Source organism: Podarcis liolepis (genome assembly GCF_965112155.1).
Source record: "Podarcis liolepis genome assembly, chromosome: 4".
Lineage (NCBI taxonomy): Eukaryota > Metazoa > Chordata > Lepidosauria > Squamata > Lacertidae > Podarcis > Podarcis liolepis.
Genome location: NC_139558.1, coordinates 38,553,258 through 38,697,436, shown reverse-complemented (window position 1 = coordinate 38,697,436; position 144,179 = coordinate 38,553,258). Strand labels below are relative to the sequence as shown.

General features: G+C 41.2%; 1 protein-coding gene across 1 annotated transcript; it reads left to right on the top strand.

Moving 5' to 3' along the window:
- Positions 1-31,930: 31,930 nt before the first annotated feature.
- On the top strand, positions 31,931-132,287 carry ANOS1 (anosmin 1). Its single transcript, XM_083501924.1, has 14 exons — positions 31,931-32,748; positions 48,095-48,142; positions 83,412-83,474; positions 87,576-87,798; positions 93,712-93,896; positions 95,604-95,733; positions 114,106-114,311; positions 115,766-115,910; positions 118,835-118,978; positions 125,268-125,365; positions 126,590-126,761; positions 127,225-127,445; positions 127,579-127,717; positions 128,167-132,287. The coding sequence occupies exons 1-14, from the start codon at positions 32,503-32,505 to the stop codon at positions 128,223-128,225; spliced, it is 2,079 nt and encodes a 692-aa protein (XP_083358050.1). The 5' UTR covers positions 31,931-32,502; the 3' UTR covers positions 128,226-132,287.
- The last annotated feature ends 11,892 nt before the right edge of the window (positions 132,288-144,179 follow it).

Sequence of the window (144,179 nt, the reverse complement as noted above, 5' to 3'; positions counted from 1 at the left end):
CGTCCAGGAGAATGCAATTTACTCTGTGTCTGCTGGATTACCTTACATAAGCACACCCTTCGTCTTCTGAAGGGATTTATTTTTGTTTTAATCTTCCATTGAGCAAACAAATGACCTTTGAAAAGATCTGGGGGAAAGTTTGACTTCGAAGGTATGCTGGGACTAAGCTGGAGGAATTTCTGGAATGGAGATCTTGCTAAGTGATTGAAGAGAGAGTAAGAAAAGAGGCTTGTGTTTCTTCACTGAAAAGTTGAGGAGCAGTTAGCCAGAGAAGCCCCCTCTTCTTGTCTGGCGGTGCCATTTCATATTATATTGTGTTACAGTCCTTTTCAGAGACTGATGCTGGCAAACTAGGCAGAAGTATCATGTGGAAAGGGCATATATGTTACCATGTGTGTATGATACGGATACCACAAAAAGACTGTTCTGAATGACATCCATGTGGTAAACCATAAAGTGTAGGGCTGTGCTTCTCTGGTGGTGCAGAAATGAGGCATCCACAGTTGAAGAGATACTGCTGAAAACAAAATGAATGTTTGGAGATAATAATAATAATAATAATAATAATAATAATAATAACCTGAGGTAACTATTTCTGGGTTAGGGGAGTCTGTAACCTGAAGCGTCTGTAACCCGAGGTACCACTGTATAATAATTGTTGTCTGTTGTTGTTGTTGCAATTTTGCTCTTAGCCCATAAGCCCCCTTCAGAATTATGTATGTTTTCATTTTGTATGGAGCTGTTTGCCCTACCCCCACACATCTTGAATACAGTGCATTGTAGTGCCATCTAGTGCTGAAAGATATTATTCTGTAGAAGGCGAAATAGAAGGTGTGAGGGAGTACGACTTAAGATGGGAGATTATATAATACAATGCAATATATACAATATAATACAATACAAAATTCTCTTCCGACTTGGCAGAAGACTACCTTCACTTGACATCTTTTCCTGTCACTTCAGTAATTCACCTCTGTGTTACATTTGGCTGTTCTGTTCTTTTCCCCCCTAGATGTTTTCATTCAATAATGGCACTTGCACATCTGTCCTTTATATGGATACCCTCCAGGAAATATAACATGGCTTACCGGTATATTGGCATAGTTATGATCTTGTGGGCATCATCATTTCTATTGTAAAATCTAACCACTAAAATGTGGTGATGAAACGACATTAGGCAGTAGAAGTTCAAAGGAAAAAAAGTTATATACCATCTCAGCTTCTAAGATTTGTGGCTAGGACTAGGATGCGGGTGGCACTGTGGTCTAAACCACTGAGCCTCTTGGACATGCTAATTAGAAGGTCAGCGGTTCAAATCCACATGACAGTGAGCTCCTGTTGTTCTGTCCCAGCTCCTGCCAAACTAGCAGTTTGAAAGCACACCAGTGCAAGTAGATAAACAGTTACCGATGCAGCGGGAAGGTAAATGGCATTTCCGTACGCTCTGGTTTCCATCACGATGTCCTGTTGCGCCAGAAGCGGTTTAGTCATGCTGGCCACATGACCTGGAAAGTTATCTGTGGACAAATGCCGGCTCTCTTGGCCTGAAAGCGAGATGAGCGCCGCAACCCCATAGTCACCTTTGACTGGACTTAACCGTCCAGGGGTCCTTTACCTTTTAATGGTTTTCTCAATGACCCCAAGGGTGCACCGGCCCCCAAGGGTGGTACAGGGCAGAGCCTTCTTGGTGGCAGCACCCTGGTTTTGGAATTCCCTCTCAAAGAAGATCTGGTTATCCATCATGCTTTGTTTCCTTTAGATGACAGTGTTGTCTGGGCCTCTGGCACATAGTGGGACCTTGAATGTCTGAATGTTCTCTGCACACTATGCACTATCTTATTGGTTTTTTGGTGTGTTTTAATTGTTATTTTCATGCTGATTTTAGCTGTATGATTGTTGTTAGCTGCTCTGAGCTCCTTCAGGAGGGAGGGTGGGGTGTTAGTATTATTTTATTACCATACTATACATTTCTTGTTACTTTTAGCCAGGGTTTTTTTTTCAGCTGGAACTCAGTTCCAGAGCCTCTCAGGTGGGTGCCATTGCCAGTATAAGAGAACAAAGGAGTTTTTCATGGTGAGTTCTGGCACCCCTTTTTGTAGAAATATAGCATTGCTTTTAGCTGACAGAACAGGATGCTACTACCCATATCACTGCTAGAAAATTAAGTAAGGAAGTAAGTAAGTACTTGAGAACAAGGACATTTAAATGTGGCAAGCTAAACAGTCACCCATATTATTAAGTACCCATATTATGGATAATTAAGTTGCCACCAAGAATAGTTTGTTATATTACAACTTAGATTTTATTAGACAATGTTTTTTCCAATGTATATCCTGCAATTTATATTGGTTTTTCTTTTTTTCTTTTGGTACCAGTATAGTTTTGGTTTAATGTATCTAATTTATCTTACACAGTATCAGACAGGAAAAATAAAAACCCCAAGATAAACACCATCAATTCTATTTATGTTCCATGCCATACATTCAACACTAGATGGCATTGTTAAGCTAAGCCAGTTTCTATCTAAACCCTTGGTGGAGTGTTTGCCCGGATTATTTTCTTTCCTAGGTTGTTCTTGTGGCATTTGATATTGTATTGTGGCGTATTGATATTGTATTCCCTGTAAACAAGAGTTGCCTTATATAATGATGGCTTCTGCCCTTGAACCCACCTGCACCTCTTCTGTAAATGTCAGCTGAGCCACCAATTCCTTCCAACATCTTGGTTATACAAAATACATGAATCATCCTCAGTATTTTCAACAACTGGCTAAGTAAAACAGAGAGAGCAAAGCCACAAACTGCCCTATGGCATCCTGCCCTTGACTGGCCCTTCTCTGAAGGCTGCAAAGTAGAAAGGTCTTCTTGACTGTATTTCCATGCAAGACCATATCAAAGACTGTTGTTGTTTCAACTTATATTTTACTTTTTCATTAAAACTGTATGCCCAGAAAAGAACAGAAAACACAGACAAGTGCTCACTAAAATAAATAAAAACCTAACAAACATAAAAACCAGTAAAAAGAGCAGGATCAGCAAATTAAAGGTAAAGGTAAAGGGACCCCTGACCATTAGGTCCAGTCATGGCCGATTCTCGGGTTGCGGTGCTCATCTTGCTTTACTGGCTGAGGGAGCCGGCATACAGCTTCCGGGTCATGTAGCGGCACCTATTTATCTACTTGCACTTTGACGTGCTTTCGACCTGCTAGGTTGTCAGGAGCAGGGACCGAGCAACGGGATCTCACCCTGTTGTGGGGATTCGAACCGCCAACCTTCTGATCGGCAAGTCCTAGGCTCTGTGGTTTAACCTACAGCGCCACCCGCATCCCATGATCAGCAAATTATTAGGCATAAAAAGCCCAACTATACTAATAAGTTATCAGAGTTCACCTGAACTCGTAGGAAAAAATGGAACCTGATGGATCTAAATAAGAATGGCATTCCAAAGTTTTGGTGAAAAAGCAGCGTGTGTCCCTTAGTTCACCAGCTGAATCTCTAATGGTAGTGGAATAGAGAGCCTTTGACACCGATTAAGAGAGGTTTTATAAAGGAGGAGGCACTTAGTGAGATATCCTGACCCCAAGCAGTTTCAGAGCCCAATTAGCCATCCTAGGTGCCATATGATTGCAGGGTCCAGGACATATTCCAAATTCATCCTGTAGGAAACAAAACCATTTCAATGTGACAAACCTTCCTGCTGATGGAGTAATATCATATTGGATTTACTTATATGGTAAAAGAACCATTATAAAATACATCTGGAGTAACAGACCCCAAACAGCATGGAGTATAGCATGCAGTATAATGCAAACAAAACATACAAAACTTTGCATCCATCCCAAACACACTTCAAGATCATCTGAGCTCTCCTCTTTATTACCAAACTTCTTTTTAACAGAACAGAGCATCAAATACTTCCTAACTCTATTCAATTTTTTGCAGCAACACACAACATAGAGATTCTTGACAGCCCTTTCCAGTGGAGCCCAGTTAGCTCAAGTCTCCATTTATGCTTCTGGCAGAGAATTACAGCATGCCAGCATAAACATATTTTCAAAATTTAGGAAGGCTAAGTAAGTTTAGCTCCTTATTCATCTGATAGTATTTCCAATTATCCAAACAGGGATAGTAGGCAAGTTACCCGATAACCTGGGATTGGGTCTCCCTCCCTCTGAAGGAGCAGGCAGGTAGCTTGGGGTTTTTCCTGGATATGTCTCTGTCACTAGAAACTCAATTGTCCCCTGTGACTAGCAGTGCCTTTTCTCAGCTTTGGAAAGGAGGTGGGAGGGCTCTGGGACACTGCCAGAAGCCTGACAGCTTCTTCCCACAGCCTGGTGCCTTGCTTAGCTGGGTTTGGGAAGGCAGCGCAAAGGCGGGGGGGGGGGGGGGACGGGACGGGGACGGACACAAAATGTTGGCTTCGCCCAGAGCGTCTTAGTACCCAAGTCTGCCACTGCCCAAGGAATGCTCTACCAATAAAGATTTACAGGTTCCTTTTGTTTTAGTCTTTGAAAACGTGTTCTAGTCTTTAAAAACTGGTTTGCTAAAAACTTTTCTATTCCACCAAGTTTATGCAGGCAATTAAGAATAACCTGTACATTAACCTGTAACAGTAGATCTCTGGCATTTTTTGGAGGGTGGGGGAATTTTTTTGTGTTGTTGTAAACCACTTTGATCTTTTCAATGAATAGTGGTATACAAACGTTTTTATAAATAAAATAAATACAGAAACCCAAGCATATCAGGGAACAAGATGAAGAAGGAAGAGGCTTTTAACTATTGAAAAACCCACCTCCTCAGTTCTTTGCCTGATGCATGCTTTAGCTTTCTCGTTTATCTTTCCACACAAAAAATCTCAAAAAATCTCCATCTGTAAAAAAATGAATCAATCAACTGTGTAGATTTCCTAAAATGGATACAAAGCCAATAATTGAGACTAGTGTCCTAGGCATGAGCTTGGAGGGAGCTCAAAGAGACTTCAGGGTTTAGAACTGTTCTCAGCACACGTTTAGGGGACCCCAAAAATATTCTCCAAAAACTCTATTGTGTCCTCTCCAGAGTGCCACCAATACTTCTTGCTCAAATAAATAAATAAATAAATTTTATTTATATCCCGCCCTCCCCAGCCAAAGCCGGGCTCAGGGCGGCTAACAACAATCAAATAATCAAACAATCAAATAATCTAACATTCTAAAACATTTCATTATAACAATTAATTAAAATCAAATTAATGGCAACCGTTAAGCAAAGTTCTGTGCAGGTTGCCAGAGGAGGGAGTCAGGCTGGGCCCTGACCAAAGGCCTGGTGGAACAACTCTGTCTTGCAGGCCTTGCGGAAAGATGTCAGGTCCCGCAGGGCCCTAGTCTCTTGTGACAAGAATGCCAGGCAACAGTTGGGCTACAGTTTTAGCTCTATGGACCTGGCTGGGCTCTGGAACAAACTGTTCAGATGCTTTTTCACTGATGCTGCGGTCAGAGGTGGACCTAGCTGCTCCATCACCTGGAGCGGCGCACATACTGTGCCCCTAGAGGTGGGGCCATGGGGGCAGGGCGAGTGTCCCATGGGGGTGAGATGGCCGTGGGGGGTGGAGCAAACTGCCCTTGGAGGGCTGCTTCCTGGGCGTGTGTGTGTGTGGGGGGGGTCGCGCTGCTTTGCCAGCAGCCTTCCTCCCTTCCCTCTTCCTTTTGACAGCTCAGGGGAGGCTCACCCCCCCCGGAAGTAGCCTGGGAGTGGGGGGCAACGGTGCGCCACATGCCTGCGACTCCCAAGCCTCCCCCGAGCTGTCAAAACACAGGGGGAAGGCTCAGGGTAGGCTTGGAAGTCACGGGCGGACGGCCCGCCAAATGTCACCCCCCTCAGTGATGACACCCGGGGCGGCCCGCCCCCTTCCTCCACCCCTGGCTGCAGTACAAAGATAATTGAGAGAACAAAGCTTGATTTTTCATCAGCAAGCAATAAAATGTGATAAATATGTTACACAGACTGGCAAATGTTAGAATTAATAAGCTGAAATGTTGACGAATTACTGTTTGCATCCTTGACGTATAATAATTGCTTCATTTGTCATGGAAATCTGGGGAACTTAAAATAGCGAGCACTTGCAATGGATTTCTCTTTCTCTTCAAATTGCAACTCATTCCACACCCAGGAGATCCAGGATGAATGTCTTTTCTATCAGCCGCAGGCAATAACTTATAGCATTTAAGCCCCCCCCCCCCGAATCCTCAACATTTAAAATAAGAGTCTAATCAAATTATTTCTGTTATTACTTCCAGAAGAAAGCATGCAGTTCTTCAGCAGATAATCAGTCACTGCTATAGACACAGCTCTCTTTTCTTCAGCAATCTGTACCTGCCCACTTGGCAGTCTTAATTTGTCAATATGAGAAATTCACTTTTCTGCAGAGAGGAACACTATTGAGTAGCTGGATATGTGCAACTTTAAATGGAAATGGCACCACAAATTGATTAAACTATAAATACCTTCTTGAGATAACAGCTTTTCTTTATTCCGGAGAAGATGAAATGCCTTTCCATTCATTGGCTACCACTCTTTTCCATGTGTTCAACAATTGCATGCCAAGCGGAGGAGCATCACAGAAGCATCAGGCTCCGCCTCCAATCTCTGCGCATTTTCTGGAAGAGGAAGGGGGCTGCTTCAGGCAGCAAATGCTGGGGGGTTGGAAAGAGACCAATGTGTGGCATGCAGCCTTCCCTTCACCTTCTAAGCTATCCTGTGATGGAAGGTAATCTTCTTCTTCTTTGGTGATCACTCATAGCCGAGTAAGATTGTCTTCCATAAACATGGTTTTAACAATGAGTCTGTAAGTGATTGTGGAGTCCAATTCTGGATCCACACATCCTTCCACAGTGGGGACATTGCCAGCATCCAACTTGTTAGGCCAGTCAGCTTCTGTACGTGGAACAGGGAATGCATCTAGACCTTCACCTAAGGAAACAAAATGTCTTGGGCTGGTTATGTGACTGTACATATGGAGGGCCCTGTTCAGGCACTGGATGAACCTAGGTCTGCTACCCACCATAGAACAAGAGAACAGCTCCATAAGTTATGAAAAGTATATAAGTGCAATTGATAGGTAATACCAAATTAAGGGTCTAGTTTGAATGCAATATCCAATTCTGGTTTGGAGGGCAAGTATGAATGATAGTGCTCAGCAGCCAGCATTTCTGATATTTTGAACTACCCTGAGTTTATACTGAATTGTATTAATGGTTTGATGATGATGATGATGACTGTGATTGTTGTTATTGTTGGTATGCATCTGTCTTAGGAGACAATGAAGGAGTGCACCATTGGGGGGGGGGGTGAAGTAAAGCTGTTAGACCAATGCGGGAGAGACATGTTTTGTTGCAGCTGGGGCAGGCAAAGGCATCTGGTTGTGCTGTTTCAGATACAGCATGGCGTTTCTTCTCTCTATGGTCTTCCCAGTGGTTATTTCTCCTCTGGTCACTGCTGTGGATTCTGTTGTCTTCCTTCCTTCCTTCCTTCCTTCCTTCCTTCCTTCCTTCCTTCTTTCTTTCTTTTATAATAAATATATTCTTAAATAAAGTGACCTTAGTTCAACCCAACCTCTGTGTCTGTTTCTTCATTTGGCTATCCGGTCCCAATAAAGTGACTTCTTTTACTATTGGTAGAAATGATCAGGGCAAGGTGTACCTGCCCTATCGATAGGCACATACCCTCCAAACATTTCTCCGATGAAAATAGGGATGTCCCATTCCATAATGATAATTTATACCCCACACATCTTATTGGGTTGCCCCAGCCACTCAGGGCAGCTTCCAACTTATATTAAAAAACATAATAAAACATTAAACATTGAAAAAACCTTCTCTGTACAGGACTGCTTCAAATGGCTCGGGGGTCAGATAACTCCATACCCTCCAACATTTCTCCAATGAAAATAGGGACATTCTAAGGAAAACTGGGACATTCTGGGATCAAATCAGAAACCAGGACAGAGCCTCTAAATCAGGGATGTCCCTGGAAAAGAAGGACACTTGAAGGGTCTGTAGTCATCTTTTTGGCCACTGTAAGAAACAGGATGCTGGAGGAGATAGGCTTCTGGTCTGATCCACCAGGATTCTTCTCATGTCCTTAATTCAGTGGCAGAGCACATGCTTAGAATGTAGAAGGGCCCAGTTTCAATCTAGCACACTTCCAGTTAAAGGACCAGGATGATCAAGCCTTAAAACACTGCAGAACTGTTTCCCTGACAAAGTAGACAGCATTTGGCTACTACTGCTTGATGGACTAATAGCCTGACTTGGAATTATACAGTTCCATATGTTCAAACTATCTGCTTTTACTGCTTTTTCCCTTTGCTAGGTGCTCTGTTTGGATTTATGCAGCATTATCGCAGGAATCTCTCTAGTCTGTTATTTCGATCCTGAAAGTTAACGAAGAAGAAGAAGATGGCCCTGGGCTGAGAAAATAGTTGTGGAATGATCACTGGAAAAGCACTGCTTTGAGCATTCCTTGGCAAGGAAAGACTCTGAATAAGAGCTGAAGAACTGCAGGGGGGAAATGTCATCCAACTGACTCATGGGAAGTGCCTGATGATCATAAAAAGCCGTTGTGTTTTGGGATCAATTCCTAAGCAAACTGGAAGAGGAAGACAACTGCAGCAGATGCCCTTGTCACATGTTCTGGCTTTTATGAGCTCTGAACCCTTTGGCACTTTCCCAGGTGATTGATATATTACTTGGCCATTAAGTAATTTTCATAGTAACTCCTTAAGTCTTCATGAAATTGGTGCAAGTCCCTTCATTGCACCCCAAATGCAAAAATAATTACATTCATGCCTCCTTATCTATTCTCCCAAATCAGAACACAAAAGACAATAGCTTATGTGTGAACGAGGGTCAATTTATCCTGAAGTTTTAAACCACTGTGTGTGTGTGTGTGTGTACACACACACACACACACACACACACAGTGCTTTCCCCCAAATAATGTTTAGGGGTACTCTCATTTTCCTATTCATATTGAAATACTGCCCCCCAATGAGGCCAAACTTAGATTCACAAAATGTTTATGGGTATGCGTACCCCTGCGTCCCCCCCAGGAAAAGCACTGTATATATATCTTATAGAAAAGTGGTATATAAATATCTTAAATACAAATACAAAATACAAATAGCTTCAGCCTAATCCCCTCCCCCCATAAAATTGCTTTTTATAAGTAGGTTTTTCATTTTCATTTTAGACCTCTCATTCTCATATATGTTTAGAAACCGCTGCAAATGTATTTCTCAAAATCAAAATTCATGAAAAATTCATTTGCCGGAGATGTAGCCAATATTAGTCATACTTAGAGTAGATACTCTGAAATGAATGGATATGACTATCCTAGACCCATTAATTTCAGTGAGTCTAGTCTACATATAATTTAGTGGGAAATGAGGGTATAATCCTACATACACACACACCTGCCGGCAAAGCTGTGTGGAGCAACCCTGCTGCTCATAATGCCCATGGTGGAAGGTACGTGGGGAACAGGATTATTGGACCCAATCCAGGTTCATTTCTGAGACAGGTCCAGGCTGAGCACAGTGGCCCAACCCAAATTGGGTCTGATGGTGCTATGTAGTTGGCAGTGAGACTGTCTTAGGATCCAGTGCATCTTGGTTCAGCCATGCTTCCTCCCTGCCCTCAGAATGCCTCCTTTGGAGGATTTTCACTGCCTCACATTCACCCACATGATCAGTGGATGGCAGGCAGCTGGCTTAGCTGGGAGAGCTGAACAGAGGAATACCTCTGCTCATTCAAATGCCTGCCCCCTCTGCCTGGTATAAGGGGTGTGCATGTTGCTCTGTGCAGCAATAAATCCAGCAGCTACAAAGTCAGACCAAAAATGTTTTAAATAGATATTAAAAAACAACCAGGCATCAATGGCAGCGAAGGCCTTGGAGTTATGAAATGAGTTATGAATTCTTCTTTTCTACATTATCCCCATACATTCCCTTTTCCATCTTACCATTGTGTCAGTCTCAATGGAATTTCATGATCTTTGACAGACAGGAGATAGGGAGGGAAAGGTCATTAAATGTCTATGAAACAAAATGTACAACGTGTGAGTTGAATGAAAAGAGGAATATTTAACATCTATGGATGTGGAAATGCAAATCCTGTTCTCAATTGCTCTGGTGACTTAAATGGCATTCAGTACTATTACATCCAATTTTTCATAGCTCAGAACTAGAATTACAGAGCAATTGTGGAAGAATTCAGCAAGGAGCAATAAAGTTAATGAGATATCCAGTGAGTTAAAAAGCAAAGATAAACAGCTGCTAATTTACCGAATTCGATGAAGCAAAAACCAAGGTTAAAATGCATTTCTAAAATTATTTCAGAAGAACAAATAGAACAGATGTAATTACATCTCATTTACGTGCAAATTAAGGTTACTGTGTGCATGTAGATTGCATAGAGGCATATAGATTTAAACTAAGGTGTGGGTGAAAGGCAAGGCAGTGGCAAACAGACTTGGAGGAAAATAAGAACAAGAACGCAATGCTGACATTTCAAAACCTTGACATTTACCATAAGATTTTGGCCATAAGATTTCAAACTGTAGTACTAGAGGGAATCCTGGTGGGATTGCTGTCAATCTGGGATGTGAAAAAAAGAGAACGATGGCTTCATATTCCATCTTTTCAGCTGTTGTTCACTAAATGTACTGTAAAGTTTGAGTCAAACAGAGAGTGTGCAGTGATGTTGAGTTGTGTGCAGTGATGGGAGTGAAATCTGATTCGGTTTGCATCTTAATATCAACCTGAGGGTAGCCTGCAAAAAAAAAAAGGGGGGGGGGCTGAGAATATTGCAAAGAAGCGAGGAATGCCAGGGCAGTAATTGATAGTGTTGCAGGTCCAAGTTCCAGCTCCAACCACAATATAGCTATTTCTTTGCAGATTCGATGAATACGTCTTAATTGAAACACCCCACAGTACGTCTGCAGGTGGGACACTCCACATTGATACTCCTTACAAAGGAGAATTCTCTGCGTTTGACCTCTCCCACTAAACATATCAAAAATCCTCCCAGCAGAACCTTTATGGGCAGTGAGGTGTCTCCTGCATGTAGGACCATCTGGTGATATTTGAAGGCCTTTGGTAACCAGCTACAACTTTTGTGTGTGGATAAAGATGCTCCTATCTGATCCAGCTCCATCTTTGAGACAATGGAAGGGCAGAATCCTTCTTTGTCAATGTCACCTTACAAGGGCTTGTAGCGTAGGTTTGTATGATTTGGAAGGGACTTACAGGTCATCCATTTCAACACCTACTTAATAGAAGAAATTAAAAGGTATAGCATACCCAAAAGATGACTGATCACCCTCTGCTTGAAAAACTGCAACAAGGAAGAACGCACCACCCCTCTAGGTAATTGAGTCTACCACTGAACTGTTCTTACAGAGCTACAGTTTTCCCCTTTGTGATGGTTATTTTAATGACATTTTTGCTAAGCCACACCATTTGGCACCAATAAGGCATATAAACATTTTAAATAACACACCAAAATGTATATTGAAGCAAAGGCCTCCCTTTGATTGGCTTAATGGAATGAAAACAGCCTTTGATTTAATTCAGGTTTTGTTACATTTGGTTTAGGTAAACTCTGCTGTCGTATCTGCGGATATATTGGTGAGAAACTTCAAGAGGATTCAAAAGCTGGTCTCAAGATAAGAGCATATCAAATGCTCTTATGAACAACCAGATAAATATTTTTGCCACATACAATCCTAATCCTTAGAAGCGAAGGAGCAATATTGTTTGATACAAGTTGGAGGGAAAAGATTTGATCCATCCTCTTCAAGTTCTAATACTGGGATTTTGGATAAAGTGAATGAGTTTCATCTTGTGAAAAATAAAAGTAGATTTTATTGAGTGGAGGAAAAGTTTTATAACAGAGCTGCATTAAGAGTTGTCAACTTTTCACTCTAAACTTTGTATAAAAAAGGTAGATGCTTTGGATAACAAGAGCCTCTTACTTTTATGAAAGGAGAGATTACTGAGGAATGGGGCCACATTCCTAGCCCTGCTCCTAGTGTTGGGCATCCTGCTGGCTCTGCCTCTGATCTCCACACATTAGTCCACCCACCATTAAGAAGCTGCTCTTGTGTTTGGTTCTATGTGATTGAGACATGGGCACAGTGGAATCACATGGCCTTTTCTCTTTCCTTTTAATGAGCAAGAAGATAACCCCATATGGGAAATTTATAGTTTAGATCAGGGGTTGTCAACCTGGTCCCTACCGCCCACTAGTGGGCGTTTCAGGATTCTAGGTGGGCAGCAGGGGGTTCTACGGCACTAGCTGAATCCTCCTTCCCTCAAGCACTGGTGGGCAGTAAGGAAATTTTACCATCAAGAAAGATGCATTAATGGGCAGTAGGTACCTTTACCTTTACTCCTGGTTTAGATGGTAAAACTGGAATGTTAGTAGCATGGATAACAGTTACATCTAAGTTTGGAAACTTTTTCATATGTGATTCTCAAAGATTACTCATGCTATTTATTCGTTTATTTTCAAATGCAGGAGTGAATACTAAGAACGTAAGTACAAAAGACAAGCCCTGCTGGTTCAGGCAAAAGGCCCGTCTTGTCTGGCACTCACTTTTCACAGTGGCCAATCTGCTGGGGCAGCATAACCCATTTCGCTACTTGAAGCGAAACAGGTAGTGCTGCCTTGCCTTGCTGCTGATGCCACTCCTGCCACTCTTGCCATTCCCTACCTGCTGCTGCCACCACACGCCCTGCTGCATCAATTGCTGGCAGAGAAAAGGTGCCACCATCTCTCTCTCTCTCTTTCTCACTCTCTCTCTATCTCTCCACACACATACACACATACAAACATTTTGAGGAATTGAACCTTTACTACATGTTAGCTTGTTTTTGTAACTTTAATACAGTGGTGCCTCGGGTTAAGAACTTAATTTGTTCTGGAGGTCTATTCTTAACCTGAAACTGTTCTTAACCTGAGGTACCACTTTAGCTAATGGGGCCTCCCGCCACTGTGCGGTTTCTGTTCTCATCCTGAAGCAAAGTTCTTAACCTGAGGTACTACTTCTGGGTTAGCGGAGTCTGTAACCTGAAGTGTATGTAACCTGAGGCGCCTGTAACCTGAGGTACCACTGTATGTGATAAATACGCTGTATGTTTGTTTGATCGTCTACTTATGTGATTTATTTCTTATGAAAATTTCCAGAAGTTGTTCTGTTTATTCTTTTCAGTTTATTCCATTCTGCTTGCTGCCTGTTTTCTGTGAGGAGCGGATGTGACCGTGTACTTGATACGTGACGCTACTTTTGCGTGTGTGAGAGGGGGAATTAAACGGAATGCTTTTAAAAACCATGTCGAAAAATGTCTCCTTTGAAATGGCAAAAAAGAAGAAAGCATTCCGGATAGATAATGGCATTGAAGGGAAGGATCAGGGGTGGAGAGCTTCCAATGGGGAAAGGAAGCCTTCAGTCTGTGCAGTGTGAGCTCTTGCTGGCACTCCAGCGTTGTAATTAGGCCTTCTTGTAATTATTCTGGAATCCCTCACGGGGTCCTTATATCAAAGAGAACTCATGTGTCTCTGCAAGTGCTTTCTCACTCATGGAAACACAATGGAAACACTGCCACCTGGCGTCTCAGTTGACACAACAGTCCAGCTGGTTTTGTATCATCATCATCATCATCATCAAAGAAAATAATAGTGTACATTATTTGCTCTAATGTAAAATAACACATATTTTCACAGCTTTCCCCAAACTGTTAAGTTCTGCATCGTATTTGAGCTTTCACATGATGTAAAAACTACTTCTGGAACTTTGGTGGAATACAGCACAAGTTTAATGCTCATTTACATATTATTTGCAAATTGATTTTTCTGGAAGCAAATAACACAGAAACAAGCTGTAAACTTGTGCGATATTTCACTATAGTTCCATAATTGTTAGGGAAAAGTTGGGGAACTGGAATGAACTGCCTTGTGAATACAGCCCTAATTTCTTTGTACATTACCAAATACAGTCACAATCAAATACAGAGTGAAGCACATTTGATCATATTCATTTCAGTGGACTTAAGAATGCAGCTGCAGTTTGGGGTTTTCTTCGGGAGTCAATTTCTGCTGCATTTATTCAGACAGTGTTGCCACATCCCTTTCTTCAACTCATGGATACTCTTACTAAGCAAACACTTGCTATAGTTATTTTCTTTTTACCTTTTTTCAAATTCCATAGACACCTCCTTGAATAAAGCTTATAGGTCTTCTGGGGATCTTTCCAATTTACCTGACAGGAAATCTTTCAGCATGGTGATTTTTTTTTCTGAGCAAACACTATCTGCACTCCTGAATCTGAGCTGGGATTTATGTTGTCCAATTTACTTTTGGGTTTAACTCTTTGATTATTCTCCAACGTCCCTCACCCCTGCCTTCCTGTTATTGATTTTGGTTGAGCACAGTTTCATTGTGAGGAAACCTTTAATATATCCAGCAAAGTTTGCAGTTCCAGCTTTCGGTTGTTACAGAGTGTTTCATCACGTACTGTTGTGTACCAAGTGTCAGCCTATCCGGAGGACAGGGTGCACCTGTGAAGAAATCACAAATTGGCCGCTACAGAGCTTCTAATGATGCATTTTCTGGTTAATCTTTAGGATTGTGATTGGGCATATGGAAAGAGGTGGTCTTTCAGGATAGAGGAAGCAGAGGATAACACACACAACCTTGAGCTCCTGAGTGGAAAAGCAAGATACAAAGATATGTCGAACAGCGCTTACTTAACCTGTGGAATCTGGGGTGACGTTTTGGTGAGGATGACAACATGTGAAAACAGTGAAGAACACAGAAAGTCCCAAGTCAGGCCCACTGGTCCATGTAGCTCAGTACACTGATGTCAGGGAATGGTCTGGATCTGAAGACTGGGGAATAAATATTTGCCCTCCCCCATCTCCAGTGTTTTCAGAAGCAGAGAGAGAGGCAGACACAGACACAGAAGCTGAACAGCTTAGGGAGGAGTTACCTAGCTACGAGATAATGACAAGGGAATCAGAAGGGAGGGGGCGGTTAGGAGAGACATCAATTGAGAGTGTGGGGGACACCCCCACACAACAGACTTGGTGGTCTGAATGAATCAGAGAACAAAGGAGGCAGAGGGAGGGGAAGAACTTCCCATTGGCGCCTTTCTTGCTGTGGAAATCAGAAGGAGTAGGAAACTGCCCTCCTCGCAGAAAGCTGTATATTGTGCTTGCAAAACGATGCTGTAATAAAAGGACTATAAATATATTAGCTGCTCCATAATTCTTATATGTGAAGTTACCGAAGGGAGGGGGAGGACTTGCCATGCTTGACAGCTGACCAGCTGTGGTCTCCAGGGTTCTGGACAGAAGTCAATCCCAGTCCTACTGAGAACTGAGCCTGGCATCTTCTGCTGTGTGGAACAGCCCCTATCTCCATCACCCAAATGCATCTTCTTCCACCCCTTTGCTTCTCCCCACCTCAGTTTTGGTTTCTGCTTTCGTTGCCCCTCCTTTGCACCCTCATGTAAACTATCTCTGCACCTGCCTCATCCATCCCACATTTCCTTATGTATCTCTTCCCCACTTTCTCTCCCTGGTTCCTGCTCCTGGCTCCTCAATCTCATGTCTCTAGGTGCATCTCTTTCTCTCCCTTCTCCTATTTCTCCTAGCTAAAAGTCTGCACAACAGCCTGCTATGTGAGTCCAACAGTTTTGTTTTTACTGGCAATTGACATGGGTGAATTAGGCATCCACTGTACATAAATATTTGTTTCCTAGCCCCCCCTTTTTGGGGGGGAGCATGATTATTGCTTCCCTTGTCCTCCGATTTTTGTGACTTTGCAAACCTCAGAGTTCAGCTAAGCATGCTTGCATACCCTTCAACTGCCCTGGAAAATACAGGACATTCCATTTCCCCCTGCGAGAGTATGGCAACCATTTTGGGCTGAGACCTTTCCCCATAAAGCATTTTTTGGGGGGTCCACGAACTGGTGCGAGTTGCATGAGTCGCATGGGATTCGGTGTCCCAGATTTAGGCTGTGTTGTGTTGGAGGGTATGGACCTGCTATCTCCTTTTTGTGGGCAGGTGCTGCTGCTTTGGCTCCATAAGCTTTGGTGCACGATAAATATTGGGGGGGGGGGGGGAGCGAGCAGCTGAAACCGTAATGAAAAAATAAAATTATGCAGGGATCTAGTATCAAGGTTAAAGCTCACAAATTCCAAAGGACCAAGGCTCTGCTCACTGTTAGTTCTGAGGAAACTGGACCAGGCCTGAAGACAGCCTGAGAGGCACTAGAGTGGTCTTTGAGGGAATTGTGGTTAAAGTCCTGTTGGTAGTCAGATAAACACAAGTGGGAGGTCTTGTTCATGTGTGCATGGATGGCTTTGAATTCTGGCCGCCTAAGGGATTCTAGCAAAAGTATGCAATGACACTGAAAACAGGCTTCCTGTTTTGAACATTCTCACCTCAGTAGTAGGACAAGAATTACATATTCATATATAAACATTAATGAGGAACAGAAACATAAGGAAGGTGGGCTGGATTTGTCAGCATGTCTTTAAAGTTCATTTTTATGATAAATATTTAATTTTTTGTGTAGGATTGCCTGGCTGACATCTGTCTAGTTCAGAATATTCTGGGATTGAAGAATATTATTTCATGGGCTGACATCCTGATTTAGAAAGCGGAGGTCACAAGCCTCAAGTAATTTTTTCTGGTGGTGTAGACCATTAATTTTAATAAGCCTTGTATTGGCTTTGTCAGGGACCGGGCAAATGTATTTGCTTACATGCACTCTTTCTGTTTTCCTTTAAAGAAATTTGAGATTAATTTCCCTCTTGTAAAATTAATTGCATGAGGTATTTATTGCATTTTCACAGGGTGAAACTTCCCTGGAATTATACTGTTCTTGAGTTATATTGGACAGGATTGATCCAGCAGCACAAAACTTGATACTGGTGGAGAAGAACATCACAGCAATGTAATGATGTCCCTGCATCTGCAGGATGCTACAGACAGCAAAATCTTTAAGCAGGTGGGAAATTGCAGGGAAAAGTGGCAGAAAAGGAGCAGGGACATAGTGAAGGAGGAGAGGAGTTTAGGAGGGATCATATGCTTTCTCGTGATTTGCAGATATCATGTGATGGCATAGCTATCCTTGCAAAACAGGTGCAAGGTTAGGAGGCAAGATATAGCTAATCATATTCCAGTAATATCCAAGTAAGATTATTACAATGTGTTGTATCTGCAATTGCTTTTGAAGACTTGTACACCTTGGCTGCCATATTATGTACCAGCTGATGTTGATGCAGTTGATGAATCTGTCATTCAGGACATATTATTCCTGTCTTAAAATACTTCCACGGGCTTCCAGTTTGTTTCTGGGTACAATTCAAAGAACTGTCTTTGATGTATAAAGTTCTAAACAACTGCAACCAGGGCATGGGAAATGTTGCCTGCCCACCCTCTGAGGCCCACCCTCTGAGGTGGGTGGTGACCAGGGATAGGGCCTTTTAAGTTGTGGTGCCTTGGTTGTGGAACATCTCCACCAGACAGCTTAGAAGAAGAAGAAGAAGAGTTTGGATTTGATATCCCGCCTTTCACTCCCCTTCAGGAGTCTCAAAGCGGCTAACAATCTCCTTTCCCTTCCTCCCCCACAACAAACACTCTGTGAGGTGAGTGGGGCTGAGAGACTTAATCATCCAGCGCCAAGTAAAAAAAAAAGTTTCATTTGCCCAACCAATTGACTATTATGCTTCTACTGCTTTTTTGGTCTATTCATTTATTTGAAGAGTTTTTACTTGTTTTCCTGGTGGAATTTTGCATTTTATGGGTTGGATCTAGACAGGCAGCACAATCGAAACGATTGGAAGCCATCACATTTTATGGGTAAAGTATTCCAATGTATGCCACACTGTGCCTGAACCTGGCCACCATTTTGCCAGTGTAACTTCTGCTGGGTTGCTAGGTCATGTGACTGAGCTGAACAGACCTTGGAATAAGGGTCAGCCTCCCCCTGCTAGGGCTTACCCCAACCTCAACTCAGCCAGCTTCAGCTGAACTCTGACTAAATCCCGACTGACCTTGGATGGAGAACTTCAACTGGTGTATTTCCAGCTGAGCTGGTATGTTGAACTTCAGCAAATGTGCAAGCTCACTTGGAAATCCAGCTATTCCAGACACCAAACCCTGGCAGATCTAGGGTGCAGATTTCTCCCTAGGTTAGTTGAAATCAATGGGACTTGGTTTTAAGTTCAACTAACTACCTGGATCCAACGCTGTGTTTAAATGTATTAATTATGCAAACAACGTTGAAGACTTATTGCATGGAATGGTGAGATACAAATATTTTAAGTAGGTTAATAAATCAGTTAAAACATGCCCACTGAAGTCAGTGGGCAACACTCAACCATTGATACCTGTCACCTCCTTTTGCCCAGCACAGTTGCATAACTCCTGTGATGTGTGGAACGATCACTTGCTTTCCCTGTCCCATCCCCACCCCAGAATTCTTCCACGGGAACTTCACTTGTCAGTTGTCACATCCTGGATCACATCTATCGTATGATGATGGCTTCAATCATGGATGTCAGTGGAATTATTGAAGATAAATCAAGTTATTACCATCTCAGTAGCTCATCTCTAGTTTGGCCAAAGTTAATTCTTACTCATGTTCACATTTGCAGTGGAAAGGAATTATTCCAAGCAAACGACACCGCTGTGGTATTTGTGATGTTAAGGTAGTTTCGACCTGCCTACAGCTGTCAGAATCTGAGCCAAAGAAAGCAACTATATGAGGAACAAAGCACTTTTTGAGAAGGTGTCGTTTCATGGCGGCACTTCTGAAAAAAACAACACATTAATTGGACACTGCAAAGCTAGACTAAATTAGACCCAGCAGCTGTGTTTTGGTTTGCAGACAGGTGTGCCTACAGGACTATATTCTCCCACTGAGCCTCTTCATTTGTCAACAGGCAAAATGCTGAAGGTATATATAAATGCACATACTTTGGTGAACATCTTTTAAGGCTGCTCCTTCCCCGGATTATGACTGTAAGGCAAAGTGTTATTGCAAGGCAAACCTGGGTTCTATGTACGTAATTTATGACGTAGTTTGGAATTGCTGTGGTTGGCATTATTGCGAGTCTGCAAATAATTTCTGGGCTTCTAATTTCCCCCCTGGCAGTTTGCTAAATAAGTTTGGCTGGGAGAATGCTAAGCTGTTTGCTCAAAAGCACCATCCTCACTGGTGCTTCAATAACAAAAATAAAATAAAAATAATAGTAGTTATTATTTGGTTATTGGTTTGTTTTTGGTTGGTTATGTATTTTGTATTCTTATTTTGTATTTTTCTGTTGTGAACCACCCTGGGATCTTTGAATAAAGGACGGTATACAAATTAAAAGACAGACAGACAAGCAGATAGAAAATTAGTGAGGTATTTCTATCAACCACATCTCTGGGACAGGCAACTTTCATTTTGATCCCTGAGGAGGCAAATTGAAGCCAACAAGTCAATACCAGAAACAGGGGGAATCCAAGTCACTGACACTTGTATGGGAAAGAGATAACAGCAAATTTTAGAATTCTAGGAGGGAGGGAAGGAATATGGTCTGAACACCAGGTTCCTGGCCATTATTGGGACTGGTGGTTGTGAACAGGGTTAGCCATTCACTATATTTGTTCTATTCTCTACCCTACTTCAGGTGTTCCTCGTGTGAAGAGGAAACTGCTGCAGGGCCGTACACTTATCCCCACCCCAAAGTCACATCGAATATGCATAAGTCTATTTTGCATAACTCTCTCTCTCCATCTTGGAAACCTGATGCGATATAATGCAAGATGTGTATACTTCAAGTAGTTGTATAGAAATAGAATTTTTGTCACGCAGGGCAAGAGACATTCCCTCATCTACAGGATGTTTTCTTTTTAACTGAAAAAAAATTTACTGCATATTTATTAACTAAATTAAAAATAAGAAATAAAAACACAAAAAGGGGAAAGCAAAACAACAGTAACAGAGAATTGTCAGCCCACATCCACAACAGACACCAATAGATCCATCTTAATTTACACATACAGGTTGATATATTCCATCCAAATGTCCAAATAGGTATCCAGTTGAAGCTGGTGTTTATAGGAAGTATGTGGCAAGGACATTAAGTTCTTCAGGCTGTTGCGTTATAGATGGAGGGTATTTATACTTCCAGGCTCAAAGTATCAGTCCCTTGGCGACCATAAGGGCTTGTAAAAACCAATTTTTGCTGGCCCTCTTCTATGCTGAATTTCTCCCTTGTATTTATTAAAGGTGCAGAGATGCCTTATTGTCCTTTGCACATGGTCACCTTAAAATTTACCCATGTATTTGAAACATAATTAAGTTTTCCTCTCTTTCTGCTAATAAATGTATTTGACTGCCATGCACACTTTTCTCACCAAAGCAAGTTTAAGGCTTGCAAAATAAACATGTCAAGGATTACGGTGCTATTACTTTAATGGGTTCTTCTGTCATGAACCTGCTGGTTTTCTGACTTCCTGGCTAAAATCTTGGTGTGAATATTGATTTGGGGCTGGTGATTATTGTAAATATTCCTTGGAAATGATTATTTAAACCTCAACCAGAATTCCTTTTAAATGATCTTTTTTATGCACTGTTAATTACTCCACATTACCAGCATGTGGCAGTGTTTTCTGTAGAAAAACAACCAATGACCTTCATAAAGCTGATATTCAGGAAAGGTGGCTTATAGTTTCAGAGTTTCTAGCACTAGAGACTAGTTTCATATTATTGAACATCCATCTTTGTGCTCCAGATTTTGCGCTGGCTTGTTTGGGGACTGTATAACTGTTGTTTCTGTTAGCATTACCTTCTGTACTGAGCTCAGAAATACCTTTTCCGTCTATCAACAAGAACATGAGAATGCTATGATGTAAAACTTTCTAACATATTATCCATTTCAAAATGGATGGTGAGAAGGAGGAGAATTTCTAATATCAAAACACAAAATGAAACCATGGCTAATGGTTGCTAAAAAGATAGTTCAAAAGGATACGTTTGTTTGCTTAGTGTGTGACTAATTCTATTATTTGTGGCTTCAAAAGGTCAAGCGTACTTCTGTGAGAAACTCAAATAATCATTCCTCTTAGGATTGCAAAAAATGTGAAAACTGTACATTTGACTTGCTTCCAAAACTGTGTTCTGTTAACCATGTAGTTTAATCCCTTTCACTGCAATGAAGGTATACATAGATACTTATAAATGTGCTGTTATGTTTTATTGGGTGTTTCCCTGACTACTTTATTTACAGAAGGATTGAACTAGTATCTGCTGTCTAGAGCTGCAGTCCCAAGCTTGCTTGCTTATAAGTGAACAGGGTTTTATAAGACATTCCTGAGCTCCAGCTAGCCTGGGAAATCACATTGTGATTCAGACATTATTCCAAATAATGACTAACGAAGTTTAATTGTGGGGTTTTGTAATGTTTCTGTTGACAAACCATAGTTACGTCTTTGCATTCACCCTTCAAAGCTGCTGTGCATTTGCGACAGGTATGTTGAACAGGAAAGCAAAAGCAGAGAAGCAGTTCTGAAACGTGACTTGCCAGTACATTTTATGGCTCATATTATGGTTTGGTTCATAAGCTATGTTCAGTACACTCTATGGTTTCAGGTGTCATGCAAACCATGGTTCATAGCTATGCAAATAAGCAACAAATCTTAGACATATACATTATGTACCTTCTCCTCTTGTCATGAGTGATGGTTCCCTTTTCTGGTCTGAGGCAAACCATAAGTTGCCATTTCATGTAAATTGGCAAAATATAGCTTGCATTTGTTCTAAAAATCAGAACTCAACAATAGAATGAAACCATAGTTAGGGCATAGAAGGGACGTGGGTGGCGCTGTGGGTTAAACCACAGAGCCTAAGACTTGCCCATCAGAAGGTTGGCGGTTTGAATCCCTGCAACGGGGTGAGCTCTCGTTGTTTGGTCCCTGTTTCTGCCCACCTAGCAGTTCGAAAGCACGTCAAAGTGCAAGTAGATAAATAGGTACCACTCCAGCGGGAAGGTAAACGGCGTTTCCATGCGCTGCTCTGGTTTACCAGAAGCAGCTTAGTCATGCTGGCCACATGACCCGGAAGCTGTATGCCGGCTCCCTCAGCCAATAAAGCGAGATGAGTGCCGCAACCCCAGAGTCAGTCACAACTGGACCTAATGGTTAGGGGTCCCTTTACCTTTTTATAGTTAGGGCAAGCACAAACCATAGTTGCTGGTTCATAAAAAATAGGAAATGGGGAAGGATTTAGGGAATCACTGTCGGGTTGAGCAATGAAAAGAACAAATGCATGAACCAGAGGCTGTTTGTGCAGTCTCATACCACTTAAACAACAGGTTGGCATTTTCTCTCTATGATCTCCTTCCTGGAAGGGGGTGGATGCAGAATACTATTTACCTGGAGGCGAGAGGTAACCTTTCACCATATACATATGCACACTAGTTAAATGCTCACTTTTTTATATCTTCATATGATTTACTTCCTTTACCTCTACCATTTCCTAGGGGTAAAGCGATAGAGGAATATTCCTCATGTGCCATGTTTCTTTTTAGTTTATAAGGACAGTGCCATTTAAATTTTTGTAAAATGGCTTGGCTGCAATCCTATCCTCACTTACCCAGGAGTAAGGAAGCAATAGGACTTCCTTTTGTCCTATTATGTCCTTCCTATTATGACTTTTTAGCTAAACAACATATCAAACTGGTGATCTAGAACATCTTCTTGCCAAACGGCATTCTCCTGGTTTCTTGATAGTTCAAGCTGCATTCTGAGGACTGGTAATGTTTTTCTCATTATTTGACATGATGCTACAGGTCACTGGTTATATGCATAGTTACATGTACTGTAATAAGTTGTCACTTGGTAAATAGCCATCTGTATTCACTCAGAGTATAAAACAGATGTGTAGTGACTGAAAATGATTACACCGAGCTATTTCACTTGTTAAATGTCAACAAATACAGTTTTAGTCAGTTTATGTACTTAAGACAGGGAGCTACAGCCCATCCCAGCTCTCTGTGTAAATGTTTGCTACATGCACACATAATACGCATGTGAAATATTCTTAAGTGAACTGCACTCTGTACATGCCCAGATGATTTCTGTCCTTTAGTATTACTACTAATTTCCCAAGATGGAGCTCTGTCATTGAAAAGAAATTCCCAGACGTCAGTCATGGCTCAAATCAAGCCTTTCAAGTAATTTCCCTTGGAATTGAGGGGACTTGTACCTAGATGAATGTACAACCAAGGATTGAGTGCAAGTAGTGTTCACTCTTTATTATAGCCTGATCCTGCACACATCTAAGTTCAATTGAAATCAATAGACTTATTTCCATGTAAATGTATTTTAGGGCCGGGTTGGGTGTTCCTGCTCCTTGGAGGACAACATTTTATGTGGGAATCCAATTTTACTGGCATAGAACAGCCAGCCTTTTGTCTGAACAACCAAGCTCCCACTTAAAAGGAATTCAAAGCAAGACTGATGATCTTGGTAACTATGACCTTTCTAACACAACCAACTGCATAATCTCTGTAACTACTCACTTTCAAATGAATAAGGGCTTTATGTCCTTTCTGCAGCTTTTTAATCTAAGGAAAGCAGAATTCATAGATTTTTTTTTTTAAAAAAAATGTGATCATGTTATACAAACATATGTTGATAATATTATTAGACATTAAAGTGAACAATGGAAAGTAGGAGAATTTTCAAACTTTCTTAAAATAAAAAATACATTTTAAAGTGAGTTGGCATGTATAACACCTGGCCACAGAATGCAAATATAAAAATTACTGAATCTTGTCAAAGTCATTTATTGTTTCTTTCTAGACTTGGCTCTGCCAGAAAGTAAATGTGGAAATCCTTCTGTGAATCTATACTATATCCCCCCCGCCCATTATTGTCCACCAGCAAAGCTTTATTTTTATTTATTTATTGCAACTGAATGACACTCTCAGTGCAATCTTGTACATATCCCCACTAAGCCCCTTTGAACTCAACGTGCCTCACAGCATTCGTATCGTCATGCTGTAGATGCCACAGTGTGTTGAAATTCCATGTTTGCTCTGTGTTGGTGCTTCAATCCAAAAGGACAATAATAAATTCATCTTTTAGTCACAGGAGTGCCAACAAGTCCTGAAGCAGAGCCCAAGTTATGTCAGCTCCTGATGGGTTTCATACAAATCAGTAAAATAAAAATATGCATTAACTACTAAAGTGAACACATTGATCTAGGGAGGTACTGGTGAGCAGTGCTCCCCCACCCCAGGGGTTATGCAAGGGTATCCAGTATCATTGTAAGAGGCTTCCAGGAACAGCAAAGGGACCCTGACTTTCTAGGTGCATGCTTGCTACAGAAGACGGCTCATTTTAGGTTCGGCAGAACAATAAGATGTTTTATTATACAGTGGTACCTTGGGTTACAGACACTTCAGGTTACAGATGCTTCAGGTTACTCCGCTAACCCAGAAATAGTACCTCAGGTTAAGAACTTTGCTTCAGGATGAGAACAGAAATTGCATGGCGATGGAGCGGCGGCAGCGGGAGGCCCCATTAGCTAAAGTGGTGTTTCAGGTTAAGAACAGTTTCAGGTTAAGAACGGACCTCCAGAACGAATTAAGTTCTTAACCCGAGGCACCACTGTATTTTATTATATTTTGGCAGGCCAGTAAGCTGTCTTTCTTATGTTTCCCTTTATATTCTTATTTAATTAATTTGGAACCTGGAGCTTAATTGGATTCTTGCTCCACCCAAGTAATAAAAATTTAAAAAATTTCACACGAAAGCTTATACCAAGAACAAACTTAGTTGGTCTCTAAGGTGCTATTGGACAATATATATATATATGTATGTATATACACACACACACACACATTTTGACTGTGTCAGACCAACACAGCTACCTACCTGAATCTAGAACCAAGTAATATAGTTCCCTACAGGCTTTTTTTTTGGTGGGGAGGGGGGTACTCAGGGATACGCAGTACCGGTACCTCTTTTTGTTGTAAAATAGTGTGGCGCTTACTGTAACAACTTCATGGTGAGCACTTCTTTCTCTAGGGGGAAAAAGCACTGCTTGTGAGGCTGGTCATCTGTAGTGGCTAGCATGGCTTGGCTGGACACCTTTCTTGACTTGCTGATGCTAGGGGTATCTGCTGGTTACAGAGAAAGAGGATTAAGAATTAAGGTGGCAATGAGATCAGCACGGTGCAGGCTCGGCAGCAGGAATGGTAGACTGACTCTGTCGCTGTGCCTGCACCATACTGACCTCTCCCTTGCTCACTCCCACTCTCGGTAACTGGCAGTGACCCCAGTATTCGGAGGCCAGGTAAGCAGTGCTGCCCCAAACAAGTGACCACTACTGGTAATTGTTCCAGATTTGTATAGGTATACCGAATACATTCACCCAATTTTAAAAAGCAGCATTTTTGACAGTTCTGCACCTATAGGAAGAGGTAACATGGTTGTTTGGGGCTTCAGCGATCAATGTTTTGTTGTTGTCATCTTCCTGGAAATGGGCTTTCAAATTTGCTGGGAGGCTACAGTATGTCAAAACCAGTAATAAGCATTTTCTGGTCTACATGTCATGGTCATCCAAACTATGGTTTACGGGTACTAGGCAAATGTATGTGCTCTCAAGGAGGTGGTCCCAGCTGCTTTCCTCCTCCCCAGTCTTCTTTTACTCAACTACACGGTGACTGGAGGCAGAAAAAATGGCAATCCTCTGGAATCTGTGGTTGCTATATGTAACCTCATGGTAAGGCTGAGTCTTCCAGGGGTCTAAAGTTTAACAGAACTAAGAGGGAAGTAGCATTTAACTTATATTTCTTACTGATAATATATAATCCTGAGCCAAAATATTCTGCCCTATGAGAAGAACTTTCTTACCATTTAAAGGTTAAATTCACAGCATTATGGTTTAAATTAGGCTGCAGTATCTCTCCCCCTGTTCCACTGCCATCTCACATGGTGTTGCTATTGAGGTAAAGCTAAACAGCAGCAGCAGCAACAAAAGTGAGATGAAAAACATGGCATGAATCCAGATTATAGTTAGTCAGGTTAGTTTGTTGACAGAACATAGGGGGTTCTTGTGACAGTGAGCCAGAACAGGGGGGAAGAATTTGTTAGTTTTTGCTAATTTCCAGAAAAAAATATAAAAGAATGAATAACTTTTTTGAGGAGCAGAATAGCCCCATTAGGGGATGTGATGATTCTTCACATCTTTAGAAGTAGCCTGTTGGGTCCAAATTCTCCAGTAAATGAAATGCTATTTTATAAGTAATCTGCCTATTTCAGTGCAATAGGTCCCACTGAAATTACTGGGATTTACTTTTGAGTGGAGATGTATTGGTGTGCCCTGCATATAAAACCACAGTAGCAATACCACAGGACCATGCTGCACGCACTATTGGTGTATCACACAAAGGTGGATATAACTTATGGCACAATCCTAAGCACGTTTATTCAGAAGTCCTACCAAATTCAAAAGTGCTTTCTCCCGGGTCAGTAGGGTTAGGACTTCAGTATTACTTGTAGTCCAGTGGTGAATGTGACTCACAGGTTAGGTATATATGGGGTGGTTTTAGATCTTAACTGAAAGCAAAAACATGGACACAATACTTAAAGCATAAGCGTGACCAGCTAACCAGTATTCTACTGATTCAACCAATATAACACTTTTCTCTCAGCATACAAGTACAGAGGCTTAAAAAGCCAATATACAAACCCTTGAACACACACACACACACACACACACACACGCACGCTACAGAATGGAATGGAATTGTTTCATTCCCCAAGTGGCCTATAGGTGAAATTCATATACACACCTTTGTGAATTGGAGGTGGGAGCAGAAAACCTCTGTGTGCATACTGAACAGGGCAGAGGCCTCTTTAGAACCCAGAACCAAACATGGTTTATCAGAGTCATAACTGGGGGGTGGGTAGCCAGGTGTTTTGCCCCAGGTGAAGTCTCCAGAGGGGTGCCATTGAGGCTCTGAGCCTCTCTCTCTCTCTCTCTCTCTCTCTCTCTCTGTGTGTGTGTGTGTGTGTGAGTTTACGTAAATGCATGTGGATGTGCGGGTGTGCCAAACTGGGTCTTTGACCTGGGTGAAATAAAGTCTAGTTTCGCCCCTGGGTTTATATTGATTACTTGAATATCTGTTAACACTAGTGATTTGAGCACTCTGAAGCCCAACCCCGTGCACTTTTACTTGGAGATATGTCCCACTAGTGAATTGATGGAATGCATATTTGTTCAATGGGATTTACTCTTAAGTAAATTGACATAAGAGGGTAGCCACTATGGGACTTAATTCTGAGTAAAGTTACATAGGATTGGGCTGCAAATTTATTGTGTCATGCTTATCTTCATGGAATGGAATGTGTGCTTAGCTGCATATTTAATACAAGTTAAATTCTTTCAATTCCCTGGCATTTACCTCTTAAGTACCTTTAATCTTAAGTACATCTAATGGAGGTTGGCAATGGAGTCCCCTGCTAATATATTATAGAAATGAGTCTAATGGGGACAGATCAGTTAAATATAAACAGAGTATGTTAGGTAGAAGTGATACACTTTGCAACACTTTGTATCATTTATTTCTTTTTGTTTCTCTTAATAACATGCATCTCTATTGAAAAGGAACATACTGATGTAGCATATGCACTCTTCAGGTGTTCCTTCCATGAAGAGGCAAGGGTGGTAAAATGGGGGCAGTGGGACTATGCTTATAGTCAGACCCCCCCAAAGTCTCTTGGTTCCTTCTGCCCATGCCATGTTGGGGCCCAGTTCTACGCATGGAGACTGATGGCATGGTTTAGGAACCCTCATCTCCCAGGCTTCTAAATTGTCTGGAGCAGCTCCACTGCTACGGGAGAGGTGTATGCCCACTGGGTGGTTATGCCCATTGGGTGAGAATGGTAAGGCATATGACTTTGGGAAGTGTTGCTAAATATGCACTTCCGCAGCCCCCTTACACTTTGCATGAAAGTAATGCCTGAGGAAGGCTAAAGTCAGTCAAACGTATATTGTAAACACTGTGAGTATAAGGACATTGTGATGGAAATTTGAACTCAGAAAGCCTGTCACTTTTAAGACTCCAATATCCTCCAATAACACCTTCATTTCTTCAGATATAGAATCATAGTAGAGATGGAAGGGACTCTGAGGGTCACCCTGTGCAATGCAGGAATCGCAACTAAACCTCTGCTTAAAAGCATCCAAGGAATCAGCTCTTCCTGATGTTAATCTCCTTTCTTGTGACTTGAAGCCATTGGTTCAGGTCCTACGCTCCAGAGCAAGAGAAAACAAGCTTGCTCCATCTTCATGTGACAGCCCTTGAGATATTTGAAGATGGCTGTTACTGGTATATCCCCTCTCTGTTTCCTCTTTTCCAGGCTGAACTCCCTCAACTTTTCCTCATAAGGCTTGGTTGCCAAACCCTTGATCATCTTGGTTTACATGTCTACACGCAGGCTCACACCCCAGTCAATTGTCCTTTGGCTGCCACTCAAGAGCTTTCTGATTAAGATAGCAGACAATACTGAAATTTCCTTTTATGCTTTTATGCTTCCCAACTATTGTAAGAGGCTGCTGGGAACAGCAAAGTGACCCTGACTTTCTAGGTGCATGCTTGCTACAGAAGACTGCTTATTTTAGGTTTTGGCAGAACAGTAAGCTGTTTTATTATATTTAATTATATTTTGGCAGGCCAATAAGCTGCCTTTCTTATGTTTCCCTTTATATTCTTATTTAATTAATAAAACTTAATTAATTTGGAACCTGGAGCTTGACTGGATTCTTGCTCCACCTGCAATATGGGCTTTTTTTTCAGGGGGCACACAATACCGGCACCTCTTTTTATTGTTGTTAAAAAGTGTGGCACTTACTGTAGCAACTTCATGATGAATATGGTGGGTGGAAAGCTGTGCTTTTCTACAGGCTTTCATTTAAGAGGGGAAGATGGGCTGATGCTTGAGTGGTATGGACTGAGAACTTAGCTGGTAGTTGTGTTCCTGGGTTATTAACAATAAGTCATGGGGTGCTCAGTAGCCGGATATAGGCTGTCTAGCTGTATATCCACCCTGGTGTGTGTGTGTGTGAGAGAGACAGACAGACAGACAGACAGACAGACAGACAGAGAAAATTATATCGGAAGTCTGAAGACTGTGTGACTCCATGAATTAAGGCTTTCACGGAATTGTAGAGTTGGAGGGGACAACGAGGATCATCTAGTCCAACACCTATGCTCTCAAGAAATGGAAATGTTAGGGTTTGCAAAACAAATTGGGGAGTGATGGGGAGGTCTTGGATATTGCTTCAAGTCTCATATGGAAGTACTCACTCTTGTTCTATTCAGTTTACTTGCATCCCTACCTTTTCAAACGCTTGTTTTTATATTTGTTTTTAATGTTTGTTTTTGGAAGTTGCTTTGAGTTCCTTTTTTGGGGGGGACTAATAATACTAATATATAATAAGTAATACTTTGAGGATTCAAAGTGCATGCTACAGTTAGAAATGTATGCTCACATCAAGGCATATTTTCATAATACATATAGCCCAGCATGTACATGTCAGGGCCAGCCTGGTCTCTAGCTAGCAACAGCCTTAGACACATCCAGTCTCCGGATTCCTGCTGATGACTGAAGTGCAGCTGAGAGAGGTTACTTGAACAAGCAAGGGCAGATGGCCAGGCTTCTCCTGTTTATGCCAGGCCTTGCCAATCCAGAGGCTTCATACTGCCTGCCAATTGCCTGGTCTCGTCTTGCACGTCCCTTATTCCCTTCTGCACTCGAAGAGTGTTATAAGCTGGATAAGCAAACACGCTAACTTCCAGGTAGCTTTAGGCTGCAATCCTACACCCCATTACCCAAGCCTCATTGAACTCAATGGATCTTATAGAATTGCTCTGTTACTAGATTAGGGTCCCAGCACTAGGCTGCAAAGTATCTCTACTACAGTACTTTCAATTTACAGAGTTTGAGGTCGTGTGAATGCCAGTTATAATAGCTAAAATTAAAAAAGTAGTTCATATCCATAACTTCAGCAAACTTTTAACAGCTCAAGATGTTTGGCATTTTAAAATGTTGCAGTTTTTACCTAAGGGCACTGGACTTAATGATTTCAAAACTTCATGTTTAAACAACGCACTGAGGTTTTCTACAAGCTTCACCTGCTACATTCAGCATGAAATTGGAATAAGCACAGCTATTTGGAAACAAGTCTCACTTTAAACAGAAAGGCTTAGTTCCAAATAAATATGTTAAAGATTAGGTTGCCAAGCTATTATCTCTTGACACTTTTTTTTTTTACAGCCTTAGGAAAAGTAAGGTTTGTAGTTCAGTTGTGCCAAGCTATGGTAGCTGGGGGTGCAAGAAGGGCTGAAGTTTCTGCTGTTGCCACAACATGAAATCACTGCCAAATTCCAGGCAAAGCCACTGGCAAGACTCAGTGCAGAACCATGCAAAAATTCCAGGAACCTTCGGAGCTGGAAAGACCTTTAGCATGGTGCTGCATAAACAGAACGTTCTTGCCAGGGTTTCTTCCAATCTCCTAGTGATATTGCCAAGATGCAAATTTATGTTCATCTTTGATCTTGGATGTCAGAGCTGCCCTCTTGTTGCAGCATTGCCCCAAGTGATACATACGTCCTCTTTTCTGTTTTGATGGTAGCTCAAAGGGAAAAAAGCAATTGCCCCTTTGCTGAATTTCTAAGGCAAAATGATATGTTTAGTTAAAAAACAACAACCCATGAAATATTCTGGCAACCAAAGAAAAATGAAATTTGAACAAAGAAAATGCAACAGGACCTACAAGAATTGAAAAATGTCTGTTCTTATGTCACTAGGCTTAGTGTGCTTGTGCAGTGTTTATATGCACACCAGCTAATATTATAGAAGAACATATTTGTCTGCTCTTACGATATGTTCAAAGAGTAAAACAGTTTTAAGTAAAGAGGTAACACCACAACTCTAAATATTCTGCTTCCATAACTGTCTTTTAAGAATTTGTGAACATTTATAAATATATTAAGTGGCTGTATCTGAACTTTGCCTTAGGCCGCAGTTTCAGTTTCAATAACTCCTGTTTTTCCATTGTCAGGTTTAGAAATTCCTTCAGTGCCAGAATGTTACATTTGAGGAAAGAGGCAAGATTACGTACTGAAAAGAGTTTGTCCCAGTATTAAGACTGGTGCTTTTAAAGTCAGCACCTAACTTAGAGGTGTCCTCTTAAGGCGCAGCCTTAAAGTCTGTGTATGGGTACAATGGACATTGTCCTGATGTGGGGCAGTTGTCCCTCTCTCTGATTAGTCCTCTGCCCCAGACCATAGGAGGCAACTCCTAGGGACTGAGGTCCCTTTGCCCATAAAACAGAGATGCATTTTAAATAAAAGGGCACATTCTACTCATGTAAAAACACGCTGATTCCCAGACCGTCCTCGGGCTGGATTTAGAAGGCGATTGGGCTAGGTCCAGCCCCCGGGCCTTAGTTCGCCTGCCCATGGTTCAGAATGTCAGTAAAGGGAGGCTAATAAATAATAATTATAATAATTCTTAATTTTTACTGTTGGGGAGGGGAGGCACTTGTAGGATTTCATGCCTCAGGCGTCAAAATAACTCAATACTTGTGGGTTTGTGTTATAGCTGTCAACGTTTTCCCTTTTTTAAGGGAAATTCCATTATTCCGAATAGGATTCCTCGCAAGAAAAGGGACAAGTTGACAGCTATGGTTTGGGTGTGTGTGTGTGTGGGGTGGGGGAATCATTTGGCCCTCCGCCTCAGGCTGCCAAACTTCCCCTCAGGCCCTCATCCCTTCGAGCCTTTGCCCCTTTGCCCGCGCGCTGCACTTGGCGAAGGTGCTCCGTCAGGTGTTTTGCGCGCGACAGATGCACGATTCCCGCCCGCCTGGCTGGAGAGGGGCGCCCGTCTTCGCGGGAGCTTCGCAACGCTTCAGCCCATGCCGTGTGCAGCACGGCAGAAAGTTCTTCACCCGAAGCCTCCCGCCTTTTCAACAACGCCAAGCCCCCCCCCCCAACCCATTCCCTCGCTTCAGCAGCACCGCCGCTCGCGCGACCTGCCTGCGGTCAGACACCCCGCCCCCTCCCGCCGCGCTTGCCACTCAGGCCTCCCGCAGCCAATCGCGCCGCCTTCTGTCACCCCTCTCCCCACCCCCTCCTGGGAGTGAGGGGAGGGCGGTGAGCTCGGCGGAGACTGGCGGGGGGTTGAAGAGAGTTGGATGGTTGAACTTTTTCTCTCGCCCCCCCCCCCTCCTCGCCGAGTTTGCTCCCCGCGCCGAGGCTGCCTCGTCTCGCTTCCTTTCGCCTCAGTGGCGCGCGCCGAGCGTCCTGAAGGCGGCTGCTGTCGGGGCTTCGCTGCTCCTCCTCCTCCCGCGCTTCCTTCTCGCCGGCGCGCGTTATACACAAAGCCATGGGGTTTCAGGAGCCCGGCGTGCCTTTGACCCTTCTCCTCTGGATTACGGCTTCTTCCTGGGGCTGCTTGCCCGGCGTGGCGGCCGGCGGCGGAGGCGGCGCTGCTGCCGCCGCCGCCGCAGGAGAGGCGGCTCGCAGGCAGGACGACTCCTTCTCGGCGGCCAGCGTCTACGGAGCGAGGTGCACCTCCAGGTGCCTCAGTCTGCAGATCACGCGCATCTCCGCCTTCTTCAAGCATTTCCAGGTACGGGCGGCGGCGGCGGGGGGAAAAGCGAGAAGCTTCCCGGGCGGGAGGGCAGGGCGAAGCCTCTCTCCCTCAGCACTTCGTTCGCACCTGGCTTGCTCCAACTCGCGCGCTCCTCTCCGTGGGAAGGAAGCGCGAGGCTGGGCGGCTTCAGCCGGGAGAGAGGGAGCGGGAGGAAGGGGACGAGGGGACGTGAGGGGTCGCGGGCGGCACCTGCGCGCAAGGCTGAGGAGTCCCGTGGAACGCGGCGGGATTTGCTCCCCGGGAGACACGCGTAAAACTGGGGGGGGGGGGGGCTCGGGAGGCGTTAAGCGTAGTGAGCGGAGAGCGGCAGTTGCCCCCCGATTTACACAAACCCAAGGGTCACACACACACACGTCTCTGTGATTCTAAGGGAGAAGTGGATTCGTGTTTGCATTGAGCAGAAGGTGGTCAGTTACTCCGGATCAAGCCACGCAGATCTTGAAGTGGGGCGACAGGGGTGCCTGGTCTGACAGGGCGATCGCCGAACCTCTGAAAGCAGATTATTTACTCCTAAACAGTCACTCGCAACCCTACTAGGGTTTTAAAAACAAATGTTTGTTTTTAAATTTTTGTTTTTAAAAACAATTTTAAAAACAAATAAATAAGGGCTGACGTCCCCTTTCCTTTCCGCGATGCCTGTTCACGTGTGGGACATATTTCCCATCTACGTTAGTACAGTAATTATTATTTTATCCGAGTGGCAAAGAGGGAGGTCTCTATTCTTTCTAGTGAGTGCGAGTAACTAGAGAGAGGTGGTTATTCTGGATTCACCAACCCATGATAAAAGTTTGTGATTTCCAGTCAGCTTCTTTCTTACTGGAAAGCGTTATGGCATGTCTATATTGCTTGCCTCCTGAAATTGCTGAAAAGGTAGAAGAAGGTACACAGGGGAACCCCTCCCTTGCCCAGCAAAACATTCAGTTCATTCTTACTGGTCCCTTTCAGTACAAGCCTGCAAGTGTCTGCATGTGTGAATGAGAGAGTCCTGGTAGATGCTGAAGTTGTTCTTACATTTCGCTGTGGTTGAATGCAGCCCTGCATTCTACAGTTGCGTCTTTGCAATAAGGCTCGCAACCGGTTTGCTAGTTGATTGGCCAAGAACAGTTTAGCACACAAGCTGCTTGATTCTTTTCAGAGTTCAGGCTGCCTGACTCTACTAAAATCACGGGCTTTAGATGTTCCAGCCTGCCTAACGCTGCGTAGGGTTGGGCTGTAAAAGTTCAGAAAACAGGGCACTTTGAAAAAAGGTGACCCCTGAAGGCAGGGAGGGAAGAAGTTAATTTCTTATGTGGATCTCTGCAGGTGTCCCATTTACTTTGCATTTCTTTCTCTGGCAGTTATTTTGATAGCACAGAGTGTGTAATGTAGCTTCTGTGCTTCCTGCCAAAGGCAATGTGCTGGAGCAATTTTCCCTGATCACTCACGTGCAGATCGTGTTTTGATTTTGCCTGGAAAAAGAAGCAGGAGACAATAATGGCTCAATTTTCCACCAGTGCTTTTGAATCCAAAAGCAACTGAATGGGTGGTGGTGATGTGATAATCAATAACTGTGTTTTCTGTTACCTACCCTAAGCATTTTTGCAGCATATAGTATCTTGTTTCTTATTAATGCACTCCTTTAAAAAGTAGGCAGATTTGATGGTACTGTGTTTTAGGTTGATATTCTGAAAGTATGAAGTGGTAAGATGATGGGACCATAAGCTACTTTATATTCAGAATTCATGTGTGTTGGGGAATAGTTTTTCCTTCTGCAAAGGTTTTCTTGATTTTCATTGTTTCAGAAATCCATTTATATAAATGTCCATTGTCAGACCAGAAGAAAAAAGATGCAGCAAACATCCCTCTATGCTGCCTCTTAGAATATGGATGTTACATGCAACCATGGTTTTATTGCGTAGAATTACAAACACCTTGTACAGAATAGGTACTGATTTCCTGAGTAAGGGGGTTATTCTTGTAGCCTTCTGATCAGGCTTTTTTTAATTAATAGAAAAAAATAAATCCAGGCTTTTCCTGCCATCACTTTCTATGCTTAAACTAGAGTTACTCTAAAAATCCAGATGAGCACAGAGAGAATATTATGAAAATGATTTACAGGTGGTACATGACACCAGTCAAGCTTGCAAAAATCTATCATTTGCCCGATAATAAATGTTGGAAATGTAAAAAAACTGAAGGTACATTCTTTCACCTTTGGTGGATGTGCCCAAGGATTAAGGCTTTCTGGGAGATGATTTATAATGAAATGAAAAGGGTATTTAAATATACCTTTCTGAAGAAACCAGAGGCCTTTCTCCTGGGCATGGTTGGCCAATTGGTGCTAAAGAAGGATAGAACTTTCTTTATGTATGCTACAACAGCAGCAAGAATACTTATTGCAAAGTATTGGAAGACACAAGATTTACCCACTCTGGAAGAATGGCAGATGAAGGTGATGGACTATATGGAACTGGCGGAAATGACTGGCAGAATCCGAGACCAGGGAGAAGAGTCGGTGGAAGAAGATTGGAAGAAATTTAAAGACTATTTACAGAAATACTGCAAAATTAATGAATGTTAGAATGATGTTGGGTTGAAGTTAAGTGGTTTTTAGCAGCAATGTTAAAAAGAATATGTAAAAATGGATTGTTAACAGGTGAAAATTTAAAGTTATTATATTTTAAGATAAGAGATTAAGATAAAATCAAAGAGGGAAAGGATTTGCTGAATTAACTAATTTGAACTGGAATACAAAAAGGGAGGTGTGAGGAGGTCGGGGAAACAAGCCAATGAAAGATAAAACATGGAAAGACTAATCTGTTTTTTTAATTGTTTTTATCTTGTATTTCCATTTTCTATTTTTTCCTCTTTATTTCTTTTTTCTTTTTTTGCATATTTTGTGATATGTTGAAACCTTAATAAATATCTTTTAAAAAAATAAATCCAGATGAGCACAACCTCTGTGATCATGTGAGGCTAACAGCATAAGCCTTTATCTTGGCACCTACTCAGAAGTAAGTCTCATTTTGCCCAATGAGGCTTCCTCTTATGTAATAGAATATAGGACTGTGGCCTAATTGTATTTTTTCCCCAGTCCAAAGCTTGCTATCTAAATGCACATCTGTGTCTCATAATTATATTCCTTGGACCTTTGAACCTTGCTTCTTGTATGGGTATGCATGAATCTATTAGTGTTGTTTAGTTCTTCTTTACTTCCTGGCAATTCACACCATGGAACAGAATCATCCAGGTATCTGTTCTGCCAGTGCAGCTTGCATGAGTAGTTCTGGGATAACCAAGGCAGGGATAAAGGGCACCTTGTTTAACAAGGAGGCTATTTGTGTGCATCTCTTGCTTATTGCAAAGCATTCAATCAACAGCGTGGGAAGCTGCTGGGTGGGAGGGATGCAGTGTGTCCCCTAAGGCTACAATCCTATGTCCAGTTAAGTGTGCTTAAGCCTTGTTGAAATAAATAGGATGTAGGTGTGTTACAGGGTACAGAGTTGTAGTCTAGTTGTAGAGGGCACCTGCTGTTACATTTATACAGATGTGGCCTCTCCAGATTCTACAACAGAGCATAGCATATCTTGTGCCACAGAGTTCTACTTTCATTAATCCGAGTAGATTTTATTTCAAAGATAAGAGCAAGCTGGCTACTGGTAACTCCAATATGGACATATTTATCATATCCATAAGTTCTTCATTTTAAAATTCAGCACATATTGCTGACACAGTGACTCAGGAAGTCTGATAAATTAAAAGACTCTTGATACATCACGGTTGCTTGGTTTTTAAATAAACCCACTTTAAATACTTTCTCTGTTCACATGTGCTGGTATCCACTTTGTGGGGAGGTGAGTGTAATAATTGGAGTGGGCAGAGATAAGTTCCTGTGCTCATTTTGAAGGGTGTGGAGGAAAGCTATTGTATATAATTGAGCCTTGCTAACTGGTGGTGGGGAACATCAACATTTGTAGAGTATTTCTCGATGAGCTAAGCACTCACATTAAATACATGCATAATGCACAGCACAATGTATATATGATTACTTACATTCCATGAAGTAGGCAAGAATTACAATACAGACTAGTCAGCAAAGATATGGCACGAGAGTACTCTCACTTACTACCTGTGACAAAATCCTGCTGACTCAATGAGAGATCGTACTAAGCAAATGTATACTGTATAGGATTGACTCCACCTGTTTGTATGGTGCTCTCTGTAGCACACTTTTAAAGGTTGAAGTAGACTTTGGTCCATTAAAGTTTATGCCATAGTGAGTTTTTTTAGGCTATAAAATGCTACAAGACCTTATGGTTCTTACTAAAGAATGGTTATGAAAGGTGCTATTCATCTACTTTTGCATTTTTTTCCTTTTTGCATTCATGGGAGAGATATCCAATGTTAGTCCTATTCAGAGGAGATGTAATGAAATCAATGGGTCTGCTTCTATTACTCTTAGTTTTCATTCACTTTCATGTTTTCACTTATTCTGTTTCTAGGTCTCAACAACCAAGTAAAGAATAAGATCTCAACCATGAACTGAATGAATTATAATAATTTCCCAGCATCCCATTTGCAAGTGAAAACTAACACATTCACTTTTTAGACAAGCTCTTCATTTGAATGCACAATGTATGTATGATGATTCCAAAGCACAGCAAAGCAAGACAAACAAAATCAAATCCAGACTAGGTGATGAAAAAATAAAGAGATAGAGCTTGATTGTCATCCTTACTATTCTCCTATGGAGCTCTTGGACTTCACATTCAAGGAACAATCTGTGGTAGGGCAAGAACATTTCACCTGTCTATGAGAATGCCTACTTTTGTACTCAATGTATTGATCTTCACCCAGGTGAACCAGAAAGAAGAAGAATCAGAAGGGCACTCTGTTGTTTCAAGAATGCAGGGTGTATAGAGCATGCACGCACCCCCCACCCCCCCACACTGTAACCCATCTGCATTCATGATTAGTATAGTTAAGTATTGATTAGATAAAGATACACTAGATAAAAATTCAAACCAAAAACTGCCTTCTATGAACATGTCTTTTCTTCAAGAGATATATCAAAAGATGGAAATTGTTAAACCCAGTTAATTATCCTGAAAGGGGTTTAGTTAACCCCCCCTTTTTTACTGTTGTCAGTTGGTTGTAACTCTTTTTGTTTTACAGTTTCACTGGCTAAAGGAAGCAATTTACACCAGCCAGTTCTTAGTGAAAGGCCTTTTTATGTGCGTGCTTTCTTGGCATGATTTCTTTCTGAAGTAAAAACTGCTGACAGAATGCACATTGCCAAACAATAGTGATTACATTTTAATTAGCTGGGGTGAAATAAGCTGCAAATTACTCAGTTAGGACTTAATAACTGGTTGGTCTCTCCCCCCCATGCAAATCAATTGCAAATCAGTGGCTTTAATCCTAACCTGTGAAAGAAAAATTCAATCCATCTAAATTATAGGGGATTAAATACTTCTAAAACTTGAAGCAGTGGTAATATACAAAAGGTGAAGTGATCTTGTTAATAAAGGTTAAACTTTCTGTTCTCTTTTAATTGAGAAAAGAGAGGAAGTGAAGAGGTATATGGCAAACATAACATTGTCCTTACTACTTGGGATATACAGGTGATGTCCTGGTCAAGCAGGTGTGGCCAGCATTGTTCTGTCATGCAAACAAAGGTAACTTTGCACTGTTACTTTACCATAGCCATTTCAGAAGGACATTTAAAGTGTAAATGATGCTGCAGTACAATAATCCACTACCTGTCTTCAGACTTTAAAAGAAGCGAAAACTGCTATAGCTTGAACAGCAGGACCAATTGTCTTATAGCAAGAAATACAAGACTTGCATGTTTCGTCCTAAGAGATCTCTGATTCATCTGCACCAGTCTTTGATTTACTGTATGGAGACATTGCTTTGATGGCAGTTACTAAGCTGGTCTCAAAGGAAGTAAAGTAGGTTAAATGATGCTTTTTACTGGGCCACAATCTGTAGGGAATAGTATACAAGCTTTGGAGTTTTGTCAGAGCTGTTTTTTAAAAAAATAGTTCCATACATACACACTTTTTCTCTACATAAAATGCTCTGGAGGAATGGGATTGAACTGTTTGTGTGTTTTGTAATTGGTAAAAAAAGAATAGTTCAACTCAAGTAGTAAAATACCCCTGTGCACTTGTGAATAGCAATAGATGTGTGGCGCTGCAGGGCAGAGTATGGCAGATTACAGTTGGGAGAAAACATAGCTAAATCTTTGTCGCGTGAAGACGGAAATAGGTCGTGTTCTATTGTATTAGACATCCACATTGTGCAGAGGAAACTTCTGTTCACCTTGCATGGTCCAGTTGTTGTTCACATTCAGTTAGGTAGTTGGCATTGGGCCAAGGAGAATTGGGTAATTTCCCCTCTCAGTCCTGAAGCTCACTAGGAAATCTGAGGCCCAACCTGTGGAAGAAAGTTGTTCTGAGGCTAAAGTGGGATAATAATCTCCATTTGTGCCACTTTGAGCTCTGTGGAGAAAGATCAGGATTTGAGATACAGTGGTACCTCAGGTTACATACGCTTCAGGTTACATACGCTTCAGGTTACATACGCTTCAGGTTACAGACTCCGCTAAGCCAGAAATAGTGCTTCAGGTTAAGAACTTTGCTTCAGGATGAGAACAGAAATTGTGCTCTGGCGGTGCGGCGGCAGCAGGAGGCCCTATTAGCTAAAGTGGTGCTTCAGGTTAAGAACAGTTTCAGGTTAATTATGGACCTCTGGAACGAATTAAGTACTTAACCCGAGGTACCACTTTATATCTACATGACAAATACAAGGCTATTAAGAACACAGCCATAGCCATAGTTTTCAGCCATAGTTGTTGAAATTGAGTCTCTTCTAAGATGTGAATGGCTTGTACTCTTCTTTAAGGGGTGAGATAAAACCAGGGGTCAGCAAGGCTTACTAGGCATGGGCTGGATCACTCCCAAGGAGATCCTCCATGGGCCGGACTAGCGCAGCGTGACACTGGAAATCGCATCTGCACATGTCCACTGCATCGGAAATTGCTTCTGCGCATGCCCAGACGCTGAAAATCATGGCTGCGCAAATGCGATTTCCGGTGCCTGGGCATGGGCAGAAGCAATTTCCGGAGCCACGGAAGAGAGTCCCATGCCGCACTGTGCCAGTTTAGCACAGCGTGTGGGGACTCACCAAGCAGGCAGCTCAGTTTGGGGGTGGCTCATGGGCCAGTTAAGCGACCCTCATGGTACCCTCATAGTTGCCGACCTCTGGATAAAACCTCTTAATCCCTGCTTGGCTGTGAACCATATTGTAGTGTTTCTTGTGTGTAATCACTCCATATATCATTTTTGTGTCATACACTTCATAAATTGCTATAATCTTGGGAGCATGGCAATGAAATTCTAATTTGGATTGAGCTGCCTGGTTCTCTGTCATGCATGAAAACTGCACTAACTGTAGAGAAGCTTAAAGACTGTTGTACTTTAGCACAACAGAACTTTCTGATTTTGTGGTTGGATGTTGTGTCTTTGTGGTGGTGTTGTTGCTGCTGCTGCTGCTGTTCTACAGCACTTTTAGCTTTTGGGGAAAATATTGTAGAAATATCTTAATAAATGAAATAAAGGAGAGGTGTGTGGGTGTGTTTCTTAACTTTTAACAATTCGTTAATGTTTTCCTGTGTAATCTCTCCAAGTAGGCCCAAGACAGTAAAAAAAAAAAAAAAAAAAAAGCCTTGAAGGGAAGCAATGAAAAGGAAAATGGACAAGCAACATACTTGCATTTCATGCTTAGTGTTTTTGTTGCTTTTGTAAATGTAGTCACTCTGGCAAGAATGAAACTATTTCACTTCCTGCCTTGTATAGATCTCTGTAACTGTGTAACTGTGAAATGCTTTGTGGTATCCATATGTAACTTAACCAGTGTCATGGATAGTTCTGTTGGTAGAGAATCAGACTCTTAATTTCAGGGCCATAGCTTTGAGCCACGCATTGGGCAAAAGATCCCTGCATTGCAGGGGTTGGACTAGATGACCCTTGTGGTCCCTTCCAACCCTACAATTCTAGAAAAATTTAGTTCGCTACATGGAAAAATTACTACAATTTACCCACGTGTTCTAGATCAGGGATGGGCAGCCTGTGGCCTTCTGGATGTTGCTAAACTATAAATCACACCACCCCTTACCATTGGCTATGCTGGCTGAGGCTGATAGTAACTGGAGCCCAACAAAAGCTCAGCAACAGCTGGAGGGCCATAGGTTCTCCACCCCTGTTTTAGACAAATTGAAAAGTCTGTGTGTCTGTCTAGAAGAGATGCCTCTGGAGAACCTTCAGATTTCAATGTATTAGGCTTTTATAGGAATCTAGAGCCATGTAGTCTGCAGAGCATTGCTTATAATGTGATAAAATAGGAAAGACAGTATTCTTAGCCCATATGCACAGGTGTGATCCAGTTCCTATTCCTGTGTTCTTTATTCCATTAGAGGAAAACCAGACATTTTGAGAGTGGCAAAGTGCAGATGGATAGACATAGGCAGAAGAATGCTACCTAATAAATTACATTGTGTGTTATGTTGATTAAGTGCTAGGCATGCAGATGTTTCCATATAGAGTTTAGTTGTGTAGGTGGATTTCAAGGCTCTGGAGATAATCCAAAATAGATTTCTAAAATGAAACCTTGGATATATAAACTTGTTTGTTTAGGACAGACATCAGGGAATCCCTGACTGACTAATGTGAATTTGCTTCTTAGTATTTTTTGGAAATTCCATACCTCCCTTGAATCTCATTTGTGTGATATTTTTTTCATTTTGTGTTGATGCTCATTGGGAGTCTGTGTAAGCTTTTACAAGAATGATCTTGGAAAAAGCAAACTTACAGAAGATAATAATTTCACTTTCAAGTGAACCTTGATGCCCCATTCCAAAATGTATGAATGTATTTATGTTTATTTCAACAACTTATATATCCCTTAATACTGTAGTTTCTAAGTGGTGTACAATATATTTTACAAAAGAGACACCCTAGATAAAATCAGTCAAAATGAATCATAAATCAGAATAACATGTAAAGTGCCTGCTAATATTTATTTCAACAATGCATTGTGACTAAGGCTTCACTTCTTCAAACAAATTTTTAGGATGCAGAGTGGAATCTGGACCTGCACAGTACTACATCAGAATATGTACTTAAATTCTCCCATGTTTATGTGAATTTGGGTGAAGAATTGGGAGTGGTCAAGATGTAGAGGGAGACTATTTCAGGGGGAAATTTTATGAATGTATGAAGCTATCTTATAGCGAATTAGACCTTCGAACCTAATAGTGCCTGCTCTGACTAGCAGTGGGCTCCCAGGGTATTTTTCAGTCCTGCTACCTGAATCCTTTTCAATGGAGATGCCAAGGACTTAACCTGGGAACTTCTACATGCATGTTCTCTACCACTGAGGGTGTGTGCATGTTTGCAGATGTGTATAGTATGTATGTGTACATGACTAAAGGACTTCTCTGAGCTCTATAGCATGTGCCACACTGCTCATGTGCTATATGTAAGATGCAGTTGCAACTCTGAAAATTGTAGCCTTGGTTTGAGATAGTCTTGGCCAGTGTTTCAAGGTAGTTTGAGGTGGTAATGATAAATGCAATAGTTAGCATTGTGCTCCCTTCTGCAAGGGAATGGGTTGCATTTTGTTGGGATCCTTGGTGCCCTAAATGATGCAGAAGAATTAAACACTTTATATTCTTATACTGTAAATCAGGCATCCCCAACCTGCAGCCCTCCAGATGTTTTGGACAACAGTTCCCATCATCCCTGACCACTGGTCCTGTTAGCTAGGGATTGTGGGAGTTGTAAGCCAAAACATCTGGAGGCCTGCAGGTTGGGGATGCCTGCTGTAAATAGTTAACAAGCAAGTATGCACTTTCTTAGACTTAAAGTGCTTCTGAACAGGATTTTCCCTATTGTATAAGTTGTTAAAAGTTCTCGTAAAATGAGGGAGAGTGCCATTTCCATGATATCATTTATCTGAATTCTATTTTTCTTCTTCTTTCACCACATTTCTGGTATTGAATGAAAGGCAGTTTTCCTAAAAAAAGGATAACAACTTTGGTTGGCCCTCATGGCCCTTCACTTCATCAAATCTGGCCCTCTTTGAAAAAAGTTTGGACACCACTGACTTAAGGGTTTGGAAGGGCATTAAAAAGGTGCTAAATGAACGGTGAATGATATTGAATGCCATAATTGCATTGCGGTATAATTCTACATCTAATATACAAAGGCTAATTGAAAAATAGTAATTTATTTATCTGGAACATTTGTACCCTACTCTTCCACCAGAAAGGTCTCCCAGAGTGGCTTAAAGGTAAAGGTAAAGGGACCACTGACTTTAGGTCTAGTCGTGGACGACTCTGGGGTTGCGGCGCTCATCTTGTTTTACTGGTCGAGGGAGCCGGCATACAGTTTCCGGGTCATGTGGCCAGGATGACTAAGCCGCTTCTGGTGAACCAGAGCAGTGCACGGAAACACCGTGAGTGGCACCTATTTATCTACTTGCACTTTGATGTGCTTTCAAACTGCTAAGTGGGCAGGTGCTGGGACCGAACAATGGGAGCTCACCCCTTCGCGGGGATTCGAACTGCCGACCTTCTGAATGGCAAGCCCTAAGCTCTATGGTTCAGACCACAGCACCACCCGCGTCCCTCCCAAAGTGGTTTACATACAATCAAATAGGATAAGACAGGTCCCTGCCCACAGCCTTACAATTTAAAAATCCACGGCACACAAGGCAAAGGGGAAGGGAGGGGGAATGTCACAATTTTCCTTGCCCTGATTTCCTCTTGTTGGTCATGGATGTCTGGAGTAGGGAAGCCTATATGTACATGTATGTCCAATGTGATGAATCTGTCAAGGAAGCTAGGGAGAAGGACCATTCAAGAATTATTCAGCCATTTACTGTAAGTTCTAAGCTTGCATTCTGAAGTGGTACCAACCAAGCACATATAACTTTATTGCCTGGAAACGTAAGAATGGAGGGACACTGTTAGATTGGCATTTTATTGGGCATGAATAGTTCTTATATAAATCAATTCCTCCAAGACACTTTCTGATAATTATACCATGTGTTTTAAATTTGATTCATCCACCAATAAATAACCTTAAATGCATGAAATGCATCAGTATTGTTCATCATTTGTATGTGCAATAAATATCTCTACCTACCTTTGTGCTTTAGCTCAAGATTTAGATGCGCTACCTTTTCCATTTGCAGCGATCAATTTTGTCAAATACCATCAAATCATCACATGCCTGCAAAAAGCATACTTCATGATCTTGCAATTTAAATCTTTGTCCTTGGGCACTGTGATGAAACAAAATAGATGAGAAGAAGGTTGCTTCTTGTTCAAAAGGATTTTCTTCCATATTCCCGCAGATAGATTTTCTGTCATTCTTGGTTATGAAAAGAAAGGTATTGGAAAAGAACTTGAATGAATTTTTAAACTACTTGCACATTGCCCGGAGGCCTGTAGATACACCATGTATGCATCTGTGGGTAGTAACACTGTTGTGGATTTGGCTGGCTTCATCATGGTGAATGAGTGGCTAGGGCCTTTGTTTTCTCAGGGTTATGTTTTTAATGACTGTGGATGGTCCCCTGAATGGGCAATTCATTTTACAGGATTAGGGTCTCAGACCAGTGCTTTCCAGAGTTTGTGCATGAGTGAGCTGAGTGTGTCTGGCTGGAGCTAGCTGAAAGTGAGAAAGACCTGCACAAGTTGCTTTCTGATGTTTGCATATAAAAGTATTTGCAACAATATTCCTCTTGCATAAACAGAAGTGTTCTTGAAACAGAAGCTATAGCACTGCAGGGCAGGGAGGAGAAAGATTTTAGGAGGGGGGGAATGTACACATTTGTCTCTTCTCACACTTCTGAAGTCTTTCCTGTTGTGCTGTGTCAGGGATGAGGATGTTGGATTTCACTTGCATCAGCCCACAGACAGTGGCGGAGCTTCATGCTCTGGCACCGGGGGGGGGGGAGCAGGTGGGGGCATGGCTGGTGCACATCCCGGGAGTGTGGTGCGTGTCTTGGGGGCGTGACGTGCCATCTGCAGGGGCGTGGTGCCCAGCACGTGGGGGGGGGGGGAGAGGCAGCCGTGAAGGCACCTCACTGGGATCGAGCTGCCGGGGGGGGGGGCAGTGCGCTCCCTCCGCACTCTGCACTCTTCCTCCGCCAATGCCCATAGATAGCATGACCAATGGTCATGAATGATTGTAGTCCAGTAATATCTGAAGGACAACAGATTTCACATCCTTGTGCTAAATACAGCCAAAGTGGTGCGCATACCAACTTTGATATTAGAAGGAATGTGGGGGCACAACACTTGTTTGCATATTCCATGGCTGTATCTCAGATATAAATTTGGTGTTCATTTGAAAGTCCCATTCCTCATTTTGAAAGAAGTGGAAAAAGACTTACATGGGTGGTTAAAATTTGATTAAACCACAGAGACCTCAGAAAGAAAAATAATTGCATGAGTGATAATTGGCTTGTAAATCTTACTCCCATTTTGGCTATACATACTAAATAATTTTGCAGGCAAGCAACTTTTGTAGGCTGTTTTAATTTAGGGGTGCCAACTTGAATAAAATATTGGGGGAGCAGGTAAGCCCCACCCCACAAGACACAGCACATACACACCATTTGAATGGCAATGCCCATCAACTTGGGTGGGGCAGCCCCCTCAATATCTTATTGGGGGAAGCTAAAGGAACCTTGGCCCCTAGAAGTTGGCTCCTATGACCTCCTCCCAGTTTTCATTTTTTTGCACTTTACATTAAAAGTTAAAATGCACCCATACTGTGAACAGAAATATTTTCAGAAGGAGAGGGGATAGAAAATGGGAAATTTACTCTAAATGTAACAAAAAGCTAGTCTTCTATTATATTGCTTATAATACTAAGAATTAGAAGACAGCAATGACAGATTCTGAAAGGAAATAGTTCTACTTTACCATAGCAAAAGTCTTGCCACTTGATGCATTAGACTGCAGTCCTAACCCCACTTTCCTGGGAGTATGTCCATTGAATTCAGCAGGGTTCCTTTGAAGTAGACATTGTTAGAACTGAAGCCTGTCTGTGGTATTTATAAAGAACCCATTCCCTGATTCTTCCTAGTATTCCAAAGAAGCCTGAATAATTGCAGTCACACCTATCCCAACATTGGGATTTGAAAGAAATGGCTACAAATATTGGACTATGTGCAGAGGTTACGCTCTGACTGAGGCTACAATCCTATGAATCCTTACCTGGGATTTTGAACACTGTGGGACTTGTGTTGGAGGAAATATGTATAGACATGTACTGCAAATGTATCTGGCATATGAGCGCACACAGTTAGCAGATCTACAGCTGGCCCGCCACTTACACAAGAGTTTGACTCCAAAGGTCCATGTACAAAGGCAAAATCATTCAAAGTCAGGAACCCCTGGAACCACTTGCCTGTGAGGTTCAGACCTGCTTACTGGGTTCTGGGAAGTTTGTAGGAGGGCCCTGGCAAGCAAGGAAAACCTGGGTGTGCAGGTGGAAGAAAAACAAGTAAATGGAGAACAGGGAATGGCAAGTTTCCCCTGCTCTCCATTTATTTATTTATTTTCTCCCTGCACAAGTTTGCATTCGCATATGTAAAGGGAATGGCAGTTGTGGGCCCACTGTAGCATTTTAGTTTAGCAATTTGTAAGCAGATGACTTTGCTACATATTTTGTTTGCGTTTTGAAATTGTGTTTGAAGCCTCTAGTGTGGCAGCTTTCAAGGCAAGAAGAAGCAGCCTCTGCATTTGGATATTTATCGTGGTAGAATGTTCCAGGTGACCAACATATTCCAAAAGCAGGAGTGCTTCATCTGATTTAGTGAAAAGAGGCCACCGAGTTGTAAAACTATGCAGCTAGTTGCTACTAATCTGCAGCTGCAATCATTGTTCTCTTCTGTCATTCCTTTATAGGGAGAATAAAGGATTGAAAGCAGTCCATGAGATATTAGTTTAACATTACTACTGGCTAGGTTTTGGAAAAGGAAATAATAAATTCTTGGCTGGCACGGGGACTGCTAAAGTACTTCTGTTAACTGTATGTTATTTATGACATCCTCCTAAACTTTTATGTCTTCTGTTCCTGTCCATTCACAAGCGTTTGCATGAGTCTTATGTTTCACATTTATTTATATGTGTGCTTTAGTATATTTAAGATAACTTTATGGGTAGTTGCTGCTAACCAAAGAGCATTAGATTTTAAGATGACATGGTTTTAAGAGCTGAAGATGTAATGTGCTAATGAGGATAAGATCAGGGGAGGCGGAAATGTTTATGTTTCTAAATATTTTGGGAGGAAGAATCTCCACCTTTAATGTATTTGGGAAGGTATTTATTTGACCACCCTGACTAGTCTGAGGCATGGTAATGGCTCAAGAAGCACCTTTCCAAAGCACCACATATGTGCTAGGGATAGTGCACACAATGTCAAGAGCTACAGCACCCTGTCTCTTATCAGTTACGCTTCAAAAAAGAAGATAAAAAGATCAAAGGAACTGGGTGGATGAACATATGGATTTTGCCTGCTAGTGCTCCATCCCATGTTATTTTACATCTGCTGTGAGGTATATGTCCAGAATTGTATATATCATTTTTTAAAATAAATAAAATAAAAGCTATATACTAATTATTAGGACTTCACACAACTCTGCCAGTCTACTCTCTGGTTCCAGTCTGCAGACCCCAGTCAAGATGAACTGCCCTGGGCCAACTTGGGACCACCCTCTGCACCTTGGATATAGTCCCAAATTACTTTGTGGGCAGGGACTAATGTTTAATAAGGGGGGGGAAACCTAATTAAACACACAACCATGATGGAGTGGGAAAGGAGTCATAGAATCATAGAGTTGGAATAGACCACAAGGGCCATCGAATCCAACCCCCTGCCAAGCAGGAAACACTATCAGAGCACTCCTGACATATGGTTATCAAGCCTCTGCTTAAAGACCTCCAAAGAAGGAGACTCCACCACACTCCTTGGCATCGTTCCTCACCCTTGACTGAGCAGGGGGTTCAATTCTCCAGGATGTTCTTCACAAGTGGCTTATCTGTGGGGAATAAGCTTGCGACTGAGCACCCTTGTTATCACCTTGTTGGTCAAGTCAGCAACGGAAGTTGGCGTCACAAAAAATTCTTAGAAAGTCACCAACCTAACCAGAAATGGAAACAAATTCTTGTTTTGTTTTCAGAGTGGGAAAGGTGCACAGGAAATATTGGCCTAGCTTGAGATACGTCACTAATACTTCTACTTTTCTCTCTCTCCCCCAGAATAATGGTTCCTTAGTCTGGTGCCAGAATCACAAACAGTGTTCAAAGGTATGAAACTTCCTCTCTCTCTCTCAAAGATACAGTACAAAAATGTTATCCTTCATTGTACTTTATTGTTTATGGATTGCTATACATTTCATTTTGTCCTAAGCACTACAATGCATTTATTTCCATATTCTTCGCATACAACAAAACTCTTAAAATCTTGTTAACAATGAATATATGTATGTAATCACTTGCTGTATATTAAAACTTTGTGTTAGCTTCTTCTTCTTCTTCTTCTTCTTCTTCTTCTTCTTCTTCTTCTTCTTCTTCTTCTTCTTCTTCTTCTTCTTCTATCCTGCCCTGTAAGAACTTCCCTGCAGTGGCATAGCAAGCCCAGGTGGTACCTGGTGCGAATTTTTTTTTTGTCACCCCCTCCCCCCCATCGACAGCTCAGGGTAGGCTTGGAAGTCTTGGGTGGGTGCAGAATGTCTGTTCCCTTTCCTACGCCTCTGCGCCCCACCCCCACAACTCTAAAGTAACCTAAGCCATTGGAGGAAGTGGGGAGCTATCCCGCTTTGCCGGGGCACTGGCAAAGCTGTGCAGCTTGTCCTCTCGGGAGCCATGACTCCTGTCCGTTCGTCCTCCTCCCTCCCTCCCTCCCTGGCTTGCTGTAAAGTGGCAAAGTGGGAGCCACTTACGGCGAGCCAGGGAGGGAGGGAGGCTGGGAGGGGGGCCCATAGTTCGCCGTAAGCGGCTCCCGCTTTGCCGCTCAGCAAGCCCGGAGGGAGGGATGGGGAGCCGTGGTTCCCATCCACCCCTCCCTGGCTCACTGTAAAGCAGCAAAGCAGAAGCCGCTTACGGCGAGTCAGGGAAGAGGGATCCCACCATGGTCTGTATGGTGCTCCAGTGGTGCCAGTGGCAAACCCCTATGTACAGTGCATGTGTGGCATCACTACGTACAGCACATGCGTGTGACACTGCACATGCGTTGTACGTAGCTGTTTGCCGCCAGCGCCGCTCGAATGCCGTTCGGACGGTGGTGGGAACTTCTGCTCGCGGCTATAGTTGCGAACAGAGGATCTTTCACATGCGGCTGGGGCGGCAGGGCAAGCACCCCATGGGGTGCCTTCTTGTCACCCTCCCAGACGTGGTACTCGGGGTGAATCACCTGCTCGCCCCCACCTTGTGATGCAACTGCTTCCCTGTTCCATTTACTTCAATTAAACATCTTGGCTCTGTTCTGTTTGTAATTAATGGGCAATAGTCAGTGTTAGTTATACTCAGAGTAGACCCATTAATATAACAGAGCTCAATAGCTCACATTTCATACTAAGCCCAAACTATGGCTTAGTGCAAAAAGGCTGGCCTCGTGAGGAGGAGATAGCAACCCCTTTGGGCAATGTTTTGCTTGGTGTAACATCTGAACCCAATTACAAATGATGGTTAAGGAGGAAATAGCCTAGGCTTGGACAACACACCGCACCACACCATGTCTTAGCTGCTGCATGGAGCTCAAAAGGCCAGGGAGAAGCAAAGCTCCAGGAGCTATCTCATTTGTGCTGAACGGTAAGACAACATGCAAACCAAGTCATTGAGCATATTCTGAGTATGACTTAGTAGTTGGATACCACCCCGTGGGGTTTTACAGTTGCTTTATTAGAGCTGGATTGTGCCAGTTAATTTTACATGACCTAAAATGTACTTAATATTTATTCTACAAGCAATTCTTGTTCAAGAAAGGAGAAGTGCTTTTCCCTGAGATTATATATTTTATGCTATTCTTTAATTTAATTTCTTTGGTGCTTTCAGCTAGTCTTACTGTTGTCTTTGTGTGTGTGTGTTGACTCTTTGACCCTTGAAAGATTAGAGTGCAAGTGAGCTAATAACTATTTGATTCTACTGGAAAACCGTCTTGCTAAGTTGCCTGGAGAGAAGCAACAATTATTATTCAGCTTTAGAGGGTCAGAGTGGAACCACAGGGCTTAGCCACTGACTGCTCTTTTCATTCCCATACAATGCCGAGTGCGTCTATTCCCTGCTTTAGAATTTTACCTTCTAAACTATTAAACCAGTGTTGTAGAAAAATGGTAGGTAAAACAGTATTTAGCCAAAATTTCCATGATTTCATAATGGTACAAGGACATGCACTGCAGTTTGCTGAGATCTATATTTAATACGTAGTTGACATTCTGTAGAATTTATATTAAGTGGGGACCAAAATCTCAGAAGCTCTGAGGTGCTGTAAGGAGTGATATTCAGTGAAGAACTGCCGTGTTTTATGAATTGAGACATTCCATTTGAAACAAAAAGGTACATGGATTTCTCAACAATGAATCTCTCACAAGCTGGTGTGTGTGTCTGTGCGTGCAACTGAAATACTTTTTCTGTGATGTTTTCTTTGTGAGTTCCTGACCAGCAGGAAGACTTCAGTTGAGACTTCTATGAGTGCTAACTGGAGGAGAAGTTGGGAGAAGGGCTATTTGTTTTGATTAGAAGAGGAACTGGTTTAACAGAATAGCTACTATACAAGCAAGAATGCAAGTATCGTAATTCTATCTAACCCGCTAAATCATATTATCCTGTAAATACATTTCAGCAGTGGACAGCTGGGTGGCATGGCTGTGCTCACCTGTCTTCTGGAAGATTTTGCTGCTGCTTATAGGGAGATAGAGGAGGAGGGGCAAGGTTGGTGCGGTGCAAATGCACTCGTGGGATCAGTGGATTGGCTACACAGTCCATTTCCACTGCGCTGTTCTGTTGCTTGCACTTGTATTGCACTGACCTTGTTCCTTCCACCACCTAGTGAGCAGCAGTGACATGACTGACTGGAGGTCAGGTGAACACCACTTCCTCACCAAGCTGTCTGCTACTAGTATTGATTGAATAAATAATATATTTGCTTAACCTTTAAAGTAAGCCTTCTTGTTTATCTGTCTTACGCCTGCTACTGTTTATGTGTCATTTGGGGAATAAGATATTACCAGAAATGGCTGGTAGCAGCAGAAATTAGGGGATTAAGGAAGCAGCTATAGGCCTCATGTAAGATGGATGTTGGTGGGAGTCCTCCACATAAAGGGTCAGTTAGGGAGGTAATCCTCCAAATTTCACAATTACTTAGTTTAGTTAGGGATTAGTTGTCATGTCCTTTATAGAATTTCTGTACAGATACAGGATTTCTTTTAAGAAATAATGTTTAACCCTGGTGTCTCCTCCATTGATTGAGTGATGCAGTTGTGCTGTGAAATAAGGAACATCCATCAAGCTATTTCCCATGTGATGTTCACAAGCGACTCTTTAAATTAGGACTACTAAACTTCATAAAAACCAACAAAGGGCAACAAAGCCTGTCACTGTCTCATGATTGCTGCTGGTAATTAATGTTGACATGAATAGGTTGTTATGACCCAAAGTAAGCTACCTGAAAACAAAACCGTAATGAAACAATGAAAACAATTTCATACATTCATCTGTTCTTCAATATTGTTCTGTTCTGAATGTTCTCTCTCACTCCACCCCCTCTATCTTTCTCTCCCTCTCTCTGACACACACACACACACACACACACACACACACACACACACACATCTTTCTCTCTTTAGGTTAAATTGCCACAAAATTGGTTCAAATGTGAGGGGCAGACTACATTAAATGTTAAGCATATTCATTGCCCCTGAATTCATTATTTTTCATTCAGAAACAACCAGTACTGAATGCCAATCAGAATTGGTACTTGTTTGTGTATGGGGTGTGTGTTGGAGAGCTTTAGCCCTTTACCCTCTTCTGTGCTATATATCTATGTATATAGGTTGGTATCTAGTTAGGAAATAACAAGAATGCTGGTGTCTGGCAATTGCTAGCTCTTGTGACACACATGTTCCATGATTAATCACGGAATAGGACATTTTATCAAGGTGCCTATGCACGCCAACTCTGTCCTGGAAAGGAACCATTGCTAGGGGTGGGGTGAACAGTACACCTTAAACAACATAGCCATAGAGCTGTTGCCAAAGGAAGTTGTTATGTGGTGAGTGATTTGTGGCTGAAACAAATAGAACAAAGTATGGTGGGGTTGTCCTCCATAATGTTGCGCATCTTGGACTTGGAATGTGTTTCTGGTGCCTAATTTGAGAACCTGAAGATTTGCAGTATCACAGTTCTTAATGCCACAAGTAGGTTCATGTGGTATGGCTGGGTTTGCTTGCCACGGGGAAGTCCAGTTTTAGTATAATTTATTGGCCAAGAAAGGATAAGGAGGCAATAGCTGTAGAGAGGGGCAGCATGGTAGAAGACACAGAAGAGAGTAGGAAGCAAATGTTCATGGAAATCTATTCATTAAACTCGACTTCAGCATGAATTTTGGTTCTAAGATATTTATTTATTCAGATTCTGCATTGGAGGAGAAAAGTGGTGACTGACTCATGCTATGGTCCATGTGAGGCTATGCTATTCTGCTATTTTTTGTAAACTGCTTTGAGGTTTTTCGCAATCAAACAGTGTATAAATTTTAGGAAATAAATATATAATGTGCATTGAAGCTCCCTTTTTCCTTCTGTTATATTGGTTCCAGACTCTTGGCAAGTCTTAGTTAAGGCAGTTGACAATGCCTAGGGGAAAAAAGGGGCCAGAATTTAACTTCTATACCAGCATGGTCTACTATTTCAGGTTTCCCAAATTTCTCCATTAACAGCAAATATCAGAACCCTGAAGTTGTTGCTGTTGGATTGTTTGTGGAATATGATAGGCTGCTGAATGTTCTCAAGGATATCTGTATCTTGTCGAATGAAACATCAACTGAAAAAGAGTTAATTAAATCTAAACTTTGTTCCATTGAGTCTTGTCTTTGATTTTTCTTCTTCCTTGAATCCGGCCATTCATTCACAATTATGTACCGCAGTTGATTTAATCTTCTTGTCATCACCTTCAAAGATCTGCATAACCATCATCCCTCCTTAATTATCCATTGCCTGACAAGTGTCAAGTTGTGCTGATTCTGTCCACTCCATTAATACGTTTAAGTGTGCACCCCTGTTTGTCAGTTTCTAATAAGATACCTTTGTGCTGCATGGTTGTCTACAGGCTTCTGTACACAAGCACATTTGGATCCCCCAAAGCCCCCTATATGTCAACAGAAGAAATCACTTCTTCCTCAGCACAATAAGCTGGTTATATATAAACTTCATATAATTTCATGCTGTTGTAATTTGTAATCAGTGTAACAACATGGATGGGAAGGACCCCAACTGCTTTTAAATACTGCTAATTAATTGTTATTAAATAGTATTCATTACTACTAAGGGCTGGTTCATAGTGGGCTAACTTACTTATTTTAGCACTAGCAAGGGTTGCTCATTCCTTTCAGCAATGTAATTTATGAGCCTATAGTTTAGAATTGCAGCTGCAAGAACTTTCTCTGGCACTTTGAAATGTGCATAGGAGACAGAAGTAGCTGAGAACTGTAAACTTCCAGCTCATATATTAAGTTGATCATATGAATGAATGACTTCTGTGAAGGCAACAGGCTACTGCAAGAAGGCCACCCTACTGTGTGAAACAGGCCATTATAGTGAATAAACACTGATGATATGTTTCTGATGGGATGAATTACTTCAAACATAATTAAGCGTGCAAGCGTTTTATGAGAAAGGAAATTCTACTTTGAGGTAATTTTTGAACACTGATAATTCTACACATTTGAATTCTAGTACTGCAGTTTGAGCACAGTTGAAAACTAAGAGACCAGAGAGCATAATTTAGGGATGCCTATTCAGTGGCATTTACAAGGGCTGGAAATAAGTGGTGATACATCATGACACACCATGAATCTCAATCTGGTATTATTTTCTTTTTTCTTCTCTGTGCCGACAATACATTGACAATAGTCATTGATTGATTGACCCAATGACAAGGCCAAAAGGCCATCTGTAGTCTTCAGAACAGAGAGGATTTTGTGAAAGAAAAGCTAACTAAGGATACAAATGTAGCAGCCAGATAAACATCAAGTTTCAGGGGAAAAAAACACCAATTTATTTGTAGAATAGCTCACACTCCAAAATGCTGCTGTGAGCTGTTCTTCAGGCTTCCAACTGGGTTCTTCCCAGAGAGAATGCAGGTGGAAAGATGAGTTAATGATCTAAACAATTAGAGATTTGCTGCACCCTTCCATCTGTCAAAGTCCGATGAAATAAAAGTGCACAGTTTTCATTTGTGCCTCCAGCATCAAACTCAGCCTGAAATCATGTTGTGATTTGCCCTGCCCCATGGTACTGTCATTCTTACGGTAAGTGTTCTATGTTTTCATGCTGAGAGACTTGTATCAAACATATTAGTGTGCATTTGAGGACTAATGGGAACATTTCATTACAAAAAATACAAATATAATTCTACGAGCAGCCCTTTCTTTTGGAAAGTATGCTGAGTTACTGTTGTATGGTTTATAAAATTGCATCACAGCTCTAATTTTTTTTAAAAAAACATGCAAGGTTGTAGAGCAATGGTTTTAAGTATTACCTGTGAGAGAGTAGGATAAGTTATTTTTGAAATCAGGCTTTATACCAACAGAGAAGAAAGAGAATGGCTTCCTCTACTGGTGTATCTTAATAAAAATAAAAATGCTGATTTATTTTAAAATGTGGCATATTCACAAAATATGTAAGAAAATTATGGTAATATGGATGATATTTGAAATTGGGGCACATTTTCCCTCGAATATCTTGGGGTATATTTGCTTAGAATGTGTTTTAGCTTTAAAAATATACCTAAGAAAGCATGTTGCTTACCTTTCCCATACATGTGATGACCTTAAATCAGGCACGTCCAAAATCTATTTCAGGGGCCTAATCTGGCCCGTCAGTCAGTCGGTCAATCAATTTAAATCAATTTAATCTGGCCCCCGTGGCAGTATATGCCCTGGTGTAAAATCCTAAAAAAAAGCTCAACAACTTTGGTCGGCTCTGACGCATGTTCACTTCATTAAATCTGGCCCTCTTTGAAAAAAGTTTGGGCACCCCTGCATAAAGGAAAACAGCATTCTACAAGCCTATCTTCACTTGTCACTGCTCATGAAATTTGTTATATAGGGATTTCTTATCTGTAATAGTTAAAATGTTTTGGGGTGCTTATAAATTACAAAGTAGCAGAGCTGGATTTATAATGCAGCAAATGATATAGATCCTGTGCATATTCCTGCTAACAAAATGGCCAAATGCACACAGTAGTTGACTCATTCAACTGTTGCTACCAAGTGTCATGGATTGGCTGGATGCAGGGGAGTGGAGGGAGGCACCAGTTGAGGAACCCCCAAGAAGGCTCAGAGCCAGGAGATTGGTGGTATGATGACAATGAATGATCAGAGGGAGAAGAGGAAGCAGATGGTGAGGAGGAGGTGCTGGAAGCTGAAAAGGCAACATGGTTTAGTGAGCAGGAAGAGTCTGTGGCATAGAGCAGTCTAGAAGCAGAGGCTGAAGAGGAGGGAGACCAAGAGGCAGCGATGAATCAGGTTAGTGTCCCTCTGGCAGTGGCGAGGGCTGGGTGGGTGTGGTGGAGTCTGTTCATCCTATGTGCCTTGCCCCGCCCCAGGCACCATGGAAACACACTCCATCATTGCCCTAGTCTAGAATGATGGGAGCAATGGTCCATCAGCATCTGGAGCTGAAGAAGTTTCCCATTCCTGCCTTACCTTTGACAAAACACATTACAGAATTCCTTTTGTACAAGTAGCCAGAGTTTAGAATCCTGTCCATATCAGTAAGTATTAAGATTCCTGCATTTTTCTTAAAGAATCTCTCCACTTTGGAAACAATTGCTAACAAAGAAGTTACCATCAAGCCCCTTCAGTGGATGGCTGACTTCAAAAGTGGAAGCATGTTTCCTGTTGATGTGATTAGAACACTTGTTTGCTTAACAGTTTCAAACCCTTCTGCCTTGTGCCTATCTATCAAAAGACAATAGCTGGCCATGCTGAAAAACAGCTGCTTTAAACTACCCTTTAAAAGCTGTTCTTTTCCAGTTCTAAATGCTCTTTATGTTTCAGACGTTATTTTCTTTTGCATTAAAAACGCCTTGTTAAATGCAGATGCAATCTATGCTTTCAAGTGTACTTTCTTGCAGTAAATACACAGGAACTTGCTTCAGATGTATTGAAGGATAGGGTGTTCTAACATTACGATGTGTCTGTCTGTCAGAATTGAGCTAGTGTATGTAATTCCCTTTATACTTGCAGTTTCTGTAACCATTGAGGAGAGAAGGAGCCATTTCTCAGTAAGAAGGATTTGCGTTTCATGTTTAGTGACACCCTGCATTTACTCACTGATACAAATTTCCACTAAGATTATATTTTGCAGAGGAAACCACTGGGTGTCTTGCTTCTCTCTTCTACTGAATTATTTGTCCCTGTTTTGATCACTGTATTCTTGGTCTGTAACTGAATTGTTGAACTTAACTTGCCAAAGATAAAGTATTCATTGCTGAGTACTGCTTTCCCCTCGCTCCAAAGGACACAGAATCATTGCTAACTTCTGAATTGTGCCACTGTTGAGGACTAGTAATGTAAACCTCATAGCTTTTTCCTAATGAAACATTTGAGGCTTAGTTTTACATCTCCAGCTATAGTATATGCGTGTCTGCTCAATAAAGGGATGTGGGGAAAAGTGGTGTACCAAGGCTTTTAAAAAAGCGCACACAAAAAGATACTTATTAAGGCTGGCATTTTGAAGCAGTAAATGCTCCTTTAATGTGGCTTTATCTGCTTCAGTGAGCACTGTGTTGAGAATCTGGGATATTCACACTGCAGATTCTAACCAAGCCCCTTTTCCATTCTTTTGAGCAATTTGGGCACAAAAACAATCCTTTCCTAGAACTTTTAGCAAAAGCAGCTGAACTATGCAGGCTAATCAGCTGTAAATCTTTGCCATCTATAAAGCAGTTGATTAAGTGCCATGTAACAGTAGTTCAATCAGTGCCGAAGCAGAGTTGATCAAACAGATTTAAAGACAGACAGTGCTTTGAGACAGTAGACAAATTAACAGTCAAGTCTATTTCAAAGTAAGTAACAGATTTACTGCGTAAAACTTTTAAACAGCATTCCCATGTCTCTAGTCGCACAGTTTTCCGTAACCTTTGTATGTCTTGCTCTCCATAATTGGGATTGGAGAAAAGGTATGAAATCAATGGCTCTAGGACTTACAGATGTAAAACTTGCAGAAATTTTGAAGCCATGTAAAAGCAGTATGTGTGTGTGTGTGTGTTTCACCCCTAGGGAAAAAGTGGAAATTTGGGAAAACACTGAAATATTTTGTTTTGTTTGTCAAACATTTTCATATCACAGGAGAAGTATGATGTATAACTTTGAAGACTGTCCTCAGAGGGGTAGCCATATTAGACTAGTTTTTGTTGCAAGGGACTAACAACTTCATTATGGCACAAGCATTCTTGAACTACAGCCCACTTCCTCAGATTCATGAAACAAGCCACACTGAACACTGAGTCTCACTTTTGAGGAAACATGGATAATATTGTTATTTGATTTCATCGAGTGGACCAAAATTCTAGTATTATGAGGGAGAAATTTCTCTTAATGATGAATTATTTCATAAAGTCATATTATGTCCCAGTTGCCTTTTACCTAAATAAAGAAGTCCTAATACCTTAGCTTTTCCTTATAATCTGGAACTTCATGAAAGTTTTAGATACTTTTCTACACCTTTTCCAGCTCTACAAATAAGCTTTTTTTGAGGTTGAGTTGAGCAAGAACTGTATGCAGTATTTTACATACAGTTGTCCTATACATTTGTATAAAGGTTTTATAATACCAAAAGACTTAATTTAAATACTTGATAATTTTTAACATGTCCTTTTCACCATTACTATACTTGGTTGATATTTTTATTGAAAATTTCACCTTGATATCTTTTCTGATTATTACTATAATTTCAGAGCTCATTAGTTTATAGGTGAAATTAGAACCCCATCCCCTGCCATGGCTATAACTTTATATTTACTTAACAATGAACTTCTTTTTAGCATATTGTTGCCTGTTGAGCCCAGATTGGAGAAATCCTTTGGAGTTACTTGATTTTTCCATTTTTCCATTTTTTAAAACCATATTGAATATTTTGGTGCTGTCCACCAACTTTGCTACCTTTGATTCAAACCTACTTATAAATACATGAAATAGAACATTTATTCCAAGGACAGGTAGGGGACCTCACTACTTTTTTGTTTAAATTGTGAAAATTGTTGTTTTACTCCTACCCTTCACATCATGATCTTTAATCACTTACTGATCTAGAAGAAACCCAGTCCTGCAAAGGATTGGTGAAGCAGGATTTCTGCTTGCAGAAGCCTTTCTGACTCCTCCTATCAGCAGTGCTTGTTCTTCTATATGATTAACAGTTCTAGCACTGAATAATGCTTCAACTAATGTGCCTTGACAGATCCCTGTTACAATATCTACCTTCTAGTCATTTGGTTAGAAGGCTGACTTTTAGTGGTGAGTTGCATATTTGTGTTACAAGATAGACAATTTTATTTGACAACATTAAGAACTCTCATTGTGTGCCATTTGGACCTAAAGATGTATTAATTTGTAATGTGTAACTAATCCTAGAGTCCTGTTGCTCAGTGATTTAGTAGGTGGTGGAAGATGTTATAGCACAGTTTAGATGAAGGACACTAAACTTTGACTAGCAAAAACCAATAACAACCCTACTTGACAGGGCCTTTATTCAGAAGCATTGTTTTCACTTTTACTGAAAATATTATCAGTGGAGGATCAATGGCTTCTTAGCAGTGCACTAGGGCAGTGTTTCCCAACCTTTTTTGGGCAAAGGCACACTTGTTTGATGAAAAAAATCTCGAGGCACACCACCATTACAGCCCCGTGACGTCAGCGCGCAGCGTCACGCCGGGAGGGATGCACGAAAGTGTAAGTTTCAATTTTTTCCCCTCCCCCTTGCCGGGGAACCTCCAAGCTTTGGGGGTGGGGGGGGAGGAGGCAGCAAAGCGAGGGACTGAGGGACTCCTCCAACGACAAGGGTTGGGGAAGAAGAGAAAGGGCTATTCCGCTCCAGTCCTTTCTGAAGGAGCTGAGGGTGGGGGTCCTCCGGCGCCTTCGGCGAAACGGCGCCGGCCCAGAGCGCTTCTAGGAGGCTGCCTTTGTGCGCGACGTAAAGCCCTCTTTCCCTCCCTCCAGCCCAGTGTCACCTGTGGAAAAGGGGGCTGGATCCAGTGACGCAACTCGGAAAACTGTTAGGGAAGCCAGAGCAGGAAAGTGATTGGGGGGCGGCGTCGCCGCTTTAACCCACGTTTCCTTTTTGAAAGAGAAACTTAAGACTAGATGACCCTTGGGACCCCTGCCAACTCTACAGTTCTATGGCCCTTTGTGGAGGGGGGGCAGCACCTGGAAAGACGGGCTAGGGGATAATTGGGGCGGCCGCCTTAGGCACACCAGAAGCGAAGCACGTCCTGAGCTACAAAAACAAACCCAATTCCTGCCTCGTTTTTTGCAGTTTCTGCAAAGCGAGGGAGTCTCCCCCGCCTCCATTCCTCGGTGCCTCCTCCTCCCCCTGCTCCCCACTACGGGTCTCCCCTGCACTTGGCCAGGCCGGATCGCCCTCCTTCCTTTCCCAGAGCAGTGGCTCAGAGCGCCTCCTTGCACCGCAGGTACACTCCGTGGGGAGGGAAGGGAGCGGAAGCCCAGACCAGCCCCCAACCCGCTTAGTCCGACCCCTCAAACCTTCCCAAAATAAGAACTCTGCGTTCTACAACGTCACCCCCCAGCGGGGCCCCCTTTATTCCCGGTGAGAGGGGGGCGGCGGAGGGAAAAAGCTGCTTCCCACACTTACCCGCCGCCATCTTGACTTCCCGCAATGAGCCAGATGCGGCGCCTAAGCTCCCTGCCGTCGCTTCTCCGCCTCCTCTACTTTGCACAAGGCTTCAGGGTCGCCGGCCGATTCATCCACCGGCCGCTCTTTCAAGCCCACTCGGAGGAGGAATGAGTCGAAAGAGCCAGAGACGCAGCCGCAGTGGAAGCCCCGCCCCTCCCTTCCAGTCTCGGGGCGGGGCAGAGGCCACCAGGCTGGCAAGCAGAGCGCCGAGAGCGAGGAAGCTGATGCAATGCGGAGGCAGACCCCGGCTGGCGTGTGTTAGAGCAGTGTTTTCCAACCTTTTTTGGACTCGCCCGCCTCCCTCCAGGCAACATCTCGCGGCACACCAGGCAACATCTCGCGGCACACTAGTGTGCCGCGGAACACCGGTTGGGAAACACTGCACTAGGGGAGGAAAGAGCACATGCTTGCTGCAATCCTGATAATTATGAGCCCCAGTGCTGATGCTATCTGCATTTTAAAAATATTTTGTGTCAAACACAAAAATGCATTTAACCATTTCTGATTTGGTCCTGCGATGTAAATGAAGAAGACATTTCTGGTTTGAAAAAGCCACACCAGGCTCAGTTCATCATTTGGTATATAATTCTCTTGAAATTTCAAACTAGCCCACAGGTTCACTATTTTAGTCCTTTCTTTCTTTTTGTCTGAGAAAAACAAGTCAAAACAAATGCAGAATTTATTTTGGAGCCTTTACCATGTTTGTCTCTTCTCCAGTCATTACCTGGAAAATATATACTCTTTTGCTTGCCTCTCTATCCTTATATTTACTCCTACAGGGCAAACTGCAGCTTTGCTGAGGGGTGGAAGAGGGAAAGGAAGTATCTTGAACAGGGAAGCTGTATATTTAAAGGATTAAATCCCCTTCCTTCATAATTGGGTCATAATCAACTTGGAAACCCTCACAGTTGCTTTTAAGGGGAAAACGTTGGGATTCCAGATCATGGATCATCTGAATTTCAGTTGGTTAGGTCCTAATGTTGGAGGGGGAGAATAAGTGGACAACCTTTCTTATCAGCTCCTCAAAGAGAGACTCTCTTGAACTTCTGTTTCTTGAATGACTTGTTTTGACCGGGTTACTGGTTTTGTGTATTCAGGGGGTTGACATTTACAGTTAAATCTAAGTTTTGTTTCATTGCAAAAGCATCTCATTAAAAGAGCTTCTGGTTTCAGTTTTGGCTTGACTTCCTCCTCTCAAGAAGTAAAGATACAAGGGGCAATATAAAACCTTTTACACAAGTGTCAAGCTACTCACTGTTCATTAAGGTTAGTCATCAATGCAAATACTGATTTTACAGGACTTGATGGATGAATAAGACCATACAGATGATCATTTCACCACGTGCTTTTCCATAGACCTGCATTTCATATGTGGCAAAGTACTATATTTTTCCCTCTTGGGAAGATGATATAGATGACCAACTACTCTGGAATGAGACAGTGCTCTCTGCAGGGTTGTTGCCATCTGTATGGGCTCAGTGTCTTAAGAGACACATACCCATCACTTCTCCCCTTAAAAGATGGGTCTTGATCCAGTGCTTCTCTGTGAGCTAGATATTTTTGTTCTTGGGTGGCAAAAGTGCTGATTTGGAGTTTGGCTGTGCTCAGCAGGAAGGGAGCTGTCCGCTTAACGGTTGTTAATATTTGTTTGGTTCTGGACTATACTGCTGTCTGATATCTGTAACTCTCATTATTCACTCACTGGGTGGCAGTTACGGATGTAAAGTTCATTAAAAGCATTTGCTGAGAAAAAATTTAGGCAGGGTCAGAAGTTGTTGCTTGAAAACTTGCACAAGATGGACAGCTGACACCTACTATTTAAGCCTCTGAAAACAAATATCCATCCATTTTTAGCTATCTGCGAGGAAATTACAGATTTGCTAAGTATTTCTTAAATTACAGCTGGCAATTAAATGGGAGGTGGACATTTCCTCCCCTTTGGTGGTGTTGGAGTAAACTTCAAGTTTGTTTACATTTTCTGGTATCCTTATTTTGGTTAAGTATATCTACATGACAATGGCATTGGGTAATTGAATAATATTGCTGTGGTTGCTGGACATTCTCTAACTAAAGTTACTAATATCTTTTTAATGATTTGAAAATCAGTATTTTTTAAATACCGCCACTTGTAAAATTTGCTATAGAGATGTGAATTTAACATCGAAAAGATGAAGAAATGTTATGAACTAGTACCACATCCCCACATAGCACAACACCGTGTAACCTGAACATAAAGTTTTATTCCTTGTAATGTTTCATCCTTAGCAACAGTAAAGACCTAAGCTTTATGTGGGATCATATAATTTATCTACTCTGAGCATCCTCCTGTGTAAGCGTTGGTTGTAAACTTTTGGTACTTGCGGTCATTGCTTCTGTACAGATGGGATTCTCAGGACAAATTGGCTATTGTTGTTGCTTATTTTGTTTATGAATTGCTTACCATGAAGTTTCTTGAAGTTATTTGCAATAAAAATGACATATAAAACTGTTACATATATAAAAACAGTTAAATACAATTGCATATAAAAACAATTGCACGAACGGTAAATATAAAAACAGTTTAAAACATCAAAACATACATAAAATCAATTCAGATCCAGGACAGATACCAACTGCAATAAATATTTTAGATGTGTTGCTAAAAGGCAGTTCTAGCTAGTGAGGTTACCTGGGCCTAGAGTGACAGAGATGGATCTAAGAGCATATCCGGTTTATAAACCTGCTCCTTCAGGGGGAATACAACCTTATCCAAAGCAGGCAGTTGACCAATTGCCTGGACTCAGGAGTAGCCCACCCACAGCACCTCCAGCTTGCCAGGATTGAATGTCGATTTATTGGCCCTCATCCAGCCCACAACTAAGTCCAGGCTCCAGTCCAGGGCTTGCACAGTCTCTGCTGATTCAAAGAAATAGAGCCGGGTATCAGTGGCGTACTAATCACACCTCACCCCAAATCTAATGAGTGCTTTCAATGGCCTCATGTAGATGTTAAATAGAGGCATCTTGTGGTGCAGTTGCCAGGGGGCAACACTTAATCACCCAGTGCTATTATCTGAAACCAATCCTTTTTTAAAGGCAGGCTGAACTTCAGGAGGACCACCAAGAATGCCCCATCAGAAGATCTTGATGGTCTGGTGGAGCACGGCCCTTAAGTACTTTAGGCTCAAGTTGTTTAGGGTTTTTCAAACTAGCACAAGAACCTTAAACCTGGCCTGGTACCAAAGTGGCAAATGTTGTAAAGAATACAAGAAGACGTTTATATAAAATGATAAATAGTAGTGTAACATTTGTATCCTACTCTCCCCATTAAGGAATTTAGGGGAGTTTATCCCCATTTTATCCTCCCACAAGCCTGTAGGGTAGGTGAAGGTGAGCGTGAAGTACTTAGCCAAGGTTATCCTTGTATCTTTTCTGTGACAAAAAGATCTGTAACACTAATAATAATAAAAAAATTGTTTATACCCTGCCTATCTGGCTGGGTTTCCCCAGCCACTCTGGGTGGCTCCCAGCTGAATATTAAAAACACAATACAGAGTTAAACATTAAAAACTTCCCTAAACAGGGCTGCCTTCAGATGTCTTCTAAAAGTAAGATAGGTCTAGTTGCTTATTTCCTTGACATCTGGTGGGAAGGCATTCCACAGGGCAGGCGCCACTGCCAATAAGGTTCCCTGTAACCTCACTTCTCACAGTGAGGGAACCACCAGAAGGCCCTCGGTGCTGGACCTCAGTGTCCGGGCTGAACAGTGGGGGTGCAGACGCTCCTTCAGGTATACAGGACTGAGGCCGTAACTTATACATACGAGATCAGTATTTTAGACAAAACTATGCAGTTAGCATATACTGAAGAATCAGAAAGTGAATTAGTTTGTTTCCAGCATTATCTCAGGTAAAACTGAAAGATACACGCAGCTTCGTGAAGTGTTAAATTCTGAGTTTCACAATTTCTTTTAAAATAAAAAAAGCAACATTTGTATTTAGTTTTGATGGGTGAGCAATTTCAGCTTGTTGGATATAGAGCTGTTTAACACCTTAATTAAAAACCAGGATGAAACTTGTGTCACTTGGAACAAGAAGCTTAGTTTTGTTTGGTACATCTGTCATGGCAAAGTCAATACTATAAAGTTGTCAGACCTTCTTTGACCTTTTTGCTTCTTTATTTACTCTGATGATTTCGGTTTAGCACCTATTTTCACACTTGATATTTAAATTGCTACATGATACACTGCTTTATTTGATAAGAAGGCATCCTAATTGTTGTTTACTATGTGGAACAATTAATCCATTTTTATTTATTTAAAAGTCACAGACCTTTTAAAAGTATATGTGTTTAATGCCTACTTTCTTACTTCTTCAAATACAAATGATTCTCATGGTTGGGAAATTTTAGGATCATGGCCAGTCCTTCTTCATGACCTCATTGAAGCAGAACATTATGTGCATCAGCAGTTACATGAGCTCCACTGTTGTACCCAATTTGCACATTGAGTTATATTCTATCAAGCTTGTGGATAACATGATACTGTGTCCTTGTTTGATTATGGATCACAGTTACTGTGAATGCTGCAAGAACAGTAAATAGAGCCTGGAAGAGCTGTCAAGTCCCCACTCCCCCTTGCCATGACTTTTCAAGGCAATGTCATGTAATTTTATCTTTGCCTTGTAGTAAGAAAAGATTTAACTGTGTTACATTGAGCTTTTATTGCTCACAACCTAAAAATGCCACTTGCTGTATACAATACAAGTGAAAAGACACTAGCTGCATTCTTAAGAACTTTAAAGAAAATAAAATCAATGGGTGCCCCTTCTTTGTTCTTGGTAATGGACAGAATTAACCCAGTTACTTGTTTCTTAATGCTGGTTGAAGCATTAGCATTCAGAGTCTTTGGAGATCTCTATTTGGCTGAACATTAAATAATTTTAGTTTGGACTTGTCTATTTTTGCCTTTTGAAATATTCTAATATTCAGATATCCACAATTTATGTAGCAGGGATCTGTTGTTAGCAATTTTCTATACACATATGGCTGTTCTCCAGAAGTCTTTTGATCTTGTGGCGCAAGGCAAAACTCATGGCATCTGAATTGTCTGATTAATTTTATGTTAGCTCATGTCAGCATTTTTCATGCCATCATTAAAAGTACTTACAGTATTTCATATTTTGTTGATTAAAGGCATATCAACACTATTAGTAATACTCTCATCCACAGCGAATGGTTGATCATGCTCATGCTCAGAAGCTACTTGGAGAGGAGTATGTGTAGTATTCACTACATTTCTTTTCACATATTTGCCTCCCTATGTGATTAAAAATGTGCATTTGAGTCTTTACAAATTGACTCGGGGAATATCTCTTGGAGAGAGATGTACTGAATGCTATTGAGCTTGTCAGATTTGAAGTCCAAGGCCTGATTTGTTCTCCAGTTAACTTATTCATACATAGCACCTTTTTCTGAGCCTTCTGGGCCAAGGTCCATATGCATGGTAACCTTTTAAGGGGAAGTGATGTGTGTAAGTTGAATTATAACAGATCAGTAGTGATGATGTGAAGTGTGTGCTCTATGTGGAGGTGATCATGGGCCTTGGAGGTGGAACATTTCCTTAACATGTGATGCCGTATGAATGGGAAATGAATGTGCCTTTCCTCCATGTTTTTGACTCAAACTGCTAGCCCAGTGAGCACATAAACTGGACCTTGGAGTTGCGTTTCAATTTACAGTAGAAATTATTGATTTGTATTATTCAGAAGATATTTGGGGAAGCTCAGTGGCAGAGCACATCCTTTTCATGCCAAAGATCCCATATTCAATCCCCAGCATCTCTAGGTGGAGATTGGAAAGACTCTTGCCTAACACAACATACTGGGGAGCCGCCACTACCAGTCAATGTGGACAATGTTGAGCTGGATGGGACCCACTGTCTGACTCAGTAGAAGGTACCGTCCTTTGTTCTTGGCCCCATTTTTACATGTTTGGCTAGAATACTGAATTTTCATAAAATAGCATAATTAATAGCATATGCTTACGTTAGCATGATAATATCTGCCCACAGTAATATCTGATGGTAACAATATGACTCTGCTTCTAAAAAGGATCTGAAGAGATATAAAATTTTCCAGTTGTTCAGTATGTCTCAGTAATTAAACTTGGGGAATGCAATTTCCATGGGTTTTGTTCTCACTTGTGCTTCTGGATCAGTACCAGGTAAAATCCGTTAGAAAAGTGTTAGGTCCATGCCATACACTCTTAGGGGCAAGAAAGGGGAACCATTTTATTATGTCCTGCTTGGTCCCCTGTTCCCATCTTTGCTTTTTTCATATGAGATCAACTGTTTGAATCTAGCTTCACTTTTGTCTTGCTATTTTAACATTTTCTGGCTTGCAAATGTTCTTTTTTTCAACATTTACTCAATAGAACAAAAGGATCTGCCATTGAGAAGATACTCTCATTTCTATATTTAAACCTTCAGTCATATGGGGGGGGGGGAAGGTGAAATAGATGTGTATCTTTAAAAAGTACTATTTTGGTTTGTGTTCTGTGACTCAACTGTTTTTAAAATGCCCTCCCCCATCCACCCGAATAACTATTCCTTTGCTGAAAACATGTGTGCTCCTGATGAATGTCCCAACTGTAATACCCACATATTTTCTCTCTGCTTCAGAGAAACCCATACGTCTTCCATTTGCAAGTTTGTAAATTTAAAATTAGGCTGAAACAAACAGAAATGTAAAGAAAGTATAATTTATTTGCCCCTGACCACCTGGAACAGCAATTGTGCTGATAAAGAGACTCAAAGGATTCATGAAATAAAATCCCTAAATGCCAAATGCTTTAAAGCTTTGCTTTTTTTTTCTTGTTGCAAATCTTTCATTGTAGTCAGTGTGAGTTCTTAGTGTGAAAAGGAAGTTATGACCTGGCAAACATTTACTGCTCTGTAGATATTCTCATGGAAGCTTTCCACAAATCCAAGCAAGGTGAAATTATTTAAGTAAGAAATTGAACTGGATTAGAAGGCTATAAAAATCAGAGCATATTACTCCTGAGATGATATTGTGTTTCATGTGTTTCATGTTTTATTTTCCAATTTGGCTAAGGGATACTGACTTTCAAGAATCTGAACATTATATTTGGTAACGTCGTGTGTGGGAAGCAGTGGTGTTTTTCTAGAAAAAGAGGTGTCAGAACTCACCATGAACATCTCCCTTGTTCTCTTAGAATGACAATGGTGCCCACCTAAGAGGTGCCAGAACTGAGTTCATGTGAGTTCTCCCTGAATAAAAGCCCTGGTGAGAAATATTGGAGAACAGAAGTTAAACATATGGTGCACCTATATTATAAGGAGTCTGTGCTCTGGCTTTACATGCTTGTGTAAGGTGCAAGATCTGCCTAATAAACAGGTAAGGCAAAGTAGAGTTCTAAGGTGGAGAGGAAGTTCATCTAGTAGAAGGAAGAACTGGGAAAACTGAAACTGGTTCTCACCTCAGCCCAGGGCAGGAGGGCTCAGAGAAGCTCTTGAAAGACTTCTCTATGAGGGAACATCATAGCTTGGATTCAGCATCAGGAAGGTTGAAATAAGTCTTGTGGAAGTTTCCTAGTGAGAACGAGAGGAGTTTGATTTTTGATTCTAGCGTTGCGCTAGAAGCAAGGCTTGGCTACTGCTAAGGAAAATCAAGGAGTGGCAGTTACCATCAGCAGAAGTTTGTGAGGCAGGTGGTACTGTTGCTATTTACCCAGCAAGGCCAGGGGAGCTATGGTTGGCAGCAGTGGTTGGCCTGCAGGTATGTGCACACTTGTGGGGAAGCCATCAAACTAGAACTCCCCCAACCTCCGTGTGCTGTGTCCTGGTGAGTGGCAGTGCTACTGCCCATAGGAGGACACCATTGCCACTCCCTCATACCCCACTGATTCCCCACATGTCCCTCTTTCTTCATTTGTATTTCTAAACATTCAATTTCCCACCTTCATCTACCCCTTAACTCTTTATGGCTTGGTGGCCTCCCCCCCTAAAATTATGACAGTGATAGTTTAAAAATGTTATGGCAGTACATGTTATCAGGCTTATTAGTAATGGTTCTCTCAGCTTGATCTGGTGTTATGATGCTTTGGGGTGTGTGTATGTGTAGTGTCGTTTTTTTAATAAAAACACAAGTTATCCCATATACCTTTTTCTTAATTCCTTCCCTCCCCTGTGCTCAAAGCACATATCAAGATGGCAGCCAAGTGATAGATAAAATGCTTATGTTTTCTTTGCTAAAATCCCTGTGGTGCAAATCTGGATTTTGCTTTTTTTATTTGGAATGGGACTTGGAAGCTTTCAGACAACTGATAAATTTTGGACACAAATTTTCTAAGAATGGAAATTGGATATAGTATTCCATGAATAACAGGAAATGTACAGCCAGCAGAAGAGCATTAGAATAGATCTTTCTTTGTGGTGGGTGGCTTTTTATTTATTTTTCCAAATATTAGTGCCAAGCAGAAGTTTGTATGACTCTTACAATTCCAAAAGATGCTTAATGCTGGTATAAGTTTCTCTAAACTGTGTTGGCTTTGCTGTGCATAAAAACCTTCTGATTATTAGCTTCAAGCTAACTTGGATGAGGTGAATCTGTCAATTTTGGTTTCTCATTTCACAATCTTAAGTTCTTCATATTTCCAAATCAGTTTGTGATTTTCTTAAAAAATAAAACCCCTCATAAAAACTTGGGATTTTAGTGCAAATTTCCCCAATAGAATATATAGTGTACATTTTTGTATGCAATTTTGCCTTTATATAATTCCTGCAAAGCAATTTCCATAATAGAATGCATTTTTGTATGTGAACTGTGGTTTACGTGTGCATAAAATGCATGTATTAGCAAAGCACTACATTTTTGAGCACATTACTTGCCTGGAAAACTGCTCTGCAAAATCCAGGAAAATTCCAATTTTAAAAGATCAGTGTGTTTTAGTTTGTGTATTGCAGTGATGGCTAAACTTGGCCCTCCAGCTGTTTTGGGACTACAACTCCCATAAGCCCTAGCTAACAGGACCAGTGGTCAGGGATGATGGGAACTGTAGTCCCAAAACAGCTGGAGGGCCAAGTTTGGCCATCACTGGTGTATTGGTTCGAAGGGTGCAAATTAGGTAGTTTCTCACTGAAATGCAAATAAGATCAAATTTGTCCCCCATTCCTAGTAAAAACACACAGATTTGCAATATTAAAGTTTTGACTTGGTCTCCCACTTTCATTCCTGCTTTGTTGTAATAAGCAAAGCAGCTCTATGGGCCTCGAGAGGGAAGATATTGGCTGTGTCTTCTTGATCCTCCAAAAGGGCTTTGGCTTTGGCAGTAGAAAATGAATTTAGTTTTTTGTGCAACTTGTTCATCAGTTGTCAGCATCAGTGACTGGAGAGGCCCCCTGTACAGTTGACCAGTAGGGAAACAGATGTGAAAATACAGCCTCCTACCTAATATACTGTGTTTTTCGCGCCATAAGACGCACCTGACCATAAGACGCACCTAGTTTTTTGAGGAGAAAAACAGGAAAAAAATATTCTGAACAAAACAGTGGATGTATGATTTTTGTGGTTCATGCTGTGGCCACAGACATGTGAATTGATGGTGAGTTTGGGGTAGCCCAATGCAAAATCCTGAGAAACCATGTGGATCCGTGCTTTGTAACCATGTTTTTGTCCCATTGCAGCCCCACAAAACAGTGGATGTGTGATTTTTTTGGTGCAGGCTGTAGCCATGGACATGCTATGTGATCTGATGGTGAATTTGGGGTGATCCAATGCAAAAATACTGAGGATCCATGGGCTTTTACCTCCCCCCTCCCAGGCAGCCTCGTCCCTTATCTCCCTTCTGATTGCTTGCTGATCAGCTGCTTCCTTTCAACACCCACTTCCCTCTTGTTTGCCTTAGTGTCTTTTCCTTAGCTGAAGCAGTTTTTTGCTCCTCCTTTTCTTCTAATTTCTCTCTTCGTTGCTTGTTTTAGTATTCCTGTCTCCTCGCCTTGCAAGTTCGCTGTCTTTACCTCCCCCCTCACCTGGCAGCCTCCTTTACCAGCAGCCTTATCTCCCTCGTGATTGCTTGCCAATCAACGGCTTTATTTCAACATCCATTTCCCTCTTTAAAAAAAAAAAGGGGGGGGAGCATGATCTGCTTTTCACCCCTGGGCAATTCAGCTCCAGGGACCACACACTCACCCCATAAGACGCACAGACATCATAGGAAGAAAAAAGTGCATCTTATGGAGAGAAAAATATGGTACTTTGAAAAAAATGTGTTTTGCTACATGTGCTTGTTGAGAAGACACATATACAGCAGATAATATATCTGTAGTGTTGTTGACTGTTTTTTTCCTGATATACTGAAGTTAATAACTTGGACATTGCATGGGGCAATAGGGGATTAGTGTGTCTGTGATTGTAAGTATACAGCAGAGGTCAACCAAAGATGTTGAAAGGGGAGTTTTAAAGAGGCTGAACTGGAGCACACTCTGAAAAACTGGAACACAATGTCATGAATCTTGGTTCTTACCTCTTCCCTTCCTCTTTTGACATTACTGTAATGAGCTTTTTAAAAGGCCATTTCTTAGTTCTTGTAGCCACTGTTATAATATTCCTTGTTATACAAGCTAAATTGTCCTGAAGCCATGGCTGACCATTTGCTACCTGCCCTATAGGTCTGTGGGTATTGTGATCTCTGGGGTGTGAGTGTATGTGTGCAAAATGCATACATGTGAATGCAGTATTGCTTCTCCTAATGCTTTCTGGGGAGGACTGTTTGGGCACACATGTTTCAGTATATGTCATGCAAAAATGGACTTCAGGCTTTTTTTAGGAACGTAGGTAGCTGCCTTATGAGTCAGACATCTGTTTTGTCCACCTCAGTAATGTTTGTAGTGAAGACTTCATACTTTGTCAGTGTCTTTCCAGCTTTTCAGGAAGTAGACTTTTTCCCTAGAAGGACACCTTTCCATTTGTTCTAGAATTGGGCTGCAGCCTGAAAAGATACCTTTAGTGGAAATACATTGGCATTGCATCCACACAAAGAGCTAACCTAATACAGTGGTACCTTGGGTTAACAACTTAATTCGTTCTGGAGGTCCGTTCTTAACCTGAAACTGTTCTTAACCTGAAGCACTACTTTAGCTAATGGGGCCTCCTGCTGCTGCCACGCCGCTGCTGCGCAATTTCTGTTCTCATCCTGAAGCAAAGTTCTTAACACGAGGTACTATTTCTGGGTTAGCAGAGTCTGTAACCCAAGGTACCACTGTTTAATTGGATTTAATCTTCATACTTAAAAGAGAACTTTCTAAAGGGCTGAGCATACGATTGGCAACATCCCTTGTGCCTCACTTCCCAAGCACTTGACAGTCAAGTCGAGTGATAATGACTTCATGTGATTGACAGGTGGGTTGACCCACCCTTGGGGTCCCTTTCAACTCTACGGTTCTATGATTCCATTGTTCACTGAAGACCTGTACACCTGTGAAAGTGGGGGGTGGCGAACATTAATGGTGGAATATTTCTTAAGCAGGAATGAAGCATATAGCTCAAAGCATGAGAACTTTTTGATAAATCTCTGTTTTATGTACTGTGACCATTTTTAATTCTAGAGCAGTCAGTAGTAGTTTTAGTACAGTCTTTTGGGAGCCACAGTTATGCTCTATGAAAGATCCACTTGTTAACAAATGCCAGAGGTTAAATTTACAATCCCACAGTGGAGTGCATAGGCCAAGTGCCATTTAAATTCTGCATGCATAATAATTTATGGTTTTAAATTGAATTTATTCTAACATTTCTGCAGAGTAGAATTTCGTTCCACTAATATTGATTCTATTGCATTTGTTAACAAAAGGCTGTGAAATTCAGAATCCAATACCTGTTGTTTGATTTAAGGTTGTAAGCACACCTACCTGGACAAATATGTCATGGAAGGATTAGAGAGCACATCAGTCAATATGCTAAAGAGGAGTTTAATTGTCTCTCTGAAATAAGAACAGAGCAGACACAGGAAATTTCTGACTCCTTTCAGTTTCAGCTAGGTCCAGTTGCATTGTAAGCCTCATTGAAGTAAGCTTACTTCTGAGCAAACTTTTGTATGTCATACAATCATGCAAACTTACATGTAATCAGGTCAACTTAATCTAATGAGTTCCATGTAAACATGCATAAAAAGGTAAAGGACCCCTGACAGTTAAGTCTAGTCGCAAACGACTCTGGGGTTGCGGCACTTATCTCACTTTACTGGCCGAGGGAGCCGGCATTTGTCTGCAGTTTTTCCGGGTCATGTGGCCAGCATGACTAAGCCGCTTTGAATCCTGCCATGTAAAATTTTGTGCATCATGTCAGTATATTGATCAAAAAGCCACAGTTCCATAATACAACAAGGCGCTGCAGTGTAAAAGTCCAGACAGAAGGTTAATACGTATTATACCTAGTGAAACTAACCCTGTGGTTTGTATTGTGTTGGATTCCAGCTAATTACATTTAGTTATATCTTAAATTGTGATTGCTTAAATCAACAAATTTATGGTTTGATGTACATATAACATCCCTGCCAGTGTATTTTTTTTTTAATGTCAAGAACACACAAGATATTGAGTAGATATTTGGAGATAACTTAAGCAAAAGTGATACCATCTAATTGACACACATGAATTTACTGCTTGAGATTAATCCCTAACTTCTTGCTGATTGTACAACTATTTTAATAGTTTTTCAGTAGCTGATAGAACATGAAAACTAATACTTTGTGTGTTCAACAGGTCTTGGATTTCTTAAGTGCAAAACATGTTTCACATGCTCAGTCTATTGACCATAGACCTTTTTTGAATTACAAATTATTTGCAGCTTGAAAGGCTGTTGTTTGTGAAACACAGGCAGGGAATGCTAATTTGAATCTGTGTAAGCAGCTCACTACTGCAGATTGTGTAGCCTGTTTTTACTTCACCAGTTTGTTATAAAATGTATATATGCACATGAAAAGTATGTGCTGTAGATTGAGACAGCTTTATATCTTGTTAAAGAACTAAAGCAGAAATTAGATTCTGTTTTCACTGTAGCTCAAACAGTGCTTAGCTAATCAACTGGCTTGTATGCAAATGTGCCTAGAAATAATTTCCTTGTGCAAAGAGAAGTAAAGGAGCTTACTTTCTTTATTCTTATGCAAATAAGTGTGCTGCTGTTACACAGGCCATCCTGTAACTACTTTGAGGAGACTGATAAATCTATTACAGTAGCTGTCAACAACAGTATCTGCAACAGGCACAGTTCAGCCAGGCAAGTAACAACTTTGTTGCTGTACAGTTGCTATTGTCTCTTTAGAGCATGCACCATGCTCTTCCAGTTAGAGATGGTACCCCATCTTGTTTCTATGAGCTTGAATGTCACTTGTGAATTTTGTCCCTCTGTAGAATCATCTGTCTAGGGAAAAAGGCATCTTCAGATGTTCTGTTACAAAATGTTTGCTTCCGCTGTAGTCTTATGTTTTTGGTACAATCGTTACCCTTACCTGGTGGTTCAAAATCTGGTTTGCTTTTCCTGCACATTCATGCTTATACATGGTCTATCATATTCCAGCATTATCATGCTAATAAGAAGTAAAATAAATAATATGGGGTGGGATTTAGATTTAGATTATCTAAATCTAGATGATTAGAACCATGTCAGAACATTTTGAAAGAGGAACAGCAAGAGAGAAATGGGGTGGAAAATTTTGGATCCCACCCCCACTCCAGAGTATTGATAGATTCAGGTTGTGTAGATCCAAGTGAAAATTATCTTCCATTTGCATGGAAGCTGTGGTAGAACCATCTGGATCCACATCGTTTCCAAAATCTGGTCCAGTGATTTGGAGTCCTAACAGAGTGGCATCTGAGGAGAAGACAGTTGGAGAGAAGCTGGTTAGTTAGTGTTCAGTGAAAATGTTCATGCAGAAGGGTCTTTGGATTCAAGCACTTCTCCTCTCCCGTTCTTTGTGACTTGTTATTCACTGAAACTGTTAGCATGCTACACCAAACTATGTGATCCCATGATCCCATGTGCTCCTGGATAAGATATTGCAGCTGCTTTCCTCCTGTCCTTCTGTGTGCTGTGAGGTAAATTATAGTTTAGCTTAGCATGTCATCCAGACCTGGCCTCATGGTTTGTACCACTCCAGACAAAGCTTGAGCTGTGAACCAAGAGCCTTGGTTTTTCGCTTAGTAGTACGTGTGAACTCTGCCCATGTTTCTATTTTAATGATATTGCTGCAACTGATCCCGAGTTCATGATATAGTGACGGTTGTCAACATAAATGAATAAGTCACATGGTCATTGAGGATGTGGTTTGTTTTGGCTCCATATGCATGATGTGCACCATCTGTTTACAGTTTTAGGCTTTTTGCACATTATTGGAAAAATGTATTAAATATAGGGTTTTAATCTGGCCTGGTTAAAAGCATGGCTTTGCAAGTAACGTTTTATTTACCACTTGTGGGCAGCCAATGCTTACAGTAAGTGGAAACACCTCTTGTTATTATGTCAGTTGGAGAACTATTTTAAACATCTGAGCAGGAATGTTTAAACCAGGGGGGTTCCCAAACTATGGCTGCAAGCTTCATTCATATGGTCTGTGGCATACCTATAGATTTGTTATTGAAAATGGGAGATGGCACACCAATCACATTAAATATATTGATTCCCCCCAATAAATAAGCAATAAAATTACAATTTGAAAAATCATAGAATGCCCACTACAATTGCTATGTTAGGCCATGGTCAGCCAAGACACTTAGAATTTTTAAAGTGGTGCATGGGGGGGGGGGGAAGGTTTGGGGACCACTGGTCTAAATCATTAAAATAAAAAAGCTTGAAAGTAACTCTGCAGATCATGTATTTCTAGCAATATTTAGGAAAGATTGTGCTTTTGAATGGAACATTAGAGACGATAGAGCTTCTGAAATATTACATTGGACCCCCCCCAATACACACACTACATGGAATCCCACCTTAAATTCTATTCACTATGCTGAAAATAACAAGATGTTTGTTACAGTCAGTGGCGTAGCGTGGGTTGTCAGCACCCAGGGCAAGGCAAGTAATTTGCGCCCCCTAACCCGTGGATTTGCGCCCCCTAACCCGTGGATTTGTGCCCCCTAACCCGTGGATTTGCGCCCCCTAACCCTAACCCCCAGATGTTGCGCCCGGTGCGGCCGGCCCCCCCCTGCACCCCCCACGCTACGCCACTGGTTACAGTTTGGTATCTTTTTTTTTTTTTTGCTTTTCGTTTTAAGAATAATTTTTATTAACCGACCAATCACATCAAATCAAACCAAATTACATAAATTCCAAATTACACAGTCAAATTTTAAATTTTTGTTGGGGGTACCCATATTTCAGGTTCCGAAGGGATCCAATCAACTTCTTGCTTCTTACTGCTGTTTTAATGTCCACAAATCTAACCTTATGATGTTCACAGTACTATCCAGTCCTTTCTTATTATTTTTCCACACCTCTTGTTGTTATTTTCATATATTTTTCCTTTCTCTTTGTGACCTCTGATAGTCTCCGCAAGCTGGTTAGAACAGTTTGTAATCTTGCGTGGATATTATTTTTTTTATCCAGTAGCCATATCCAGACGTTTTCCATATAATATCACTTCCGTACATCAAAACAGTCTTAGCGTCATTAATCTTCACCAATCTGCCTCCTTTCTCAAAACCTCTGAGGAGATTCACTAGGAATGCAGTCTGAAAACAAATCCATTCTTCCTCCCGGATATAAATCCTTTGGCAAGATGGCAACTCCGAATTAATTGCTGCGCCATTCCCAAAAGCTCTTATTGCTTCTCGGTCTCCATAAAGCATACTTTTGGTTAAAGTTTATCTCCACACAGACCTTAATCATCTTGCTTGGGTCAGTTCAACTGACGGTTCTAATGAGGAGAGGTTCTTGTAAATCACATAGAAGGAAAGTAAAAAAGGTTTCCCCCCCCATTCAGCCCCGTTGTCAACATACCCCGCCTTTGGTGTATCTTCATCGTAAAATATTCCTGTTTCTCCAGCCCGTCGTCTTCTTTCGCAGAGGTCACTTAAATTAGCAGACTTCACTCCCCTTCTTGAAATATGTGCATTTGCTTCTTTTGTAATTAATTATTCCAAATTGCTGCAACTAGTGCGCGATCAGAGACAGCATCCAGGAGAGCCGAGGTCCACATGGGAGCATTCTGCCTAGGGCCCTCACCCCCTTCTTTCGAATTAGGGGGTGATTTATGGACACAGCAGGCAAGGGCAGTGTTCCCCATTTCCTTGGGGCAACAAGGGAGGCTGCCTACTCCCATAACAGCCTCTTAATTACCCCGTGTGGGTCGGAGAGATGGTATTGTCGGCCATCTTCCAGTGCGCCCCCTAGTGGCCCCCCTTGTTACAGTTTGGTTGCATTTGAAATGACATTTATAGCCAACGTGGCATGGATACTTTGGAAAATTAGCTTAATTCTGTAAAGAGATTTATTAAATTATAAGGCAAAAATATGAGCAATGGACGTGTTCCATAATCTGATAGATATATTACATTTTAAGGAGAGATTGCTTGTTACTTTTATAAAAGATAGATTTATAACCTGAAAGAAGGGAGGACAGTCTTATTTTTATAAATATAAACTTAATATTTATGAAAATAAAATTTACCCTCCCTTTTAATGCTTAGCATATTTTCATCCGTGCCTTGGCCAGCAAAGTAATTGTGGAAGCATACAACACAGTTAAGGGTTTTGTTTATATTCCTGCGTGGAAAAATATTGGCCTCTTAGATTTTTCTCTGTGATAAATTTGTCCTAATGTCTTTGAAACTTGGCAGTTTGTATAAGTAAGTACAAACACTGTAGCCTGTAAAGTTGAGCATCATTCTTTTGGGTTAGCGGTAACAGAATTAGTTATGGATATTATATCTCATGACTCTTCCATGGTATCCTTTTGAGTGGCTTTTGAAATGTTTTTAGCAATTATTCTTATGGATTGTAACTCCTATTTAGATAATTCTAGCTTTCTAATGTGAGTATTTTTTATGACAAATCTTATTTCCAACCATAATGGGTAAGAGCTGTTGTTAATTTTTTTAAATAAAAATAATACACTGGGTTGTAGTATATTTAAGGAGATGCAGAGGTTTTTAAAAGAGCCTAGAGAGAATACGCATTAACTGTTGAATAATTATTAGTGTATTCCGTTTCTTCTCCCTGAATATTTGTTAACGAGACTTGGTGCCCAAGTTTGAACAAGGCTTAAACTTGGCTGTTTATAGAGCAGATTCAAAGTTGGCTATTGCTGCTGTTGCCATTGTTACTGTAACTTTCCAAGCTTGGTCTTACTGCAGCAAGCATCGGTGCTCTGTCCCTCTCTCCCTTTAATCTTTCATGGTCTACAAAATGCTTTTGGTTAGTGAATCTTAATTGGCCACTAGAGTTAAGATTCTGTGATTTTTTTGTGTGTGGTTAATTGTAGGACTTATTCCCAATGCTAAGCCCAAAGTCAAATGCATGGCTTTTCTCACAGGCTAATATTAAACAAACAGCTCTGGACCTGATGGGCAGGCTAGTCAGTGCCTACTGATGCCTTTGACATATTCATTGACTGTTGCTGAATACGGAAATTGTCCATAGTCATTTGTTTTGGGAGTAAACTTAGGAGAAACCAAGTAGTTCTGAATTTTTTTCACCCTGCTTTTTTACAATACTTGATACATCTGACAGTGGGCAGGTTTGCACATAACGCTAAGCCTAAGGAATGATAGAAGTTTGTCAGCTTGTCTGGAATTAAGATTTCACCCCGCATCCCTAAGAACTGGTATAATTTGGTCAGGCAGGCTGAGAACTAGAAGAGGTTCCAGAAGGCAGAGAAGGGAAAGGAAGGGAAGGGAAGGAAGACCAGTCAAATGGTGGGGCAGAGTAGCGATAGCAGGGACACCAACTATAGGGGGCTCTGGGGGTGCTCAGCACCCACACTTCAGGGCCCCCAAGGTCTCTCAAGGCTTCAGAACTTGATTTCCAGTGCACCGGAAGTCAGGTTTTGAGGTGGGGTGGTGGTAGTACATGATGTTATGATGTCACATGCACTGGGCACCCATAACTGGGGGCTCAAGTTGGCTCCCCTGAGCAGTAGTCTTAAAGCAAACACCAGAGAAAGTGATTAGTGGTGAATACCTATTTGGCCATAGAATCATAGAATTGCAGAGTTTGAAGAGATCCCAAGGGTCATCTAGTCCAGCTCTGCCACGAATCTCAACTAAATCATCCATGACAGATGGTAATTTATATGTTTAATTTAAGAAATACTGCTTATTATTGAATCTTTAATGTGAGGTGATGGTTTATTGTTGTTGTTATTATTTTTTCAAAATAATAATAATAATAATAATATTTTTATTTTATTCTTTATTAAAGTGGGAAAAAAAAATAAGAAACATTGAGAGCCACCTTGTGAGAGCTTTCCTTAAAAGGCAGCTTAAACGTTTTCCCAGTAAATGAACTCCTGATAATATTCTGAGGAATCTCAGGGGTTGTTGCTGTGGGAAAGCAGTATTAATATGAACTGTAATCGTCTTCACCTACAGCCCTTTTCTGCCATTTCCTCTATAATGTAGTAGCCACAATGCACTCTGCTTTCCTACACTGCAAATGTCAGAAAATGTCATTTTGAAAACCCAAAGAGTTCACAGCATGGTTCTTGTCCATACCAGCATTGCTCCAGTTTTTGGGAGGGCCAGTGTTGGTGTGACAAGAAGCTACATTGTGGCCTCCTCCCACATGATCTATGGCTTTTGATCTTGCCTTCATAGCAGTGGAAAAACCTGCTATGCAGTGCCTGCCAAACCATGGAAGTAACATGAGTCAGGGCCCTTAGTAAAGGACTGTGTGATTTTAACCGTGATCCTTCTAAGCAAGAACCATATCAACCCTTAAAGTAAAGCAACGTTTGTAGTGCTAAGTGTGTTTAAAATGCATCTAGCTGAAATAGTTTCACAGTAGACTCTAATAATTAGGGCCTAATTGATTTGTGCACCCCAAGGGAGAACCTAAATTGATCTGTACTTCACTTATATTGGTATAATGGGAACAGAATAGGCCTAATTTCTTTAGTGAGGAAGATCATTATTAAGAACCTTGCATCGCTTTCCTTGTTTACGCTTTCTCTTTCCCACCGCCATCCCAGCTTGGAGAAGTACAGATGCCTAATGCCGGAATGTGGTAACCTGGCCATCAAATGGGCCTCACAAAGAAAGCCCTTTCAGGTCTTTCAGCGAAACAACTACTGCATCTTATTATAGCGTGAAATTAGAAGTGAAAAGCCCTACAGTTTTTTTCCTATTTAGTAATGCGGAATATGTCGCCGTGGATGGCAATGGTAGTGCTAGAAAGAGAAGCCAGAAGCCAAAAAGAGAAACCTAGTAGCAGTTCAGACAAAGACAGTCCCTTCTCTCCCTGTTTCTGACTGTTCGGTGGTCTGTAAAACTCAAGTTCTGTAGTAGAAACTGAGCAAAAGTATTTTGTTGCATCTCCTTCAATAAGGTGCACAAATGTGAGTTTGCAATAGAGTGTAAGAAGAGGAATAATCTGATGACAGTTCAATTCTAATAACTAAAATATAAGTTGGTTGCAGTTTTACAAGTTAAGCAACCACTTTTTACAAAAAAACTGAGATTTGATGTTCTGACCATCTAATGCTATAACTAGATGGGGTTTTCAAGAGGCAGAATGAAGTTATCTGAAGCCACCTTGTAACAGCTAGAAATGGAAAACTTACCAAATCACTATCCTTCCATAGTTTTAAAGTACCATTTTCTTTTTTTTAAAAAAAAGCTAAATAAATTTGTTTTCTGTGCTCTTTTTGTATAATGCCAATAATGTTCCCTGAGGACTTAATTAAATGTAGTAAAGTAATTGTAACTTTAAATAACTGAATTATGTGGTAACTGAAGCCTTTTGGAAGTTGGCGGAGTGGGGGGAGAGAGATTATTGTGGTATCTTCTTATGTTTGTTTTGCAGATCATGAAAAATAACCTCAAATGTTTTAAATATACACTTAATAAAAATACTGACTAAAACAGATCTAGGACATAAGCTCTCTCTTGCACGGATCATGTGGAAAGGCATTCTAAGGTTTGTGGTATCACACTGCTGGCCATGTCTTTTGGTTTTGCCTGTTAGCAGAGTAAAGAAATAGATTTCAGAGAAATCTGAATAAAGAAAATAGATTTCAGAGAGGAATGAAACTGAGATAACTGAACAAGAACCTGGTATAACTTTGCTAACCTGTGTGGTGATTAGATTAAGTGTGAAGAGACTTGGGTTCAAATTCCCACTCAGCCTTTATTTATTTATTTATTTCTATCTAAATTTATATAGCTGCCCCCCTAAGACATTATATGATTGGCCCAAGAAACAATCTCCTCCTAAGCTGCCTCACAAGATTGCTGTGAGAATAAACTGGGAGATGAGCACTGTGAATTCTTCCTTGAAGACCTCAGAGACAGGGCCAGCCCGCCCATGAGGCAAGGTGAGGTGATTGTTTCAGGCAGCAGGTTCCACAGGGGCAGGGGACCCTGATGTAGATATTTATTTCCTCCTCTCCCTGATGTAGAACTTCACTCTCAACTTCTTCCCTGGTTGGGAGCAGGCTCCATTTTGCGATTCACCTGAGGTGCCAACATATCTTCGGCTGGCCTTACTTTGAGGAAATATGACATGCAAATAAATTATGTGCAAGCAAGAAGAGCCATGGACTTTGTAGAAAGTGTATTATTTATAGGAAGTTGTAGCCCCTCCGATTGTGAAAAATGGCATTTTAAATTATTGTTCCTTAATCAATGCTTGCCTTTTGCTTTGATATGCACCGGGGCATGCCTTCTATGGATATCAACAACTTGACAGGCAATAAAAACAGTAGATAGTGGATTATAAAAAATTCAATAAAAGGGTTTCTTTCCAACTAGCTTACCATCAAGACTCTCACTCTGCGTCCTTTTTGTGTTTATGTCAATACTTGCATATATATAAATTACAGACACCATCCAGTAGCCAAACCATAGTGGCACCTCCGGATGCTGCACCCCCCTGCAATCCCTACACAGATCTGGCTGGCACAGGGCACAAAACCACAGCTCGCCCCTATACACGAAGCCAAGCCAGAGCACAACTAAGTGCAGTACAGCCATCTTCTCAGAAAAACTCTTCACAAGCTCAAGAGGTCAAGACACGAAAGCTTTAGCAACTAATCCACACTTAATGACCCACCTAAGTGGTACTCAGAATATCACTCAAGAAATCACTCAAGATATCCCTCAAGTAATTAAGGAACAAAAGAAGAAAAGGCACACTAACCTGGGAACTTCCTCTCTGCCCAGAACGTTGGAGGCTATACACCACACCCCCTCAACAGTATTTATAGGAACTCAAACACTGAGATCCTGCTCTGTTCCAGTAACAAGAAGCCGAAAGCACCAGCCTGAAGATGACGAGTGAGACCTCGTCGAAACGTCGCCTAGACACCCCAACTCTTACACGGGAAGACACCCGAAGACACCAAAACCTGCATATATATATATATATATATATATATATATATATATATATACATATAAAAATCTAACCCACGAATAAAAACAATGTAAATCTAATCATATGTCTCACCCTTCAAATTTAATGACCATTGCAAATCCAAGGCCTGGCTTTCTTTCAAAAGTGGCATTTCAGTCATCAAATGGTTTCAAGCAGCATTGCCTGTTTCCCCAGTATGCAAGACAGTGTTGCCAAGTAAACCTTAGCTGGAACTAATTGACTTATGGCTCTAGGCTTTGATTATAAAATTTCCCCTTCCCACCAAAGGGTGGTGCTCACTAACCAAAAGTCGCTTAAACACAGTCAGATCAGATTTGCACCCACTAACTGTTATTTCACTTAATTGACTCCCCCCCCCCCGTTCCCCATTTACAGCTGTTAGAGTTTGCTTTTTCCTTAAAAACATATTCAAAATGGATGCTGGAAAAATCTGGAAAACAGTCTCACAAATCTCCTACTTTGAGCTTTATCAGAGGCTTCTTAATCACCACATGGTTTTTACAGAGAAAAATGTTAAGGTGATGTGGTTATAATCAGGAAGGATTTTCTTTTCCCTCCAGGAAGGGTTCACAATCATTTGTTAATGTTATTAAGGAACAATTGGAGTTGTAGAGGAACTGGTAATGGGAAAGTATCTCCAAAAGTTTGTATCATGTACTTCTGACTACTACAAGTGTTTTGTATTAGAAGGTGCAAAATATCTAGATGGGAAAACTTATAGCCCTCTATATGTTTTTGGACTACAAATCTGCAACCATTGGCAATGCTGGCCAGTGCTAATGGAGCTGGAGTCCAACAAGATCTGGAGGGCCACAGTTTCTTCACTGCTGATCAAGAAAACTCTGTTCTGATCCTGGAAACAATGTTGAATTTAAGTTGAACCACAGGTAACTTGGGCTTTTGCTGCAAGAATGGGTGAAAGAAAAAGCTGTCTCTGACCCCCTAAGGGTCAAAAGCTGCTGGGAGCTTGCGCTTCCTTTTTCATCCTCAGCTGCTAGGTAGCCTGAAAAATTAGAGAAGGAATCTTTGACAGATCAGAAAGGTGAACAGGGACAGTTCAGAGTAGGAATATCAGAAAAGCCCTGCTGGATCAGACTGAAGACCTATCTAGTTCTGTATCCTTTTCTTGCAGCAACCAACCCAATGCCTATGTCATGCCTTCTAGTATTGTGTGACGGGAAAAATTGCTTCCATCTCCTCTCCTATTTCAGTTCAGGACATATGGGCTCTATTGCAAACTGGTAGCCTTGGGTGAAATAAATAGGTTTTTACACATGGAACACTTGCCTCCTATATAAATGGAATATGTGACTGAGGTGGAACTTTTATAGAAGAAAGTACAATTTGATATCATGGGTAGGCAAAGTACTATCATACTATTTCATCTGTTAATACTCTGTAGAAATGATTTTCTCTATCTGCCTCTGATGTCTCTAAGCTCTGTAGAATAATCAAGGGCAATGGAGCTATAATTGGAACCCTTGTTAAGCAAGCCTGTTAATGGAACGTGGGCATAAGAAACAGATGCTACTATAGAGGAAGAGTATTGGAAATGTTAATCTAATAATGGTTCAGAATAACTTCGGTTATGTGACAGATGTAACGTAAAGTATTCTGAATGTGCTGCTAGTTCTCTTTAATATGAAAAGAATGTTGACAGCACATTCACAGTGCTGAGCTCCTTTTAGATTACATCTATCTTTAGTCTTTGCTCGGTAGCTATGGAACATGCCTTGTCTTCCTGATAAACTCTGTTCAAAATTTCTTTTATTAATGCTTCCAATAAACAGGCTTGTCCTGTAGGCTGAACAAGTTGAGGCATATATATATATTCCTGACAGTTTATTTATTAATTTTTCCTTCTTTTTAGTGTCTGGAGCCCTGCAAAGAATCCTGGGACTTGAAGAAAAACCATTGCCAAAGTTTCTGTGAGGTATGCCAATTCTAAAGACCTCTTTTTAAAATTCTGTCCTTTATATTTCATTCACACTATTAAATGAGTTTGTTTGATGACAGCGAACTAACAAATAGGATATGTTCTCTATTTCCAGTAGCTGAACAGGACTACAACTGATCGATGACCATAAGCATTTTGAAATGGTCTTCAGAGTCTTTGAAATAATTACTGTTGTATCATTCTATAAGTTTCCTATCAAGTTGTTATGTGTCAATTAACTTTTCTTTCTTGGGCTGCTGTCTTATATGTACAATTGCTGTATACATGAGTCATCAGTGTCCTTTTTCCTTTCATTGCTGCAACAGCAAGATGTCTTCCACATTTGTTTGTTTATTTAAATGCATAAAGTAACCTACCAACTTTTGATTGACCAATTCAAATGTGCACAGTGTCATGTGATACAATCATCCATACAGCACATGCGGAATTGTTTGAAAGCAACTGTACCTCAAAATCACTTGCAGGTGTTGAAGTCCTACGTTATGGTTATGTTGGAAGTTGGCTTACTGATATGGAAGCTGTCCACATGCAAGAGGACTTCAGCATGAGTGTACTTTTCATGTGCTTTTTGAGTGGCTTTTCATGTGCTTTTTGAGGTGGCCTAGGCCTGTGAGGAGGGTTGTGCAGTGTCAGAAGCACCTAGACTCTAGGAATTGGCTACAATGCACATCTTTTTGCTACTCCTTAGCACAGTTTCATTCAGTGGTAAATGCAAAATACATGTCAGTTATTGATGATACACATGTGTAAATTGTCATCCTTCTTAGCAAAAGCGGTGATTATGTGGGCACAGATCTTTTCCTAAGAGAAATCTCTGAGACATGAACAACTGTGTTTGGCCTATATTAGAGCTATAGTACTATGTGAAAAGACCATCCCAAAATAGGTATGATGGATATGACCTTATCATGTGAGCACTGTACTTGTTCATGGGAAACAAGCTGTAATGTCATAAGCTCACCACCTCTATATTCCTCATAAACTGGTTGCACAAGTCCACTCCCATAACATTGTTTACCTTGAGGCATTATGCCAGGTTCCACTATGGAACCTAATTATATTCAACATTGTTCACCAGTACTGTAGTTAAATAGCACTAAATATGATTTCAGCATGTCTCTGTTGAACTATATTACATTATTGGGCTGAACACAGCATGAATTTGCAATGGCTTAGTCTCTGTTGTTTTTGCTTCTGTCCCTTGGGTTTAAGGAAATGGCACTGAGCTTTATTTTATACATTTGTGCTCCACTTTCCCCATAGTTCAAGATGGTTAACAAAGCACTACAAAAATGCATATAAAAATAGGGGAATGATAATCTTAAAACTCTTAAAGTAATATATAAAACCAGATCCATAAGACGAACTAAAATTCCAACTAAAATTTGCAAGCTTGATGTTTACAACTTCATCAAGTTTTAGGTTTCTTTGACATACACTGTAAATTGTTTTTAAATTATGGCAACATTTTTAACAGGGCCTAATGCACAGCTTTTAGTAGCAACAACCAAGCTACATTGACTCGGTTTCATTTAAACTAAGTGGGATCTTGTGTTCTTTAACTCCCTTTTTATCAGTGTAAACAATAACAGATAGGTTTTTTTAAAATAGTTATTCCTAGCTGCTTCTTGTGCCTTAGCTTCTGCATGAAAATTATGTAGCCAAAGTGCATAGCAATAGAGGCATCTGCCACATGTGTCTTGATTATCATACTTCAGTAGAAGGGAATTAAAAAGCATTTTGCTTGTGTCTTAGCTTGGGTAAAAAGTGACTGAGGTGCATAACTGTACATTGGCAGGGATAGTGCAGAAGATTCCTTGAGATTGGTGGTTTTGTAAACTACGTTGGTTGGATTCAATCCCAGATATCCAATTGGCTATCACATATCGTATGTAGATCACCCTGCTGGACATATCTAATGTTTATGTAAAATGTGGATCCTATTTCTGTCTACTGAATGATAAGGAACATCATGCTATATTTCTGGTAAAATCTGAAGCACAAAATGTAGTAGACTTTGGAACTATAAGACAGAAATAAGTTGCACTAGGTTTTTTAATTTAAGGGCAGATGTTTGGATTTATTTTTAAGTACACTTGCACTTACAGAATAAGAGGAATCTTAATTTTTTTCTTTATTGATTCAGATGTCTGGATGTGTACCAGTAGGGAAGGTTTGTTGTGTAGAAAGTGGGCTTCAGATTTTGTAACTTGGAAATTACTTATATGTCTTTAAAAAACAAAATAAAGTATCAACACACCCCTTCTAGAATCAAATCACAAGAATAATGATGAGCTTGACAAGGATGAGCTATAAGTATAATATGAAGTTGTTATGTTTGTGAGATGTTTATTGAGCAAAAGGAGTTGGCTGACTGGGAGAATAAACACTTCCCACTTGTAGTTAGGAACTGCTAATATCCCTGTTTAATTAGTGATTTTGAGTTTGAAACTAAGCTTGAAACTTAAAAGGCTGGAAGTAAAAAGTTGCACATTTAACAGTTCACTGAAAAAATAAGTTGTGAACTAGGGTGAAGAACAGAAGCTTCAAAGGCATATTATGCCTCAAGGGACTAGAAAAGATTTTTAATTAAGTAGCTGAAAATTTGTGATGTTTTATATAGGCACATACCCAGACATGTACACCTGCCCATTTCTGATCACAGACATAAATCACAAAAGCAGGTGCATTTTGTTTCTATTAACCTCTGCCCTTGTCAGCTACAATCACAAATCACAATCTCCTTACCCAGCATTATATTTGAAAGCAACCATTTAGCTATGATCATGGTTCCAAAAGAGAGAATAAGTTAAGCAAGCTTAGAGAGCTCTTCCCCAGGCTCTGTTTTCCATGGATGGTCATTCTAGACTTTCTAGTTCTGCCAGGCACTGTAGCCCATGGCTGCCATAGAAAGGCAACCAGACTGCAATCTCTGATGATATATGGTGAAATAGTGATTCAATAAATGTAGCTCTTTCTCTCTCTCCATATAATCAAAATGGAGGCATTCTGAGCTATACTGTAAGAACAAATGCTGTACATTTATTGTTCATGAGTGATATTTCACTAAAGCACAAAATGTGTTGTATAAAGTGGATGTGAGTGTGAATGTAAGAAATGATGGGATAGAATGTGCAAAACAGCAAACACTGAACTAAGGACACATTATGGACAAAGCATCTGTATCACAAACTTGATTGCTGCTTTTTTCACAGGGAAGAGCTGCAGTGGATGAGGGTTGGAACATAGAAAGGATTTTTCATCCTTTTCTTACTCATTTCTGGTCCTCCCCCTCTTCAGAGTTTCAAAGACATGTTTGTGACAGGAGCCACAGTGAGTGGGTAGCAGAAAGTGGCTTAGGGGGCAGATCAGATCAAGGATTAAGCACTTTCTGTTCCTCCTGCTATTTTCCTGCTCCTGAAGCTCCCTTTTCATAGGAAAAGCAGTTGGATTTTTCCTTCTTGTATATGAATGCCACACAAAGATTTGGCCTAAGAAGAATGAAATAAATTTGCATATACTCATTTGCAAATACGGTACTTTGCAATGTAGCAAACAGTTCTGCAGTGATTTGTGGCTATGGAAAGCTTTATATGGAAGACCTGGCAGAGGCAAATGATTTAATTTAGTAAGGGATGATGATACAGCTTCAGAGACATCACCATTCTGTATTTTGCAGCTATTGTTCAGAAGCTATAAATGTATATGAATTATCAAGGCTAGACCTGTAACTGGTAGCAGTTGGTTGGGGGGGGTAGGGCAGTGGTGCTCACCTGACCCTCCCATGCCACTGCTTACCAGAAGATGTAGGGGGATGCTGATGTGGTATATTTGCACTGGTGGTAGTGCCATATTAGCTCCACTGTTGTATTCGCCCCATGCCAACCTTGTTGCTGCCACTCCCCTATGCTTTCTGTCAAGCAGCAGAAATGCAAGCAACAGCAGGTCAGGAGACCTCTGCTGGACAGCTACTGCCTGTAATCTGAATGATCTTTTCAGCAACATCTTGGAAATATTTCAGCAATATTTTGATATTCCTACTGAAGGCTTTGTACAATTTTCTTGTTTTCCCTTTAGCCTCTTTTCCCCAAGAAGAACTACGAATGCTTAACTAGCTGTGAATTCCTCAAATACATCTTGTCGGTCAAGCAAGGAGACTGCCCAGCACCTGAGAAGGCCAGTGGCTTTGCGGCTGCCTGTGTTGAAAGCTGTGAGGCTGACAGCGAATGCTCTGGCGTGAAAAAATGCTGTTCCAATGGATGTGGACATACATGCCAAGTACCAAAAAACTTATACAAAGGTAGAAGATTGTTTGTAGGCATTTATTTTTGAGCCCGTGGCAAATAAAAGTAGTCTATTGCATATTGTAGCAGGAGTGCAAAGCGTGCTGGAGAATGGGAAAAGGGGAAGGGGTTGGGGGAAATGAAACAGAGGTTCATAATTCTTCCAGCCCCATAAGTCTGCCTACAGAATACAATTTAGTACATGGAATTTCATACTCCCTGTCCCATCTAAGCACTTCCAGTCCATCAATCCCACCCCCCTTTTTCTCTGTTGCTAGAAGCATGATTAGTCATTGTGTGCAAACTTGGAGGGTTAAATCGGGGACTGACACATAAGTCCAAAGGTGATTTTAAAAAAGAAGATCAAGAGTGAACATTAGTTTGTGTTAACAAGGGTTAACATTGGTGGGGTCGTTATGACAATCTATTAAAGCTAGCAAGGCTAATTCATGCATGTGGTGGTAGGAGTTGGAGAAAGAGAGTGTGAAAGCAGCTATTCTGGATCATTTGACAGTAGTTAAGGGGTGGATGTGGTTACTTCTGCACCTCCCCAAAAAACAACTGAAGAGTTTTTAAAGTGCTTAGTGGAATAGAAGTTTGATGGCTTCCAATGTTCAGTTGAGCCTTGTTCATATTTTGTCAAAAGGTTTCTTCAGGCTAATGCTGGAATTACTTTATACCAGAAGTTTTCAACCTTTCTGAGTCCACGACTTCCTTGACCAACTACATTCTTTCTGTGGCACCCCTGTGGGGATCAGGAGCCCAATTATGTCACCCCTTCCCTGCAGAGCTGGCAGCCTCTCACCCTTTTTCGAACACCCGCCCTTGTGGAGTGTTCCCCCAAACTCCTCTCTGCTTTTCTTTCCTTGTGAGTCCTCCGGGCAGCAGCTGCTGCAGCCCCTGGTCTCTGAGATTCTCCCACCCCAAAAAGAAGTGCCTCCCAGAGGCACCATTCGCCTGTGGAGCTTATAGCCAGGGCTGCTGCAATAAACAGCTGTGCAAGCCTTGGGGAGGCAGAGATGCAAAAGGGCATCACAGAAGGGAGGGAAAGAAAGAGGGACAAAAGCTAATCTTGCCCGCAGCATCCCTGACCATCATTCAAGGCACCCCAGGGTGCCATGGCACACTGGCTGAAAACTACTGCTTTATACCTTCTAACATTTTAGGTGACAACAGTTGTGTTTTCTTCCTCATAAATACTTTCAAAGTCAGATTTTACATGACTGCACTTCCTGCTTTTAAGTTTATTGCATCAGAAGATTATAGTTCCCATGATTTCTTACAGGAGGTTGTAGCAGACAAACTTTCTTAAGAACAATGTTATGCTCTGAAAAATTGTACTGTAGAAGAAATTTGTATTGTTATAAAAAAATATAATACAGAAATGATACATCGCTATTACTTTAGTTAGGTTAAGATAAAAAATAGAACCCCCCCAAGGAAAATACTTTTTAAAATTTCAGTTGATTAAAGCTGAATGAATTAATTTGGATTTAAAAGCAGAAAGATATTTCAAATGAATAATTCACTTATTTCACTAGATTTAATGGACATGGGATTAGACCCTCTGTAATAATGAAAAATGATTAACCTTGGTTGACCTTCTTCTCCATTCCCACCTTAGTGACTCTTAGATATATCCTCACAGGAAAGGGATGGCAGAACAGACAGTATTGGTAACTCCCACTTATTGGGTGTTGCATGTTTGAATGCACTCCTACATTTATTTTAAAAATCCTGACCCTAATCGGAGTTGTTGCTTGTAGGTGATTACATGATTAGCTCTTCTGCCAGAAACTGGAACATGCTGGAAGTGTACTGGGAGTTTTTTGGGGTGGGGAGAGGGGCAGAGGTAAGCTGTGCTTGAGAAAAACAATTCATACACTACAGCAAATGCCCCTAATTTAGCGAGAATTGACATACATGGGGGAATGCTGATGATCGGAGATGAATTTTGAGCATACAGAATTCATTGCAGGAATCCAAGCTGAGGCTCATCAGTGTATGTACAGTAGTGGACTAGTATTCCAGTCCAGAAACAGATGTTATCTGTCTTGTGCTCCGAGCTCCAAAAGCCACTCCCCACGGTAATAAGGACACAGTGGAGACAGAATTTAGTTTTAATGTTAATGGGCAAATTTTGGCCACAACTTTATTAAATACACAAATGTGACTGGTATTGGATTAGGCATTGGTATCAAAACTATAACTGGCTCCTGCCCCACCCTGCAGGAAGCCTGGAAGGGTAAACTACCAGCAAGGGGAGCGCCATCAATGTATATGACTGGTGCTCATCCCTGGGGTTCCCTGGGGTCCTGGCATGGCCCTAGCCCCTCTCTGGGCTTCAGACAAGATCCAGACCCCTGGATTCCTTTAATGGAATACCCTATTAATTGGAGGGGCAGGTGATGGCCGCACCTCCCCCCCCCACATTCCCCTAAACCAATGCCTAACTACCAAATCTTACAAAGTTGTGACAATTGCTAAGAGGGAGGCAAAAACCAAGTGGCCACAGCCAATCTGCCACATGGGAAAAAATTCCTACCCGGCCCCCGTTCCAAAACAGGTGACCAACTGAAGTCCAAAGCAAGGTGGAACATAACCTAATTAACGGGTGGGCAGGCAGGTGTTCGGCAGTGCAAAGCAAGAGGGAGACCCCACGTCGTGCTGCCAAATAAATACCCCCAAACTTGCCAACGCTGCCGATTGGCTAAAGGCCAGTGGCATAAGTGTGGCATCACCGGCTGGAGTGGGGCAAACCCTGCCCACAAGCTGGTTGGGGAAGAGTTCCAGGGCCGAGCACAACATGGACCTTCTGTTAGGAGCATCCAACTTGCCAGGCATAGCTGGTAAAGATATTCCTAGCCGCTGAGGTCACCCGAGCCTCTAGTGACAGAGATTGAGGAGCACCCCACCAAAATATGAACCTGCTCCTTCAGGGGGAGTATGACCTCTTCCAAAGCAGGCATTTGACCATTTATCCAGGCTTGAGAGCCGCCCATTCACAGGACCATCTTTGGGAAGTTATAGTAATGAATGCTGGCAATCACATTTTGATTATAATTTTTTTCTGATGTCTCTGGATATTGATACACACTGGGTGTGAAGGCTAACTTTCACCATACTTCAGATATTCACTGTAACTTACAAAGGCATTACAATTCTTGATAATATGTGCTGTGGGTAAAAGGAGATTTATTTATTTGTTGTTGGAGAACCTGACTTAACAACTCTTAATGCATCAAATCTATATTTGTTCGTATAATTTACTAAGGAGCACTGGTGTTTTGAACTTGATTTGTGTTCCATGTGCTGCTACTCAAGCTGCCACACAGGTTTGTAGGATCTAAATTTAGAATCTAAGCTAGTAAGCCTTTGATGTTCTTTTGAATGCTGCCTACTGTGGAAGTTCAGCCCAACCTGTCACCATTTAATGCTAAGTCTACATGGTGGACAACAGCGTTTCTACAACGGCAGCTCTGCATGTAAAAAAATAAAATAAATAATGGCAGGGGGAAGAGAAGAAATAAAACCTGTCTGGTATTAACCCAGTAAAAGGCCAAGAGGTACACATATTTCTAAAAGCCAAGAAATCTGGAGTTCAGAGGACTAATTTGTGCTTCAACGATGGATACAAATCTTTTTATCTAATAAAAAGCACATTTCTAAATGACTGCAAATGTACATCTGGACTTGAAATTGATTATTCTGGTTGTATTGGAATATTCCAAAATCCACTTGTGCTATGTTCTGCTTGCACTCATGAGAACCATCTGAACACAATTACAGCCACCAGGGGGGCTAAGTTAGTTCCAATCAAGTGAATCCAACGAACCCTAATGTAAAACAGATGGAAGGTTTCTCAGCATTCAGATTGGAGGGTTATTATACATAATAATTAAGCATGGATTTTCAAATGCATAAAGCTGAAATATCATTCTTAGCAATATTAGTTACAGTGTATGAAGACTGGTGGCTATCTAGTGATATCCAGAAATAAATGTATGAGCTTTTGATGATATGCTTTATTCCTGGCAATTTTAGGACGCACGCTCTCTCTCTCTCTCTCTCTCTCTCTTGTGTGTGTAATACATTGGAACACTTGGAGAAAGGGTCTGTTTTTCGATCTCTAGGAAAGGTGGTTTGTTTATCCATAGAAGTGTAGAAGTTGAAACAATAAACCTCAGATTTTGCCAAAGTCATAAACTAAGCTGGGAATTTATGTAAATCTCAAACAGTCCTCTAAATCTGCAGTCACTTCAAAAAAATGGGAGAGGAGGGGAGACAGAAATTCCAGCTTGACCTCTCTGGAAGCAGAACTGCCTATTATGATAAATGTGGAGCAGCTGCTAAAACCAGTACAGTGGTACCTTGGGTTAAGAACTTAATTCGTTCTGGAGGTCCGTTCTTAACCTGAAACTGTTCTTAACCTGAGGAACCACTTTAGCTAATGGGGCCTCCTGCTGCCGCCATGCTCCCGCCGCATGATTTCTGTTCTCATCCTGAAGCAAAGTTCTTAACCCGAGGTACTATTTCTGGGGTAGTGGAGTCTGTAACCTGAAGCGTCCATAACCTGAGGTACCACTGTAACTGTTAAGGTATTCTCATTTTTTTTGCAAGATGTAAGTACACTTATCTGTGAACTTACAGCACAGTGTGCCCTTCCTCACAAATGGCAGCCAATCATGTGGAAAGTGGGCAGGGAACCATATTACGTGTGGGATAAGGGTGTGCAAAGAATGATGATGAGAATTTTATGACAAACATAGAGCAGTCAGTGAAAACAGTAATCTTGTTTCAATTATAGTTTTCACTGATTTGGCTTCTATGTTTGCTGTACTGAATGCGCAGTCCATTTTAGAACTCCATACTCTAAAGTCAAGGCTCAGCCTTTGGTTTTCTCTAAAGATGATGTATCATTTAACAATATTACATAGAAATTTGTTAAGACTTGTGGGGCTCTCAATATGTGAGTTCTGCCACCGTCCCCCATTTAACCTGTATATTAGCTCATCACACAGATGTTGGCTTTATTCCACCCCAATGCCTTGAAAACCCTTCTACAGGTACCATATTCTGAAGATAATTCCCAATGTGAAACAGTATGTAATAGCTAGCAGCTGCTTTCCTAGTATAGTGATGCCTTTTGCAACCACCGTGGTCACAGAAATGGCTGCTTGCTGCTATAAATGGCTGCATCTGCAAAGAGCTTGGTTCAGTCTTGACTTTCTTTGCAGAAAGGATCACCTGGAGGAATTAAATAGCTGGTTTCATTTTGTAAACTCACCAGTACTACTAATCAAACAAATGTTATGGAATAGGGGTCACCAATGGGAACATTTTGATTTTTCAACAAGTTCTGGGGGTGCCACCCCTGTTTGGTCACTACTTTTCCCTCCCCTGGCTCAGCCCCACCACCCCAAGACACAGGAAGAGAAACTGTGTGTGCACAGTTCACTGCTTCCCAAGCCATCTGGGTAAAAGTCGGATTCAGTAGAATTAATCTGAGCCTTGAAATCACAGAGTGCTACAAGAGAAAGTGGGAAAGAAAAAGCATTTCTCTTAAAGCTTCCTCCTTAAGCTCTACATACTTCTTGGGTGGGGGGGAGAGGCAGGGACAGGTAACCACCTTGGCCACCTCATGACCATGTGACGTGGCTCAGAGGCTTTGTGGGCACTAATGGAAGCTTTTGAAGATGTCATTGCAACCACAGGCACTGTTTGCAACTCTTGGGATGGCTTGTGGTTGAATAGTGTGACTCATCAATATGCTTCTGTTCTGATTCAGTCACTGGAGAAGAACAGTAAGGTAAAGTGCATGATAATGAGGATAGATCTCTTTGGGCTGTAAATTTAGTGGTACTAAATATATAGTTGATCTACAAATTTACTTACACACAGCTTCTTTGCATGCATCACTTATGTTTCAGGTGTCCCTTTGAAACCCAGAAAAGAATTAAAATTCAGTGAACTTCAATCTGGACAGCTGGAAGTGAAGTGGTCTTCAAAATTCAATATCTCTATTGAGCCTGTACTTTATGTGGTGCAAAGGAGATGGAACTATGGGATTCATCCCAGCGAAGATGATGCTACCAGTTGGCAAACTGTAGCTCAGGTTAGTCCTTTCTACATAAATCTGCGTTATTTTCAGGCCATTCATCCTGAGTATCAGGCAGTGAAATAGTTTTGGCTGGTCTTGGTGGCCAGCTATGAATTTGTTGTCCCAGAGACTCACTTCCTCCAAAGTGCAGCCTTTAATCTAGACTTTTGCTGCACCAAGAAGTGAAGCGAGGTCCATAAAAATTGCTGCTCCTCTTTCCAGGGTTAAGCGTAGATGACTGATTCTGCCAATTTAAAAAGAAGCCCCTGGTCCCCTTAAGCTCAGAGTAAGACAGGAGTCAGTGGTTTCTTGACTCTGTGCTTTCTGGGGACTCAGAAGACTCACCAGGTGCAGGGGCAAAGCCATGGAACTCCTGACTTCAGCTCCAAGGTGGGGAAACATTGGCTTGCTCTGTGCCTGTTAGGTGTCAAATATCAGACACAGAGGGAAGCCTGCAGCTGGAGACAGGAGCTGGAGGCTTGATATGTCTGACAAGCACAGAGCCAATAAAAATTCCAGACTTCTGCTGAGCTTTTGGGCTTTGAGGGGTGGAGATCATCTCCAGTTCTGTTTCACGGCTCCGGGGTTGAGAGAGAGCTTCTCTTACTTGCCAAAAACAAGTATAGCAAAAATCTTGATCCCTGGTATTCATTCATAGATGCAGTGTTCAATGTTGTGTTGCTTGGGCTTGCATACAGAGGCATATCTGTTGCATCAAATACTGGGATAGGTTCCATTTTACAGTTGATGGACTGAAGGTAGCGTAGAGAAAAAACTTTTTTCATCCACTATACAGGGAAACTCTAAAAGAAGCTAAGTTAAATTCCCATCTATGGCAAATAAATGTTCTTGGTGTTGCGTCGGGTTGCCATCCGTCCAGAATTTCCCGGACACAGCTGGTATTTAGCCCTTATAAACAGCGTCCGGGCAGAAATCGCTTACATATCTGGGAAAATCTGGCCATATGGCAGCCCATGTTGGTAGCATAGATTTTTGCGACTTTCATTAAAAATAGCTCAAAAACTCAATTTTTAAAAAAAGATTTCACAGAAAAAGCTCAACTGATTTTTTGTCTGGATTTTCACTTTTTGAAATATGGCAACCCAAGTGTTGCATGACCAAAGGAACACATTCCATGAAGGAGTGAAATACAGCTAGTCATACAAAATGGTGCGGTATGAAATTACTAATGAAGATCCAACCTACATCTGTGGTTCACAAGTTCATATGGTGGTAGTTCACTTGCTCTACATGCAGACTGTCCCAGATTCAGTCTGTAGAAACTTTAGTTAAATTAAGGCCTTGATTCAACTAAATCATTGCACTAATGGGAGCCGGAGCAGCAAGTCCTTCTAGCACAATAGGGCTCCCTCCCTCTTTCCTGCTATGCCTCCCCAAATTGGCACTGAAAGGTCAGGAGAACCTTCAGAACAGCACATGTGCGGAGGAGAATGGAACTTGGTCCATGTGGCAAGTATGTGCTGACAGTGATCTCCTTAGTGCTACTTTGAATTCCACCCTTTATCAGGTAGCACAGGAAAGACTCAATAAACAAAGAGTTGCTTGACATAAGGCCATTTTCTGTGCACCTAAGGATATGAAGAAGGAGAAAAAGATGACCCAAGGCTTCTGCCTTCCTGAATAAACAAAGTATAAGTGATTACAGGATTCACTCACTTAGAGTAAACTAAGTCTCTGTGTTAACCTGGTTTCCTACTACAGACTACAGAGGAGAGAATACAACTGTCCGACATCAGGCCAAGCAGGTGGTACCAATTCCGAGTGGCTGCCATTAACGTGCATGGAACTAGAGGCTTCACAGCTCCTAGCAAACACTTCCGCTCTTCAAAAGGTTGGTGTCAACATTGAGCATATCACATCTGTCTTTACCTGGAATGCAACCCAACCCTCTACGTTTCTGTGGTTGCAACTTCCCAACAGGTGATTCTTCGTGCATTGAATCATTGCCTTTATGAATGGCTTCAAGGTAGTTTATCATTTTCTTTTTGAAGGTGCCATTGATCCTTCAAGCAATGCTGCAACAAATAGGCCTCCCATTTTAATTTCTTTGAACATTATCATTAGTAATAACAACTGAGATTTCTTTATGTATTTGTGCAACATCAAATGTGAAAATAATCTGAGACTGTTTATCTGCTGGCACGGTCAGCGTCTAATACAGTTTGGCTTATTTTTGAGCTTTACTAGTGATTCTGACTTCTTGCCATTTTAAGAAAACAGTTTTTGAACATTTAGAATTTTATTTCCGTCTCTTATTTGCTTCAGTTTGTGCTGTTACTAGGACGCAGCATTTCTATCTCATTGTATGTTGTATTTATTTTCCAATCATGTTTCATGACATAATCATGGTTTCACACATAAACAATTGCTCTGGGGAAAAAAAAATTAAGACATACTTTCTTTAGTGTGTGTAAATTCTGGCTTTCTTTTCTTTTAAATTAGGAACATTTAATAATCCACTAAGCTTTAAAAATACTAGAGTTACTGGATTAGTGTAGTCCTTTACAAGAGCCACCCAGCTTCCTCTAGTTCATAAGCAAGATCTAAAAGGAAAAGCCCCAATGTCTCTCTGCAAATAATACCTTAATGCTTATAAATATATGTGTGTGTGTGTGTGTGTGTGTGTGTGTGTGTGTGTGTATATATATATATATATATATATATATATATATAATCCAAAAATACACAAATACACTAAAAAGACCTGTTTCATTTAAGGTGTACTGCTACAAATGTTCTGATAGGGTAATAGTGCTATTATGTGAAACCCTTATTATATTCAATTTAGTGTTACACTAAACTCAAACTGTTGTGTGACTGTGCTGGTGGTCCAACAAGATGTTTTCTGAGTCTATGGCCAATCCACTCAACACATTTAAAGTGTTTTTAATACAAACATTATTAAAACCCTGCAAACAACAAGCAATAATTATTGGACAAAGTTGTGATTACTTCCTCAGTTATAGTATCTTAGAGTGGCTCCATTCTTACAATTTATAGTTATTAGCTGCTATTAATTTTTAACTTCTCAAAGGAAGCAAATTTTCATAGAATCATAGAATCATAGAGTTGGAACAGACCACAAGGGCCATTGAGTCCAACCCCCTGCTAAGCAGGAAACACCATCAGAGCACTCCTGACATATGGTTGTGAAGCCTCTGGTTAAAGATCTCCAAAGAAGGAGACTCCACCACACCCCTTGGCAGCAAATTCCACTGTCGAACAGCTCTTACTGTTAGGAAGTTCTTCCTAATGTTTAGGTGGAATCTTCTTTCTTGTAGTTTGGATCCATTGCTCCGTGTGCGCTTCTCTGGAGCAGCAGAAAACAACCTTTCTCCCTCCTCTATATGACATCCTTTTATATATTTGAACATGGCTATCATATCACCCCTTAACCTCCTCTTCTCCAGGCTAAACATGCCCAGCTCCCTTAGCCGTTCCTCATAAGGCATCGTTTCCAGGCCTTTGACCATTTTGGTTGCCCTCCTCTGGACACGTTCCAGTTTGTCAGTGTCCTTCTTGAACTGTGGTGCCCAGAACTGGACACAGTACTCCAGGTGAGGTCTGACCAGAGCAGAATACAGTGGCACTATTACTTCCCTTGATCTAGATGCTATACTCCTATTGATGCAGCCCAGAATTGCATTGGCTTTTTTAGCTGCCGCGTCACACTGTTGGCTCATGTCAAGTTTGTGGTCAACCAAGACTCCTAGATCCTTTTCACATGTACTGCTCTCAAGCCAGGTGTCACCCATCTTGTATTTGTGCCTCTCATTTTTTTTGCCCAAGTGCAATACTTTACATTTCTCCCTGTTAAAGTTCATCTTGTTTGTTTTGGCCCAGTTCTCTAATCTGTCAAGGTCGTTTTGAAGTGTGATCCTGTCCTCTGGGGTGTTAGCCACCCCTCCCAGTTTGGTGTCATCTGCAAATTTGATCAGGATGCCCTTGAGTCCATCATCCAAGTCGTTGATAAAGATGTTGAATAAGACAGAACCCTGTGGCACTCCACTAGTCACTCTTCTCCAGGATGAAGAGGAACCATTGATGAGCACCCTTTGGGTTCGGTCAGCCAGCCAGTTACAAATCCACTGAGTGGTAGCATAGTCAAGACCGCATTTTACCAGCTTCTTTACAAAAATATAATGGGGCACCTTGTCGAATGCCTTGTCAAAATTAAGGTAGGCTACATCCACTGCGTTCCCTTCATCTACCAGGCTTGTAATTCTGTCAAAAAATGAGATCAGGTTAGTCTGACATGACTTATTTTTCAGAAATCCATGCTGACTATTGGTGATCACAGCATTCCTTTCTAGGTGCTCACAGACTGTTTGCTTAATGATCTGCTCCAGAATCTTCCCTGGTATTGATGTCAGACTGACTGGGCGATAATTATTTGGGTCCTCTCTTTTCCCCTTTTTGAAAATAGGGACAATATTTGCCCTCCTCCAGTCTGCCGGGACTTCGCCTGTTCTCCAGGAATTCTCAAAGATGACTGCCAGTGGTTCTGAGATCACATCTGCCAGTTCTTTTAATACTCTTGGATGCAGTTCATCTGGCCCTGGAGACTTGAATACATCTAAACTAGCCAAGTATTCTTGTACTATCTTCTTAGTTATTCTGGGCTGTGTTTCCTCTGCTGAATCATTTGCTCCAAATTCTTCAGGTTGGGCATTGTTTTCTTTATCGGAGAAGACTGAGGCAAAGAAGGCATTGAGGAGTTCAGCCCTTTCTGTGTCCCCTGTTTGCATTTCACCATCTTCTCCTCTGAGTGACCCCACTGTTTATTTGTTCTTCCTTTTGCTACGGACATACCCATAAAAGCCTTTTTTGTTGCTTTTAACCTCTCTAGCAAGCCTGAGTTCATTTTGTGCTTTAGCTTTTCTGACTTTGTGTCTACATGTGCTGGCTTTTTGTTTGAATTCCTCTTTGGTGGTTTTCCCCCCTTTTCCATTTTTTGTACACATCCTTTTTTAATCTTAACTCAGTTAAAAGTTCTTTAGATAGCCACCCTGGCTTCTTTAGGCACCTTCCATGTTTCCGTCTCATTGGCATTGCCTGAAGTTGTGCTTTTACTATCTCCCTCTTAACAAACTCCCAGCCATCATGAACTCCCTTTCCTTTTAGTATTACTTTCCATGGGATCTCACCCAGCACTTCCCTAAGTTTTATGAAGTCGGCTTTCTTAAGGTCAAGAAATTGAGTCCTAGTATGCTTGGCTGCTCCTTTCCGCTGTATAGTAAACTTCAGAAGAGCATGATCACTCACACCTAATGATCCTTCCACTTCTACCCCACTAACCAGGTCATCAACATTGGTTAGGACCAGATCTAAAAATTTTATATACTGTGAAATAATGATGACCTTTAGGGTGCATTTGTATGTGCCATTGTGTGTGTGTGTGTATGTGTTTTTATATGTATATAAAATGCCAGCCAGCCAGGGTACCACAAAAGTTTTTAATTTGGTTAACATGTGTATTAAAAAAACCCATTGGTGTCAATACTATTTGAAGGCTGACATTTTATAATCTATTTCCTCTTTCCCAACTGCAAAATGATTTATTTTTTGAAAACCTGAAAGCATAATCCTGCTGTCCCATAGTAGATTTATTTTCATGTAGTGAATATCACATTCTGAAAAGCATGTGAGAACCTATCAATAGACACTAGGAAGTGTTAATAGGTTTCTCATTCCTTTGGTGTTGGCAGGCTCTGTTGTCACAGAATGGGATGCAATACAAATGAACAGATTCCCTTCCTGCTGCCTCAATCAGGATAAAATTTAGGCGAAGTTTAGCGGGAGTAATAAAGGCTTGCACTGTCAGCAAAATTTGATGTTACCGTGTTCCTTTAATGATTCCCACACCGTCTTGTTTGCTTTTTAAAATGGCTTCAGACAGATTAAACAGTCTCTTAAAAAAAACCCCTATAAAAAACTTGTTAAAACAAATGAATTTATTCGGCCATATACCTTAACGAGAACATACCAGTATATGCTGAAGTATCAGCATGGAATAGAATCCCAAATCAACAATGCTTGCATAATTACTGGGATGTGCAATCTGAAACAAAGATGAAAGATCCCATTCATATTTCATTTGGATTTAATAAATATGAGTGCTTTGTTTGAAGAGAACACCTTCACACATATAGTGATATTTGAAAAGGTTTCCTTGGAAAATGGATCAGTAAACAATTGGGGGCCCCTCCCCAAGAGGTTCACAAAATACATGCTGGTGTCAAGAGAGTGCCTGGTGTCCTCCATTGTCTTCAAACACAGGAGTTATTAATTCCCAAATAGGGCTTAAATACCTCTTAGTCAACTGGAGATGAAAAGCAATCTGAATTCTACAACTGCAACAAACAATTGCTTTTTACTTGTTCATCTCATTCACAGGTACATTAACTTAGCCAGTTTTGTAATACAGCTTTTAGATCTACAAGAGTTATATATAGTAAGATTGACAGAGATAAACTTGTGTGTTCTATCATAAGTTGCTTTCAACATAGGCTTTATATACTGATACCAACTTGAGTCAGGCCAGAACTTGTTTTTCTAGTTTAATGACAGCTTGGAACTCATCAAATAAGGGATATAAACAGGGTTGTGTTTTAGTTTACATTTTGTTTAATCTTTACTAAATGATACAGCTGCTCTTAATGACAGTTGACAGGCACAGACTATCAGTATTGTGTGTGAGCAACATAGCGCTTCATTCTCATGAATACAGGTGTATGTAGGCTACCAATGTGTGTTGGTATTTATTGCATGCATATTGTACTTTGAGAAGTAGTAGTAGCAGCTGTGTTTTTGCAAACCCATGTCCTTTGCAGAATTATATATTGCTCTAATATGAGCTTAATTTTCAGAAATTGCAAGTTCAAGTGCTCCATCAGTTGAAAGTCACAAGCCCTATCAAAATTTCAGGATTTATATATATATATTTTCTAAATTAAGACACAAAGAGGTATAACATGTAGGAAGGGCTGTTCATTGGTTTGCTTCATTAAGGTTAACCTAATCTTTCATAAAAATGTTATTGACAGCTTTTTCATTGTCAGTGAAATACTTGACGTTTTTCTTCATAGGTGAAGGTGAACTTGGCAAATTTAAACAAAATGAATCTTAGCAGTTTGTTTCCTATACAATATGGTTAAGAGGTCCAGAAATTCATTACAATACTTTTTATGCAATGCTAGTATGCTTTTTGTTGTTGCTAAATTTGTATTTTATGGTCTTGGATGCAATCTAGATAGAGTTAAGCATGCTTGACTCCCATTGCAGTCATTGGGGTCCAAGCTCTTAACTGTGTACTTAAGCACCATTGACTGAAGCCTAATGGAATCTAAGCATTCTTAAATTTCTGGATAACACTGCATTGCTCTTATCTCAAGAACCATAGGTGCAGCAGAAGGCAGTGAACACTCTACTGTACTTGAGGTTAACAGTATCCAGTTGACATTGATATATTTGCATGTATTTCTTCTTGAATGAAATATGTTGTCCCTCACATTTTGGATGCAATCTGTTTTGGGTTATATCTGAATCTGTACAGGAGTTCTGGATCAGGACATTTATGTCTATATGCTCAAGTAGCAACCACCTCTTCATTCTGTTTCAATTGATGCAAGAGGAAAGACATATCTTTTCACAGCTGACACAATAAGCTCCTAGAAGATTTACTTTACATCTACCTGTCTCCGATTTTTATTTACTTATGCCACATTTCTTTCAAAGCGGCATACATGGTGTGTCTTCCCCTCACCCCATTCACATCTAGTGAATTGTCTTTAGTCACTGCTTTTGAGAACAGCTTTCAGCTACCTGGAAATAAATCTGGGAATACAGCACTTGTTGAAGAATGATGAGAAACATAATGGATAGAATGAAGAGGAAGATGTGTGTGCTTTAATGCTAGTTGAGACAGCACAATTTTTGTACATGGTTTTTGGGACTTGAGTACCGACTTGAGTAAAAAGCTGGTGGGGATGTCGAAAAAGCAACCCCATCCCAGAAATCAGGCCTGAGTTTTGCCATTTGGCAAGATGACTTTTATAATAAGAAAAGGACACGCGCCACTGAGAGTTGAGTACATACCTGCAGATTAGATTGAATGTGACCTTAAATCTGTTTAGTGTTCTCTGCACTATGTTGAACGCCTGTACAATGCCATGGTAGCGGAACCAAAATTATGTCCTATCAACGAACAGATAGGTATTCTTGTCCAAAGGTTGGAAACAGATTTTCTTCCCTAAGATGAATGGTGTTAGCATTTCCTACAAAATCAGGAGTAAGTGAAGCGGGCAATATTGTTTTCACAGGACATAAGTGCCCATGCTGTATTGTGATTTCATGCATACACATACACAGAGTGTTTGTAAAAGCAGAACAGACTCCCACTGGTAGCAATAAAATTCTCTCTGCTGTTCCTTTGGGGCCAATGAATTTTTTTTATATTGTTGCACAGCTGGTTTGTATGTGCCAATTCCAGTGGGCAAAGCATATCCCTTTGTATATGCCATGAAGCTGTTTAATAATTGGAAACTTGTCTGTGGTTCAGGTTCAATGGTCCTTTAAAGAGTTACATTTTTTTTTAAAGAGAGAGCCGTGGGTGATCCCACCTTAAATTAGAAGAGAAAAGCACTCTCATCTAAAGTGTAAAAGGATTTTGAATTTATAGCTAAACCTGCAGTTACACACACAGTTGAAAATGAGTTTTCCAGATTCTTATGTACTTTCCCCCTATGGCACACATTGTGGAATGAATTCATTTATTCTCTTTCTTTTCTCTCACCATTTAAGTATGCTCACCAGTTAAATATGCAACACTAATGTTCATCCAGATGTGATACATTTTCAATGGTAATTTTAGTGGCCTCGGGCAGGTTATGGATTCTCAGGGCAGCCTGGGCCAGGAACCAGGGGTGACTCTGCTTTATATCATTTTCTTCCGCAACCTGCCTTCCGCAACATGTCAAGACCTCACACCTGGATGTCAAATCTACCTAATCCTCTATGACTTCTTACCTATTGCTTATGTTGAGAGTTCAGTTTAAACTATCACACAACTTGCCACAGCTCTGTCCACCCACTTGTGGAGACCTACTCAGTAATTATTGCAAGCAAACTGAACTACAAGCTATACTTACCTGACCAAATGGGGGTAATGTTGCCTCATTACCTCTATAGCCATAGTTGTGGCCCGTTGAGACATTACCAGATGATTTTATTTGGTTACTTACTAGACACTCTAGCAAATGAGAAGGTAAAAAACCCCTGGATTGGGATTCCCTAACACTGACTGCATCTGGCTGTGTAGGCTACTTAGTCTGCACTGTTGTCTCTATCAGTTGTCTGCAACTAGAGGATTAGCATAGACTAAAACACCTTGCATGCCTGCACCTATTCATGCAGAGATCATTCCATCTTCACCCTAACTGAATCCACTGGGTTGTGTACTACTGTACCAGCACCAGTCTTCAAATTTACACCAAGAGGAATCCCAACAGTAAAATTTGGGGTCAGGGCTATCCCTTGGATAGTATGTTTTTTTTGCTAAATAATCAGTATCCAACTGTTGATCTTTAATAAAACTAAAACTAAACCATGGCTCAAGAAAAAACCCTGTAGTCAGAGTTTGGCTTTGCTTTTGGAAAGGCTCTTCTTTGTCTAGACTGATCAGCTTTAATTTGCAAACCACACTGCCTTAGGTTTCTGTTTGAAGGAGAAGTTTCCCATAGACTTGGTGGAGCTGTGTTCAAACTTGAAATCTAGGTTGGAAAAGGAACTGGAATCATGATTTAAAGTTGTAATGAAGCTTTCTGATTAAGGACAGAAACAAATACCTCATGGGCATAGTTTGTCTAGTGCTTGTTAGCCAATTGCTGTATTTGCAGTGCTTTGCAAGTGTGATGTTAATCTTGACTCAGAGGCTATTGCTTTCTGGGAGTGAAAGGTGTTATATCTGTCACATTGTTTAGTCCAAGGCTTGTTCACAATAAGGATAGCTCTGTGAGCTAAACCAAAACCCATCTGTTTATTGTTTGCCTTGACTACATAACTGACCACCAAGGACTGAATTTAAAAAAGACAAATATCCATCTGTGAACACCCAAACATATTCAGTATAATTCCTTCACATACAATAGTTATGCTGAATAGCCTCATAACTTGATGGTAACGTAACATGCAACAGTAGCATTCAAACTAACATTGTGCATGCTTTTCATCTTCTAATGACAGGGCTTTTCCTCTCACAAATATGCCCATCCATATTTGGTTTAGAGATGGTGAATGAAGGGACAGATTTGTGGACTGGAAAGCTGATACATTATTACAGAATGTCAAGACTGTAAGATTGGGTATTCAAGTTTTATAGAAGGTACGGTCTACCAACAACTACACATGACAGACTCTAGTATTGTCTTGGCACAGGTGAAACAGGTGTTGGCAACTTGAATAAAATATTAGTGGGGGCAGGCAAGCCCCACTCCAAATAATCAATTACAAGATACGGCACACGCACACCATTTGAATGGCAATATCCATCAATTGGGGGAGCTGTCCCCCTCAAATATTTTTTGGGGGGCAAAGGGATCTCAGGCCCTAAGGAGTTGGCTTCTATGGAAATGTCTAACCACACTGCTCTTGCCAGATCAGTAAACCTCTTATCAGTGCAGCCCTTTCCTAATGGTGGGCATGGTATTGGCTATTTCAGAAGTCATTCTGTGCCTTGCCTTGCTTGCCTTCCCTCTATGCTTTCTGCAGGCTATGAGGAGAGAAAAACAAAGCAGGATGTGCTGGGAAAATCAAAAGGCATATACCCATTTTACCCTTCAACAGAAGTGCAGGCAAATGAAAGGAAACTAGAGGTAAGGCAACAATTGCCTGTCTCCTCTTTCCAAAATATAGCAGTTTGCCTGAGGAAAAAAAGAGAATACTATCGTAAGACAGCTAAACTGTTCTGAGAAGTAAGCATTTCCCCCCATCATGCAAGTAATGTTTACATTGCTCAGAAGTGTTGAGCAAAACACAGCAATAAATTTGCTGTGTTTACAGCCCAGGACTTTGACTGGTATGTGTCAAGATGGAAGCACATACAATTCAAATTTCTCCCATGATAATTATTTCATATCTACTAATCCCTAAATAGGAAGTCCTGTCTTCCTTAACTGTAGTTGTGTCAGTTTGTATACCACAAATGAGAGGATTTTTCAGTGAACTCGTTAATCTTGGAGTTTATTTGATGAACTTAATGTGTCTGGCCATGGACAGTGCATTTGGCATCTTATTTACCGTTACAAAAACAATTAAGTGAACTGTGCATTAAATGAGCAAATGTCAATGTCTATTTTTAAATGTTCAGTTAAATACAATAACTTTTCTTCTGGCTTGAATTGGGTTCATTTGGCTTACACTTTTGAGAAAATGTTCACTTTCAATTCTATTTTTAATAACTCTGCAGAAAACAGTTAATATCTGCTACAGTGATGGTTCACTCAGTGCCAAGTAGTAGCTCAAAAAGAAGGATGTACACACACACACACACACACACACACACACACACACAGTGTGAATTATATGCAGCATGTTTTATCATTCTTCTGTTCATTTGTTTCCTATTGTTTAACATTGTTTCTAATTTTCTGGGACACATTTTTATTTGTAAATCAATCCGAGTAAGATTGATCATATAAAGGTTGGGATATAAATGAATAATAATAATAAAACATCAGGAGTATCAAAAGATTTCTTCTAGTAAATGCATTTTTAAACAATGTGGCATTCCACTGTTACCATAATATTAGTATACACACTGCTTTGGAGCCACTATCTTCCTTTGATTTTGACAAAAGGTGCAAAGGGTGGATTCTGTTAGGATATTTCCGTTCCACCTTAAAAGGGAGCAGGCTTTTGTGAGTCACAGAGTCTGCGCATGTCCTGTTAACAGGATGTTTATGTTGCTGATATTCCTTTCGTTTTCAGTTGGCCAGAGACGCTGACAGAATGGACGTGTTTTCTTTTGTTCTGTTCATGTTCTAAATAAAGTCTGTAAATATGCTCTTCTGCTCTTCTGCGGTGCAAGCTTTTGACTGTGCTTTCTGCTGAAAGAGGGTGCACCAGCCTAGGAATGTGGCTAGGAATTCCAAAGGCTTTGTGCCCCTAACTGTTGGATCTGCGTGACTACGGGAGGCCGATGGAATCTCCGAACTCCGGCTTGGGGGCCATGATGGACGTTATCTCCCTGGCAGTTTCCCAACAACAAGGTTATGGGCCCAGATTCACGGCACCTACAGGAGAGTAAATGCTGCAACAGACTGCGTTTGAGGTACGTTGGGAAAGCGAAAGCAAAGGGACGCTTTTCTGTTATACCTCGGCAAAGAGCCTTTGATCTACGGCAAGGCTTAATTGGCCTGGGAGCCGAGCCAGAAAGGCTTCATGATTAATGAGCTGCCAAGATAAGGAGTCTTTGAAGGCATAGGGCTCACGGCTCAAATAAAAAGCTGGAATGGAATTTTTCCAAGCTTATGGAAATGCTGAATGCCCTAAGTTGGATGGGCAGAATTATGAACCCTGGGCAAAATGGTGTGAGTGTTTACTGCGTCAGTTTGGGGTGTGGCATGTTGTTTATGAAGCCCCCCCAGTTCCTCTGACAGAGAGATGGAAATCAGCTGATTCGAGAGCGATGGACGTAATAGTCCTATCCGTATCTCTTGAGGAAATTAAGACGCTGGCTGGCAACACCACTGCACGTGGAATGTGGTCTGCTTTAAAAAAAGCTCACAAGCCAATAATCCCAGCCCAGAGTTTGACTGCATCGGAGGTCCTAGCTGTTTCCCAGAATGCCAATGAATGCAGGGATGCTGAGGGCACCAGTTGCAAGCTGCAGGGGGAGCTGACCGTCACGTCATCCCAGGCAGCATTCCAGCCTCCAGGGGGAGCCAAGGAGTCGGCAGCTGAGAGCTCTGGTTCTCGTGAGAACCAAGGCCATCGCCTTTGCAGAGGCCGGAAAGGCAAAGGTAAACAGCCGCCTGCAGATGGCCAGGAGCAGAGGGAGGGTGAAGAGCCCGCGGCGCCAGGGAAAAACAAAGCGATGTTTGCTGGCACAGCTTCACCAAAGGCTAAAGGCACGTCTGCTGACCAGAAGCAGGGGGGCAAGCTGCAAAAGCCCACGCCAGTGGAAAGCAAGGTTTTGCTTGCTGGCACAGCTTCACCAAAGGCTAAAGGCAAGTCTGGTGGCCAGGAGCAGCAGGGGGGCAAGCTGCAAAAGCCCAAACCGCTGGAAAACAAGGGTTTGCTTGCTGTAAAGACTGCTCCAACTGCCAAAGGCAGGTTTATTGTGGACTCAGGTGCCAGCCGCCACGTTTCCAAGGACAGGCATCTCTTTATCTCCTTCAAGCCCCAAGAAGGTGAGATCCACCTGGCTGATGGAAGGACGTTGCAAATTGCAGGAGAAGGGACTGTGAAACTTGCAAGTCTGCACACTACCATCAGTAATGTACTTTATGTTCCAGGAGCTGCGAGCAACTTGTTGAGCGTCCCACAGCTTACTGGACGTGGTTTTCAGATTTCCTTCAAGAGGAGCGTCTGTGTCATCAGTAAAGGCAAAGAGGACTATTTGCATGCAAAGTTTATGGATGGTTTGTTCCATATAACTTATGATGACACTGTTGTTGTGAATAATGCTGATTCTTGTTGTGTTGCACAAACTAACAAAGTTCTTCATGCAGGTTGCATTCACGATGCGCATCGAAGGTTTTGTCACCTCTCTTGGAAGGCACTGGCCAAGATGCCAGAGGTGGTTGAGGGTTTGAACATCAAACCCTGTAAATTTCACATGAAATGTGTATCTTGTGCAGAGAACAAGGTGAAGGTTGCTCCCAAAGGCAAGGAGTCTAGCAGGCAGGCTTCCAAACCCTACCAGCTAGTGCATGCGGACCTGGTTGGGCCACTTGCGCCCTCTTTAGGAGGAGCAAGGTACTTCATGATTCTGATTGATTCTTTTTCCAGGTACATTCATGTGTATTTGCTCGAACAGAAATCGCAAGCGTTTCCAAAGTTTAAGGAATTCTGTGCTTGGTTGGAAAATGTGCACGGTAAACGTATTTCTTGTTTTTTTACTGATCGGGGCGGGGAGTTTACTTCTCAGCAGTTTGAAGCTTTCCTGACTGAGAAGGGAATCCAGCATGACATGTCAACGCCCAGATCGCCATGGATGAATGGTCTTGCGGAGAGAGCAAATCAAACATTGCTGCAAGGAATCAAAACCTTGTTGCATGATGCCAATCTCCCTGATAAGTTTTGGGGGGAGGCTTTGGGGAATTTGGTTTACAGTTATAATCGCAGATTGTCATCACCCATTGGTTGTACCCCCTATGAGAAGATGTTTGGCAAGAAACCCAACACCAAACACATGAGAATTTTTGGTTCTGACATGTGGATACGCACACAACAAACCAACAAGCTTGGGAAGCGTGGGGCACATGGTTTGTTCATGGGGTACGAAAAAGGTGCATACAGGGTATGGATGACTGACTCTAAGTCCATTAAGTTCACAAGGAGTGTTGAGTACAATCCTAAGTGGGGGGAAAATGTGGGAATTTTCCAGAGTTACCCAGAGGAGGATGAAGGTGATGTCAAGCAAGCAGCTAAAGCTGAGGAAGCTGCTGAGGATGATGATGATGAGGATGATGAGGATGATGATGATGATCAGAGTTCGGATTCCAGTTCAGTGGGCGGCGCTGCTGCTGCTGCTGGTGTCAGTGACAGTGATGACACAGCAGACTACAAGAGCGCACAGGCCTCAGTCAGACCATCTGATGCGTCTGACAATGAACTGGAAGAACCACTGTTCACCATTGGTCACTATTCTCCTAAGAAAGAGGAGATGAGTCCAGAAGACTTGCGTCTAGTACGCAGATCTGAAAGGGCGACCAAAGGCAGACCTCCAAAGAGGTATGCTGATGAGTTTGCTAAGACAGCAACTGCTGTTCTTAGTAGCTCAGAGAAGGTATGGGAACCTTCAAGCTTCAAAGAGGTTCAGGAGTTAACCTCTAAAGATGCTGAGCCTTGGCTTAATGCCATGAAGGCTGAAGTTGATTCCTTGAACAGGAACCAAACTTGGGAATTGGTACCGGTAGTCCCAGGAATGAGACTGGTTGGCAGCAAATGGGTCTTCAAGGCCAAGACAGACCAGAATGGCAAGGTAGTCAGACACAAAGCCAGATTGGTTGCCAGAGGTTTTTCACAGGTACCAGGACAGGATTACCACGAGACCTACTCACCCACAGTCAAATATGAGAGCATTCGGCTGATGCTCAAGATAGCTGCGGAGGAGAAACTGCATGTTTCCCACCACGACATTAATACAGCTTTTTTGTACGGGATTTTGAGTGAGGAGCTGTACATGCTTCCACCTGATGGGATGGAGATACAGAAGGGAATGGTCTGTAAACTCCGGAAGTCCTTATATGGTCTCAAGCAGAGTGCCAGGTGTTGGAACACAAAACTCACTGAGACATTGCTTTCTCTAGGTTTTCACCAGGGCAAAGCTGATCCATGTGTGTTTGTCAAAGAGGAGGGACAAAACAAACTGTATTGTTTATGTTTTGTTGATGATCTTCTGATGTTTTGGAAGAATCAGGCTTTTTACCAAAGCACCCTAGCTCAGCTGAAGGAGCACTTTGACATGAAGGATCTTGGTGAGGTATCCAACTATCTTTCTCTGCAGGTGGAGAGGGACCAAGCAGGTAATTTTCTGGTACACCAAACACAGAAAATTGCTGATGTATTAACCAGGTTGAATTTGGTTGATGCAAACCCAGCAGACACACCGATGGTGACAGGTTACCAGGTAGACAGTACTGCTGAAGCGTTTTCTGACACAACGCTATACAGATGCATTCTAGGCAAGCTGAATTTCATTGCCAGATGTTCAAGACCTGACATAGCTGTAAGCTGTAATCTGCTTAGCAGACATGCCAACAATCCTACGGTTCAGGATTGGAAAGCTCTGAAGCGCATAGCCCGCTATTTGAAAGGGACTATGCACTACAGGCTGAGGTTCACCAGTCAGAAGACTGGAGGTCTTGAAATCTTCGCTGATGCAAGTTTTGGAAGTGACACCACGGATGGTACAAGCACTTCTGGAGTATGCTACATGTACAACCACTGCCTGTTTGACTGGTTGTGCAAAAAGCAAACAACAGTGAGCCTAAGTTCCTGTGAAGCAGAACTCAATGCTCTGTCATCTTCACTCATGGATTGTGAATGGTTGATGCAACTGTTTAAGGACATCAGGGTGTCTGTGAAATGTCCTATACAAGTGTATCAAGACAATAGATCGTGTTTGGCTTTGCTGAACTCCGAGAGTTGCAAGCAGAGAACCAAGTACTTGCAGATTAAGCTACATCGTGCAAGAGAGTGTATTCAGAAAGGACTAATTCAGGTGTCCTACATGGCAGGAAATGAAATTCCTGCTGATCTGTTGTCGAAGGTTGTTAACAGAGAACAACATAAGGTTTATGTACAAAGGTTGCAATTGGGTGAACCACAGGTACAACAGGTTACACGGAAAGGGGGAGGATGTTAGGATATTTCCGTTCCACCTTAAAAGGGAGCAGGCTTTTGTGAGTCACAGAGTCTGCGCATGTCCTGTTAACAGGATGTTTATGTTGCTGATATTCCTTTCGTTTTCAGTTGGCCAGAGACGCTGACAGAATGGACGTGTTTTCTTTTGTTCTGTTCATGTTCTAAATAAAGTCTGTAAATATGCTCTTCTGCTCTTCTGCGGTGCAAGCTTTTGACTGTGCTTTCTGCTGAAAGAGGGTGCACCAGCCTAGGAATGTGGCTAGGAATTCCAAAGGCTTTGTGCCCCTAACTGTTGGATCTGCGTGACTACGGGAGGCCGATGGAATCTCCGAACTCCGGCTTGGGGGCCATGATGGACGTTATCTCCGTGGCAGTTTCTATTAAAGGCAGATAAATATTCAGCACCTTCAGAAGAAAACCATTCCCATGCTTCCTTGCCATTAAACTGGTTTCTAAAAAAGTTCACCTCTCACAAATATTTTCTTCTGTTGTGTACAGTAGCTATTCTTTTCTCTTTTTTATCTCTAGCATAATACATCACTGAAATTTTAAAATACTGGAGAGTGTGCTAATGTTACTTCATTTAGGCTAAATGCTAAAGAAACTAGTCCTAGAGAATTTGAGTTCTCTTTGTATTTTCAAAGCAAATGCATTTTTTGTATAGTGAATATGCAGTGGCGGAGCTTCATGCTCTGGCATGGGAGGGGCGTGGCACGGCACACCACCTGCAGGGGCGTGACACATGTCTTGGGGGCATGGCACACCACCTGTGGGGGCGTGGCGCCCAGAAGGGGCGGGGGCGCAGCCACGATTGCACACCACCGGGATCGCGCTGCCAGGGGCAGTGCACTCCCCCTGCACCCTTCTTCCTCCGCCAGTGTGAATACGGTATGTTGATGTCATAGTGAATATGACATTCAAAATGAAGTGTGGTTTGCAAAATACTATAGCAGCATTTCAGTATGGCATAGTAGACATGTGGTTTCTCTCTCAGCTCAATTGGCTGGGGCAACCAAACCGGATAGGAAGGGTAAAAATAAAATAATAATAATAATAATAATAATGACAACAACAACAACAACAACAACAACAAGTCTATCAATAGCTATGCCCTTCTTGCCTTCTCAAGATAAAGCTACTATATCATATGCTAAATTACAACTGCTAGTTCTATCTGGGGGATTAAATTTTCTGAATCTAATACTGCATCATTGGGCATTTGTCATTCCTTAAGCAGTGAGGGGCTGAAGTTGAACTGATGTTAACAATCCTAAACTAGGCTATTTTTTGTTGAGTGGTTAGATTGCATTAACCTCATGGCTAAGGCAGATAGGCCACTTATGACTGTGGCTGGTATAGATATTTTTTTACAGAAGGGGTAGCAAAATCCTACAGTTTGGGTATGCTCCCTAAAGCACCCCCTCCTTGTGCCATGGACTGGCTGGATGCAGAAGAGTGGTGGGAGGCAGCAGCTGGGGAACCCTCAAGGGAATGCCATGGGAAAGAAGGTGAAGAGCTAGGGAAGTGGTGGTTGGATGACAATGCATGGTCAGAGGAAGCAGACTTGGGAGAGGAGGATGTGTTGGAAGTAGAAGAGGTAACAGGGTTTAGTGAGCAGGAAGAGGCTGTGCTAGAGGGCAGTTCAAACTTTAGGTCTGAAGCAGTGGCGTAGCGTGGGAGGTGCAGGGGGGCCCGGCCGCACCGGGCGCAACATCTGGGGGTTAGGGTTAGGGGGCGCAAATCCACGGGTTAGGGGGGACCAAATTACTTGCCTTGCCCTGGGTGCTGACAACCCACGCTACGCCACTGGTCTGAAGCAGAGGCTGGAGAGGAGAGGGGCCAGGAGGCAGTGTTGAAATAGGCTGCTGAAGAATCCAGGGAGTCTCTCCCTCCTGCTGCGACTAGATCCCCTGCCTGCTGGTCTCCCAGACCACACAGAGAAATGAACAGAGCAGAGAAGAGATTGGTTGTGCACAGCAGTGGCGTAGCGTGGGTTGTCAGCACCCGGGGCAAGGCAAGTAATTTGCGCTCCCTAACCCGTGGATTTGCGCCCCCTAGCCCGTGGATTTGCGCCCCCTAACCCTAACCCCCAGATGTTGCACCCGGTGCGGCCGGCCCCCCCTGCACCCCCCATGCTACGCCACTGGTGCACAGACACAGTTCGTGACTGTTTGGGAAAGACCCTGGAAAGGAGGAGCCTTAGAGAGTGGTGTGAAGGCAGGGACCTTCATCCTCACAACTGCCTCACTGGGACAAGCCCTACTGGGATGAGTTGCTAGGATCACTAGACCCGTGCTGTTTCGGCTTATTTGAATAAAGAGTTAACTTCACTGACGCCATGTTTTTTTTATTGCCGACCTACCCTTGACTCCAGCTCTGATACCCTGTGAGACCTACTAGTTTGGTCTGCAGTGCTAGGGTGAATTCTCTGGCAGTAGGGGCTATAAAATTGCAGTGCAAATTGTGCTGCATGTAAGTTGCATTACTAGACAGAGGGCCTTCTCAGTAGTGGCGCCCGCCCTGTGGAACAGCCTCCCATCAGATGTCAAGGAAATAAGCAGCTATCCTATTTTTAAAAGATATCTGAAGGCAGCCCTGTTTAAGGAAGTTTTTAATATTTAATGCTGTATTGTTTTTAACACTTGATTGGGAGCCACACAGAATGGCTGGGGAGACTCAGCCAGATGGGCGGGGTATAAATAAATAAATAATAATTAGGCTAATCTGAGGCTAAAAGCTAGTTGCACAAAAATAATCAGAAAGTGACCTTTGAACTATCAGCTTTGGCCTAACAGCAAAAAATGTGTATTCTGCAAATGGATAATTCTGGCATCTTAGATTTTTAAAAATATTGAACATTTTCCATTATGATACTTGGTTCCTGTAGTACATTTCTCTGGATTATTAACTTAATTTTTTATATAATGACCTAATTATTACATGGTTGCAATTCATTTTTTTTGTAAATATTCATACTGTGTATGTTAATTTTATTTTCAAATAAATGTTTAATTGAGTTTTCAGTTTGTATCAATACAGCACACATCAGAAGCAGCAAAACAACAACAACAACAAAAAACAGGTTGTGGTTGTGCTGCCTGATACTCAACGTATCTTGTAGCACATTTGGATGTTTGTTGTTGTTGTTGTTGTTTAGTCGTTTAGTCATGTCCGACTCTTCGTGACCCCATGGACCAGAGCATGCCAGGCACTTCTGTCTTCCACTGTCTCCCGCAGTTTGGTCAGACTCATGTTTGTAGCTTCGAGAACACTGTCCAACCATCTCGTCCTCTGCCGTCCCCTTCTCCTTGTGCCCTCCATCTTTCCCAACATCAGGGTCTTTTCCAGGGAGTCTTCTCTTCTCATGAGGTGGCCAAAGTATTGGAGCCTCAGCTTCATGATCTGTCCTTCCAGTGAGCACTCAGGGCTAATTTCCTTAAGAATGGATGCGTCGGAGCTTCTTGCAGTCCATGGGACTCTCAAGAGTCTCCTCCAGCACCATAATTCAAAACCATCAAAAGCATCAATTCTTCGGCGATGATTTGGATTTGGATGTTTACATATGTGCAAAGCAACACAAATTGCCATCTTAACTTTACTTCTCCCCCACCAGACCCATCAGCTCCACCTGCACCATCTAATCTCCGAATTGCCAACTCAACAGTGAACAGTGATGGAAGTGTAAGTGTCAAGATTATTTGGGATCTTCCAGAGGAACCTGACATTCCAGTCCATCACTATAAAGTCTTCTGGAGTTGGACAGTCAACAGCAAGTCTTTTGTACCAGCTAAAAAGAAGAGAAGGAAGACTACAGATGGGGTAATTAAATTTAAAAATGTGACACTGTAGATTCCTTGTTAACTTTGACTTAAGTCAAAGATACTTAACACCTTGATTTAAGATGATACTTAAAAGGAAAGAGAGAGAATATTAAGGTGTTGGCTATAATCAAAGGGGAACATAAAAACTTTAAAGAAGGCTATTAAATGATGACATATTTATTTTTGTTGTGTGCGGAAAATAATAAAAAAATGTTTGATTTCACACCATTGGCAACTTGTGGTTCATTCACTGAAGTAGCAAACACTAAGCCCCCTTCCTATATAACTGTAATTTACTGTGTTCAGACATTTCCACAGTTGCTGCACAGAAACCTGTGCAGGCTACCTTTGACTACATTCACACTGTAGTAATAGAAAAGGCAATACAGTGGTACTTCAGGTTACACACACTTCAGGTTACATACTCCGCTAACCCAGAAATAGTGCTTCAGGTTAAGAACTTTGCTTCAGGTTGAGAACAGAAATTGTGCTCCGGTGGCGCGGCAGCAGCAGGAGGCCCCATTAGCTAAAGTGGAGCTTCAGGTTAAGAACAGTTTCAGGTTAAGTACGGACCTCCGGAATGAATTAAGTACTTAACCCGAGGTACTACTGTATAATAGTTTAAGGTAGTATCTGGTGCCATTTAAACCAAAGCTGATTGTGTTTAGTGTGAGAATAACAATAAAGAACACTATAGTCTTGTATCACCCCCCAAACACATTTGGACAATGATTTTCATATGCTCCACTGATTTGGGTTTTTAAAACTAAAACTACAGGAAGGGCAAAAGGCAAAAAAATGGTAAGAGACAGTGTGGGTATGCCCCACTACTTTGCTGAACACAGATGAATTCATGATTCACTGGGACTGTCTGTGCCCTGCTGCAACTAAGCCCATAGGGTGCACTAACTGATTGGCAACTAGTCTTCAGTCTGCATACCTGTAAAGAAAGATTTGACACCCCAGCACATACGGATACATGCTGTAGTAAGCTAATTGTTGCCAAATCTGATACAGCTCAAGTACAATAGTGTCAAATGTACTACAGTGTGATGTAGCCAAATGTTGCTAACTCAACAAAAGAAACGAAGGAAGAGGAGATGGTTCTAGTTGCTCCAGCTCTGAGTGCTAAAATCTAACTACTTCCCAATCCCGTTTTTTTAAAAAATCAAAATCTCAGTTTTTACAAATTTTTACAAGTCCCCTTGTTGGATCAATGCAATGGCCAGCTTTGTGACTGGTAAATGCTTCCTAACCGTCATACACAAAACAATAAAATGTACCTATATTGTAGGCAAAATGGTTGCTTTATTGAATTTAAGTTGGCGTAGAAGACAGCTACAGTTTATCTACTTTCACCTGTTCATTTGATAGAACACACAACTTCTAATGTGATTGTGTTTTAGGAAATCCATCACTGAACTGTGCATATATTTTATTTTTTAATTATAGTCCCAGAATTATGTAGTTCTCGAAGGCCTACAGCCGAACAGTAACTTCATGGTGGAACTGCAGGCAGTTACATACTGGGGTCAAGTACGCCTGAAAAGTGCCAAAGTGTCTCTTTACTTCAGTTCCACTCAGACCGCTATTAACAGTAAGTGCCGTTTTTAGAAAGAAACCTAACATCTCATAACATTTGCTTAAGGGGATATCTGTCTATACGAATGTTCTAGGTGACACCTTTGCTACATGTCCAATTCATAGTTTATGCTCTCTGCTCTCCCACTTCATTAGCAATCTACTTGCAGCACAACCTTCCTGTGTGTAGAGAATAGTTTGACTGATATAGCTTGAAAATTGCCTCCTCCTTTCATTCAGGGATGTGTTGAGTCCAGAGGTGCATTGAAAATGAGTGCCACAGAGGTTAGTGCTAAATATGGTTGCATTTGAAAGATTTGAAAGAGACTGAAAAAAGGTCCTTTGTTTCTTCTGAATTGGGTGCCCTTAGACACTCACCCAGACATGTGGGAGTTGCTGCTGCTTCTTCATGAGCACTTCCCACATGGCTGGGACCGTATTTAAGTGACTAACTACATGGGCAAGACCCAGTCATGTTACACAGTCAGAACCTTCTCCCACGGCAGTGCTGATTCTGTGGTAAAGTCTGGAATATGGTCTGCCTGTGTGGTTCTTCTAGATTCTTTGGAGTTCCAGCAAGAATCTCTGAGTTGGGTAAAAATTATGTGTGTTATATGTCTAGCTCACGTTATGTATCTGGCTCATAGATTATATGTTGTCCAGTGTTAGCTAAATGGAAGGCACTAAGAAGTACTTACACATGGGAATATGTGAACTATTATTCTCTTTTTATAGTTTGTGGTTGTCCCATGAGAGCCAGTATTGGTCTTCAGTTCCTATAGCATGTACACATGCGGAGCCAATTTAAATGCTGCAAGGAGGCAGGAGATAATTAATAATTATCTACAGTGTACAGACAGCAAAAGCATGAGCATAACTGTTATGTATTATGAGAGACAATGTAAGGACACATGTTATACAAAGAGTTCCATAATGCTAATTTCTATCATTTATGAAGCAGGCCTGGGTGACGTATGGCAGGGAGTGTCTTGTCTCCCAGTCAATATATTGAGGACATTCTTTTGTAAAGCACCAGTCTCAGTTCTATTTATTTATTGAGGGATTTCAGGAAATACATTATGTAAGGTTAAATAGCTGAAATCGAATTGCTTTGTTCATCTTCTTGGCTAAAATGTTTGATGTTTAGGTAGTCACCATCAATAGAGTTTCTTTTTGTACATGTTAAGTGTGTCCAACTTCTGAAACTTCATCTAGTTTCCCTACGCACATTAGAAGTGATGGAGAAAAAGAGTAGTTGTTACATTTTTACTTTTTGATAGTTAGCTTCCGTTCTCTGCTGCATATCATATTCAATTTGCAGTGTACAAAATCTTTGCCAGTCTAGCTTCAGTTACCCTAATCTGCTCATGTGAATTTTGTGGTTTCAGCAGTTTATATTCACTCGCTCTTTCCGTTACCACAGCTAGTTTTAAATTCACACCTTCAGCTACTTTGGGACTTTTAATATTTTCTTGACTTTCCTTCTTCCTCTTTTATAGATCATATTTCTGAGAAATGTATTATCTGTCCCATCAACCCCCAATTGATTTTTATATTTTGTATTGGCAGTTTAGAAGCAGAGGTCTAATCTTTGTAGTCTTGACACTAACAGTGTGTTTTATATTGCAAACAGCCCTGTGAAGGTAGTATAGAATTATTATTATTATTATTATTATTATTATTATTATTATTATTATTAAACAACTTTTGTGTGACACAATCTTGGCAGGTGGTGGTACTGATGGGTTTAAGGTGACCTTCTTTGTAAAGCTTCATTTTAATAGTTAGCTCATGAGAAACTGGCATGTCCACTGTCCTAGATTAGCTTAACTAGGAATTCTTTTTGTAACTCGTTTAAAGGGATTCTACCTTAAAATGTGTTCGTGAATCACATTCTCCTATGTAACACATTCTCCTATGTAATCTACAGAACTGATAGAGTTATCACTACAACTCACTTTAAAAACACTGCTTTAGGGCTGTCTAATATTTCCTGTTTCTTCAGCAAATAGCAGAGAATGTAGTTATGTGAAGTCTGCTGTCCATTTCACCTTTGAGGTTTCCCCCCACATATTCTGTTCCAGTTTAGTTAATTTATATTTTTTGGGTTGGCTCTTGTATATACAAGTTATCATTTTACTAACTACTGCTTTGGTTGGCTCTATATAAGGCCTAGCCAAATATTGCATTTATTTGAATGTTCAACTATTTGAATAATATGAATTCATAATGGCTGCAATTCATTTTGATTCACTTTGGCTATGAATATATTTCATGATCTTCCAAGGGAATTTTTGGCTTCTTTGAGAAAGAAGCAGAAAATAAGTGAATCTGAGAGGGAAAAAGTGATTTATTTTTTCCAGTTCATTATTTATGTGAAAAGGGAGGACTGGCAATAAATAGTAGTACTGTTTGATCATAGTCTTGTGTGTTGATATTTAATCTACATTTGTAGAGATTCCTCCCCAAAATATTGGGTCTGAAGTGGGGGCATGCCCCGCCCCAAATGTGCATGTTCCCAGGCATGCTCCTGTCTTTATGTGGCTGAGCAGCTTTTAAAAGTGGTTGCATGATGTAGTTTTCAGTTGTGGCTCATGCCAGATCTTGACCTCTTCAAATATGATAAGCCCTGAATGGGACCGAAGCTGTCAAAAAAAGTTAAATCCAGATGCTTAAGAAAGGGGCAATTTCTGATTCTTAGGATATAGCTACGCCACATTTTTATACCATTTTTAACCACAACTCTCTACATCATTCCTCTTCCCCAAGGAACTCGGGAATTGTAATTTAATGGGATGTCTTACAGTATGTGTACTTTTCTTTTTTTAAAAAAACCCTACACTTATGGAATAATTTGCAATATCCTGTGAATTCAATGAAATCAAAGCAATGCCCTTCACCAAGGAAAACACAAATTTCCCACTGATGTTTGTTTTGCAGAAGAACAGGTATCTATAGTTGAGAAAGCAACTGATGCTGCCCCACCCTTTAAAGGAAGAAGACCCACTCGTCTTCTTGAAATCGGAGTGCCTTTTTATCAAGATGATCAACTTCAGGTGAAAGTCTATTGGAAGAAAACAGAAGGTGGGTAAAAATCTATTTGAAATCCAGATAGGTTCATGGTGACCCAACTACAGAAGGACTTCTGCTAGATGTACAAAGTTTGATTGGCATTTTAGGAGAAGGATAATAAAATCTTCTGGGAATTTGTGATGAGAGCAGTTGTGGACTAAATATACTCTTTGTTACAAGTGAAGAAATTGAAATACAAGTCACAGAACCACATTTTAAGTACAGTACCCTTTTGAATTATTTAAATTTGCATTGTCCCCGCCTTTTCAGTGGGCTGGGTACTGATCCAGCTGTCCGACCTGCCATATTTTCCAGCAATTTAGTGCAAATTTAGTGACTGAGATGTTGTATTGAGACCAATCATAGGACCTTTTGTGGAAACCCCTTTGAAGCCTACAACAAAGCTTTGTCCTGCCTCACCAGAAAGAAAGGTTCTGTGTTTTGATGTGATTCTTTACGGAGTTAACTAGGGTATATGTTTAGTTGTAAAACACACAATAGAAAACTAAGCGTTGTAGCCAACTAAGTTCTACTCAGAGTAAACCCACTAAAATGAATGAACCTCGCTTAGTCATGTCCATTAACTTCAATGGATTTTCTCTGAGTAGGACTGGCATTGGATAGAACCCAATACATTTCTATCAAAATACAGTCTAATTGGAGGCTACATGTTTAATGTGCTTCCTCCTTGAATACTAGCTGTACTATCGAATATGCACTATAAAAGCTAAAGCTGTTATAAAGTGATGCGAACTAAAATGCAGATTTAATTAAGCAGTAGAACAATTCTACTCGGTGATTGAATTATAGAAGCGTTTTAAAACTAAGTTGTGGATTTAGCCAAGCAGTGCCAGATTTAGGGTGGTGCGGGTGGTTCCTATATTTATACAAGTACCTATTGAGAGTACAGAAAATACTATGTAAATAAGAAATATGAGGTGGGGCATATTTTGTCATCACCCAGGGTGCCACATTACCAAAGTCTGCCCCTGAGCTAAGCCAAAGTGGATCAGCACTGTGTTCCTTGACTTTGATTCATTCTTACTGTTTACATGCTTTGATAAGTGCTGTTCATCTGGTAGCTGGTTCTTGGAAAAAAAGTTCTTTTAAGATTAAGGTGGCTGAATTGGAGAAATATGATAACGGGCTAAGCATACACCTCTGTCTGTTGTGTGGGAGATTTTATAACTTGGAAACATAATGGTGGGTTTGCGATGCTTGTCTTGACTTGCCTGCCTGCTTAAAATCCATTTCACAACGATGAATTTTGCCATCTTCCTAGCTTTAAATATATATATATATATATATATATATATTTGCTTTCGTAGATTTTCACGGGTACAGGAATGCAGGTTTTGGTGTCTTCGGGTGTCTTCCCGTGTAAGAGTTGGGGTGTCTAGGCGACGTTTCGACGAGGTCTCACTCGTCATCTTCAGGCTGGTGCTTTCGGCTTCTTGTTACTGGAACAGAGCAGGATCTCAGTGTTTGAGTTCCTATAAATACTGTTGAGGGGGTGTGGTGTATAGCCTCCAACGTTCTGGGCAGAGAGGAGGTTCCCAGGTTAGTGTGCCTTTTCTTCTTTTGTTCCTTAATTACTTGAGGGATATCTTGAGTGATTTCTTGAGTGATATTCTGAGTACCACTTAGGTGGGTCATTAGGTGTGGATTAGTTGCTAAAGCTTTCGTGTCTTGACCTCTTGAGCTTGTGAAGAGTTTTTCTGAGAAGATGGCTGTACTGCACTTAGTTGTGCTCTGGCTTGGCTTCGTGTATAGGGGCGAGTTGTGGTTTTGTGCCCTGTGCCAGCCAGATCTGTGTAGGGATTGCAGGGGGGTGCAGCATCCGGAGGTGCCACTATGGTTTGGTTACTGGATGGTGTCTGTAATTTATCTGTGGAGAGGGTCTGGGTTTGGGTCTGGTGTGGTTGATTGGTGATGGCGTTCTGTGTGCCTCTGGTTCTGGTGTCGGTTTTTGTGGGGAGGGCTAATTTCCAGATGTCTGGCAGGCGGGACGTGTCGTCACGCTTGTTCATGTTGTGAGGGTGTTTCTCTACCCTCACAACATGAACAAGCGTGACGACACGTCCCGCCTGCCAGACATCTGGAAATTAGCCCTCCCCACAAAAACCGACACCAGAACCAGAGGCACACAGAACGCCATCACCAATCAACCACACCAGACCCAAACCCAGACCCTCTCCACAGATAAATTACAGACACCATCCAGTAACCAAACCATAGTGGCACCTCCGGATGCTGCACCCCCCTGCAATCCCTACACAGATCTGGCTGGCACAGGGCACAAAACCACAACTCGCCCCTATACACGAAGCCAAGCCAGAGCACAACTAAGTGCAGTACAGCCATCTTCTCAGAAAAACTCTTCACAAGCTCAAGAGGTCAAGACACGAAAGCTTTAGCAACTAATCCACACCTAATGACCCACCTAAGTGGTACTCAGAATATCACTCAAGAAATCACTCAAGATATCCCTCAAGTAATTAAGGAACAAAAGAAGAAAAGGCACACTAACCTGGGAACCTCCTCTCTGCCCAGAACGTTGGAGGCTATACACCACACCCCCTCAACAGTATTTATAGGAACTCAAACACTGAGATCCTGCTCTGTTCCAGTAACAAGAAGCCGAAAGCACCAGCCTGAAGATGACGAGTGAGACCTCGTCGAAACGTCGCCTAGACACCCCAACTCTTACACGGGAAGACACCCGAAGACACCAAAACCTGCATATATATATATATATATATATATATATATATATATATATATATATATATAATATTTCCCTAAAAACAAAATAAAAACTTAATTAGAATATTATTCCTTATTCCTGTCATTTTAGATTAATCAGTTAGTGATGTTTGAAGAGCAAGGCTATTTTCCCTTGGGATAATCTTCCTTTTTATGTGACTTCACTGAGTATATTGTAATAGACAACATCCTTTTTTCTTTTTTAAAGAAACTATTTCCCCCTTATATGAGCTGTAAGTGACTAATGTTGTTGCTATTCACATACAGGGATCTAGGAGTATGTCACTTATTCAGGGCCACCCAGCGAGTTAATTATTGAGCTGGGATTTAAATCTCTGGAAGCCAGGTTCACATATATAGTGCTCTATCCAGTATGCCACACTGTCTGAAAGCATTTGTGGAATGCAAAGAATGCAGTATCTGGAATAGTTTGTTAAAATCTTAATCACATTTTAAAATGAAATTAAGCCTGAAATACTGTTTTTATGATAGCAATAATACATTCACTTTGGGATGCGTATTAACATGAATAGACACATGCCTGAGGTAGTATAATAAGTTTAGGAAATATTCATGATTTACTTAGGTATAATTGTCACTGAAGTATATAGCAATTAGGTGAGGACAATGGGTTTCTGTTTTGGAAAAATAAAAGATGTCTTTCATTTGCTCCTTTTGACACAGAGCCGGGATTAGAGAAATGCTGTAGATCCCACAAACAGCCTGAATTCAACCCTTGTCAATGAGGGGGTGGGGTGGGGGGGTGCTTGCGGCTGTATTTTTTTGGCCATTTTAGCTGTGTGAAATTAGAAATTATGTGCTATTTATGTAACACAGGGGAACTTACTCAAATGCTTTTAACTCTTTGGCACTGGGAGCTGACAACTCTGGGAGTATGTTGCCAGGAACAGATGCATACTCAACTCTCAGCCTGAGATGATTAACTGCATGTGACAATTAGGGTCATGTGCAGTACTGAAATTGCTAAAATTAAAGTTTCTCATGTCACCCTCTCTGCTCCACTGTTTGATGAATATAGAATTGGGAGTTTCACATTTGTATGAGAAGCCTCTAAGTCCTTTCCGTGTCAATATCCGCAAGCTTTTAAAGTAAAACGTTTCTTCCCCTAATTTTTAAAGGCTTTAATCGGTTCGTACTTACTGCAGTAATTGTGATCACTTTGCCATTTAAAGTAAGAAGCTTTCTCACCCTTGGCCCTCTGATCTCATTGGTGCTGGGCTAGGTGGAAGGAAGTGGCATGAGAAATCTAGTGCTTATGAAAGCCATGAGATTTTGGAGGCAGTCTGGAGAATTGGGTAGCTATTGGGGATGCACAAGCAAAAAAAGGGATCAAGTATTTCTGAAAGGACAGTTCTGATGTGCACAAAAAAACTTGAAGGTACTTGTGGATCACCAATTCTGCTTCCTTCACTTCACTTCACTCTTTGATTGTTTCCTGAGAGCCCAGCAACTTATGTGCAGCAGCAGGGATGGTGGAGAGAGCACTCCCAGAATATTTTTGGTCATTTTGCCATAAGGACTCTGAGACTAGTAGCCACAGCTCCTGTGGGAGAAGACACATGCTGAGGTTATGGGAGTATCTGCTGCTACTACCACCCTCTTTTTCTGCCCTGCTCACCTTGATACTGCTCTCAAGTATTCAATAGGGATGTTCAGTTTTGTGAGTACTTATATTCAAACACTCTAGGAGCTATTTGGCTCCCCCCCCCCAGTCACCATGAGGTTAGCCAAGTTACGTCAAATGTGGGATGCATATTTTCGTTTTGTGCTGATTATTTTATTATCCTTTGGGTCATTTACTGTTTTCCCCAAAGGCTGCACATGGAGTGTCGGGGGCAACACAATTACCTTTTAATGATAAGTGTTGCTCACACTTAATATGAAACTGTGTACTATACTCAGGCACACCCGAGTGATTTGTTATATATGAGTATCTCAGAATGATTGCAGTTTCTCAGTGTAGCGTACAATGTCTGCTCTTCCCATCTGAATACTTGTAGTGGTTGGATGGTAAACTTTATCTCTGGGTTTTTAATGAAGCAAAATCCACCATAGATCAGCACTGTACCACAACCATCATGCATACACGTAGAGAATCTCCTGTCCTACACTCAACTTGTCCAGTCTTATTTTCAGCAAATGGAAAGGGTGCTAGCTAATAAATAAACCTTGGTTCAACAGTAAGGACTGCACTGGAAATATATAATAAGCTAGAGAGCAAGCATTGCTTGTTGATTGATGTGCATGATTTACACATGGCTTTCATTGATGTGGCAGATTCCAAACCACAGTGGAACAAGCAGTACTTAGTCTGCTGTTTACTAAGAACCTGTTCATGGGCAACTGTGCCTGTGTCATAGGCAGCTTTCTTATACTGAATAAGACAAAATAGATCATCTAACGCTGTCCTGAGCTGAGCTCACCCCATCATTATGTAACTGAAGTCTACCTTAATATGGCCTATAGTGCAACAAGTTGAATTTGATGCTTGGCCACACATGCAGAACATGCGCAAATCACTGTGCCATCTAAGACTAGAAACACCTAGAGGTCATCATGGGCAGGCTGTTTTTATGGTCACCTCATGTAAAAGTAATTGTGATAACAGGTCCTAATACAGAAATGATTATGTTTGTGAAATCTTGCATTGAAATAAATGTCCAACTAACAATAATAAAAAACACTGAAAAACAGGAATAAAGTATTACACCTTTGGTTTATTGGTTAATTTTTTTTGAGCTGTTGGTACACATATATTGGGTGTGCACCAGCACAAAATGAGGGTGCCATTGTAAAATAGCAGCAAAAAAGAGGTAGACATTTAAAAAATGGGTGTTAGTATTCCATACCAGTGAGTGTCATCACAAGAAAGTTCTCTCTCTCTCTCTCTCTCTCTCTCTCTCTCTCTCTCTCTCTCTCTCTCTCTTTTTCATGCAGCTGATACTGATCTTAATTAAAGTATTCCCTTAAGCAAGGATTGCTGACTCAGGCCTTCTTAAGGTTTTTGCTTTTGTAGAATCAATAGGAATGCTCATTCATTCATATTGTTCTCCACTAATGAGATATAAAAGCAGTATTCTTTTTAGAATGTCCTCCACACCAAGAAATTGAAATATGTTTCTTTCTTGGGTATAACATGGGTGCATGCAACCTTTCAACGAGAATATGAAGCAAATGGTTCCTTCTCACTATCTGTTTAGGTCTTGTGTGGAGCTGCATCACAATGCTCTGAATGTATAACAAGTTAGAAAGTTTGCACAGACTCCCTTTGATTATTCACCAAATATTTTGCAAGAGAAGGCTATTCTGTCTTCTGTGGAAATAACAACTGCTTCTTACATTTCTGCTATATTATGTATTGGCTTAGCTGTGTCCTTTTTACTTGGTTATGTTTTCCTTTTTTGTACTTGAAATTGTGAAATACTTATGAATGATGAGGGACTGGCAGTGATTTTTTAAAAGTTGCAAGTTATTTTAACGTGTAAATAGTATTTTCCTATTTTGTTCCATTAAGATGCCAGTAGCAGGAGCAGATATCATGTCCAATGGTTCCCAGAGTCTTGTTTGCACAATGATACAAAAGGGTCTGAAAAATCCAGTGGTATAACATATGTAAGTAGAACTTTAGTAATCAAAAATTGAAAATAGAAAGAGGGGTATCTTAATAAAGAACATATGGGGGTATGGAAACTATCTTTATAAAAAATCCATTGCATCCAATTCTTCTCACTGTTTTCAGAGGAGCCACAACAGAGGAAACCTACCTCTCCTATTATCCCATTTATCATCCTGTACCTATTCCCTTCCATATCTAGCACAGACTCCTTGTCGTTACCTTTTGAAACCTCACAATATCTTATGGTCCTTGTTTGTCATTATGATCCCATCCATGAAATCCTCCATCTCTAGCACCTGAGTCAGCCAAAGATCTCCTACATTAAATGACACTGCTGTTCTTCCTTGCTGCTTTTATGTCTTGAACGTCCCCCCTATGCCTCCTCAGCCCTCCCATCTTCAAAGCACACCTCAAAAGCTACCTATTCTGTGTGGCATGTGACTTATATCCTTCATCTTTATTCCCAACTGTAAGCAAGCTGTAAGAAAATGTAATTGCATTCTTCCCCCCTGTCCATTTGGCCTATGTAAGGTTAGTAGTGGTGTGTAGTAGTGGTTGCATGGAAACTCCTTCCTGACACTGGCATTACTGCTGCTTACCTGGGCAGGGAGCAGGACTGCATAGCTGTACTGGTGCATTCACATAGCCCTGATCTCACTACACCCCCACCATGCCCCAGCCATTTCCAGATAAGCGTTAGTGATGCTGGTGTTGGGATGGCAGCTCCGCCACACATGCTGCTACTGTGTAAGACATCAGAAAGAACAAGACTTGCTGATTTGTGATGGCTCCCATAAATTCTAGATGGTCAAGTAGTTTGAGGACTACTCTTCCACTCTGTGTCCTTTGGTTTTAGAGTGCTGCGATGCCATCAAGTAGCTTGGATTTGAATTGCTACCGTTATGCTGATGCCACATAGCCATAACTTTCATTTCCATAACCAGATGCTAGGTGGGTGGTGTAAACTCTGAACTGGGGTTTGGAGATAGTTTGTGTCTGGATGATGGTAAGCATACGTTGACTAGGATAGGATAGCAGAAGATGACTTAACTGCATGCTAAGGAAACTAGTCATTTAATTTTTGTAATCTTGTTTTCTAAATCAAAACCACTTTGGCATAGATAGCTTGATGTAGGGGTGGAAGTAAAGATTTAATCTGAAGCAAGGTACCTCAAATGAAAGATAAGAAACTGATTTATATGTAAACTATCTTTTTGTAGGAAAACTATATAATTCTTCAAGACCTGTTATTTTCCTGCAAATACAAAGTTACAGTCCAGCCAGCAAGATCCAAAGGCCAATTAAAGGCTGAAAGTGTTTTCTTTACTACTCCGCCTTGTTCTGATCTTAAAGGAAAGAAGCACAAGCACATCAGTTGCCCCACTGAAGGAGGTAAGCAGAGATCTGGAAAACTGGCAGAATTTTTATTTTTATTATTATGTATTGAATTTGTATCACTCCTAATACCTGCAGATCTCAGGACGGCTCACAACATAAAATCACAATATACACAATCTGGTTGCTCTTGAAAACCATTCTGAAAGATTAGAATAAAATAAAATTATGAGAGAGTTCATTGTAAATAGGCGTGTTGGCAAGTCAAAGCAGGTGGAACTCTGGGGTGGTGGAGAGTTCTGCAAGCAGTCAGTTCAGAACCCCGAGAAGAATGAACTGTCCCTTACCTATAACCCTCTAGGGAGGGATGCAGGGAGGAAAAGTGAGAATCAGAAAAATAGAGAGGGGTAGAACAAGTAAAAGAATTCTGTGTGTCTATATTTTTTATGTGTCTATGTTTTTAAGCTCGAAAGAAATGCTAATATATTGTTTCTTCTTGTTGTGATGGTGATTTTTGCAGTTCCAGTTGTCCCTAAAGTGTTGGCCAAGCCCGAGAATCTTTCTGCCTCTTTCATTGTCCAGGACATCAACATTACTGGGCACTTTTCCTGGAAAATATCAAAAGTAGATCTTCACCAACCCATGACAGGGTTCCAGGTCACTTGGGCAGAGGTTACAACTGAGAGCAGACAAAACAGCTTGCCCAACAGCATTATTTCCCAGTCACAAATACTGCCAGTAGTAAGTATCTGCTACTTCTGTGTTGTGGGATAGGAGGGAAGACTTGAGGGGACTATAACATATGCACCATTGTAATGAACATCTTTGATCTAGCTAATGCTTTTTTTTTTTACTGCTCCTATTTTCTTTTAAGGATCATTATGTACTGACAGTTCCCAACCTGAGGCCATCAACCCTCTACCGTCTAGAAGTACAAGTTCTGACAACAGGTGGAGAGGGACCGGCTACAATAAAATCATTCCGAACACCTGACCTGCTGATGTCTCCACACAGTGAGTATTGACAATTTATGGGGAAGTATTTTGAAAGATGTCCAGGTAGTATATCTGTTTACTAGAAGATTATTTGTCCTTCTGAGGTACAGATCACACCTGGCAGGTACTTTGATGCCCATACAAACCTTGATGGAATACCCACTCGAGGTTATTTTTGTTTGTTTCATTTAAACATGGTGGAACCAAACCCTGTTGCCAGAATTCACCATACACCGTGGCCTTGATTCAGTGGCTCAGGTTTGTGCACCAGACTTCTAAGAAGCAGGAGAACTATCGGTGCCGCAATGAGCAGCTTACATGTCTGCCAGCCTTCCACCGCCCAGAAACCTCCCCCCCCCCGCTTATTTAATCTTCAGAGTAATGCAAAAGAAAATATTTTTTTCTTCTACCAACATTAATACAGATTTGTATCAGTCATAGTTGATTTATAATGTTTTCCTTTATAGGACCTCATCTGAAGCAACACCACTCACATCATTATAAGCCACCACCTGAAAAGTACTAAATTGCATTGGATTATTAACTAACTGGAAAAGAACATAAAAGAGCTCTTGCGAAAATATCAGAAAAATGCATCTATACTGGACTATGAAATGGTCTGTGCTTTCAGTGGATGCTCATCATTTGAAAAAAATGTTTTATGAACTCCAGGATGAAGTATGCCAGGCAAGGATCACGGTATTCAAGTAAATAGAAACATCCAATGTCTATGAAAATTTAAAGAGTATATGAATATAGTGATTTACCAGCATCATAGCGTACACTGTTTGACATTCACACTCTTCTCAGTCTTTATTACTGTCTATGTGCATGGTGGTTTTTTTGTATTATAGAGAGTTTTAAATGTATAGATGTAAACAAACATTTATCTGTTATCAATTTACTATATCTTTGATCCTGTAACAATTTGTCAAGAGAAACAGAATCTGTTGACAGGGCAGTCTCCAGCTACAATACAAGCACAACCACTTTTAGCTGCACAGTATAAATTCCCTTCCCACTTCTATTTCTGTGGGCCAGAGTAACTGTTTAGATGGCTACCACCCACAAATCTCATATTTTGATTGGTTTAATGAAGACCCTTGATGCACTGTGGCAGATGGGAACCCAACCCCCCAGCTAAAGTATTATCATTCATTTGTAAACGCTGCCAATCCCAGATGATCTTGGCAGAAATGTGTGTGCATTAGGAGAAATATACAAGAGGTTTGTTGGCATCCATCTGTCCCAAGAGACAATGGCAGGAGTTGCTGGAATGAGGGGTACAAGGTGCCATCCAAACATCTTAGGGACTCTCCTCCAGATTTGTGTATGGTTTACTCCTTAGCCTTTTCTTCTCCCAAAGATAGCCTGCAAGGCAGTGGAGGTTTATGATCAGAGTTTTCCTTTTCCTAGATGGGCTACCTTCCCAGGTTGATGATCCCCATTTGCCTCTCACTTCCATCTACAACATGTGCAGAAACTGCCTTTTTGACCATTAGATCCATTATTGGTCTCATCTGCTCAATCCACTGGAGCCTGTCTCTGCATGCAGGGGCAATCCCTAACTTACAGAGGCTTTGAGACCCATTGGCTACCATCACCTGGTTTAGCTGGCCAGTTGAAGCCATTTCTGAGGTGTGGCTGCTATCACATGCTGACAGCTTCTAGGACCTACAGGTAAGAGCTGAGTGCAGAGTGAGGACCAAAGGTGGACAAACTACACCAGAAGGAGCATGACGTGTCCCACAGCAGAGGTACTACACCTCCCCCAAACAAGAGGTTTAATATCTAAATAATAGTGCATTTTGTGTGCATGCACAAGAATGCTTGTTGCAATCTGTTCTCTTGCCCATAAATCAGAGAAAGGAAAACCCTGTTCAGACTGAAGGACATATTTTCACATGGGGAGCTTTCCAGGTCACCTGGCAGTGGTTGGATAGACTAGAGGAAAAAAGTGGACTAGGCAACTTGTACCTTTGTACAGTAGGCTACATTCCTGTTATGAAAAAGTCAGAAGTCCACTCCGCCAATATCTCCATCTCTCGGGCAAGCAAGAGACATTATTACAGTTCAAGAACACATTCCAGCCAGGCAAATGCATTTGAGGAGGGTGCAGAGCAAGGACAGTGAGGGGTGTTAACTTTGGGAAGATTTGTGACTTATTGAGAGTTCTGAGGGCTGGATAGAGAGGCCTGAGGTTTTCCACCTCTAATGTAAATGAACATAGAAGCAGATACAGAGAGAGCTTTATGTAGAAATTCCAATACACATGATCCTCAGGATGAAGCTGTTAGAATTACATGTGTTCTTAAATATTCAAATATTGATGTCATTTTATTGAACTAAGCAACACCTCAGAGGATTTTGAATATATTTTTTTAAACGAAACCTCCTTTACTGTGTTATGAAGCACCACAGCCAAACTTTATTAGCCTAAATAATTTCCACATGTTTTCAGCAAAATAGTACAGGGTGACGCCTTCAGATTTACAGTTAATCATTTTTCTCTTGCCCATTTTGCTTTGTAAGCATAAATCAACATGCTTGATAGAAAGTTTCTAGATATCCTGCATGTTAATGAATGCACAGTTCTGATTTTGGTGATAAGCCCTAGAAGACATTTTCCTTCATATTTTTATGTTTTATCTTCTAAAAAAAATAAATCTAAGCACACATGGTTTTTTTTTGTTTTTAAAGAGTCTTCATTAGCCCTTCATTTTAAGCTCTGTATTCATAGAGAAGAATAAAAATCTAGGGAAAGGACCCATGGATGGTTAAGTCCAGTCAAACTTGATTATGGGGTGTCGCTTTCCAGTACTTATAAATAAAGAAGATCTGAACTACATCTGAAAGTAGTTCCCATAATTTAGGCTTGCCATACATCAGGAAAATTCCTGACATATCCTGGTTTTTGGGTGTAAAAATGACAGCAGGGAAAATTTTTTGGATGCCAGGAATGTTACTTTTTGAAATATGGCAACCCTACCATAATTGCCAGGGGATCCGAAAGTGGATTAAGTTCATGGGAGGGTGTAGAATTCTGAACAATGCCTAGTTCATCTTCATGTTCATTCTCTCATCCCACCCTCAACAGCAGGCCTGGATTTTTAGCTTTCTTTTTCTTTTCTTTTTTTAAAGTAAGCCACTCTATAAAGAAAGCTAGAAAACAAAGTGTGGAGGCAACATTCTAAGGCTTACTAGGCAGATGTCATTGAATTATTCCTTAGGCATTTATGGGCTTGAGCAACAACTCTGTACTTGTTGTTGCAAATACAATTCATTGTTTCAGAGAGGTTACATGTGTTCATCACTTCACCACAGTATCAGGAGAAGATTTTAACACCTATGAAGCAGCCATTACATTTCAAGCATTGCAATCATATATAGTTTTTGTGCCATTTCATATCACCTGGATGGTGAACATAGTTATATGGAGACAGCTTCCAAATATTGAGGGACTGAGAACAGCTTGTATGCATTCAGTTTTCATGTAATGCTTTTTCTTTCTGTTCAATAGATAGAACAAAAACCCACATACATGCTGAGTCCTAATCTCTCCAGTTTGGATTTTAGCCCTAAACTATGGTAGAGTGTTGGATGTGAATGTGGCCAATGCTGTTCAATAGCATCAGTTTATGTAATCAGTTGCAAGTAATCAAGTTAATCACATGTATCAGTGAACATCCATGAGCATCGAGAGTAAAACTTCAGCTGTTATCTGTGCAGTTCTGACAGTTAAATAGATACTTAAACGGCATTGAAATCACTGAGTTATATCATCATGCCAGGGCTTGTCTGTGTAGGGATGAGTTTAGCTACAAGAATATCATCTGCCTTCAACCAGATCTTGAAGAATATAGGATCAGGGCCCAAATAGTTTTATTCCAATGTATTGCCCTTGACAAAAAAGGTGATATACCAGTAAATACTAACTTATTTATTTTCAGAATACATATCCTTTTCCTTAATCCTTTTGTTGTGGCTGTTAAGTGTTCTTAAACCTTTGATTGATACCTGTGGACATGCAAGTTGCTATAAATGTCATATACACTTGCACATTGTAACCAGGAATATGATGCTTATATGTTGTTGCATGTTTTTTTATTATAAAAAAATTAAAACTTTATTTAAATTAGTAAATTAATACCTACAGATGTTGATGGCTCTATATGGTTTGCATGCCAAAACTCATAATTCAGTTATAGGCATGAAGTCTATAGCTGTATTACCTCTCTTGAATATATTGGTAAGGTACAATTTGAAAAGTAATTAATAGAGGTTCTATATGTAAAAATATTTTTCTGTTTTATGTAATTATATTGTAGTGTGGAGATAACAAAACTACTTATCTGTTAACTAAATTGGCTGTAGAAATCATGTTTTTACAACAGTCATTTAAAAGTCAGTATTTATTTATATATGTTTTACAAAAAATGGTTCATTTGTGTGTGTCAATGTTACTTAGAATAATCCTTGTAAAAACATTTTGTAAAAAAAAATGTAAATAGGCTGCTGTTTCCTCATTATTTTAATGTTTAGATTTTGTACATAAGTTTAAGTAATAAACTACCCTTCTATATAGAAATTTAGTCTCATGTAATTGTTAATTCATTGAGTCAAAGTGCCTTCCTATAACCACAGTTCTCTAGAGAGAGTGGTTGCGATTCTGACCTATGCATGAGGCTGGTCATTCATAGCCCCTGTTTTATACTCTAGTCTAATGCATCTAGGGTAGAGAGGGAGGACTAAATTCAGCATACCCACACCCTGCTCTAAACAACTGTGCAGCACTAGGCAGAAGGCATTCTTGCTCTCACTTGGTTTGCTGTTTTCTTAAAGAAACTTGAAAGGTGGTGTGCATGGGCTACACACATTCTTTGCTTCTCAGGAAACTCCCGCTAACCAGTTTGCAATTTATGTTTCTTCCACACCAGTTTATGTTTCTTCTATTGTATGGTTACCAGATTTTTTTCAATGAATCCGGGGACACTTAAAAAAAAAATTACATGCTTTATTATCCATAATTACATCTATATATCAGTTGTTTTGCTGTCTTGAGAAGTCCAGAGGAGGAGAGAAACCTGCGGGATGGAGTTGGAAGCAGAGTTTGAGAATATGACTGTGGGATGATCACAGAATCACAGATTTGGAAAGGACCTCGGAGGGGCATCTAGGCCAACCCCCTGCAGTGGAGGTACCTCAACTCAAGCAGCCTCAGCTTAAAAGAACATAAGGCTTCCCTGCTCCATTTACAGCTATTGTGACACAGAAGGTACCCCCCTAAGCCCCATCCCACCAATATCTCCCTTTTTATCAAAGGGGAGGGAGGCAAGCAAGCAGAGGTAGCCTCCTTTAATATTTTTAAATGTTCCTTTTAATTTTTTAAGGTTCATTTTTAATAAGGAGGGAACAGGAGAGCTGTTAAGGGGGAACCAACATAAACACCCCCCAAAATAAACATAAAACATTCCTCCCCTTTTATTTTTTGCTAGTGGGGTGGGTGTAAGGGAAGAAAAATGAAGAAGCAGTGCATACATGCAGCACATAATGATGTATAGGGTTGGGGAACCAAATGTGTGAAAAGACTACGGGAGAATTGGGAAGAGTTTATGAGTGAGGAGGAAAAAATGGGGTGACAGACAGTAACACAGAGAGGAGGGAGGGAGGGAAGGCAGTCCAATGTAGCTCACAAACACGCAAAATGGAACAAAAGAGGCAAGACAATTCTCTCCCCCCCCTAACTTTGAAGCAACAGCCTCTGTCTGCTTTCTGCCGGCTTGGAAGCTCAGCTCCCAAGCAGGCAGAATGCAGCAAAGGGGGCTTTAAAGGCATGAAAAAGTGCTCCTTCTTCCTCTTGAGCAAGCAGCAGAGACCCGGCTCAAGCAAGCAAGCAGGAGGAGCAGGGCTGTTTAAGAGGGAGCTGAGGGAGAGGGAGGTTTCTTTTCCCACCTCAGCTGTTAGACAGGAGAGTTGCAGCAAAGCCTGACTGCACCTCCGGCTCCTGAGGAGACCCTCTCTGGAGTTGTACCAGATGACTGCTTCGGGCTCTAGGAAGTGTCTCCTCACAAGCCAGAGGTGCAGCGGGGTTTTGTTGAGGCTGCCACTGAGCCTGCATGTGCCCGCCATGTTCCCTCTCTGGAAGTCCTCAGGCATATGATTAATCTGGGGACATTACATTAAATCCGGGGACATTCCGGGGGGGGGGGGGCAGGATTCTGCCCGGGGACAGATTGGTGGATCTAGGGGCTGTCCCCGGGAACCAGGGACATCTGGTAACCATATTCTATTGCCTCTGTTATTAAAGTTCTCAATGCTACGATAATTTTTCAGGTCCTTTATGGAGCTGCTATTTGAATCAAGGTGGCATCTTTGGATTTAAATAGTGTTTCTTACAAGCGCTTTCCCCCCTATACATGTTTCTAATGCAGCTATGCTACTGGAAACAGGGGACTAACCCTTTGAAGCAAGAGCCAGGCAGGCAGTCCTGCTTAAAATTTATACCTTTAGGATGGCAGCAGGGGTTGTTGTGTCTTCTTGATGGCAGTGATGGTAGTGTTTGGACAAAACATGTCACCCCTAGAACCTTGTAGCATTGGAATTCCACCCTCCATTGTCCTTCAGTTGGGAATATCACTCAGCATCAACTTTGGTAAAGCAAAGATTATGGGATATTTTTCTGGACCGTTTTGCTCATTCTTTTCTGGACCGTTTTGCTTGCCTGCCTTGTACCTTAGTCATTTCTAACATTGATCCTTTTCAGTTAGCTGCTTGTTTTAGGGATTTGCATGTAGTTAAATAGCAAAAAGCTTTTACTGTGGACAGATTTAAGTTATTGCCTTCTCAAAATTGCTTTTTGGTAGATGTGCTGGTGTTCTTTTCTCCTTGTAAGAGCCCGAAGGTAGAATCTGTGGTATATGTTCTGTTTCCTAATTTTTAGGCTGAAACTCATCTTCCAACGATTGTCCTTTCACTGGCCAAACTATCAGGAAGGTCAGCTCAATTGTATTTTAAATACTTGCTGGGAAATAAAATGCCATAGGTGTCATTGATAGGGGCCAATTTTTTTACCAGCAGCTGTGAAAGCAGGAGGCAATTAACCATCTCAAGTTGGAAGTCTATTTTTGGGAGGGGGAGCCTACATATATCAAATACAATACTATGTGGCACCAAACCAAATTGAATCTGATTTAGTGATGGTTTATTGCTCTTCAAATATGCTACCGGTATTACACTATTCAAGGTGCATTATTTGGCAAAGGGGGAGGAATGTCTATATCTTTTGTTTACAGGTGATATAATTTTATTACCTGGAATGAACCCAATCTCCTCAAGAAAGGCCTGAAGCCAAAATACTGGCTTTTCTCCAATGACAATACAACATAAGGAAAATCAAAGGAACCAGACTGTGGATTGCAGACAGATATGAGCTTTGGAAAATGTATAACTGCAGGTGATGCGACAGAGAATTAATCTTGCCAGTAAGACACTGGATTTCCCCACCTTTGTTCCTGCTGTCAAGGTAACACTTCTTGGTGTCTTCTTAACATTTGGGGCTGGTTTGTAGCCATCATTCTTGAACCTGCAGAAGTAAAGGCTAATAATATCCCAAAGATAACACATTCTACTTTCCCATAAATTCTGGAGGAGATTAATTTATTTTAGCCTTATGCAGATTGGAAAGGGCATAGTGAAAGTCCATTGGAGAGATTGATTTTTTTACTTTTTTTACTATGCATGTAGGTTTCAATGAGGGCATAACTTGCTAGGTAGTAAGGTGGGGGAAAGGATGGAATTTATGTACTAAAATATTTGTTTCTGGCCTAATTTTTACACTCAAAAGGGAAAGGAGCAGATCCCCCATGGTAGGGTCTAATTTAGGTTGAAGAGAAGACTCCCTGGAAAAGACTGATGTTGGGAAAGACTGAGGGCACAAGGAGAAGGGGACGACAGAAGACGAGATGGTTGGACAGTGTTCTCAAAGCTACCAACATGAGTTTGACCAAACTGCAGGAGGCAGTGGAAGGCAGGAGTGCCTGGCATGCTCTGGTCCATGGGGTCATGAAGAGTCGGACACGACTAAACCACTAAACAACAGCAATGAACTGCATCTCTTTTCTAATAGAGAATGATATTCTTTCCAAAGTCTAGTAGCCGGTTTGCTGCCTCTTTGAACTTGAAATCATGTTATGCAATCATCAGGGTGACTAAAGTCAATCACCTTCTGGGGTCATGATCAACACAAAATGAACAGTATGATTCGCTGAAAAGAAGCTAAGTGGGCTGAATCTAACTGGAAGAGAAAATAAGTTAACAGCAATTAAAGTTTGCAAAAAAAGGAAAAAAAATCTCACTGCATATATACCCACATACTTGGGAGTTGATCTCACTGATCTGATCCGAATAACTGCATTCAGAGCTGACTTTCTGCTTAAGTACTTCAACTCTGAGATCATTCTAACAGTTGAAAGCAGAATGTGACATCTTAAACCAATACAGGTTGTGATATCTGCACACCTGCCTTATGAATTTATCTCTGCCAGAAAGCCAGAGAAAAACAAAGGACAGACCACTCCTCGTTTTAATAACCTTGGCTGTGATTAATTAGATACTTTCCCAATGGTAAAGGCCTACTGGATTACTCTTGAGATTTTTACTTTATTTTGCCCATGTCAAATATGCATCATCTTTTGAAATACTTGGCTGCAGTGATCTCAAGAAGTAGCGTAATTTATACGTTGTTTGGTGCAGCTGCTTATCAGTTCCATCAGACTACTTTGTAACTTGCCCAGATATATTGCTTCAAACGTGTTTGCCAAAAAAAAGTTGAATTGTCACCTATAGCTTGGCAAATTCTGCAAGGCGTACAAATTATGCTAGAGTTACATGACCTAGATTGTGGAAGAACCCACTTTCTGTTAGTTGGCTTAAACAGATGTGAATGAATAGCAGAGACGGTCTGATAACTGGATAGCCAGAAAGAGCAATTTAAGTTCCCTATGTCTGGATAATATCATGCAGCACAAAGCTGACACTACTTTAAATCTTTGCTGTATGTTTGTCCCTCAGGAACTACAAATGTGTATCCATTTCATACCTTTATTGGGGGGCGGGCGGGTATCTCACTTGAATGATTTGCATTTTGTTTTCATATGTAGTCTCAGCAGTGCGAAAAGAGACTTTTGTTTCAGAGTTTTCTGATAATAATTATCCTAAAGTGAGCTAGGGAATGTAGCAATACATGTGCAGGCTAAATACGAAATACTACTTAAAAGAGAGGCCATTTTAGATCCTATTTGGTTTATTTTGCCTTTGGATTCGTTCTCTTCCTGAAATCCAAGCTAAGGTTTCAGCTTAAGTTTCTGTTCTTGGGGCTACTAGAGCACTTGTATTATTTTATTTTTTTACAGTCATGGTTTCTTGAAGCCCTTATTCGATTATTTAAGACAGTATATTTTTTCATAGATAATTTTTATCAGAATTCTTTGAGGGTATTTATTTTTGTATGTTAGCTTATTTCTACAGCTGTAAAATTATTTCTCACCCACAAAGTTACCATATTTGGGATGGGGGAAAGAAAGCTATTTGCAAAATAAAATCTCTGCATTTAAAATCTACGCTTGGTTACGGGATAATTAAACACCCATTTTGACATTAACTGGCTAATAAAAACCTCATGTGAAAAAATGTGTCTGAATGCCATGGATAATTTAGTTAGACAAATCAAATCATACAGAAGTCAAAACAATTGCCTTCGCACAAAGATTAAGAGTTATTTTGCTCCCAACATGAACTCGAACAGTGACAAAGTTAGCAGGGATTTGTTCTCTCTGAATGCAGGCTGAAACAGTATTTGTGCTCCTCTGTAATTTGCAGTGCATGTGCTCCTGGAAATCCTGATCTTCAAAGTACACCACAGGATTAATTAATTTAAATGTGGCTTGCTACAGTTCAGATTTTAGGCTGTTCTGTCAGTAGGGCTCTCACCCCACATTGAAACTATGCAATACAATATGGAGTGAAAGGGCAATAGAAAACTTGGATAGAAATTCCAGACCTTGTTGGCCAACTTTGTTGGCCTAGCATTGAAGCTGCTTTAGGTCTATATACCACTGGGAAAGGGATTTGCTTCCATCAGCAAAAAAATAATAATCCATATTTGGGGGGATTTTCTCTCTAGTGCAGTAAGAGTTACAGTAGGAGCAATCCCATCTCTCATCATCTGTCAGATAGAACTGGATAACTTGATTTGCAGTGAAATCCTTTTAACCGATATGAAAATGTTATGTTAGACTTCCCCGATGCTCAGATAGCGGGTGAAATTATTCCACAATAAGCAGTTGATTTTATCATCACATAATAAACTATACCCGACATATTCAAAGAATGACTTGTTTTCTTATCTCATTGAAATAGAAGCCCCACTTGTTTAAAATGGCAATAATATGTGTGAGAGAGGTCTGCATTTCCTTCGAAGACATATATTCTCCGTGTGTGTTTTTCTACACAGAAAGGAATGTGGTAGTAATATAATTTTTTAAAAGCATTACTGAGCCTCAAATCCTGTTTATGGATTCTTGCCATTGGTGTCTTGCTACTACAGAAACCACTTTATTGCTGAAGCACTGGTTCATATTATCTTGATCCTTATGTTGTCAAACGGGCAGCATTTACACCCAAAAGGGAGGTATCAGCAATCTAAGAGAGATCCAAGGTTTGCAGAAGTTCAACAACAACAAAATCTTTGGAAAGTAGGAAAAAATCTAAAAGAGGCAGCAGCAGCAGCAGCGGTGGCGGTGGGGGGAATGGGACTCCGAGCAGGCCAGTGCATACTGAGCATGCTCAGTGGCACAAGAAGTTGACTAACCATCAAGGGACTGGCTAGATGCTGAACAGTGGTGGCTAGATACTGATCAACCACCTGTCTCCAACCAGCTACTGACACAACAACCTTTCAAGGAGGCTTTCTAATTAAAGTGTTGTGTGTTCCTTAAAAAAACATTTTAGCTGAGCTTTTGATGACAAAGGAACCAATATTGACAATGCCTCTTCCTGCACCTGCTTCCTGCTGTTGACCACAGAGGACTACCATCAACTAGAAAGAAGACAAAAGTCTCAGAGCTCCAATAAGCTTAAACTATTCCTTTCGCTTATTTTATTTAAATAAGAACCCTGTTTTATTTTAAATGCAATGATTGGTTAATGGTGGTTTTAAAATTTAAATTAACTTAATAACCTGCTATTAGAATGAAATTACAGTGCCATAGCCTACTAGTTTGATTCACTCCTTAAACACAGCCATATATTTTTTTGAAAGTGGTTTCAGTACTTCCCAAAGATACTAAATGAGAACAGCAGCAACCATGGAAATGGGTGTCCATAAACTGAACATGGCCCACTCACCCCTTCACAAAATTTGAAGACATGATGAGTTAGTCATCTGTAGGATTACCCCATGATAACTTAAACATAACTACTCATATACATGGAAAGTGGTGTGTGTGAGAGAGTGTGTCTGTATCTAAAATCAGACTCCAAGAGCAGGTTCTTCCATATTTGTTTTCTCCTTACAAGCCCACGCAAACACACTGATTATAAATATTTTAGAAAGCATCCTTCAGTGTCAATGCAATGGACTGCTTTAACAACCTTTGGGATATATCAACTATTAGTGCTTCTAGAGCCCTACACCTTGAAGCAATGAGTGAGCTCTTTATAGGAGGGAACTAACCCTGTTGAAAAAGGGATGCGGCTGGCGTTGTGGTCTGAGCTCCTGTTGCTTGGTCCCTGCTCCTGCCAACCTAGCAGTTCAAAAGCATGTCAATGTGCAAGTAGATAAATAGGTACCGCTCCAACGGGAAGGTAAACGGCGTTTCCATGTGCTGCTCTGGTTCGCCAGAAGCGGCTTAGTCATGCTGGCCACATGACCCAGAAGCTGTACGCCGGCTCCCTCGGCCAGTAAAGCGAGATGAGCACCGCAACCCCAGAGTCATCCGTGACTGGACCTAATGGTCAGGGGGTCCCTTTACCTTTAACCCTGTTGAAGTCAAACTTCTAGCCATTATAGTTACTAATCCAACCAGATATGCTCAGGGCAGAGTTTGGTCCTCACCTGCTATTGTATGCCTGCCACCTGACTGAGTGAACTGTCCTCTTCATTCTGAGGCCTGGTCAACCTGTCAGTACACCTGTGAAGTCAAGTCAAGTCAAAGGTTCAAAGTCCGGGAGTCAATCCAAGCAAGCAAAGTCCAAAGGTCAGGAAAAATAGTCCAGTGTCAGTCCAAGTAAGCCAAGTCTGAAGTCCATCAGTCAGGATGCAGAGTCAAACCCAAAGAACAGTTCCATAGAGGTCCAGGAGCATCCAATCCAAACTCCATCAACATGGACAGTTAAGCAGACACAGCACCTCAGCCCTGCTTCCCTTAGATACTTTGCATGCTGACTGCAGCATCTGGGCTTAACGAGACTTGTGGCCTTCACCTGTTCTGAGCCTACTCCAGCTGAGGAATCACATACTTTCTCCCAGAGCTAGCAAACCCCACCAGCTAAGGAGCAGAGCTGTGGGCCGTTACCCGCCTCAGCATCCTAGAACGCTCCTCCTGATGCTCCCTACATCTCAGAGCCTACTGTGTTCGTGAAGGCCGCTCTGGTGATGGGTCCTGCTGCTCTGCTTCCTGTGCATTGAGCCCCATGGCCTTGCCATGCTCTGTCACTCTGTGAGTACTTCCTTCCCCATCCCCTGCTTGCCTTGGAATTTAATTCAGGAATTCTGTTCTTGCATTCATTGTCACCTCTCTTTGCCACATGAAATGCTCCTCTCCATCTCAGCTACAGAGAAAGGGTCAGAGGGGAATAGTTTGCCAGGACCAGTAATCAGCTTCCATGATGAGGCTGTCAGGAGTTTAGCCTACACTTGAGTAGGACCCTGGCAGAGACACATGCCCGACTGGAATGTTCCCTCCCTCCTGGTTGATCGTTTGGGAGCTTCATAAGCTTTCTTCAGCCTGAACATCACAGCGACCGATGCCAACCGACACCAGCAACTTAGGGATCCGCAGACTTTGCGCATCATGCATAACAGACTTCAGCAGTCAGCATTTTGGCTAATCTACTTTAGTTACATATAAACACACACAGAGCACTGCAACATAGCTCCCTCTCTCTCTAGCATCAAACAGCAAAGAAAAAAGAACAAAGGACAATAGTCCCACTTCATGGAACATAGTAATACAAACATTCTGTCTCCGCCACATCCCACTCTGTGGAGTCAAAACATACACCGTCATGTGATAGATAAAAACCCTATGACTGCAATCATAGATCAGGAATTCTAACAGAGGCATGCATGCATGCAGATACTCTTAGACATTATTACAATGCTAAAAATAATTGCACACTTATTTAGGAAAATCACTGTTCAATTCTTCTGCGAAGGCTGAGCTTCAAGATTTAAATGGATTAAACATTTCTTTCAGATTCAAAATGTGATTTTACAGCCCGCAGGACTTAAACCACATACATTATAGAATAATTCAACTGATTTCAATAGCATGATTCCAACGTAAGCAGTCTAAAGTTTGTAGCTTAACCCCTTTTTAGGAGCATGGCTTTACAATGAGATACTAAACATTTTTGCTTGGGAATAAATTCCATTGGGTGGTTTTCAATACCTGTCTTACTCCGAGTAGACCCATTGAAGTTAATGGAAAGGGCTAACTTAATGTCATTAATTTCAATGGGTCTACCTTGAGAAGGACTTTGATTTTTTTTTTAAAAAAACCCTAAATCCATTGGTATCAGAAATATTGATCAGCAATTTAAATAATACGCCATTTATAAGTCATTTGAACCTTGAAATGAATGTGTGATTAGAAGAACCTATGGGAGATGGACATCAGAAATAGGTTACACTGAACAAAGGAAATGTCCTCTAGTCCCATCAGAAATGTTAATCAGAACGCATCTGCATCCAAGCAGGTTAAAATTGAAACGACCCCATGCTTCAGCTTAGGGCTTTACCGTATTTTTAGCACCATAACACTCACTTTTTTCCTCCTAAAAAGTAAGGGGAAATGTCTGTGCATGTTATGGAGGGAATGCCTACAGGTGGCATGCCTACAGATTTTCCTCCTCTAAAAACTACGTGCGTGTTATGGTCGAGTGCGTGTTATAGAGAGAAAAATACGGTAAATGTATGCCGTTAGTGCTTGTTATGTCACCATAGTAGAATGGTGGGCACCTCAGCATTGCTCGTGGTTCCATTGAATATCAAACACAGTCAAGTATATACAAACATAATTGTAACTGAGGACAGAGCCTGGCAATTGTCTATGAGGTCGTGGAAAATTCCTAGTGAAATCCTAAAGCCTGCAGGTGGTAGATTCAATATGAAATTGCAAAAGAGCACTATCACTTAAGAGCATATGTTGTGCTTTACTTCTTGCTCATAATTACCAGAGAGGCAGAGGTGCATCTGAGGAATACATGTGGTCTGAAACATAGACCACATTGTGTCTGTGTCTGTGTGTTTGAGAGAGTCAGTCAGTCCTACATATTTTCTTCCTTCTCTAAACGGTGCCCATGGGATTATCTCTTATTCCAAGACCTTTCTGCTTCGTGGTACAAAGCAGATGTTCTTTATTTTAAAACCCATAGGTTTAATAAAGTCCCACATTTTTGAAATGTTGACGTTGCATCACCTCATCCCAAAGCCCACTTAGAGTGGGGGATGACAGAATATTACATGCTTACCTCGAGGGACCGCCCTGGTGCAAAAAACAGTGATTCCATTGGTTGTTGATGGCAATTAGTACCATTGCAGGTTTCTGTAGAGGGGGAAAGGTTCACAGAAAGGCTCAAACACTTCTTCTGAGATATATTCAGGATTAAATTCCAGAAAACCAATGCATTTTTAGAACATGTGTCATAATAACCTGAAACATAGTTACCTCTGGGGGGAAATCAGAAATCAAGCTAACAAACTTTTCATAAAAGAATGGAAATGGTTTATTGAATATTTACAAGCAAACTGTAAACAGATAAGAACATTGGCAGGATTACTGTAATAACCTGCAGTTTGATAAGAGTATATATTTAAAATAGATGAATAAATGAACAAATTATGATCAAGGTTTCTCCCCTGCCAGGATTCTGGGTTTCTGGGGTTTTTCCTGTTGTTATTCTGTCTCTCACAGCTACAATAAACCTACCATTAAAATTATGGACTAGTCATTTCTTCGTCAGAGGGCAAATGGGCAAATTTAGCAGGGGATCAAATACTGCCCCCCTCACTGTATAGCCACCCTGGCTGTGAACAGTAGGAAGTCGCATAAAGTCTATTGTGATTTGTGATCCTGAAATCAGAATCCCAATTTGATAACTAGAATTTCCCACAAGCTGGACCTATGGTTAAGGAAGCATACTGTCATGCACCATGGAAAGGTAGAGTTCTGTGCTTTGAAAAATGAAGGCTTCCTTTATGCTAAATATCAGACTGCCTGGTTCCTCCCCCCGCATTGTCACAATCTACAAATAAAAAAATCTAGGAAATAAACAGTTTGATACTATCACCAAGCAATCCCAATACGCTCTTATCAGGTGCTATATTAAACAGCTAGCCCAGAATTTAAATAAGCTTCAGTAGTTTTGAACTTGTATAAAACCTGAGCTTTTGAAAAATCACCTATTATTACAAAGCATTGCACTGTGAATTGTGCTTCTAAAATGGATGTAAATTGCATTGTTGCAATCAATTTTCTATCATTAAGGAAAGTAGATGTTTAAGCATAAGGCACTAATCACATCTCAGTGCACGTCAAAACCACCAACTTCATATACATCTATAGTATAGTATGATCCTCTAGAGAATAACATTTCCCTTTTTCTCCAATAATGCCCCATTTGACTTCAAATCTCTGTCTACCTTCCCCTCTTGAACTAGTGCTTTGACATTTCTGCAGGAGACTTACTGCTGGAAATCTGAAGAGAGAATGCTTAATAAACAGTGTTTGAAGAACCTGCAGTCTTTCTCCTTGAGGAGAGCTTCCCACATGACCATTCTCTGTTAGGAATTACCTAGGTGAATTGCACAATTTTACTGCTTTAGGTTGGGTGCATAGCTGCCTTTATGATACAGGATGCCAATACCCCAAGTCCTACTTCCAACTGCATTCCTAGCAACCACATAGAACACAAGGATAGGAAGAAATTTGAGCATATTAAGATACAAGACTGAACATGAGACTACTAGCGCCACACACAACCTTCTGTTAGCTTTAATTCAGCAACAAAAGTCTACTACTGCACTCATGTTGAGTTACAGTGCACAATTCCAATTGTATGTTTGGTAGAAAGGGAAAATAGTGTAGAAAATGAGGCCCAAATCCAGATTTAGTGCCCTCCTTTTCTATCCATTTACCTTTGATGACTGCTGAAAAGGCTTCATTAGAAGCCATTTAGAGCATCTGTTCTCTGCTAGGCA

Coding starts and splice junctions, on each gene's coding strand:
- ANOS1 (XM_083501924.1), top strand. CDS start 32,503: ATGGGGTTTCAGGAGCCCGGCGTGCCTTTGACCCTTCTCCTCTGGATT. Junction 87,799..93,711: donor ACCAAAAAACTTATACAAAG/GTAGAAGATTGT, acceptor CTTATGTTTCAG/GTGTCCCTTTGAAACCCAGA. Junction 127,718..128,166: donor CCTGCTGATGTCTCCACACA/GTGAGTATTGAC, acceptor TTTCCTTTATAG/GACCTCATCTGAAGCAACAC.